The 138,092-nt window shown below is 40.2% G+C and overlaps 2 protein-coding genes, 1 long non-coding RNA gene and 1 other non-coding gene across 7 annotated transcripts; 2 read left to right on the top strand and 2 right to left on the bottom strand.

Moving 5' to 3' along the window:
• Window positions 1–14,188: 14,188 nt before the first annotated feature.
• On the top strand, window positions 14,189–15,433 carry LOC116633351 (ras-related protein Rab-3B-like). Its single transcript, XM_032406093.1, has one exon. It carries the CDS (start codon window positions 14,317–14,319, stop codon window positions 14,974–14,976), a length of 660 nt encoding a protein of 219 aa, XP_032261984.1. The 5' UTR covers window positions 14,189–14,316; the 3' UTR covers window positions 14,977–15,433.
• A 14,389-nt stretch (window positions 15,434–29,822) lies between these two features.
• NAB1 (NGFI-A binding protein 1) lies at window positions 29,823–78,217 on the bottom strand. Of its 4 annotated transcripts, none has more exons than XM_032406068.1 (8): window positions 77,935–78,217; window positions 66,557–67,394; window positions 52,412–52,545; window positions 49,103–49,154; window positions 37,858–37,947; window positions 36,015–36,174; window positions 34,146–34,259; window positions 29,823–32,344 (listed from the first exon to the last, which is right to left on the bottom strand). In XM_032406068.1, exons 2-8 carry the CDS (start codon window positions 67,373–67,375, stop codon window positions 32,256–32,258), a joined length of 1,458 nt encoding a protein of 485 aa, XP_032261959.1. In that variant the 5' UTR covers window positions 67,376–67,394; window positions 77,935–78,217; the 3' UTR covers window positions 29,823–32,255. The 4 variants fall into 4 exon arrangements, with proteins under 4 accessions (XP_032261959.1, XP_032261970.1, XP_032261942.1 ...); XM_032406079.1 differs by having other exon boundaries at window positions 34,146–34,256; window positions 36,015–36,177; XM_032406051.1 differs by having other exon boundaries at window positions 36,015–36,177.
• A 15,117-nt stretch (window positions 78,218–93,334) lies between these two features.
• LOC116633376 lies at window positions 93,335–113,258 on the bottom strand. The gene is made up of 3 exons (XR_004299668.1): window positions 112,969–113,258; window positions 95,134–95,220; window positions 93,335–93,854 (listed from the first exon to the last, which is right to left on the bottom strand). It is a non-coding gene; the product is annotated as an uncharacterized LOC116633376 (long non-coding RNA).
• A 689-nt stretch (window positions 113,259–113,947) lies between these two features.
• On the top strand, window positions 113,948–114,051 carry LOC116638263. The gene has a single exon (XR_004300681.1). It is a non-coding gene; the product is annotated as a small nucleolar RNA U13 (small nucleolar RNA).
• Window positions 114,052–138,092: the final 24,041 nt, after the last annotated feature.

Genomic DNA, 138,092 nt, shown 5'->3' on the forward strand with positions numbered 1-138,092 from the left:
GGAATTCAAATATTCTGCTGTGTGAGAGAGATTCTGTTGGTTTTGGAAATACCGTGAATCATTTCCTGAAAGAGAAAAATAATGGAAGCTTTTCAATCCAAGTTTCCAAGAAATGTTCTTTAAAGGCAGAAGACACTTGGGAACACCAGGCCATGTGTAGAGGCCTTTGCTGTTTGCTGGACTTATACACTGGGTACCCACCGAGAAGCTCCTACATACTAGCAGCGGCTTCTTCCTCCTTGGTGGTCACGTGGTTAAAGGAGATTTGTTTCTCTCTGTTCTCACAAGTTACACTGGTCAGGGATGCATTACTTTGATGGTCAGTGAGAGTATCAGAGCCTGGAGACCCACTTTTCAGAATATTAGCAAGGGTCTTTTCACCCGGGAATTTCCAGTGAAGTCAGTACATGTGCTGTCTCTCTCACCAATAACCCCACAAGAAACTCGTGTTTGCATCTGTGAGATTTAAGTGGAGTAGACACTTGTCAGCATCAGTAAGGTCAGAACGCAGTCAGTATTTCCATTCCAAACCTCCCATGCTCCCCCTCAGTCTTTAGCCCTTTGTAAGTCAACCATAAAAATTCAAAAGTTGAAATTTGAGGCCATTTTTTTTTTTTTAAGGTTGGGAATGTTTTTCTCAAATGATAGAATTGAGATCAATGTGATCTTTCGCAGTGAGCGGCAGGGGAAGAGTGTGGCAGTGAGACGCACACACAATACACACACAATCCTGTCTCCAAGACTGAGATTGAGTAGGGATTATGTCCCATAGGAACCATCTTTTTGAGTTTCACCCAGAAGATACAGAAACTTATGAGGATTCTGAGCCCAGAACAATCTTTTCCCCAGAAGCCTTGCAGCTATGAAGAAACAGGTAGCAGTTGACAAAGTCAATCTTTAATTTAGTTGTCAAAGACGATCTCCCATTTCTGCCGCATTGCCCCTTCTGATGATCAAAATTAGTCTTCTCAGTTTGACTCAAATGATGTGTTTGTGTTTCTATGCTTTCTTCTTATTGGGGAGAAGTGAAAAGTCAAGCTTTAATAATTATAGTTGGCAGTGAACACATTTAATCCAGCTTCTTAGACATGGTTGGGATCTGTGTTGCTTTTCTGAACAGAAGAATAGCAGGGTGTGATAGGGGTTCATGTGACAAGAAATCATGACCTCCACAAGGTCAGTTCTTCAGAGGTAAAAACATACCAAAGTGCTCAGAGGTGCTCTGTTTGTGTAACCGTGTTCAGATGCGACTTTTTATACTGATAGTTATCACCTGTGCCTCACACACCAGGAAGGTGTCTAAGAAGAGGATGTATGGGACTGGAGGAAGCTCCTCAAGATTTCTACAAACACCAAAGATGCCTTTAGTGGCTAAGACTTTCGCAGCGCTCTAGCTAAACTGTGTGTTCTATCCTTAAACCTATGTTGACAATTTGATAGTAAAACATTGTACAAACTCATTCATTTCAAGAAAAGCCAGGTAATTAATAGAATTATTGATTCCTAATGTTGTAAGGAATCCCCCTAGCTACGAAATGTTGGAATATTCTTCAAACTCCAATGGCCTTTACCACCTGTTTATTTCAGACAACCCTGCCACGGTGACCCCATGTATCTTCTCATCATCTCAAAGTGCTCCACCTCAAAAATCTTAGATTCCAAAATCTACTCTTGGAAAGCAACCTCCAAACATACCTGCTGCCCCCAGAGCTGCTTTTTTTTTTTTTTTTTCTCCCCAATCTAGCTCATGGCCTTCCGGGATATCTGCAGCCTCACTGACATTACCCACCTTGCCCTTTGCATTTCTTGCTGACGTGCTTGGAATGCCCCCACCCCTGTCCCCTCAAAGCTATGTTGTGTCTTGACTTGTCCATTCTGTTATTCAGCTACTCAACCAATATTTATTGAACTAGCCTTGTGTGAGAATCATTTCACTTGGCTCCTCTGTCTGGAATGTCAGCTTCCTCTCATCCTCTCACATGGTGCTCCCTTCCTCTTCTAACTCCTACACATCATTTAAGACACAGTCTTGGAGACACATCCTCTAAGAAGCCACTCCTGACCATCCCCTCCATTCCCTCTTCTTCTTGCCCCATAATAATTTGTGCATAACTGCATCAGTGAATCAGTCTGTCATTGTTTCAGCCTCCCTCACTAGACGGTGTACTCTAGCATACTCACCTTTGGAGCGAGTGCAAGGTAATGGTTAGAGCTCAACAACCTGTTGTCACACCCTATCTCTACTGCTCAATAGCTGTTACGATCTTAAACAACTTATATAACTTTTAAGCTTCAGTTTCCTCAGTTTCCACAGTTACTACTAGAGACTGTGGGTAAGCTTAGCACAATGCTTGATATACGGTAAATGCAAAATAAATACATGTTGAATAAATAAATGTCACAGGAACACCCTCAGAGGATTCCCTAAAAGGAAGATATTTATCTTTCAAACACTTGTAGTACCAAGGAGCTCATTCCATTGTTGGATAACTCCAATTATAGTGTAACTCAAATGATATGGTTTAACTCACACTAGTTTCATTGACATAAATTAGTCCTCCACCCTCAGTGTCTCCTGCTGTGCTTAAGAATCTTGAGAACCTCTCTGGGTCCCCTGTCATGTGTATCAGCAACCCATCTCCCTCAAGTACCCCTATTTTGGCCACTACCTCCGACGTAATTGGCTGCTGTGTGATGATTACTTTTGGGGCAAAGCTCTTGGCAGCTAGTGCCCAAGGCTGCCACCACCACTGTGGCCTCAGCGCAGGAGTCACAATCCTCGTCTGTGCTACTTTGCCCCAAGTGTGGTTGAGGAGCTTTTCCCTTCATTCTCCTCAGCACATCAAAAGCCAAAACATGCAAGAAGTTGATCAAAGCTTAATGAAAGTCAGGGACAATGAATGGGAAAGGGAAAACAGAGAATGAGTCAATGCTCCATCCCCTCCATGAGGAAGCATGTCATTCCTAGCAGCCCACGTGCCTGGGGAGCTCCGCAGGGCCTCAGAAGGTGCCCTTCCTGGAAGATCCAGGCAGTTGGGCTCCAGGTCCCAGAGTTCTGATTTCTTGCCCCACCGCTGACCTCTGCTGAGGACCACTGGTGGGCGAGCAGTTCCTGTGCCTTCAGGGGAAACCCACCCGCATCATCACACAGTGACTCATCCCCAGGGCATTTCCCCAAAGCTCTATCATTTAGTCTTTCCTCTTGCCACTTTGTTGTTAATGAAAATATTAGCTACTGCATCTGGTTTCTCAAACAATCCTAGTTCATAAGAAGGTGAAATATGAAATGATTTTGTTTTTCTACAATCACTGCCTTCAACTCTGCACTGTTCACAATCTCCCTATTGTGCCCCCTGACAGTATCTCTGGCAGACCTCTAGAGTTCTCTTCACTTTCAGGGATAAAAAGCCCAATCCAGTTTAGTCCAATTTAAATCTTCAATCTTGCTTCAATACAATGACCACATTCCCTCTCCCAGCCCTGGCCAGCTCCCTTACCACGGAGGGGCTTACCTGCCCCTGGGCCACGCCCCTCTGCGGCCCACACTCCTCCTCTTCATGTGGAGACAGGGAAGAGGGACAGGAGGGACAGACAAGTGTTTCTCACCTGCCTGGGGTGTTGAAGGCCTCTGTGGAAGTGCCAGCTGTTGGCTCCCTTTCTGTGGCAGACATCCAAATCTGGTTCCCTCATTGGTGCTTATGTGAATTTTCCAAAGGCCCAATAGGAGGGCTCCCACTTCACCCATTTCTACTATCTGCTCCTATTCTTGGTGATTCACCCCACTGTTTCTTGTGGCCAGGGTCGACTTTCCTGGCAGCCACCTCTCTTGGGTGGGATGTTAGTGAGACAACCTCCACCTGGCTTCCTTCCATGGCATCCCTTTGATCCAGGGTAAAACCACATATCCATTACCAAATGCTAAATGTTGGTCATGGAAGATTCTGCACTCTACCCCTTCTCTCTGCTCTGCCTCTCCTTCCAATTCTCTTTTCCATTTACCAAATTGCACAGAGCTGGACCAGCCCATATATGGTACGAGCAGACCCTCAATTGGTAAGTGAGGAGAGAGCAGGAAAAACATCTGAAACATTTTACCTGCTCAAAACTAGATATTATATTTGGGCCTTTATATATATGATCACATATGAGCCTCAAAACTGTATTATTGCCTGTATTTTATTGGTGAGGAAATAGTAACTCAGAGAGCTTAAGTACATTTCTCAGGATTGCACAGCTAATAGTGGTAGATCTAGGACTTAGACTCAGTGCATCAGATTAAAGCCATTTTACCTTTATACAATGTCCCTCATATAGAAAGTTCTTGTGGTTGAACTGAGTTCTGCATCCTTGGAACTTTAAACCGCTCAATCCTAATTCTGCTTTTAGAGCCACACTAACAAAGTCTAACCCTCTCTTTATGCCAAGAGTTTCAGATTTTGCTTACTCTAGAATTTGGCACATGGCTGGCTTTATCAGATCAGGCAGTTATGACTTTTCATTTAAACACTTAAAGACAGTTATGGTCCCTGTTGCTTCTTTCCTCTAAGCTAAGTGTCTCCATCTCCTTCACCTGATTTTCTCATGCATCCAGACCCTGAGTAGTATTTTACAAACATAATTAAAGACTGGGAGAACTTTTGGCTTCCTTGTTGTTTCTCCATGTTTCTCTTTGGCTTTTTCCTATCCTACTTCCAGATCCTACTTTCTGCTCACCATCTCCTTTCAGTTCCAGACTTGGTAGAGAAGGTACTGAATGAAGTCCTCCCTTTAGGCCTCAAAACTTCCAGATATAGCTCAAGATGGAGTTCAGTGAGCTACTAGTTGGTAGTAAGGATGGAGGCCTTCTCAAATTCTTTCACCATGATCCATTCTTGATCCTTCTCTTCCACAATAGGCTTTCAGATCCTTCTCATTAATTGGGAATACCAGTATACTCGTTCTTCTTCCTTTAGGCCAGTGGCCCACAATATTCTAGGAAGCTTTTAAGCTAAAATAGCTGGGCTCACCCCCCTTACTTATCTTCTCTAAGGTGGATCAGAGGCAGAGGTATAATTGTAAAAGTCCCTAGGTAAATCTGAGATGCAGTCAGCATTGAGAACTACTGCTTTAGGTGAAGTTCAACTTCTCAGCCTCATCCCACGCCCAGCTGTGTGGCACTAATGGTGGGTATCTATTCTGCAAGCTTGTTTGCTCTTACAAATCACCAGAGTGGGCCTCAGGCATTTCCTGTTTCAGCCCCCTCTTGAACTGCCCCCTAATTTCCAACTGGATAGAGAGCCTAGTTCTTCATATTTATAGGGCATTAGTGATTGGCTTACTCTGAATCCATAGAATAATCAAGTTCTTCCTGACTCAGGTCACCAGCTTTGGTTCCTCTCTCAGATTCTCTTTGGCAATCCTTTCGGGCAACTTTCCCTCTCTGCCTCAGCCTCTCTGGAAGGATCTCCCTGAATGGCCTCATTAGTAGTAACACTAACATGCCTAAAACCCCGGAAGGCCAAATTACATTATGCACACCTACATCCTTCCTTCCCACAGTCATTCTGGACAGTACTAATCAATCAGGCTGTAGATTCCTCTCAGCCAAGGCATGGCCTCTGCATTCTCTTCAATGCAGTGCTCAGGTGGCCATCACTAACTAATTAGAACTGGCGTTGAAAATGGAACCTATCAGCCTTAAACAGACAGTTTAAAATGGCTGAAATAATATCCAGCAAGGGAAGACGAGGGGCATCATCTTTATTAGCTCAGAACCTATTGTTATACAATAGGATTATATAAGAGGTCCTTCAAAACCAGAGAGATAACATGCCCCGTGCTAACTCAAGTTCAGATGTGATGTAACTAGTGACAGTTTCCCATCACCCAGGTCGTTCACTCCCCTCACAATAACACTGGCCCCATTTTCCTTGGTTGAACTTTTTGAACTCTGCTTACAGCACAATCATGGCCTTTACTCTGTGTTAAACTATAGTTTTCTTGTTATTTTGGGCTGAATATTCGTGTCCTCCCACAATTCATATGTCGAAGCCCTACCTCCCAAGTGACAATATTTGGAGATGAGGCCTTTAAAAGGTAATTAGGTTTAGATGAGGTCATGAAGGTAGGACCCCATGATGAGATTAGTGCCCTTTATAAGAAGAGGAAGACAGAGAGCTCTCTCTCTCCATGTGCATGCATCAAGGAAAAGCCATGCAAGCACACAGTGAGAGGTCATGGTCTGCAACCTGGAAAGCAGGTCCTCACTAGACACAGAATAATCTGCCAACACCTTGATCTTAGACTTCCCATCTCCAGAACTCTGAGAAATAAATGTCTACTGTTTAAGCCATTCGGTCTATGGTATTTTGTTGTAGCTGCCTGAGCTTATAACTAAGATATTTATACCCACTTACATATTGGGGATGGGATGAGGCCTTCAGAAAAAATTAGAATTTAACATATTAAGGGCTGAAGGAAGCTTTTATCCATTCTTTTTGTTCTTTTTCTTTCTACCCACTCTTTCTAGTCTTATTTGCGTTAACCAAAGAGTCAAGATTAAATTACCAATTCTTTTTTTTTTTTAAGATTTTTTTTTTTATTAATTTATTTGAGAGAGAGAATGAGATAGAGAGAGAGAGAGCATGAGACGGGGGAGGGTCAGAGGGAGAAGCAGACTCCCCGCTGAGCAGGGAGCCCGATGCGGGACTCGATCCTGGGACTCCAGGATCATGACCTGAGCCGAAGGCAGCCGCTTAACCAACTGAGCCACCCAGGCGCCCCTAAATTACCAATTCTTATATGTTAAGGTTAACAGGTGAAAAGGGGACAGTCTGAATTCATAATATATTAAAAATATGCATAAGAAAAAAACTATGAAATGTACAAATCACAACAGCATGCAAGCATTTGCCTTTTTAGTCTAACGGAGTTAGAATTGGTTTCTTTCATCTCTAATTGCTATATTTTTAAAATATAATGTGAGTATATTATTTTATGATAAAAATGATTCATGTTTTGAAATGTCAGAAGATTAAATTAATAAAATTAGTGTTATCTTTTAAAAGAAGACAGATTAAATTTCTTTTTTTGTAGATGTTCTATTTTTGTAGGGTTTTATAAAAGATACTCCCCAGGTGATATTGAGACAACAGGAATATCGAGTTTCAATTTATAAGAAATGATTAGGTTAGTTTACCAGGGTTTCATTACGAGGATCCTGAAGACTCTGCTGAAGAGCTTAAAAAATACGTAAATAAAAAGATTTTCTCTTAAAATGAGTATAAAAGTTGAAGAAACAACTATTTCTCCCATAATTTTTTTCCTGACTTTGCAGTAGATCAGACCCTGTTTAAATCCTTACTTGGCTGATACCTGCTGTGTTTTACCACAGGCAGGTTACACCCACTGTGGACTTTCCTGTCTTCATCTCTACAGTAATCTCTATCTTGCAAGCCTGTTGCACTCATTGAAAAGAAATATATAAAAAGCACAAACTGCCTCACAGAAAAAAATGCCTGAATATAGTTCATTACAGTTGAAATTCTGAGATCAAAATCTAATGTTCTTTTAATTTTCTAGCACAGTTTACTGATCTAAATCCCTTTTAGTATGTACCATGCAGGGCTGTACACTGTGCTGCCTCATCAAATATTGAAGCCATCAGAATTTTAGTGACACATTTCTCAAAAGAACATACAATAATTTGCATTGCAAAAACACATCATAAAAGAAATGGCATTTAAAAAAATAAAAAGAAAAGAAAAGAAAGAAAGAAATGGCATTTACTCATGAAGTTGGCAAATACATTTTTTCTGAGAATTCTAACTTCAGTACGATTAAATCTTCAGTGCAGTAAAGATTGGCTTCTCCATAGCACTAGATAAAGCAAGCAAGGAGAGGGCGCCTGGGTGGCTCAGTCGTTAAGCGTCTGCCTTCGGCTCAGGTCATGATCCCAGGGTCCTGGGATCGAGTCCCACATCGGGCTCCCTGCTCCACGGGAGGCCTGCTTCTCCCTCTCCCACTCCCCCTGCTTGTGTTCCCTCTCTCGCTCTCTCTCTGTCAAATAAATAAATAAAATATTAAAAAAAAAAAAAAAAAGGCAAGCAAGGAGTCTCTTCCCCCACCCTGACTCCACCTCTGAACTGCCAAGTGGGAGATCCTGGCCCAAATCTTGCCCAGTATTGGCAGTACCTGCCCACCCTCTCTGTGGCCTCAGCACTTCCTTTACTCATGATTTCTCATATTTCACACCTGAGAAGATAGTTGGAACCAGATGATAGATTCTGACTTTGTTTTCATCTCTAAGACTTGATAGTTCTAAAAACATAATTTAAAAGAGTTTTTTGTGGTTTTTTTTGTGTGTGTGTGTTTTTTTTTTTTTTTGAGGAAAGCATGGCTGATTGAATAGCTGGAGAAATGAGCAGGTCTTATCTACACTGGATTGTAAAGTCCTTGAGGGTGTGTCTTTCCAGATATACTTCTTGCCATTTTCTGTATTTTTGAAATGAATAATATTAAATTTAAAGCAAAGAAATGTAAATGAAATATCTATTCTGCCATACATAGTGCATAAATTGTACTCCTATGGAAAGCTCACGTTATCAAAAAATTTGTTATAAACATAACTATTTGCATGGGAGAGGGATTAGGATCTAGAGTTTTTTATACACAATTATTATCACTTTCGTTGTTATTACAAACAAAACACAGAATTAGTGTAACAAAAGAAAGCAGAGTTAAATGAGCAGCCAGCCACACAAAGCAGCAATGTATTCCTAGCCTGCGTGAGCCATAGCATTTTCATTTTTCTTATTTTGGTGCTAGTTCTTGATTATAATTGTAGGAAATTTGTGTTATGCAAAACATGTTCTTTAATTAGTCAATTGTCTTTCAAGCAGTTCATGTTAAGAAAACTTGCTCTGAGGAAATAGTATCTCTACTTAATACCCAGGAATGGAAGTGTGGTCCACCTCATTCCAGATCTTTTAAAGGGACCCAGCCCATCTACCCCAACCCCTTTAGAATCCCTGATTTTGAATTTTTTTTGTCCTATTTTGGTTCCATATCTTGGCTCTTGGTCTCCCCACAGACCTCCAGACTGGTATCCTGATTTCAGATTTAGTATCTCAGAAGCCTCTTCAGGACAGAGTTCTCAACCAAGCCAACCGGGGGTAAGAAGAGATCCTCTGTCCCTGAGCATTGGCACAGCGTGTGACATCTGCTGGCCTCTGCCCAGTTCTCACCTCTTCAGAGAGGAATACTGTATAGGTGTGACCAGTAAGTAAGAAACACCCGTTAGCACTCTCAATTCTTTTTCAGCCTCATCTGTGGATGCTCACTGATATGGCTGATGAGAGCAAGACAGATTCTTATGACTTCGGGAGGTTTGATCCAATCTAGTTTGGAAGAAAAGACTAGGATTTCTTCCCATCTGGAGATTCCATAGCCTATTCTTATCAGTGCTTGCAACTATAGAACAAAGTTATTTTGAGCAAGGATTTGTAGTTTACAGCTCGATTCTTTCAGTGTGAATAAGCAGTGCTATTTATAGTTATCTCATTTTATTGCTTTAATTTATGTATCTGCAAGAATCTGTTCTAATTGTGGGTGATTATCAGGAGGGAAATGTGCTCTCATGCACCTCAGGGGATTTGTTTGTGAGCTTCTCGTTTTAAATAGCCCATTTATCCCCCAGTGTGTAGAAAATCAATTTTATGGATCTTCAAACATACATAATAACCATCATGAATAATAAGGTAAATATTAAAGTGATATTAGCACATTACTTGCTTTAATGGTTTTTCTTTTCTAACTGTAAAGTTACCTATGTTTCTACTATGTACTTTCAAGGGTATTTCTAGTGTAATACAATACAAAGAGAGACTTTGACCCTCTCTATGTATTACTAGGAGAATTCAAAATTGGTTAATAGCACCGATGGGGAGATACAAGGCCTCAAACAACAGAGAAGATCCTCTAAGGCATAGAAATGACAGGACTGGATTTCTGCTAGCTATAGATGACCTTAAGGAAGCATGATATGTCCAAGCAGAGCTCACCAACCCTAACAAGTATTTGATATGTGTCTTTCCAATCCAGCCTTCTCGGTAACATAGAGTTACATTTCTCAACCAAAATTTAGATGAGAAGATTCTTTTTTTTTTTTTTTTTTAAGATTTTATATATTTATTTGACAGAGAGAGACACAGTGAGAGAGGGAACACAAGCAGGGGGAGTGGGAGAGGGAGAAGCAGGCTCCCCACCGAGCAGGGAGCCCGATGCAAGGCTCGATCCCAGGACTCTGCGATCACGACCCGAGCCGAAGGCAGACGCTTAACGACTGAGCCACCCAGGCGCCCCAGATGAGAAGATTCTTTTTCTCAAAACTGGAAATACATTTTTGTTGCTTTACTTATACTGTTCCCCGCAACAGTACCATATTCTCTAATACTCTAGGCCTTTGTATGTTATTTCATCTGACCTTAATGCCATTGTTCACCTATCAAAATCCTACTCCTATTGAAGGATATTAAATGATACCACATCCAAAAAATCTTTTCTGATCAAAATCAACCCTCCCCAGTTAAAATCAACTCCCCTCCATCCTCATTTGCAACTTACTAGTTATTTCATTTTTTTATATCATGACTAGTTGCTATATCAACTTGTTCATTTCTACACTCCTAGAATTCAGATTGTCTCATTTATCTATGCATATCCCACAAAGTCCCTATGTATCTCCTCACATAAGTTGTAAAGGAGAAGTTATATAATTGCTATATGAGCACAATAGAGAGAGATGGGATGAACTAGAATATCCCCCTCATTGTCACAGTCCTATCAATGGGAAACTTGGAATCCAAAGAATCTGAGTGAAGCCTGAGCCACCTTCTTGGACAGCTGGTGTGGTGACTCAAATCTTCAAGTTGGGCCCAATAAAGAAACAAGTGTTTCTTGCCCTCAAAAACAGTGGGTTCCATTTTTCTGAAAAGAGTAAGAAAAAAGCCATGCTAATAGGAGAAATATCCTTTCTTCGATGTGAGTTTAGATTGTGTTGTCTTGCACAAAAAGTAATGCTTACATTGGTGAGGTGTGATTACTTCTAGGTTACCAGCAAGGGAAACCGATTGCAGTTCTCATGGTGGGGAGATGAAACTGGGATTAGAACATCCAATTTCACCCTCATTCAGGGGCCTAGAGTCTGTCCCTCCCCTCCAGAGCTGACTGAACCAGCATCAGTGCCCCGAAGAACACCTTGTCAAAGCCTCTTCCTCCTATGGAAGAGATTTCCCAAGAGAGAGGATGAGCCCCTTAATGAGGAGTAGGGGAAGATGGAGGTGGGGAAAGGACAGTAGGATGTATCTACAGAAGACATCTTTCCTTTAAAGCCCAAGTTGGGAAGGGGCTTTCCTAAGATGGGACAAGGAAATACCTTGGATAGAAACACAACCAGGGTTTCTCTCACACTGCCCTGCTATCCTGGGATTTGACACTCCCATGGAGAAAAACAATAACAACAACAAACCATTTCATGGAGGCTCTATTTATTTCATCAAATAGGGAATGGCAAGCCAAGGGATCGGCAGAGACAGAGCTGGAGGGTACTCTGCCCTCAAGCGGATTACTAGAACTGGTCATACCTGGTTAATGGCAGTAATGAGGAGACCTACTGTCTACAGAAACAAAGAACATGATGAGGTGTAGAGATGGTCACACTGGATTCCCAGACTGTATCCATATGTTAGTAGAAAACATCCTAAAAACAGATAGGAGGGGACAGCAACTCTTGCTGCCCACGGGTCTTGTCCCCGTGCTTTAATAAAATCACCTTTTTGCACCAAAGACGTCTCAAAAATTCTTTCTTGGCCATCGGCTTCAAACCCTAACATCTTTCCTACATCATTAAAGGGCTGTTAATAATCCTACATATTTGTCTGACCTTTCTTCAAGAGAGCTTTAAACTTTTCTACATTTGTCAGTTCCTTGTCCTTACAGCCCTCACCTGAGAGGTGTATAGAGCTAAATCCACCAGTCAAAATCTCTTTCTTTTCCTTTGGGGAACAAAAAAAGGAATTTCTTTTATTTATTAAAATTTTTTTAATTTAAATTCAATTAATTAGCATATAATGTATTATCAGGTTCAGAGGTAGAGGTCAGTGATTAATCAGTTGCATGTAATACCCAGTGCTCCTTACATCACGTGCCCTCCTTAGTGTCCTTCATTCAGTTACCCCATCCCACCCTTCTCCCCTCCAGCAGCCTTCAGTTTGTTTCCTATGCTTAAGAGTCTGGTTTGTCTCCCTCTCTGATTTCGTCTTGTTTTATTTTTTTCCTCTCTTCCCCTATGATCCTCTATTTTGTTTCTTAAATTCCACATATCAGCGAGATCATATGATAATTATCTTCTCTGATTGGCTTATTTTGCTTAGTATAACACCCTCTATTTCCATCCTCGTCATTGCAAATGGCAAGATTTCATTTTTTGATGGCTGAGTAGTATTCCACTACGTATATATACCACATCTTCTTTATCCATTCATGTTGATGGACATCTGGGCTTTTTCCATAGTTTGGCTATTGTGGACATTACTGCTATAAACATTGGGGTGCAGGTGCCCCTTCAGATCACTACATTTGTATCTTTGGGGTAAATACCCAGTAATGCAATTGCTGGGTCGTAGAATAGCTCTATTTTCAACTTTTTGAGGAACCTCCATAATGTTTTCCAGAGTGACTGTACCAGCTTGCATTCCCACCAACAGTGTAAGAGGGTTCCCCTTTCTCTGCATCCTCGCCAACATCTGTCATTTCCTGACTTGTTAATTTTAGCCATTCTGACTGATGCGAGGTGGTATCTCATTGTGATGAGTGACGTTGAGCATTTTTTTCATGTGTCTGTTGGCCATTTGTATGTCTTCTTTGGAGAAATGTCTGTTCATATCTTCTGCCCATTTCTTGATCGGATTATTTGTTCTTTGGGTGTTGAGTTTGATAAGTTCTTTATAGATTTTTGGATACTAGCTCTTTATCTGATATGTCCAAGAACCCAGTGCTGAGCATAAGGAGAGATTGCAGGTGGAGAAGTAGGGCACCTGCTACTCAAATAGGACTATGGGACCAAGTGCTAGATTATGGGGTTCAGATCCAAAGTGTTCTAGGAAAGGTGGCAGGTTTGAGAGAGCTGGGATCTCAGGGAAGGCCTGGCACATAAGTAAATACTTGCTGAATGGATGAGTGAGCAAATAAATAAAGGATCAAGGCTTTAAGGGATTTGGAACAATAATGACTTATGTTCACAGCTGTGTGGGACTTACCAGTTTATTAAGGTCTTACTTATTTTTATCTCATTTGAGTCCTATAACAGCCCTGTAAGAAAAGCAGGGCAGAAATTGTCCTTTCCATTTTCCAGATAATGAGATTGAGTCCCAGAGGGATGATGTAACTTTTATTAATCCAGCACACATTTACTGAGTGCTGATTATGTACTAGGACTTGCGCTAGAGGCTAGAGATGCAGAAATGAAGTACATTAGGTCCAAGATGCTTGGTCTGACGGAGGAGCTGGAAGAGTAAACAGTTGTGAAATGATACCAGTGCTGTTAGTGTGCTCAGGGGGCGTAGAGGCAGGAGGGCATGTATACCTCTGCCATGCACAGGGAAGGTGAGACTGCATTTGGGTCTATAAGGGTGAAGAGGAGTTTATTAGAAGAGTGTTGTGAACAGAAAGAATACATGTCTAAAGGGACAAAGCAAGAAATAACATGGCATATTTAAAGTGTAATTTGGTATAAAAGTGGCACAGGTTGGTAAGGAGAAGGCTTAGGGGAGGATAAAGTTTAGAGAGTTTATTCTTTGGTTAGTTGGTTCTTTGTCAAGTTAAACAGTTTGGGCTTGATCTTTAGAGCCATGGGGAGCCATGAACATTTTTGAAACAGGAATGATAGCCCTGTGCTGAGCCTTTCCTGGAGTATTCATGTGTTTACTGTTTTGGCTTTTTCTTTTCAAAATTCAGCTCAGGAGCTGCCTCCTATGGTAGACTCTCTTGACCATCATGCCTTCAAATTGGGTTAGATATCAGATGTTTCTTGTGGGCTTCCTGGGCCAAGGCTTCCCTCCATCTTATGACTTGTCTACTGACTTGTTACCCCGTGTTTACATGCTTTTTCACTCTAATCTGTGGCCACTCAGAGGTCATACACCATTTCTGATTCATATTTGTAGTCCCTATACCCAGCACAGGGCTTGACCCAGAGCAACGTGCTCAGTAAGTATTTGCAGAAGGAATGAATGGGAAGAACTGGGTTCCACCCCAATCCTGAGACAACATTTGGAGCAGATGGCTTCAGTGACTGATAGTAAAGCTGGAGTCAAAGATGCTTCCGACCAGAATTTTGACTGCATGTTCAAACTGCTCATCATCGGCAACAGCAGCATTGGCAAAACTTCCTTCCTCTTCCGCTATGCTGATGACACCTTTACCCCAGCCTTCGTCAGCACTGTGGGCATTGACTTCAAGGTGAAGACAGTCTACAGCCATGAAAAACGAGTGGAGCTGCAGATCTGGGACACAGCTGGACAAGAGCGGTACCAGACCATCACCACAGCCTATTACCATGGGGCCATGGGCTTCATTCTGATGTATGACATTACCAATGAGGATTCCTTCAATGCTGTCCAAGATTGGGCTACTCAGATCAAGACCTACTCCTGGGACAATGCACAGGTTATCCTGGTTGGGCACAAGTGTGACATGGAGGAAGAGAGGGCTGTTCCCGCCGAGAAGGGCTGGCTCCTTGCAGAGCAGCTTGGGTTTGACTTCTTTAAAGCCAGCGCCAAGGAGAACATCAGTGTGAGGCAGGCCTTCGAGTGGCTGGTAGATGCCATTAGTGACAAGATGTCTGATTCGCTGGACACGGACCCCTCCATGCTGGGCACCTCCAAGAACACCCGTCTCTCAGACACCCCACCGCTGCTGCAGCGGAACTGCTCGTGTTAGATTCTGCATCTCTACTAAGTTATCCCTGATTACCTGCCATGACTGGAGGATCAGCCTGTGCCTGGGATTGCATGCAAGAGACAGGCCCATGAGATACGAATACTGTTAAGTGATGTTTTTGAAGGCCTTCATCCCTTATATGAAGTAGGCAAAACTCAAATTTATTCATTCATATTTACTCATTCAATAAATGTCTAGTATGTGTCAGGAAAAAAAAAGATAGGAGGGGCCTCATCATTCTCTGGTGATGAATAATAGGGATTCTGATATGAAATTTCCCTTTAGACTTTCATAGCTGGAGGCTCAGGGTAGATGAGTAGAGATTTAGGGTACCATAAGTGGAATCTTTGCTGAAATAAATCATTTACATAGAGAAAGAAGGCAAAAAATATACTCATGTATCTTCTCACTATATAGGGAAGATAATATAAGCATAACCTAACAAAGATATCACAAATTCAAGCCAATATTCTTTAAATATTGTTCCATATGTGTTTAATAGGGTTGGGGATAAACTGATATTTTATTAACAAAAGCTGTATACTTCTTTATGTTCAAAAGAATTTATTTATTACATAACCTGAATGTAGCACATTTTCACTTTTCAGTTTTTCCATCACTGCTGTCACTAATATCAATCCAACTTTATTTTGCTGAACCCATTGGAATTTGCTTCATTTGGAAAAGAATACTGTTCCAGTTTCAATTAGCTTTCAGTTATAGAATCTTAAAGTAATTATCTGACCCAGCAGTAATTATCTGACCCAGCAGACAGCCAAAACTGTTCTATTGAATATTTTCAAATCACAATCAGAAAATGAAATGTATTCTGTGCAAAAAACTTAAAAGAAACAAGAGAAAGACACCTTCTTCAGGGATTTAGTCCTATAGCCCAAAGTCAAGACTAAAATAATTTGGCCAAAAGATCCAACTTACCTATACTATAGTTCTCTCTCTGTCCCTCTGTCTTTCTCTTCTTCCAGTTTTATTTTGCAGTTTTTTGAAGTAGGAAACTTCCTATTAAGTGCTCAAAATGTAGGTAATAAAACAAATCACTTGTTTCCAGTAGACAGCATCATGCCTTGCCATATTTGGTGTCATAATTTTATTTTATTTATTTTTTAAAGATTAATTTATCAATTTAAGAGAGAGAGAGGGAGGGAGAATGCGCACAGGGGGAAGGGCAAAGGAGAGAGAGTCTTAACCAGACTCCATGCTGAGCCCAGAACCCCACACAGGGCCTGATCCCACCACCTTGAGATCATGACCTGAACCAAAACCAAGAGTTGGACGCTTAACCGTCTGCACCACCCAACAACCCCTGGTGACATAATTTTAGCTGGTTGAGACTTCAGGAAACCATCCGCTGATCTCATGTTTGGTATCCAACTTAAAATTGCAGTATACAATAGGCATTTGTATGTTGCAAGATACTCACTAGAGATTGTTTGATATTTCTACTCAAGAACACCAAAGGAGCAGAACAACTTACATTTAACCTGTTAAGCAATTAATCATCACCATATTCCCAATTTGTTCCAGTGTGTCTATGTGAATTCCTATAGACTAGAGTCCCAGGACAATCAATAGGCTAGTTACCTTTTAAACCAGGTCTGAGTTTAAAAGAATTCCTTTTGTGGGAAATCCTGTAGGACTCAATAATTAAACAGTTCGTTGGTTTCTTTCAGAGAACATTGCTATGAAATTATTTGAAACTGGCCGTTTCACTATTTGTGATGTCATCAGTCACTAGTTGGGCTGAAGGTCTAGCTTTTTTTTTGTTCTGTAGTGACATGTTTAGTTTACATGGATACTATTAATGTCTTCTCCCTGTTCCTAGAAAAAAAGATAGTTATAATTCAATGAGTCTTTTAGTCTGTTTTATTAGGAAGTTTGTAAAATTCAGAAAACAAGAAATTTCCTCTGGAAAACAATGTTAGTTTTCTAGGGCTGCTGTAACAAAGTACCACAAACCCAGTGGCTTAGCCAACAGAAATTAATTTTCTTACAATTCTAGAGGCTAAAAGTCCAAGATCAAAGTGTCAGCAGAGCTGGTTCCCTCTGAGGGCTGTGAAGGAAGGATCTGTTCCGGCCTCTCTCCCCATCATCTTGTAGTTGGCCACCTTCTCTGTCTCCTGCCCTCTGTGTGTGTCCGTGCCTCAATTTCCTCTTTCTATAAGGGCAGCAATCGTATTAGATTAGGGCCCACTCATCACCCCATTTCAATTTAATTAGCTCTTTAAAGACCCTGTCTCCAAATATGGTTACATTCTGAAGTACCAGGGAGTTAAAACTTCAACCTATGAATTTTTAGGGGGATAGAATTCACCCTGTAACATCTGGAAATGAACTTTTGAGTCAGGGCTGCACATGGGCTCTCCAGCAAAGTGAGTCCCAAGTAAGTGGTATTCCCAAACTATGCCAGCACCCGGCTTGACATGCACCCCGGGCTTGCTTTCTTCTTCTCCCCTTCAGCTTCAGCTTCATGACATCTGCTCCCCAGAAGGCTGCAGGGAGAAGGCTCACGGTATAGCCACCAGCCTATGAAATCTCCAGAGTCTTTGTCCGGGGGGTAGGGTCTGCTCCCACAGCTGCCGGTCTCTGGGGTGTCTTGGCCATGCTCCAACCACACTTGTCAGCTGGGATCCTGAAGCAGCTCTGGCTGTACTCCAAATCTCACAAATTCTTCTTGACTAACTCACTCAGCTCCAGCCTCCAGCTCCTCACTGCACAGAGGACCTCAAATCAGGCCAAGGGATTTAGAAGAGAGACTTCACTCTGCCCTTTCCAGCGTTCTCCTCCCTCCACCTCAGCCCATCTATCCTACAAAATGTCCTCTCTCCTATCACAGTTTCAGGACAAGGACTTTAACCCAGAAGAATGGAAAAAAGCAACCTCTGGTATATGAATGTCCGTGTGCATGGTGAGAGTGAGCAGGATGGGTGGGTGGTGACACACTGGGCCAGTGGTGAGGAGGTACATCATGTATGTATTGGTGATTTTAGCACCGGATTTAATTTTTTTTTTTTATAACTTTTTTTTTTTTTAAGATTTTATTTATTTATTTGAGAGAGAGAGAGAGCACATGAGAGGGGGGAGGGTCAGAGGGAGAAGCAGACTCCCTGCTGAGCAGGGAGCCCAATGCGGGACTCGATCCCGGGACTCCAGTATCATGACCTGAGCCGAAGGCAGTCGCTTAACCAACTGAGCCACCCAGGCGCCCCAGATGTAATTTTTTAATACTGGCTCTTTGAATGATTAGCCTGTAGCCATCTACAGATATGGTGAGATAAAGAGAATCATAGAATCTTAAATAAAGAGTTATAAGAAATATTCAAGATACTTCTACCAGTGTCTTTATAGTTTAAGTGAAAAAATTGGGGCACAGAAATACTGCATCCAAGATTATATAATAGTTCATTAACTTTTATAAGTCTGAGAGCTAACATATATGTAATAATCTGATGCTATGAATTATAACTGTGTAAAGAGTTTCATATGAAAGCACTTTGGAATATATGCCCAGTCTAGGACATTCCCCTAAAATATCCCCACCACCTAGAGTAGATGAATCTCCACTCCTCTTTCCACAGTTGGTTGAACTGGTGTATACACTTGACTCAGGCTAAGCCAATTAGAATCCCTTCCGTGGCAATTTGGAATTGGACTTGGAGATAGCAGCAATCTATGTGACCCTGTGACAAGGTCAAGTTCTCCACTATCCATCCAGTAATAGCCAAGTACTGGGCCAGTGGCATCCTTTGCCCACTACCACTACCTGCCCCTGAGGTCAAGGCCCACCTTCTGTGGTGGAAAGCTTAGGGATGTCCTGCTCTGTTGGAAAGGCCAATTATGAATGTGGAAAGATCAGATGGATGTCCTCAAATTCCTGAGCCCAGGAGGGCCCCTTCTGCTGGATGGGCTGAGGTGAGGTGATGTGCTCACTGCCATCAGCGGAAGGGCCTCTAAAGGTAGCACAGCAACTACGCCCAGCTAATTGTGGCTCCTTGGCACAAAGGACCATGGCGAGCGTGGGCTTACTCCAGTAGTGACCCATGACCTGCAGGCCAGCTGGGTTCCCCCAGCTGGGTTCCCCCAGCTGGCTCCCAACCCTGGTGTAAGGTACTCATGGCCTCTCTAGACCAACTCTGCCTCCATCCACATGGCTCCCCCAAGGTCCTGCTCCCTTCTCCCTGGCTCCACTGATCTCACCTCCTTTCTTCCTGGGAAGGGGGTAATTACAGTCATGGTTTTCTTCCAGTCTCTTTCCTATGTATTATTATTAGAACATAAATTCTATGCCCTACTTCCTTAAAGGCCTTTCCTTCCAATTCTCACAATGCTTTTCTCCCCTCAACAAAAACTCACCTCATTCAGATCAAGGCTTTGGCTTCTATGCATGTGTGAGGGCAGGGAATATATGGGAAATCTCTGTAAGTTCCCTTTGATTTGGCTGTGAACCTTAAACGGCTCTTAAAAAAAAAAAAAAAGCTTGGCTTCCAGAACTATTGTTTCTGATAGACTCTTATAAAAGAACCTCTTTTTTAAATAAGAAAAAAAAAAAAAAAGCACTGACTGTTTCTTTATATTTGCATACTGGCTGGAACCTCCCTAATTCTCCTTAGTCAATGTGGATGGCTCTGGGGGAGCAGAAGGAAATACAAAACAGAAACAAACTCACAGATTCATATTTCAAGAAATCACCTCACTAAGTAGGTAAACTCACTATTTTTGGCAGTCCTATTCCACCTTGTGAATTAGAAGCAGGTAAAAGCCAGTTGTCAGGGACAATACTGAAAGATAGTGAGGAGAGGATGATGGGGGTTCCCGACACTTTTTAGCTTCCCAGTTTCTGCCCAACTAGAATCTTCCCAGTTTCTGCCCAACTTTTATCCTCATATCCTTAAACATCACTGTATTTCTAAAATAAATTTCTAATTTTTCTTCAGCTAGCTCAAGTGAGCTTATATATTTAGCAACCAAAATGGTGCTAATGAATACAGTTTTATAGTTTCAAAGCTAATCTACATTTTCCTGTCTTGAAAAAAAAAACACTATAGACAGTAATAGGTGGTTAAATGGCCCAAAACTTTTAATTATGAAAATCTGTATTATTTATTGCAACTCTGTAGTTAATATTTTCTTGATAAGGATATCAGAATGTGGTTGCAACATACAATCTTATGTGTTGGTATGCATCTGGAAAAAGATGTGGACAAGATAATATACTAGCTCCCGTACGCCAACTGGTAGTTGCTGGCCTCGGATGTCTTCTCCTGCTAAGGGCTTCCTCTGAGCATTGAGGATTAGCAAGAAGAGACTGGACCTTGGGAGCAAGAGGCAGTGTTCCATCCTCAGTCACTACAGGATGCTCTGATGTTGTTGACTACCTTGCCTTGCTTTGAGGTCTGCCATATCCTAGGGATGCAAGTTGTTTCCTTTCCGTATTGTGTTCTCACTGTCTGTCCCTTTCCTTTTAGGGAAACTGTGCACGCCCCCTTCTTGGGAATTTTGGTCCCATGGCTCCTTCTAAGCAAACAGTGATGTGACCCAACTTCTCACAGCTCGCTGGAAGGTGTCCCTGCCTTAAGCTGGAGCGATCACATTCTCTCAGTAGGGAATTTGGAACTGGGCTTTCCAGACTCTCATCCGTCCTGGTTGAAGTCTGGACAGAAAGTCATTGTCAGGCTGAGCCAGGCAGCCATGAGCAGCCTGAAGCAGCCGCTGCTGGTCTGACAGACATGCAGAGGGAAGGGCAGAGTGGGAAGCCTTCAGCTTCAGTGATACAGGAGGAGAGAATAACTTTCGCTTCTAAATCCCCAGCTTCTTGGGCTCCAGTTCTTCCCAAAGCTGCACTGACCTCCTGTCCTGGGTTCCTTGAGACATCCTTGTATCCTCCCAAAAAAACTTTCTGTGTGCTTAAACTGATTTGAATGAGCTCAATAAAGAGCTCACTGTAGGGGCCAGTCATCGTATAAGATAGAGTATGTAGCCTGCCACCCATTCACCTGATTCTCAAAACAGGGAATAGCAAATAAAAAGAAGATAATCCAAGTTTGTTTTTTCCCTTCCCATGTATTTTTTCAAGCAGAGAGATGTATTTCAATTTCTTGAATTTGCTTTTCAATATGAAGAGAGATTTAAGAACTTGTTTTACCAAGTGCCATTTTATTTTCATTGTAGGCCTAGATGTGAGAGCCAAAAGATATGAGATGATAGATTCAGGAGTTCTCATTTTAAATAATATTGAGGCCATCAGATCCTTTTCCTCACAAATTTCAACTATTTGTGGGGTGACCTAGTACCAGAAATCTCCTACCCATTTGTAGGATTCAGGTTGAACTCTAATGAATAAAAAAGCTACCTGGAAATGAAATGCCATCCTTGTCCAAAATAGATGCGGACAGCTTGACTGTAGCCTTCTAGATGATTAAATCTAGAAGAGATCAAGGAGGTTAGGGCTTCTTAACCTGGAGTCCATTATATATTGGGTGAGGCTATGAGTCCACTGAAATGTATGCAAAAGGTCTGTATATATTATGAGGAGGGGATCAATAGACTTCATCAGATTATCAAAGGGCACATGTTACTGGAAACCTGTGAAAGTCCAACCTTTTTTTTACAGATGAGGAATGACAGCATCGCAAAGACGTGACCCAGTAAGCCACATCTAAAGACAATGGCAGAGCCCAGGACTGGAATCCTGACGTCCTGAACCTCAGTCAATGTTCTTTTGCTGCGGACAGCAGCTCCTCAATGCTCAAATAAAAAAGCCCCTTCATTAATTTTTTTAAAGCCCTTTATTTTTTTAAGTAGGATTGTAACAAGTAAAGCATGTCCTTTAATGGAAAGAAGAGTTGCAGATTCCAAGAATTTCTTTCCTCAGTAACTATTAGCAATAACAGACATTGTAAGATAGCATCATAGATTCTCGGGATACTCATGGAATCAGGTAAGGCAGCATCTGTTCCTCGTAAATAAGACTGACAATTTTAGAGCACCTTTGTGTTTTTTTACATGCCATAATCCCACAACAACCTTGGAATTTGGAGAATATCTCTTATGATTTACATTTTACAAATGAGCAGACTGAAGGTCAAAAAGCTTTAATGACTCGCTTAAACGTCTCATCGCCTGAAGATAAAACCAGTTATAAAACGGAGGCTTTTTGACGCCCAGTCCTTTGATCTGTAGCACTTGGCTTTGAACTGCCAAAGTGTACCGCTCTGGATGAGGGAAATGTAGCTTTAGATCTGAGATATAAAGTGATGTGTTGGTGGCGGTCAAATAAATGGTAGATGCACCAGGACTCAAGTTAATGTTTTTTGAATTGTCTCTAACCACTAATAAGAAGTAAGAAGCTTTTTGTTTGGGGAAGTAACACAAGTCTTCCCTAGTGGAGAAGCAAAGTGGTGCAGGAGAAAGAGCGCTAGACCAGGGAGGGTCTTGTCCCAGCTCTGTCACTTAGAGGCTGGGAGACTGTTAACAAGTCACTTAACAGGGAGACCTGGGTTCATTTGGAGAACAGGACATGTGCTCTCAACATTCTATACTCTTTCAATAGGAAAGGTTCCTTAGACTCTTCCATCTGTGTGTATCACCACCCATATGGTAGCATTTACCTTATTAGAATTCTGGTGCCCCACCTGCAGTCAAACAAACATAAAATGGACATCTTGTGAGAGGTTTTGAGAGAATCAAGTGAATTTTAAAAGCTACTTTTGTTAAGTTAAAGACAGCAAATTTCAAAGAATGAGGCTAATTTCCTTAACTCAGAGGTTTTTTTATAAAAGTTAATGACTTTGTAGACTACTAAAATTTGAATTTTTATAGGTCTTTACTCTTGATTCTCATGTTCTTTGAGTTGGGGCAGGCCTGTCTTCCCAAACTGCCAGGATGTGGTGGGGCACATACACCTTGTTAGCTCTGCTGTGCACGCATCCACTCCCTTTGGTGGCAGAAGCAAAGAGCAGATGTATCAAGTTGCCTGTCATGGAATTAAAGTCATCAGAGTTCATCATTTCTGTGAGATCAGGGAGAGTATGAACTTCAGCTACTAGAGTGTTCTAATCCTACCTCAAAGCCGCCTTTAGCATGAGGAAAACAAGTACATTCTAGAGGTTGAAACCTATTTCAAATCTTTAAAGATATATTCATTGGTGAATTGTTACTGTCTTCTTCTAAACATTCTCTTCATTCTTGATTTTTGCTGTTTCTGAAGGCTTAAAAACTGTACATAAGCAGTGATAAAATAAAAGTAGTGTTTTAAAACAAACACAAGATTATTATAAATAGCCAAATGATTGTGATGGTGGCCTGGCATCATGGGTTGAGAATCATCAGTATTTTACTATTAAAAGGTAATTTTACTGAAACACATAGAAAAACAAAGAAAACAGAACAAATGTTGTCTTTTACACAAATCTGTTCTGCTGTAAAGTTTGGTGTTCCCAATCAGATGTTATAGGATCCCACTTTTTAGTCTTTTGAGATGCAGACTATTGACAGGAGCTGGGATGAGGAGCTTAAGGATTCTAGGTGCACTGAGTTCTGGAGCACTTGACCTGAGCTCCAGACTTTTCAATGGCTAGACTTTTGTTTCCAAGTAAATCCTAAACAGCTCTACTAAGACCAACTGAGGCCTTCAAACTCAACACATCTAACAGAGCTCCCTGTGGAAGGCAGCTCCCACAATGGCCCGCAGTGATATCCGTTTTTTGGTATTCATGCTCTTGAGTGAAGACAGCGAATGGATCTGGGTGGTGGGCAGTTTGTGGTTCTTACTCTTTGCATTTGTTCAGAATAATGCTGTTTAGGTCATGAATGTTTGGAGTTCAGGAATCGTACCTTAATTTGTTCTTATGTTCTTAGATGTGCCTTAAAAATGTCAGTGATGATCATTTTTGTTGTATTTAGAAAACCCATGAGTTTCAAAAAAACATTTTAACAAAACATGATTTCTCTATCTTAAAAAAAGACCTTCAATTTAAGAAATAAAGTACAATACTCATATATTTGATTTTGAATTTATCTTAAGCCATCAAGGCCCATGCTGCTGCTTCTTCAACCCTTCCATGTTTGTCTCATTAGAAGCCGGCACATCGGCTCACATAAAGGAGCCGGAGGCAACCTGTGTTTTTTAAATGTACAGTCTAATTTTCTTCCTCCTTAGGGACAGAAACCAAAGCAGAAGCAATTATCACCTGTAAACTAATTCCTTCTCTAGGTATCAGTGAGTTCCTAAATCTCTTGGAGCAGTTTTTCCTTTCATAAAACAAGGAAAATAATGCCAAACTTGCAGGGTGTGAAAAGGACTAATTAGGTCACAACTGCAAGCTTTAAGTGAAAGTACTATTTCCAGAATTTTTGCACTCAGTTCAGGAAAGGAGAATGGGCTAGATTTCACAATTGTAAAATTAGCTTTTTCTCTTTGTAATTAATAATTTGTGGGTGAAATTTGGAGATGTAAATGGAGTTAAATGAACCCTGGTTCCAAATCTAGCAAATTTGTTTCTTTCTCTGAATCCCTGTCTCTCCTCCCTCTGAACACACTGAAAACACACCTTAACCTTTCATCATGGTGTTAAGTTTTATTTGTGGATTATCAGCTTATCTATATAACAAACTTTGCTCTTGGTGGAGTCTCTCTAGGAAAATGATTTCAAATTCTCAAAAGTCCTTAACTCTAGCTTGGACTTTTTATATTATTTTTTTTTTGCTATTTCTTGCTGCCTACATGGCAGCCCTACTCACATGTACCTACAACTCCAAAACAGAACGTGTGTGAAACAAAGTATTATCGAACACTGAACTCTTTTCTTTCCTAAGTTTGCTACTCCTTTTCTTTTCCCAGGGTCAGAGGCATTGGATAATCTCCATCCAACTGATATGTTCCTTTCTGATGAGCCATTTAGTCTGTTATCAAGTTCTGCTGCTTTATCATCAATGATCTTGATCGCTGTCTTCCTCTATTATGTCCCTCAAGGGAAGGGACAATGTCTTAAGATCTTTGTGTTCCCAGTTCCTAACATTGTGCCTGGATATTTTCAAGCAGATGGCTTAACAAGTGTTTGCTGAGTGAATGAATTATTGCACGATTGGGTAGCCATCATTCTTGTTCCCCTTGGTCCTTATTCTCACTGCTCCCTTTGGCCACCTGAGTGTTGGACACTGCAGCAATATCCTAGTCACTACTTCCCTACCTCAGCGCCAGATTCCAGCCCTCAACACCTTATTTTAAAGATCCAATTTGTATTACTTTGCTCTTGTGTTCCAAACATTTTTGGACTTTCACTACCCTCCTGAAAAGCTTCTAATTACATCCCAAATAAAGGAGAACTTCATAGAAGTTTCAAAAGATTTCATTTAATGGACATTCTCTTTTCTAGATGTTTCATCTCTAATGAAATTTTTTTTTTTTTAATTTAAGCTTGTTTTTTTTTTTTTTTTTTTAAGATTTTATTTATTTATTCATGAGAGAGAGAGGCAGAGGGAGAAGCAGGTTCCCAAGGAGCAGGGAGCCCGATGCGGGACTCGATCCCAGGACCCTGAGATCATGACCTGAGCCGAAGGCAGACGCTTAACCATCTGAGCCACCCAGGCGCCCTCTAATGAAATTTTTGCTTGAATTCTTTGCTCTAGTCCATTACATTTCCCAATGGTACTTGAATGTGACGTTCCTGCTCCCCAACCCGGGCCTGGCCCAGGCAATGCAATGTCCTTTTACTTCTCTGCTTAAATACCCACCTTCAGAATGGCTTGATATTTACTTCCTTTAGGAAGCTTCTGCTGGAATCTGGACCACTAACAAGTAACCAGCTGATCAGTACTCATAGCCTAGTTGTTTCTATGTGTTTAGTTCAGCTTCATCTGCACTTTAAAGTGTTTACTGTGCTAGAATGCAAAACGCTTACAAAAGTGAAGGCCAGACACCTGGCTCAAAGGAAATTTGACAGGATAGGGTGCATGTGGACTTTGCAATCAAACAGACTGGCCCAGGTTACTAGGAGCTCCTAACAGTGTAATCTGCAAAATGGGTTAATAATTACCTCCTGGAGTTGCAGAGGATTAAATGTATAGCAGTTGGCCCAGGGCTGGGAAATGGTAAATTTGACATACGGCAGTAACACAATCACCACTGGAGTAAGACTATAAGCCTCAATTTGAGATCTTTTGCTTTCCAAAGCAGAACTAGTTGTCTTTTTAATAAGGGAACACAGGAGAAAGTGATTTATTTGTTTAAAGTCTTGGGAAATGAGATCTTTCTTCTCACCTTTAAATATTACAACATATTAATTTTTGATTCTCTGAATAAATTAGGTAACCTCAAATTTATCTCACATTGAAATGCTAATTTTTAAAATACGTGCAAATTGCCTTTTTAATACCCTAAAAATTGAAGTACCTGGCTATCTCTGTGGTTATCTTTTTCATTATACAAACTGTCTTTTGTCTTCTCATAAAAAATCAAAGATGTGGTCCAATCTGAGAGTTAAGCCAATGCATGCAAAAAAATTCAATCAATATATGGACACGTTCTCATGACAGAAAAACTGGCTGAATTCGGAAAGGAAAAGGACGACCTAGTCCGTTTTAACTGTTGATGGAAAACATCCTTATATTATGTTGTTGGGGACCTGAAGGTGGAAAGAGTGTGCTTTTTAAAAAACATTAACTAAAATGATGAGGCTCTGAAGGGCCCTACAGTATAATATGCTACCAAAGAAATCACAGTCTTCTGGGAAGGACGATAAATAGCAGGGGGTGGGGCTAGACCACAGGTGTCTGGTTTAACAGTTCACAGTTGAGGGTGGTAGGGAGTCTCAGAAAATTATAAAATGCTTCTGCTGAGCCAGTTCCCGGTAAGATTCCACCTACATATGCACTACTTAAATATCTTCCTACGTACTTGAGCCTAAGTGACCTGTCAGCAGAGGGTATCTGTGACAGTTGTTGACAATGGCCTTGCTTGCTTAGGATTGCGTGTGGGTGTCGAACATGGCACTTTAAACATAAATTTATGAGGTGCAAACTTTTAATGCAAAGATGACTCATAAAGTTTCAGAATGTGTAAATATGAAGCACAATCTAACTTACACCATCATTGGTGCTCACCCACAGTAAAACCAGGCTGTTTACCAAATTGTTTGGATTACCAGGACATTCATAAAATTTGCCACTCTTCATAAGTTGATGAGGAAAATTCTTGGGCTGATGTCAACATTTGTATAGCACTACCATCTTATCTTGAACAAGCGTTATATTTATTTCATCTGCATTTTGGAACATGTTTGATGGCAGCATTCAATTAACTCTGAGTTTGTGAAGAAGTCATTTTTTTTGGAGAAGTTACACTGGAAAACTTAAATAGACAGCAGTTGTCTAATAAAGTAAAAAAATTAAATAGGCAATTTCTCACTGAAGTGTCTGGAATCAGGCAATAAGAATAAAATGGGAAAAAAAGAATACAATGGAAAAAGGATCATAACTAAACATTTCATGTTATGTTGAAAAAAACCCCCTAAGATTAGTATTTTATGTGATTCATTTCTGATGTTCCTTGTTTGAGGGTTTTATCCAATTGCTATAAACATTTCCTTTAATTGAAGATGAACTTATAAAGACTAAACCTTTAACATTATTGGAGTAATATGTTGGAAGTAGATATTTAGTGGTCAGAAGAATAACCTTGGAAACTGTGACCAAATAGATACAACCAGGAGACCCAAAATTCAATAGGATGCTGTTTTAATACTTAAAAAATTTGTGGCCTTTAAAAGACAGGGAGAATATGAAAGAATAAAGAAATAAAAGAGCTTAGTTAACCAATTCTGTAAATAGAACCAATCATTGTTCATAGTTCCCTTAAAAGTGATTCAAATTTGCTAAACTGATAAAGATTTGCAAGTTCAACTTAAAAAATAAATTTCTGATTAGCTTTTTCTGCATACAAAAAATAAAAAGACCTTCAAGGTATTTTTTTTTAAATATTCATAGGTCAGTAGAAACGAAGTCAGAGGTTTTAAAGCTTTAAACCACTGCACACTCAAAAAGTAAAAAAAAATCCTAGCCTTAGCATTTAGTTTTTGATCACTTCTATGTAAAATAAGAATGATCTTACAGAGTCACTAAGGAAATAGTTAACAGTAAGTTGTTGTTTTTTTTTTTTAAAGATTAAACATATTTACAATAAAAACAAATTTCTGGACATTGGATCATTCTTTTATTAATTTTGGAGGCCCATTTGAGAATCTCATTTATGAGGACACCCACAGATAATAATGAATAAATAAGCTTGGCTTCCCTGAAACAACACCCATGCACACAACTGGACCATAAGGTGGTTTTTAGTTGAATAGCAGCTACCATATTTGGTTATATGCTTTAAGCTGTTACAAACATAAAACATTTACTCAATTCTAACTTAGATGTTTACTACCAAATTCATTTCCTATAAGAGACAGATCTCCTAGTTTCATTAGGTTAATACCTTGATTTTCTTTTGAAGACTCAGTGCAGTATTAAGTGAAGTTACAAGCAAAAGAGGTATTGTGTCAGTAACTTTAACATTCGAGTAACCAAGTGAGCAGACTACAGGTGAGAAAATTCCTTGCATGCTTATTTAGGTTTTAAGTCTTAAATACCATCAACTATAATTGTAAACACACATTAGGTGCCAGTAGCCCCATAATCACCAAATCCTAAGCTTTTACCCAAGTGGTCTTACTAATTAAGGACAATGAAAAAGCACATTCCCCCCTCTGCCTTTTGACAGGTTCAGTGGGACATCAAAAAGAATTCTTATCCTGGCAAGCAGATGTAACTGGCTAAAACTAATAATTTTTAAGTGGCCTCAAAGTGAAAGAAATGCACTACCACTATGTTTTTCTAGCACATCTCACTTCTTTCTGTTAACTATTCTAGTTCTGGCTGATCTCTTCTGCATCTCAGGATAATGTTTGCTTTCACCTGTAAAGTGCCTACTACCACAGTGCCTACTGAACACAGAATACACTTAAAATGTCAGCTCCTTATTCATTCCAAGTCTGTAACATTGAAATTTGTATTTTATCTGAGTGGTATTAGTTCCCATTCAACTAGGTATTGGATTCACAAAGGGCAAGGATCACACCTTACGTTTCCTCTGTGGCCTCCACCCTCACCCTACCATCTAGCACCGTGTTGGGACCCCATGAAGCGCTTCACTAATCTACCAAATGCATCAATTAAAACCTCACTGCAGGGGCGCCTGGGTGGCTCAGTTAGTTAAGCATCCGACTCTTGATTTCAGCTCAGGTCATGATCTCAGGGTCGTGAGATCGAGCCCCAGGTCAGGCTCCTCACTGGCCACAAGGCCTAATTAAATTCTCTCCCTCTCTCCCCCCAGCTCTCGATCTCACTCTCTCAAAAAACAAAAAAAAAACTTCATTGCAAAGCTTTTGCTCATTCTCTACCATAGGTTAGCTCAATATCATATAATTAGCTGTAATACTGAGGCTACATCACATTAACACTTTACAAATATTAATATAAATGTTAAATCCTAATGTTCCTTTTATTAATTTAGTTGGTTAGATATGGTGGATAGCTTTTACAATGTCTTTGTAAACCTCTTTTAAGTGAGAATATAAACCAAACCCCATCCCCCGACAGACCAGAGTCAACTGAGTACCTGTTTGCCAAATAACTTTCTAGAAATGAAGGTAGCTGATAGTAATATTTTGTCCTAAGACTTAAGTCCTGGGCCCGGCCCCTTACACCCGAGCCCAGCCCAAATAATCAGAGAGGGGAGGCTAATATCACCTACTGTGAAAAGTGCTTTGCAGAAAGTTATATACACATAAATGTGTGAGGCACAGAAAATCTTTATTGCCACAGGAAGCAAGTGCACTCGTCCCACCTCACCAACAGATTTAAGAGTCACAGAAACGCAGACTTCACATAATAAAGTACAACACAGACTTGGGGAAAAATGGTCCCTTGGACTATATTGGCTGTAATACTGAGGTAACCAATTGACCTTGTTCAGTGAAAATACCTCTAACACAATGAAAAAATCAACTAGTTATAACATCCAATTCATATATACAATTCAAATAAAAATATATATTATTTGCTTCAATGTATAGCAAATTTAATACATTAGTGTTTACAAAATAAAAACTGTATTCTACTGAAATTTTTCTTGTGCTTCCCCCTTATCATTAAGCTTGAAAGACCAGGAAAGTGTGATACTTAAGGAAACTTATTTATGGATTTAAAGATGCAGTTTGTGGGGCCATGAAAGATGGATAAATATTAACTGGAAGATTACCACATCTTTAAAAATTGTTGCTTATTAAAATCTACAAACTTGAACTGTAAGACACAATTAAAAAAAAAACCCACAAAATTTCTCAAAATAGATTAGAATACAGGAAACGTTTCATGAAACTACTGAGATACTAACCAGTTCTATGGCTAATATTAAAAACTGAACAATCTATTTAAATCGTACTCATACTATTTCTACACACAGTGAACAATACAACCACAATAATCAACCTTAAGCTAGCAACAAAGTTGCAAGGTCCATAAAAAGCTTCTTCAGTGGGCAAAACACTATGGTACAATTAAAACATTTAGGTAGGGAAAAGAGCCTTTCAATAGTATAAAAGTTGTTTACTGGTGTTTCTACTATAAAGCTATTCTACAAATCAAAATAAAAAAGCAATTATATATGTGACAGTGATCAGAGACTACAGTCCAGACGTTTCATCTAACATTTGGCTGATGAATTTTAGTATAACAGATTATGACTTAATATTTTTTACAGTTATGACCTAGAGCAGAACTAAAAACAAAAAAACACCACATATTCCAACTCAGGACGCTGTTCTCAGCAAAGCTGGGTTTAGATGAATCTGGAGGAAGTAGGTAAAGTTGTCAAATCTCTTCTCTTAACCAAAAAGAAAAAATGTAAATTGGTAGAAACGGTATTTTTTTTTAACTATGGATTCCAATGTGAAATTCTCGTAAGTATGCAAGGACATTATTAACATTTAAGTACACCCCCATAAATATGCACGGAGCCCATTTATTAAATAGGGGGAAGGAATTAAAATATACTTTCAAGCTAAAATGAATTTTAAGAAAAAACTGCATACACAAATATGAAAGGTATATAAAACTGTAAAATAAATAATGAATCCAGGTGTCAACTAGACCTCCACAGAATTATGCCTGCAAATGTGGAAGTAGTGATTGTCCACACTTGGATGGTCTGGATGGGAAGACATTCCCCAAGGGAGAGCCGCCTACTTTCTCTGACTCCATCCAGGACATCAAGAATTTCTAGATATAAAATGGTTCTTACTTTACTATATAATTATAGCCTTTTTAACAGTCACCATCCTTATCACATTTGGGGTTAACTTACTATGTCTTAATCTATTTAACACATTCTTAAACAGCAATGTTTAAGTCACGGCTTTTACACATCAGTTCACTTGTTTCAAGTTCTCTGTCCAAGGAATAGCTTCCTATTTTTATTATGAGATAATGATATGATGCAATCCTCATCAACTAAGAGAGATTTTCTACTCTATTGCTCATTTTTTTAACTTTACTTTAGTATTTATTAATTGCATAAATGCGCCTGAGCCAGCAAAAGTGACATTTTACTACTAAAAATGACACATTTCCTGTTAAACAAAATCAGTTTTATCCAACATTAAATCCACAATATTTTCCTTGGTTTAAATTGAGCATTTGCTTTCCATTTTTTTCAAAGTCACTGCAACCTTGCCAATAACTACATCACTTAAACTTTCTTTACAACTGCAAAGATTCTAAACTCTAACATATAATAATATTTATGCTAAACACACTTAAAGTAGACAGTGAAGTTTCAAGTAAAATAAACTGTATCCACATTTATTGGACCAAACATGTCTCCACATCTAGATTTTACTTCTATAAATTACACAAATACATCGTACATTCTTAAATAATGAATGCTTACAATATTAATTTGTAAGCTTTTCCACATAAAACAACTTACACAGGAATGTGAATGGATCAGTATTTCTGTTACAGACTGCAACATTCTCTCAATTTTCTCTTTTGTGGCTGTTGTTTTGTCTTCCTGGTTTCCGCAGACTACGAATCAGTCCTTATGCTTTGGCTATGAAATCTGTTTGAGCTGAATGAGGCAACGTTGGTTATTAAGGCTTATTTCTATGATGGAGCATTATCCTTAAATTGAGTGCCATTTCCAGAGAACAGTGGGAGAATCACAGCTATCTTGAATCTTCAGGCTCTGTTTTGATGACTTTCTTTTCTAAAGTAAAAGCTGAGTGAGGGTAGTCTTTTAAAATCCCAAGATTCTCTGCATAAAAATGGAAACACAAAGTGTTGATACTTTAAATCAATGGATCACAAAAAACAAATTCCAACTCATGAAACAAACTCCCAAACTCCATAGCAAACAGTATCAACTATTCATAATTCTGTAATTCCATACAAAAATTTTATGTTTATAGAGTTGCGGTTACGAGCTTAGATTCTGGATTTAAATTCCATCTCTGCCAATTACTAGCTGTGTACATCTCCAGGCAACTTACATACCTCTCTAGGCCTTAATGTCTTTCTTCTTCTATAAAATGGGGATAGTATCTATATAGGCTGGCATGAGAGTTAAATCATGAAAGGCACAAAAAAACACTTAGCATATAGACCATGTTTTTCTTTAATGCTTGGTTCAGCATGATAAAAAAATATGTAAAATAAAACTGGTCATGCATCGACAACAAAGTTACTAGCTAAAATATTTAATTACTATCAGTAAAAAATGACACAAAACATCTTCAATGTTCAAACATGGAACTCTTATTAAAAGTTCTAGCCACAAAACATTAGGGCGGGAGAAACGGGGATCAAAGAATGAAGACTACTTTCATAAGGATTCATTTCTTGGAGTTATGTGAGTATAGTTATTTCAACCTCACAAAAACACTGCAGAATGACAATAAAATGTAATATTTATGTAAAGTACTAATACTGGAAGATACATTATCCACACACACGTCTGCATACACACGTACACTTTGAAAAGGATTCTAAAAGTGTAACCAAAACTAATAGCTTATCTGAAATTAGGCAGTTCAATTTATGAATTTACTCTCGGCAAAATTTAGCAAGAGTATAAAAATAGTAGCTACCATTTACTGAATTCCTATCAGCTAGGCAATTCATATGTGCTACCTTGTTTAATACTCGTAACTATTCTACGCAGTAGAAATTATGTCTGTTTTACAGATGAAGCAACAGCGTTCAAGTGACTCCTAAAGCTACTTTAACTCAAAGATGGAATGATACCAGATACTTTTTTTTTTTAAGACTTTTATTTATTTGACAGAGAGAGACACAGCGAGAGAGGGAACACAAGCAGGGGCAGTGGGAGAGGGAGAAGCAGGCTTCCCGCCGAGCAGGGAGCCCGATGCGGGGCTCGATCCCAGGACCCTGGGATCATGACCTGAGCCAAAGGCAGATGCCTAACGACTGAGCCACCCAGGCGCCCCGATACCAGATACTTCCAAACGGTGCTGCTCTCTACAGTGCTGCTCTCTAATACTTTGTCTAACTCACTTTTTCTTGGGGAAAAATACTCAAATATCGAACTATAATAAGGAACAGCTTATCCTTTTATGGAGTTCAGTTTACTTCTGAAATATAAATATCATCCCCAAAATGCATCTGCAAGAAAAGTTTAGATTTTGGTATACAAGGTTGTCTTAGTGTGAGAGCAAACATGTAATCTATCAATTTCATAGTATGAAAGGCTGGAAAAAGGCAATTACATGACTCAAATCAGCCATGTATTATTTGGTTTAAAATTTTATATGAAAGGCACCATTTGTGTAATAGCTAATCAAAACAGTATCATCCTTCATGAGTTTTTTCCCTGTCAATTCTTTGGAATACCATGTTCTAAAAAAGACTGGCCATTATTATGGCAATCTATTATTTCCAAGGGGAGAAAAACTGACTAGTAACATTGTTAGTAATGACCCTTTTTTTTGGCTGGGAGTGGGGGGAAGGAGGAGTGGAGATAGTGGGAGGTCGGAAAATAGAATTTAAAGATGTCTTATTCAAGTGTCACTCTCTCTAATCACATTCCATATTCTTACCCGACTGGGACTTCGCCTCATTGGAGTAAAGTCTACTCAGCTCTCCATCCACCACAAAATGATGGGGCTGTCTGTTCTGTAAATTAGGCATTCGGAGATTCAAAGGTCTTTCTGCTAAAGAAAAGGGAAAAAAAAGCAATCTGATTAATATTAAAAACACACTTATGATTTTTCTTAAAAATAAGTTTTCACAAATTGCCTGAACACTCCTTAGGAAAGGAGTAAGGAAAAGCCAACAGGCAGTGAAGAATTTAAATAATAGCTAGAGAAATATTTTAAATAATAATTTAGGAAGGAAATGGCAATTCATGCTAGTTCCAAGGTTTACAATTCTCCCAGGACATTTTTCAGAGTGAAACATGAACTAAACAAAAGACTGAGATTTCCAGTTAGTACTCCAACTCTGGCATAGAATACATCCCCTCTGTAAGGCATTTTCTTACCAGTGCACAGCTTACCAAGACATTAACACATAATAACAAGTACTAGAGAGACAGAGTTGGCTTCAAGCAATTGCCTATTACTAAACAACAAAACCTATGGCAAATCCATGAAGACAGAAATAGCACAGATATGGTAAAAACACTTTATATGCCAAATCACCTTCTCTGTCATAAACCTAAATCCACACACTTAGCACACTGCCACCCCACATGACATTATGCTGGTTTCACAAATTAGAGTCATCTAGTCTTTCATTAATTTTACTTTTGCTTCTTAACTCTTAACTGTCAACGATGACTAGAGAAGTTAAGCAAGACCTCAACTAAACAGTTTCTGTAATATTTTTAAAAAGGAAGAATGCGCTTCTCCTCCAGCACTCTGATCTGCTGACATATTTTACCCTACACTTGGAGAATGCTTGTAAAGATAGTATTCTCACTTAGAAAGAAATGTGTTTTTTTTTTTTTGACAATGATAGCCACTCTCTAGAAAAGTATAACAGTAATATGTAAAACAAGAAAGTCCTACACAAAATTGTTTTTCTTCAAACACACATCACTACTTGAAACTGGAGGATATATTTCTATATTATATACTGTGCATCTTCCTCTACTAGAGTGTAAGCTCCAAGCCAGCAGGGACTTAACGTCCCTGATCCATCTGTGGTGCCTAGAAGCATGCCTGGCACACTGGAAGAGACTATGAGTAAATGACAATGACTTGAGATTTTCTTCATTTGTCAATACAAAAAAATGAAAATAATTTTTTAAATGATAAAAATATTCATGAATCACAGCTTTCTAAACTTAAGAGTTTAAACAGTTTCCAACGTACCACACCAAATACAGTTTCATAGGGACCGTAGGCCAACCTAAAGCCTGAAAGAACACAAAATTTCTGCAAGTCTCTCCATTCTTATACCATCTCTACAAACCTCTGTACTCTTGTCACAGTACTTTAGAAGCGGTTACTGTATTCTCGTAGGGACCAAATGTTATAAACTTCATAGACAAATTTGTTCTTGAAATCAAAGAAAATATGAAGCTGTGATCTTTTAAAAACTGATAAACGTCTCCCATGGCATCAGTTTCTTCGGGGAAAAGGATCTATACTGTTTACATGTCCCATTCCCACTCACCCTGTACAAAATACGGGTCAACTGCACGTGTCAACTAGTTTAAGGATAATAAGGTAAAAAAACAAACAAACGTACAAACAAAAAAACCCCAAAACTTTTTCTAGTTGAATCTGCAGGATGAATCCTTTCCTTTTTTTGAAAAAGAGACAATTTAAAAACGACTTTTTATAGGGAATGTATAACATAATCTCTATAAAATATCAGGATTTAAAAATAAGCCAACTTTTGTTTCTCTGTACAGTGCACAGAGTCACTGGCTCACAAAGCGCAGGCCATCTAAGATCCACCTTGCCCCTCGGAGTTGTCAGAAGCCACGCCGTTCGGGCTGTGCTCTTCTGAGGCCTGCCTGTAGAGTCCTGCTGAGAGCCTCCTCTCAGCATGCTGCAGTCTCTCATAGCCAGCTGGGGTGCAAAGGAACTCCATCTGCTTTGCCATCACCTTTTCAGGCTGCTAGTAAGTAAAGCAAAAATAAAATCAGGAACTAAAACATTCTACAGTTTTTTTAATGGTTTAAAGATGCCAATTTCAGACTCCAGCAAATATATTTAGTATTCATTAAATTAGTTCACACTTCATGTGGTATACACGTTCCATAAATACGCTTAGATGTCTATATCATCATGTTAAAACATAAAATGTTGGATTCTGTGCAAGAGGAAAAAAAAAAAATCCTCCTGCTCATCCTTTAAAGAGAATTCCATTTCAGCTCAAAGGCAAAATAACCTTAGCTTTGTTTCCCGAAGTACTGAGTCCTTTAAAATATTTTTTTTAAAAAGAACCTCAGAGCAACAGCAACATCTGCCACAAACTGCTTCTAACACACAGGGTGAGATCTTGGCATTTTTATTTTAGGATTTGGCACTACACATACTCTGATAGGATGACAGTATGTTGGGGGAGAAAAGGTGTAAAATGGCTGTCTAGAGGGACAAGTCAAACACCCCTCCCACCAAAATCAAACAATGCAAATTACGAAGGAAAAACACCAGTGCCAACGAGACTCTTCCCCTTCATCATGGAATGAAACTGCAGTATTTCCCAACCAATCATAGAAAGACACGTTTAAAATACACAAGTAAATAGAAATTCATCTTTGCATGTGTTTTGTAAGTTCCTTCTTTATGTACTGCTCTAAATCACTTATCTGTGATATTCAAATCAGTGCATTTGTGATATTTTGCCAAGGAGGTTAATAGTCAAAATGCAGATATGAATCACTGCATGCCATATAAAAGAGTAGTACAAGGAAGGTGCTCTATAAAATTAGTTACAAAAAATCCTGATTCACAATAGTAAAAATCAATAAGTGAAAAATACTAATTCATGGAATAGGATAAAAGCTTACACTATTTTTCTGAATGCACATAAACCAGATCAAAAGGAGTTGTAATTTCAATTCATTTGAACTTAAATAATTCATTTGAACTTAAATAATTGAATCAGAAGCATCTAAGCAATTCATCTGAACTTACATAAAATGTCAGTAAGATTTCTAAGGAGGAAGTATATTTTTCATCCTCTTAAGAAGAAAAAAACAAAACTTGGCACTACTGAATTTGACCAAGAGCAGTCGCCAGGCAGAAGATCAAGAGGAATAAAACTTATAGTGCTAAAAGGTGGTATTTGTAGAAATGACTTTTTAAAAGTTAATTTCAGGATACAACAATTAAATAATAGCAAAAGCCCCTGAAGATACATATTAAGGTAAGAATTTTTTCTCATACATGAATCAAAATGACTTAACGATAGCTACAATGCCAATGAATAACGTTTTATTGAGAACTAGTACTATTTTATCTCAGAGTTGTATTACACACAGCCATTGTCAACATGGCTTTCTTCCTGGTATCAAATTGCTTCTTTTAAGTTTTCTTAAGTAGAGAATCTGTCTTTCTTCCTACAAAACTACAAAGAATAAATAAGTATACTATATCAGATTCTGCTCATAACCAAATCAAACTATGTTGTTACTGCTATCTTGTTGATACAGCTGTGGATCAGATGACATTTCAAAAACAACCAGAAATAAACCCTGTCCTCAGATGCTTAAAACTGAAGCTAGCTGAAGCACCCATTTATTTTTCAATCTACAGATATTATTATGAAATGTTAACTGGTGGTTTACGTCACCTGTGAACTGAGAGCAGTGAGTTCTTCACTCTTAGCCTTAGCCTGCTGGAAGAGCGTTTGCACGGAGTCCTGGAAATCTGGAAATCCATCCTATGCGTCAAAGAATAAGTCCTTTTTACTTAGAGTTTGTAAATAAAATATCAACAACTCAGAAAACAGGGCAAAAAAACCCGCTTTAATCCTACTGCCCAAGTAATCATGATCAAGATTTTAATGTACAATACTTCCTTTCAGTCTTTAATGGTACAATTACCTTATTTCTACAGTTGTAACCGCACCAAAAATATGAAAAAGATAATAAGACTCACATATCTACATGAGAATGCAGACTTCATGAGCATTAATAGTGGTTATATAACGTTTCATACAGCATTTCATCTAGTGGTTCAACTAATAATAATCACTATTTTCACATCGGACATTTAGATTCTTTTTCTTATTTTTGGGTTGAAAAACACTGCAAAAATATTTTCATAGAAATAGCATTTTCCATAGCTTAGATTACCTAGTACAGTAGATTCCTAGTACAATTACTGCAAAGGGATGAACATTTTTATGAATATTCACTACTTCCCCTAAGGGCCTTTACTGGTTAATCAGACCATAAGTTTTTCTTGCCAGCACTGGGTGCTGTTTTCTTCTTAATTGAAATGCTATTCAAAAATTTTTTAATTTTGTATATTGTAGTTGTATATACTCCTATTTTGTAAATTCTTCTATCACTACAAGCTTCAGAAAGGCATTCTGCTTTAGAGATTTGATAAATGCTCAAATCTACCCTCTAGTATTTTAAAGCTTTACCTTGTCTGCTTTGTTTTTTAAATTTAACTCTCTAACCCATCAGGAATTTATTTTGTTATATGTAATGTGATAAAGAACCAATGTAAATTTTCTTCAAAGTGCTACCCAATAATCCCAACCTGAATTTCTGAAGAATTCTTCCACGCTGACTTGTCATTTCTCCTTCAACATTTCATATGACAGGCAATGGGGATCTGAATTAGAATGACCTGCACTCGGGGAACCTGGGTGGTTCAGTTGGTTAAGCAGCCAACTCTTCACTTCAGCTCAGGTCATGATCTCAGGGTCACGGGATCGAGCCCTGCGTCAGGCTCCCTGCTCAGCAGGGAGTCTGCTTCAGGACTCTCTCTCTCTCCCTCCCTCTCCCTGTCCCTGTCCCCCCACCGCTTGCTCATACACACACACACACACACACACACTCTCTCTCTCTCAAATAAATAAATAAATCTAAAAAAAAAAAAAAGAGGAAGAAGAAGAAAGGAAGAAAGACCTGCACTCATGTTCCAATTCTACCACTTACTAGTTAACACTGGAGAAGTAACTCAACCTTTCAGAACGTTAGTCTCCTCATATGAGAAATACAGAGAAGAGCACCTATCTGTTAGGGTTGTTGTGAGAAGCAGATGAGAGACGGCCTTTAGCATGTACTCACTGCTAAGTAAGTGTATCAATACATACTAAATTCTTACATTAAACAGAGCTTACTTGGGGCACTCTCCTCCTGGACAATACATCAACTTAAATGATTTTCATTCTATACTTTATATATATAAGAGCCACTCCATCTACTACTTTTTACAGGTTGTTATGTGGTTTTTTTGCTCATTTATTGCTTCACACGAAATTTATATCGACAAACATCACAACAGCGTTGTTTTAGCAACTTTACTAAAAACCATTAAAGGACTCCTCACAGAAATGGTCACTGACCTCCAAAATATTTCTCCCCTAGTTTCATGAGCTATATATTTGTAGCAAAGGGTAAATCACTAAAAACCAAAGCTCTTATACTAACATAGCAGAAAGAGATGTAATAATAACAAAATATTTTATCTTATTTGAAATAAGAGATACTGATTCAAGAGTTTCTCCCCCATCAGGGTCTTATTTCTCCACTGTGGATCTCTTGTTTTCAAAGATTTCCTCTACCAAAATTCATTTCTTAAGTAATAATTTGCCATTTTTAAATTCAAAGGCATGAAATGAAATAGAGTCAGGGCAAATAAATTTGACATCTTGAGATAGTCTTATGTAGCTTTATGGTGGGCCAACATACAATCAGCATTTACTTATTTATTTATTTGAGAGAGCGTGTGTGTGCGTGCACTAGAGAGAGAGCAAGCACGAGCAGGGGGAGGGGCAGAAGGAGAAGCAGACCCCCCGCTGAGCAGGGAGCCCAACGTGGGGATCCCAGGACCCCGGGATCACAACCCCAGTCAAAAGCAGACACTCAACCAACTGAGCCACCCAAGCACCCCAAACAGCATTTTTAAAGTATCGAAAATAGTTACCTTTCTAGGCCCCCACAAGACCAAGGACCTTTGACTCAGAGGAATGTATGGAATATAATCATTAACTGAGCTAGTATGAACTTTATACATGTGGATACAATCTAAATCTAAGTGAAAAGGACACTTGTTTAGTCATTCCATTTTTCTCTAAGAACTTATTTAGACCTACAAATCTAACTTTCCCTTTAGCAATCTCTCCTTTAAGTGAAGAGCACCTATCTGTTAGGGTTGTTCAATGAGGGAAGCTAGAACACTTGGAAAAGCAGAGAAGCTATCATTTTCTGGGTGACTACCATGTACCCCCAGTTCCCAACTATGTTCTGTGTTTTACATTTATCATCTAATTTAATCCCCACCATAGACAACCGTAGGTTCCTCCCATTTTACTGCTATGGACACTGGCTTCAAAGCCTCTGCTCAAACTATAAAATCCCAGAGTTACCGAATTTATAAAACTCACAGCAGGAAACAGAGGCACACCTCTTACAGCTTGATTTTTCATAAGCTGAACTGGTTTAACTCTATGATTTACACTAAGCTCAAAACCCAATTCTACTACTTATTTACTGTGATACTGGACAGACTATTTCATCTTTCTGTGTCTACTCAACTAACTTTAGAACCATTTTAAGGAACCAAAAAATTCATGAAGAACACTTAGCACAATGCTTGGCACATAGATATTACCCAATAAATGTTTGCTACTGATATTTATTAAGTTCCCCTTTAAAGCCACCAGATTTAGGGGCGCCTGGGTGGCTCAGTCATTAGGCGTCTGCCTTCGGCTCAGGTCATGATCCCAGGGTCCTGGTCAGTGGGGAGCCTGCTTCTCCCTCTCCCACTCCCCCTGCTCGTGTTCCCTCTCTCGCTGTGTCTCTGTCAAATAAATAAAATCTAAAAAATAATAATAATAAAGCTACCAGATATAATCATAGTAAAATAGATAGCATGCTATAAGTGACCTACTGCATCTCTATAATACAGGGGGAATAAGATAAATTTCGGGGATATTTACGTAGTATAGCTATCTTAGAGATTACTTACATAGTATAAGACATCTTGGGTATTTAACACTAAAACGAGCAAGAAAATTTTGACCATACTGGTAAGGAACAGTTCTACTGGAAAGAACAACGGAAATCTGGAAATACTTGTTTATTCACTCATCAAAAATCTCTCATTTGCCTAATAGGTTCTAGATTCTGTACTCAATGCTGGGGAGTCAATGACTCCTGCCCTCCTGACAAATAGTCACTCCTGCCCTCCTGACCAACAATCTAGAGAGAGAAAAGGACAAGGAGATCCAGAGCATAGTGGAGAACAGTGTGTCAGGAAGTCTTCTAAGAGGGCAAGATGTCTAGGCTGAGACTTGAAAGAAGAGGATTCTCTAGGGAAAGAGAGCAGCTTATATAAAAGCTAGAGGCAAAAAGAACAGGACAACACACCTGAGAAGCTAGAGAATATTTAATATAGCTAACATAGGGAATATACTGAGAAAGAGGGAGCGGTGAGAGAAGTTGGATATGCGGGGCCAAATTCTGAGAGACCTTGTAAGCCATGTTAAGAATTGTCGATTTTTATCTTAAATTCAAAGAGAAGCCACTGCACGTCTCAGGGAAGAAACAAACCAGATCTGCTTTTCTGAAAACCCAATCTGAATGTGCGGGGGACAATATATAGTTCCAGCTTTTCAACGAGCCCTGGGTGAAGTGTGCCCAGGCCAGAACCTCCAATATTCCAGGGCTATTTTCAAAGGAACTTACAGAAGAAAGAGCGATCTAGTCTTCTGTGTCAAGAATTAGATGTGTGATCCCAGGCAGGAAAGTTAACCTCATTATTTCCAGTGTTCCCAATTTTTAAATAGAGATTAAACCATCTGCTTTATCCACCCATTGGAGATTTGTGGGGATTAAATGCAGTAATGCAAATGGTAACTCTTGGAAAAGTGCACATTGCTATACAAACATATGGTGGCACCACTGTCAGGATTATTTAACCATGAGAATATGGAAAAGCTGGAAGGGGGAACTTCAAACTCTACATGTGAAAGTTTTTGGGAAATGGACACTGCTCCTCATTAATAAAGAGAAGTAAAAACATGCAAAGAGCAATAAACTACCATATCCAACTAATCGGTGATCTCTCTGAAACCGAGTACATGAGTCATTCTGATTTGCTCCCACAGTCTTTGATGGTTCATTACGGGCAAACTACAGGACTGAGTAGCTATCACTTCATGACCTACGTTTTCAGGTACCCAAAACATATGGCTTAGAAAGAAGAGTGAGAACATTCCCAAGAAACTGGTCTCTTTCACATGATGTTTGGTGTAGGACTTTTGTTATATGTCTCTCAAGCTTTTTTCCCAAGAACCAGCTGTACCATGCTATGAGCAATTTATCTTCATGTCATATTCTTGGCTACTGCCATTAATCACAGTGTTCCCTTACTGGTGAGATCCTGATTCTGAGCACTGAGAAAATGAAAGACACAGGGTGGGATGCTGTTCATGACCTAATTACTCTCATCCCATTGGTCTCCACCCCCATTCCTCCTCAACCTTGCCCCCAAATACCAGCAAGCTGCTTTAAGCCACTGCTTAGCTGTCTTTAAAATGGCTTGTTCCAGCAGATGTTCTCAGCCTCACACGTGCATTTTCTTTTTTCTTTTTTTTTACTCACACTTTCTATATGAATAGCAGATTGTAATGCTTCTGTTTTTCTGATCCAGAGGGGAAGAGTCTACATCAAATTAGAGCAGCTTTCTTTCAACAAGCTTGGTAACAGCGTAGGTGGATGTTCTGACCCTTTTCCCTCCCCCTGCCTCCCTCTCCCACCCCCACCCCACTGGAACTGCTAGCAGATGTTTCCTCTAAGTCTGTCTTCTACAAGCCCCAATTCTCTGACTTTCTGGTCTCTATTAACAAACTGCATTTCTTTCATCCAGTTATCTCTGATTGCTTTGCACTCCCAGCCCACACAGGATCAAGAATGCTGTCACCTTCCATCTCTCTGCCTAGTCTCCAGCAATTTCAGTGAACGAAGAAAACCTACAGATGAGATCTGAACAGCAACAGCCCATTTAGTCAACTCCGTGGCCAGTCCCAAGACGGGTTCTCTGACATATTCTTCCTCTCTTCCAAGATATTACTATAAACACGGAAGGTAATGACAGGATTTGTTCATAGAACACATTATGTTCTTAATGAAAAATAAAGGCTGTCAACTGAATCCATTTTTAATTAATATTTTTAAAAGGCATGAATGCCAGGGACTTTGGGTGCTGGTTTTTATCTCCTTTAACTAATTGTCAAGCTGTCTTAAATATATTCTCTCATAGGTATAATATAAATAAATCAAACTAATTTTTCTTGATTTACTGTTTATCTTCCCAACACCGTGCTTTTCCTCATTCTAAACAATCAGTCTGTCAAATGGCAATGTCTTATATTTAAATATATTTTGTATACGGTTAAACTTCCCACTCAAAACTTAACAATTGCTTGGATATGCCTCCTTGAAACAGAAATTGCTAACTGCCCCTCTTTCCCCCTTCCTAAAGACTATCATTTCTGCACATACCTGGCCTTCCACACCCTGCTAGCAGGATAAAAGGTATTATCCTAATAGCGTTTCTTACACCGAAGGTGCTCTGTGAATGCTCATCAGGAAGGGGGAAGGTGGTACTGCTTTGCAGTTTAGGAGTCAGACCTAGATTTGAAGGCCTGGCTCTGCCACCAGAGAGCAATGTGGCAGTTTGAGCGAGTCACTGAGACTCTCTGGGTGTCTCTTTGGCTATAAATGGAAATCCTAAAGCCTCCATATAAGGATAAACAAGGTTTGTGATAATGAGTTTCAAACGCCTAGCAGGGACAGGCATTAACAGATTCAATAAAAAAGTTATTTTTGCAAGTGTCCCCGAGCTAGATTTGAGGTCTCTGATGAAAAAGAAAACAACAAACATAATTCATTTTCATTTTAGCTGAAAGTGGATCCACACAAAGGGTTGTATTCCAGGTGGACAAGCTATTCATCCGGCCCGGACAGGAGAAATATTCCCAAACCTCGCTTACTAACATACAGGGCTGAAGAGGCGCCTTCCCTAGAGGCTTCGTTCCAAGTGATGGGTTACCCTACGGCCTTCCCAAGCTAGCAGGCTTTTTCCTCTGTGTCTACTTCATTATTCTCAGAATTATAGAAAGGTCAAAATCTCTCTGTTTCCTAATGTCTAACATTCGCTGTAGGAAGGGGCATTATTTAAGGACAACAGATTATCCTGAGTACTTCACTATAATACGTATCCTATATTAAACAATAACAACAAAAACAAAAGCAATCAAATACATAGCTAACTATCCTTTAAGGGGAACAACCTGCTACATAATAAGAGGAAAAAAATTAGACAAGGATTTTAAAACTTCTACCCAACCCTTCAAAAACAGACCAGGAAATTACAGCCTTTGGCAACAAGAACACACCTTACTGAGCCTGAACAAAGTGCTAGTTTTGTCAGTGTGTCCTAATGCACTGGTAATGGCAGGAAAGAAAAGGTTCCTTTCCCTTACAAGTCTATTTCTGATGTCATTTCCATTGTATCTACTGGACATTACATTTGTTTTTGTTCACTGCAAAAATTATCTTTTTTTTTTTTTTAAAGATTTTATTTATTCATTTGAGAGAGAGAATGAGAGACAGCACAAGAGGGAAGAGGGTCAGAGGGAGAAGCAGACCCCCCGCTGAGCAGGGAGCCCGATGCAGGACTCGATCCCGGGACTCCAGGATCATGACCTGGGCCGAAGGCAGTCGCTTAACCAACTGAGCCACCCAGGCGCCCAAAAATTATCTTTTTAAGATGAAAAAAAGTCAGCAATTTGGCACGTATGCTAATTGGTTATTGTCAAGGATTTTAGAAAAATGAAAATGAAAGAAAAAATTCTCATTAACTTGGGCCTAGTAATTAGTAATGTGCTATAATTCATAATGTGCTAAGCTTATCTTTATAAGCATTTTCTTTTAATAGAGAATTAGTAATTCAAATGAAATAAGAAATAGTATGTTCAAAGAATTCTAAAATCTTTCTAGTTTTACTTATGAAGCCCTTGGTGTCAGTCATAAATTCTGAACAAATTGGTCTCATTGTTCTCTAAACATGCACAGTATTTTCTTTCCTCTGTCTTTGCCCATGCCAGTCCATCTTTGTAATGCCCCTCCACCCCACATCTTTACCTTCTGAAACCCTACCTTTCTTTTAAAACCCAGCTCAAACAATATCTCCTCAATGGAGCCTCCCTTAATCTCTTCTTGTGCCAGGAATTCTCGCCCTCGCTGGTAGCCACATAGAAAGTAGGTATAAACAACACACTAATACTTGATGAAATGTCGTTAAGGGAGTAACAATCCTACACAACACCAACTACCTCAGTGTCAGCTTCCGGAATCAAATGAGTAGCTCTGGTATCTCAGATCTGAATTACAGTACACAGAGAATTTAGACAAGGATTGATGCCACTACTGTATATTTTGCAAAGGATTACACCGGATCCATGTGTAGGTATACACATGCATAACACACACACACTCTGGAGAGATACTGTTGCCCTACAATGCATCAGTGCTTTTGAAAAACAAAACAAAATTTAAAACAACTAAGCAAAAAAAAGTAAACTACTGTCCTAAATTAAAAGCTCAAGTCCCTATTTATTTTTGGGAAACAAAATCAAGACTTCAGAGTCTATAAAGAGCATTTAAAGTAGCCTGGGTTGATGAGTCACTTGTCTTATTTAGGAAGGGTTAGAACTGTTATTCACAGAAAAAGGAAACACCAATTATCTTAATTCTAAGTCCAGAACTGTTCAAGTGGCTTTGTGAATGCTAGTAAAACAATAAACTAACCAAACAGAACTATCAATTATCTCTAGTCTAAATTATTCCTATTTAAAGGAATAGAAGGGTCACACCTAATGCTATAACCCAACACTCTGAGCTACTAAAAGGAAACTCAAAACATTGCGCTGGATACAAAAACACTTTGCTTAAATTTCAGGTAAGGGCCACCGAGGAGGTCAGAAAGACTTATCAATACAGCCTAACAAGAAAAAATGACAGCTCAAACAGATCTCAAACTTAAACGTACAAACTTAAATGTGATCTCTGAACACAGACACAAAAGGAAACCAGGGCTTAAATGTGAGAAGAGGCCGAGTCAGAATTACATAGAGGGCCAACGGTGAGAAAGAGGCGGACAGAATTTCTAGCCCAGCAGCTGACTACTCTTCCTGGTCCCTGGGCAGGTTTTGTACCTTCTTTCCTCTAAATCCTCGGACGGCACATGCCTTCTTAGCAGTCTCTATGTTCATCTGCCTTCCCTTTCAGTGGCAGAGTCACTGAATCTACAGGGATCCTCTCTTGTTCATTATCTTGGGATGCAGTAGGATAAAACTATGTCATCACTAGTTAGATTATCTTCTAATGGCCTTTTAGATAATTTCAGCAATTTTTTTGCATGGTATCTGATGCTAACGAATCTTAAACATTACTCGAGAGCTAACAGTGACCACTGATTACAAATACAAGCACAATTTTTTAAAGTGTGGCCTTTAAGAGATTAAGAGAAATTCTTCTCTTCTTTGAGAACCACTGCTTTAGGGTAAAGTTTTTAAGAAGTCAAAGATGCTTAACCATAGCCATTCACTCTTTCACCTGATCTTATTAAGTGCCTATTAACTGCAAGGCGCTATTATCAAATCTGAATATAAAGTAGTAGACAGACAGATAAGAGCTGTATGCTCATCCAATGGGGTAGACTGATAATAAAAACAAATACATAACAGTTTCAGATACCAGTAAGTGCTATGAAAACAAACAAAACAAACCAGGAGAATGAGCCTAAATGTGATTTTGAGGTAAGGGTGCCCTTTTAGAAAGGGAGGCAGGGAAGTCAGAGGAAACTCTCAGCTATGAGCTGAAGCCATGTGAAGAGCTACAGAAAGATCTAGGTAGGGGAACAGTGAGTGCTGAGGCAAAAAGAGTTTGGCATGTTCCAGCAACAGAAAGTGGGTCAGTGTAGCTGGGACACAGTAAGAATGGGGAAGTGTGGTAGCAGATGAGGTTAGACATACAAAGTCAGAGTCAGATCATGTAGGGTCTTAGACGTCTCTACAAGTGTAGACTTTATCCTAGGTACAGTAGAAAGCCACTGGAAAGATTTAAGTGAGAAAGTGAGAAAGGGATTTACATTTTTACAAGATAATTGTGGGGACACCTGGGTGGCTCAGTTGGTTAGGTGTCTGCCTTCGGCTTGGGTCATGAACCCACAGTCCCGGGATTGAGTCCTGCGTGGGGCTCCCTGCTCAGCGGGGAGTCTGCTTCTCCCTCCACCCCGCCCCCCACCCCGCCTGTGTGTGTGTGTGTGTGTGTGTGCACGCACATATATGTGTACTCTCTCTCAAAAATAAAATCTTTTTAAAAAAAAAAAGGTATTTGTAGCTTTGGTGTGACTGAAAGACTATATGCAAACAGATACTTAGTTAAAATAATGAGAAGAATTTAGGGTAGTCAAACACAGCTTATCTGCTTTAACTTGAAATTAAATAATGGATGTCTAAGAGAGGACAGAACCTCATCCCCTGCCCAAGAAAAAAAAGGAAGGAGCTCTCAGACTTCAAATTTCTACTCTGTTGCAGACTGGCCTTTAAAACAGACATTCAATCCAAATTAAGGAACAGTAGTTTTGAAACCATTCTATAGTTCTGACAACCCTAAGAAAAGTGTATTTTTTTTCTTCCTCAACTCCCACCTTACATCTTGCAGGCCTAAAATCAGAAGGACAATCTCGGGACACCTGGGTGGCGCAGTCGGTTAAACCATCAGACTCTTGATTTTGGCTCAGGTCATAATCTCAGGGTCCTGGGACTGAGCCCTGTGTCAGGCTCCCAGCTCAGTGGGGAGTCCATTTGTCTCCCTCTCAATCTGCCCCTCCCCCTGCTCATTCTCTCTCTCTCAAATAAATAAATAAATCTTAAAAAAAAAAAAGTTCAGCCTCAACCATGATCCTCTAAAAGAAGCTTGATTATAGGAAAGTCTCCATTACTTGGAGCTACTAAATTGTCATTTCCCTCAGATTGTGAATATAAATAACCTTTAGCTCCTCTAAATGTATTTGATAATCGGAGGGGGAGATGAACCATGAGAGACTATGGACTCTGAGAAACAAACTGAGGGTTCTGGGGCGCCTGGGTGGCTCAGTCGTTAGGCGTCTGCCTTCGGCTCAGGTCATGATCCCAGCATCCTGGGATCGAGCCCCAAATCGGGCTCCCTGCTCCGCGGGAAGCCTGCTTCTCCCTCCCACTCCCCCTGCTTGTGTTCCCTCTCTCGCTGTGTCTCTGTCAAATAAATAAAATCTTTAAAAAACAAAACAAAAACAAAAAAAACCCTGAGGGTTCTAGAGAGGAGGGGGGTGGGGGGATGGGTGAACCCAGTGATGGGTATTAAGGAGGGCACGTATTGAATGGAGCACTGGGTGTTATACACAAACAATGAATCATGGAACACTACATCAAAAACTAATGATGTAATGTATGGTGATTAACATAATAATATAAATTTTAAAAAAATAAATATTTGATAAGATGACTAATGATATACATAAGATTATAAAAAAAATCATTTAACCAGGAGAGTTTTAAATCTGTAAGAAACACCTATTGACAAATCAACCTGTGATAAACTGACTGGACATCAAGTTCATTATTGTTGTTTCCTTCTAAGAATTTCTTTAGTATTCTAGTTCAAATTAGATACTTCAAAGCAACAAAATTCTATATTGTCTTAAAGATTCCACAATTCATTCACATTTTTCATTTGTTTATGGAACATCCTTTTTTTCAGTTTGAACTAGCAAATATTATTAGCATAAGAAAACATGCATAATCTTACCTCCACTTTAATTCTCTTCGGGGATAATTCATCTCTTTCTCCACATTTTGACCTGAATGGAATGGGAGAGAGAAAAACTTGAGAAGGTAACAAATTTTATTCTAAAGACATCTCAATCTATAAACTTCCACCAAAACATATACCCTTGAAACCCTTACACCAGAAATAAGACATTCATAAAGAACACTGACATAACAAAAAAGACTTTTCATCATTTCTAAATTAACATTAGGGAAATATGCAGACACCATTATATTACACATTTTAAAAGGCCACTACCTAAGAACTTCCCCACAAAATAAGTACTCAATAAACATGTAATGATCATCACATAATGAAAAAGGAAAAAAAAAAATCAAGGAGGATTGTATTGCATGGTATCTTTTTATGGATCAGTAGGAACACTTCAGGATAAAATGACCAAAGTGGCCATTTAAGATGAATGCTTAAGGCTACGTAAGATTCAAATGCATGTTGTCTATCTATTGAAACTACAGATGTATTTTCCCTTGACCTACGGATCCCTCTGCTGGGACTCTATCCCAGAGGTACCTACAGATATATGAAATACTACTGCCAATTAAACTGTAATAAGCCATCAATTATAAATTATCCCTCAAAGTAAAAGATGTTAAAATGTAAAAAAAAGTACATTTCAGAATCAACAAAGTATGTATGACATTATTTATTATGATGCTATTTATAATGATAAAAGACTAGAAACAACTCAAGTATCCATCAATAGGGGACTGGTTAGATAAATCATGGTGGGGCGCCTGGGTGGCTCAGTCTGCCTTTAGCTCAGGTCACGATCCTGGGATCATGGAATTGAGCCCAGTGGGGAATCTGCTTCTTCTGCCCCACCCCCTGTTTGCGCACGTGTGCTCTCTCTCTTTCACAATAATCTTTTAAAAATAATCTTTAAAAAAAAAATTCATACTAAAAAAAAAAACATAGTACATCCACACAATGCAATACCATGGCGCTGTAAAAAATAATGAAGATGTGTACATACTACCATGACGAGATCTCCAAGACATGTTAAAAGCAAAATATAGAATAATGCAGACACATACTACCAATTTTTTTTTTTTGGAAAAAAGGTAAAAAATGAGAAAATATATATCTGTTTGCAAGTGCATTAACACACATTGGAAAGATGAAAAAGAAACTAATAGGGCGCCTGGGTGGCTCAGATGGTTAAGCGTCTGCCTTCGGCTCAGGTCATGATCTCAGAATCCTGGGATCAAGTCCCGCATCGGGCTCCCTGCTCAGCGGGGAGCCTGCTTCTCCCTCTGCCTCTCTCTCTCTCTGTCTGTCTCTTACGAATAAATAAATAAAATCTTAAAAAAAAAAAAAAAAAAAAAAAAAGAAACTAATAAAACTACTTCTATTGAGGAGGAAGAAGTTAAAAGAGACCAGAACAGGAGTGCAACTTTTTATATTACGTATTCACATAGTTTTGGCTTCTAAATTATGTAAACGTGTTATATATTTAAAAAAAAATACATATTTTTTTTAATATTTTTTATTCATTTATTTGACAGAGAGAGTGAGAAAACACAAACGGGGAGCAGCAGAGGGAGAGGGAGAAGCAGAAGGAGAGGGAGAAGCAGACTCCCCATCGAGCAGGGAGCCTGACTCGGGACTCGATCTCAGGACCCTGAGATCATGACCTGAGCCGAAGGCAGACGCTTAACCGACTGAGCCACCATTTTATCCTGAAGCCACCATATTAACTTTTTAAGTTAAATGTATTTTTAACTTTTTAAAGGCACCCCTATTTAGGGGCGCCTGGGTGGCTCAGTTGTTAAGTGTCTGCCTTCAGCTCAGGTCATGATCCCAGGGTCCTGGGATCGAGCCCCGTGTCGGGCTCCCTGCTATGCGGGAAGCCTGCTTCTCCCTCTCCCACTCCCCCTGCTTGTGTTCCCTCTCTCGCTGTGTCTGTCTCTGTCAAATAAATATATAAAATCTTTAAAAAAAAAAAGCACCCCTATTTAAAAATATATTTAACTTAAGTATATAAATGTAAATACTACAAGAAACAGCTAAAAAATGTTGAAAGCAGTTGCCTCTGGGGTGTGGTATTCAGAAGGGGGCAGGGGTGGGGCAGGGAAACTGCTGAGTTTTCGGTAAAGCTCTGTGCACTATAGGATTCCTTAAATCATGTACATGTATTACTTTGATTAAATTACTTAAATAAAGCAGGCCGAAAATTTTGTGTAATACAGTGAAAAAAATAAAAAAAAAATCACTACATCAACTCTCGATTATCCAACTTAAAAAAAATCTTATAAATAATTCTATAATATTCTTAGCCTGTTCATTTAGTCTGCATAATTTTACTTTGTGTCAGTTTGTAAATATGTGGGCTCTTAAGGCAAGGTAGCAAAGGAAGCTGCTATGAGTTAGGGGACATAATGACAGTAAATGCCTCAACAGTGGCTTTTCAAACCTGAATAGGCACAAGAATAATCTGGGCCACTTGTGAAAATTTGGATTCCAAGACTCCATCCCCTGAAACTGTACTTATTAGGGCCAGGGAGGGTGCTCAGGATGTGGTTTTTCAACACACATTCAATTACTCTAACGCCAGGGGTCATGCGCATCTACTCAGAGAAGAAGCGGGACACAACTGATGGTGAACTAGAAATCGGGGTCCACGGGGAACAAGTGACTAAAACTGAAATGGTACTATGCCATCTTGCTTAGGATTTAAGTGAAGATGAGATGAAGAATAGTAAGATGTGTTTATATTAAATTTTAAAACCACCACTGCTTTTCAACATGTGTTTTACTTCAAATATTCCATATTCTACTTTCATATTTCAAACACATGTCCATATTCCATATAGTCTGGCATCTTCCAATTCTCCCTTAAATACTGGCCAATGGAGTCTTTTCATCTAGTCAACTAATCTCATTAGACTGCAAACACCTTGCAAGAGGAACCACTTTATTTCCTCCAAGAGTTCAACAAGTTCATATAGTTAGTGGGTATACAAATAACTAAATCTCATCATCACACTCAAAACCAAAGCATCTGTGTGAGAAGAATGTCTAAAACCACTACCAGAACAATGCTACGGTGCTACGGAACTGCCTTTCAAAAGAAAGACAAAAGAATTAAAACAACAAAAACCACATTAGCAATGTTTTGAAAAGTCACCTCACTCTTTAATTTTATAGAACCACAATCACATCACACTTCTACTTTTTGAAAAATGCTTATATTCTATCAGTGGGTAGTGTTTTAAGTTCCACTTCTATCAAGCAATGCAAAATCCTGTCAATTAGTTAGACACTTACTTGGTGGTTCTGTAGGTGTATTTGTAGGTGACTTCTCGAGAAATCTGCCTAGCCAGGGCAAACAGTTCATCTCTTCTTGTCAGCAGGGCATTATCCTTCACACAGAGCTGAGCAGCCGCTTCATTAACAGTGAGCTGTGTATCCAAAACAAAGTTTAAAAATTATAAACATCTTTATTTCATCAGTAAGAAAAATGTTTCACTTAAGGATATAAAAATGTCACATCACTATATAATGAGATCATAGTTTATAAAAATCAGGATGGGTCTTTGTTTATTCCTTATTAGTCCTAAGGCCTAATTTCAGAAGAAAATCACTTCACCTGCCATCTCTCAGAACTCAAATTAATCAAAAGTCACCCTGGTTTTATGTATTTATATGCTTAATTTATTTTTTTTAGGCATGAGTTTATAGAAAATAAGCAAAATAAAGTAAAAAATGTTCTGTATCTTATTTTTATGAAAAGCCAAGAATTTGGTATGATTTGTTGATAATATTTCCCTAACTAAAAGTGAGTATACATGATCTGATTTTTTTTAATGTGAACGGATATGAAAATTCTTAGGAAGGAATAAAAATTTGATGATTTGAGTTAAATATTTATCAAATTACTTAGTAAAAAAACAGAGTATCACAGATTAGGGCCATAAAGGAAATCACTAATTGTAATTGGAATCACTAATTCTCTAAAATTCACCTAATTCCACTCTGTTATCTAAGTGTTAAATAATGCCAATACAGAGTTGCTACTTGACAAAACACCTTGTACTGAAATTTAAAATAGCAAACGTTATCCTAAATTCAAAATCTGTTATTGTTTAATAAATCAGAAAAGGTTTTTTCACATAATTTTGCCAATTTAAACAGATGTAGGGAATTGCCAAGTGGTACATCAAATTTTTTTTAAAAAGCAAGAAACACTCATTGCAGACATGACTGACAGCAAAGAGAATGGTGTGATGGCAGACAGATCTGAGGTGAGGCCTGCTCCATCACTTACCATCTGTGTGACTCTGGGCTTCTCAGAGCCTCAGTGTTCTCAGAGGCAAAAATAGGATAATCAAAATGGGAACTACCTCAAGGGACTAACAAGAAGTAAATGAGACTCACCTGGCACAAAGTTGGTCTTAATATTAGTTCTTGTTTTCCTTTCATAAAAAAGCAGGTATTTATTTCCTCCCTACCCAGGCATCCCATTTTGTTCACAAAAATGTTACGTATTTAGAATTTTCAAAAATACAGAGAAGCAATAGAAGAAATTCAACCTTCTGTCTATTAATGCAATGCAGAATGGTTGCAATGCAGAATGCAAACCTTCCATCTATTAATATTTTATTTATTTATTTTTTAAGATTTTATTTATTTATTCATGAGAGACGGGGGGGGGGGGGGGGGGGGGGGGGGGCAGAGGCAGAAGGAAAAGCACAGAGCAGGGAGCCCGATGCGGGGCTAGATCCCAGGACCCTGGGATCATAACCTGAGCTGAAGGCAGATGCTTAACCAACTGAGTCACCCAGGAGCCCCACCTATTAATATTTTAATAATATATATTACTCTAATATCTGTGTACATACAAACATGTACGTGAATATAGATTTTAATCACCTTTTTTCACTTATGTATGCTGTATTTTTTGCTTTTATCATGTGTTAAGGCAGAAACTTGGCTTGTTTACATCAGCATCTGGCATGGGTTGGATATTCAATAAATATTTGTTGACTGATAAATGAATTTAAATATTCTTTACCGTATCATTTTTACTACCTAGACATGTAATATTCCATTGTAGGAAAGAGCAATGTATTATTTAAATCAACCTCACTCTGAACATTAAACTACCCCCACTTTTTCATGTATTACAAGGTAAGCTGCAAGGAACATTCTTAACTGTGTATCTTTGCACATGTATTTAATTATTTTCTTGGAATAAACTCCTAAGAATAAACTTGTTAGGTCACAGAATATACTAAGTTTTAAAAGATTTATGTATTTCACCAAATTACTCTCCAGGAAAATTGCTCCAAATCATAACACTACCAACAATTATATGAAAATCCATTATCCACAATCAACCAACACTGGGTTATTTTATTTGAAAAGCTTTACCAATTTGATGTATTTTCCATATCATTTGGTTATAATTTACATTTCTTTGACTATAAAACTGAACCTTTTTCTTATACTTTTAAATTATTTTAAAATTTGCTTGCTCATGGCAGTTGCCTGTTTCTTCTATTGCACTATTTTGTTTCTTATGGACTTTAGGAATTCTTTATGGGTTAAGAGCATTAACTCTTCATATGCAGTGGCTTTTCTTTTTCATGGTTTATCATTAGCCTTATGGTTTTTGTCTTGGGTGCAGAGAAACTCCCTTTCTCACCCTAATAATACACGAATGTTTTCCTGCAATTTAGCCTAATAATTTTATTTTTTCCACTTAACTACTGAAACCATTTAGAATGTGTTATGGTGTATGATATAAATCATATATCTAACATCCCCCTCCCCAGATTTCTACCTGTAATTTACATTGTCTAATTCTCAAATAATTTTGCTACGGACAAGGTTATAATAAACCCAGGCCATGAAAGCATAATAGGAACAATGTATTTTCAGTCTTCTCCCCTTTTCAGCAAAGCAGTAGCTACAATGACCTTGAAGACCTTCTCAAACCCCTCTTTATGTAGCCCTTTCTTTCTTGTACTCATACCCTTAATTTGTACGGAGAACTTGTGATTGTCGGTAAGGTATTTTAAATGACAACATTTCAGAGGTACCACCTTATGCACAACCACAGAAAATAACCTTTCAACATAAACTGAGAACAGTGTTCTAGTATCCCATCATCCTACCAGAAACCAAAAACACAAACATAACACATATTGTTACTGAATTCAGGCTTCAAGAGATCAAAAAGTAGACTGAGCTCTCCAAGCCCTTAGGGAGACTTCGGGTATTAAAACTGAGGCTGCAGGGGCGCCCATGGCTCAGTCAGTTAAGCGTCTGCCTTGAGCCCGGGGCATGATCCCAGGGTCCTGGGATCGAGCCCCATGTTGGGCTCCCTGCTCAGCGGGGAGCCTGCTTCTCCCTCTCCTCCCCACCTGTGCTCTCTCTCGCTATGTCTGTCTCTGTCTCTCTCAAATAAATAAATAAAATCTTTAAAAAATAAAATAAAAATAAAACTGAGGCTGCAGAAATAACTATAGCTTACCCCAAGTTGTAATAAGAAGCTGACTCTTAAGGGTTCCCTCTCAAAAATATATTTTCTGTTGGTGTTTTCTGTATTTTACACCCCAAATTGTTAATAATTAAATAAGTATTATGATGTATTTTTTTAAATTATACAAATACTCTAATATAGTAGTCACTGCAGTACCATACTAGCTTTTTAAAAATTTTAAGTTTCTAGGGGCACCTGGCTGGCTCAGTTGGTGGAGCATGTGACTCTTGATCCCAGGGTCATGAGTCCCACACTGGGTGTGGGAGCCTACTTAAAGTTTAAAAAAAAAAAAAAGAAGTAAAAATTCTAAGTTTCTAGTTTTTTTAAGTAGGCATCATGCCCAGTGTGGAGCTCAAGGTGGGGCTTGAACTCACGACCCTGAGATCAAGACCTGAGCTGAGATCAAGAGTCAGATATTTAACCAACTGAGCCATCCAGGTACCCCTAAGTTTCTAGTTCTGTTAAAAATGTAAAATAGATATTCTAATTGGTTTACTTCCTCCAATTCCTCTTTTTTATGGCTAAAAATACCAAAATTCGATTCATATTTTTATGTTAAATATTTCTTAAAGTTAGCTTTCTATCATTTATAACTAGACTTAAAAGTTTTCTTTACTGGTAGTTAAAATTATAGCCTTTAACAATCAAATGACTGTGACTTTCCATTTGGTATTGTTAGCATAAAAATACCATGAGAATGCTGTGTGATAGGGAGGCTCAAAAGGCAATCAAGGCTTTCATTTCCAGCACAGGGAGGGAATGATTGTCCTCCTCATAGAAAACAACTAAAAATGTTGGATAAAAATGGGAGGAGAAAAATATCTTAAATGCATCAATAAACCAGCAAGACAACTGTAAGGACTATTCTGTTCGGGCTAAAATAAATGAAGACAGTATCTCAAAGGGAGCAAGTTGAGGACAGTTGCTAAACCAAATGACCCTAAGCTTCACAACCTCATAGGGTTGATTAGTGTGGGAAGAGAATAGGAGGAAAAACCCAGGATCCACCCCTCCCTCCACAAAGCTGAAATCCCAAACCACTACACACCCACTGGTAGCCTGAATTAGAAATACACCTGTACTCCCAGGAGAATGCAAGGGAAATTACCTGTCTTGAACCCCGTTACTGAATAGGAGAAAACAGAAGATACTCCCTTGAGATTTCATAAACCCCCCCCCCCCCCCAAATGAGCCCTCACATGATTTTCAGCCCCAATTCACACAATGTGGGCTGAGAATTTTTTTCACAGGGTTCTAGAGTTGTGTTGTGCAGAAAACAGGTGCCTGGTAGAAGCAAAAGCAAATAACCTCTAGAATAATCAATTTTCTTCCTAGGCCTCAAAACATTCCCACAGTTCCAAGAATTAGGAGTTATAGACAGAAATCATAAAACATCCAAAGAAATAACATCAAAAGTAAAAACCAGCAGGAATGACAGCAGAATAAGACCCTCAAAGACTTGAGAAAAATAAAAAGAGTTGAAAATATGACTAAAGAATAATACAGTAAAAAAACACCAAGAACTGAGAAATCAGAAGGAGAGAAAAAACTGGGGCAGAGGCAAACAGATTTCAAAAAAACAACTATTGACTTGTAAACACAACAATAAAAACCAAAAGCCAAGGAAATATCTTCAATTACTAAGGGAAGTTAACTGACAATATAGAATTTGATAGCCAGAATAAACAGCAATTAAGAATGAGGGCAAAATAAAGAGGTTTTCCAGTGGGTTGCGGTAGGACAGAATCTGCCATCAGTAGGCCTCCGTTAAGAAAATTCTACATGATGTACTTCAGGCTAAAGGAAACTAAGTCCAGATAGTAAATCAGATCTAAAGAGAGGGAGGGACAGAAATACAAAATAAAATAAGGGAAATAAATTCAAAATATTGGTCATTTTAAAAAATGTAAATAGGCCAAATGTTCCAGTTAAAAGACAAAATTTGCCTAGGTTTTTTTTTTTTAATTCAACTATTGGTATTTATAAGAGATGTATGTAAAACATGGATTCAGAAAAACTGAAAGTAAAAGAATGGTAAAAAGATGTAACAAGCAATTACTAACAAAAAAAAACACATGTACTTATATTATCATCAAACAAAATAGGCTTTTAAAGCAAAATGGGGTATTAAAGATTAATAGTTACTGCAAAATACAAAGAGAAACAGACAACTCCACAATCACAGTAGTTGATTTTCACACACACAAAAGCTTTAGAATAAGCTTGTTAAAATAGACACATACAGACCGCTCTACCTGCAGAAACACATAAAAAACAGTGACCACATACTGAGCCGTAACTAAAATCTCAACAAATTTTAATATATGCAAACCATGTGCTCTGACCACAATGTAATTCACTTAAAAATCATTAGAAAAATAATTAAGGGGGCGCCTGGGTGGCTCAGTGGTTAAGTGTCTGCCTTCAGCTCAGGTCATGACCCCAGGGTCCTGGGATCGAGCCCCCCATCGGGCTCCCTGCTCGGCGGGGAGTCTGCTTCTCCCTCTCCCACTGCCCCTGCTTATGTTCCCTCTCTCGCTGTCTCTCTGTCAAATAAATAAATAAAATCTTAAAAAAAAAAAAGAAAAAATTAAGGAACAGCCCTCATATTTGGAAATGATAATTCATGGGTAAGAAATCATAAATAAAAAGAGAAGTAATGGGGGGGGACTTCATACCAAAACTTTGGGAATTACACCAAATCAGTATATAGTGAGAATTTATAGCCTTAATTGCTTACATTAGAAAAGAAGAACAGCTAAACATCAATGAACTAATAGGTACCCAATTTAAGTTAGAAAGGAACAATAAAGAACCCTAAGAAAGTGTAAGTGAACACACACATAGACACAGCACAACTAAGATATCAACTAAGAATATCAACTAAGCCAAAAGTTCCTCCTTCAAAAAGATCAGGAGTTAGAAAGCTTTTTCTGTAAAAGATCAGATGGTAAAGATTTTAGGCTTAACAGGCCAAATAGTCTTTGTTACAACTACTCAACTCTGAGGTTGTAGCTCAAAAGCAGCCACAGACAACACATACACAAATTGGCCTGGCTGTGTTCTAATAACAATTTATTGCAAAACCAGGAGGTGGGCCACATTTGGCCCACAGGCTGTAGTTTGCACACCCCGGAAAAGAGGAATAAAAACAGACAAACCTCTGGCAAAATTGATCAGGGAAAAAAAGAGACAACTGGGGGCGCCTGGGTGGCTCAGTTGGTTAAGCTTTGGACTCTTGGTTTTGGCTCAGATCATGATCTCACAGGTTGTGGGAAGGAGTCCCACTTGAACATTCTCTCCCTCTGCCCCTCCCCCCACTCATGCGTACACACACTCTCAAATAAACAAATCTTAAAAAAAAGATAAATGGACAAACAATATTAGGTCTTAAAAAGTAAAAACAACTTTATGATAATAAGTTTGAAAACTTAAGATGAAATGGACATATTTAGAAAAATGTAACTTACCAAGATGACTCAAAAACAGACTACCCTGATAGTCCTATAATCCATTTTTTAAAATGATAAAAAAAAAAAAAACCCACATTTCTTTTCAAGTATTTGATGCTGAAATCTACGCATTCTAAGAGTTTAGAATAAAGCATCATAACTTACTATTAATGTGTTCAGGTCTATGGGGTTCCCAGATTCAAGAGTCCTCCCCTCTCAAAACTAAGAAGGCTTGACTCCTCTGAAAGCTTCAGCCTTGACTTCTCAACACTACAAGGAAAACTGACCTAAATGTAGCATATTCTACGGGCCTAGGTCCTTATAGTAACACACGCACTTCAGTTCCTGTAGAATTTCCAGGAGGTCTACAACTTACCCACTGACTCTACATCCTCCTCTTCCCATCTTTGAGTTCCAGAACTCTTTGATTAGAAGTTGCTATTGGACAAATATTCTATAATGCCAAGCTGCCTACTTGCTTGTATTTCTGAATATTACAAGTTCCTACATTCTCCACTGCCTTGCTATTCTCAACTTTCAGTTTCTCTCTCATCCATTCATTGATTTAAGATCTGACACACACTCTGCTTGTCTAGCTTACCACATAACACATCTCTGGAGAGATGATACATTCTGCCTGCCTGGACATCTTTCTAATACTTTGGGGGTTTGTCCCTTAGCACCTGCCTCACATCAACAATGAGTGTGGTTCTAGGCCCAGCCACTCACACTATCTTCATGGTCTGACTCCTATAAACCAGGCCATACCTAGCCAGGTACTAAGACCATAGCTGATTCTTTAGCTTTAAGAAAAAAAACAGTGTTTATTATAACAATGATTAATTTCATAATTCTTTACTGCCTGATATACAGTACATTTGGAAACAAGTATAAAAATGCATACAAGAAAAAGAATTTTATATACTTTTAGAGTTGAAAAAATGTTTTCAGGTGTAGATAACTTTTTGATTTTCATCCACTTATGACCTACGTATTACAGCTGTAGGCCTTGAAAGATGAAAGAACAGTGTCCACAGGGTGTAATAGGAAGAAAACTCTCAAATACTAACAGTGACTTAACAATGAGTCATATATTTCCTTATTTGGAAACTGAAGACAAACCAGTATTGTTCTTTAATGTTAGGAATTTAGAAAAACTCAAATATCTTTCACTCATTTTAAATAGTCAAGTGAGAAAATGTGAAATTATCATACCTAGAAGTACACTTAATGTAATACCTCCTTTCTTTTAATTCTCTCAAGATTTCATAATTTCCACCAAGCTGCTGAATGGTTACTAGTTTGAAGGAAGCGTCCTGATTCATAAACATCTATCTTAAACTGTATTTTTGGATCAGATTCACATACTTGAGTTACAAATAACAAGTGGTCTAAGTTTCAAAAATACAAGCCACATATTCTAAAGCCCCCACCCCCACATCTCAGCCTACTAGCATTCATTTTGAGTGTTCTCTTATTTTGGGAAACTCATGATAATCTCATTACCTAAATACCATCTGTACCTATTTATCCAAAGAAGCAAAGAACCCTTTAGCAAAAGCCAAGTGTGAAATAATTTTTCTATTTTTTAAAAGTAGGTTAGGACTTAAAAAAGAAAAAAAAGTGAGGTTGATTTGGTTTATTAAAGTCATCTCTTTAACATACTTTCACTTTGATAAAAATACTGACTCAACTTTGTGTGCCATTTAAAAAATTATATTAAAACTAGATTAAAGCATGAAACTGAAATTGGCATGTTTTGCCCCTTGTTTTCTATTAATGACAACCATAATAGCCTTTTGGTAGATTCCTCCATTAATTCATGGGTAATGAAGTATCAAGGTGTGTCTGAATTATAATGCTAAGTGTGTTTTCTAGATGGATTCCTATGTTCTTGTGAGTCAGTTACTGTATGGCAACAATACATAGGACAATTGCAAAAGGATATGCCCAAAATAGATCAAATCACAGATTCTCTGTTACTTAAAACATTTTGCTAACCAATTTCCTTATTTTAAGCTCCAGTATGCATTCACATCTAAAAGCATTTATTTAAAAAGATGATAGTGAAATTGCTGAAAACAAGATTAATATACAAAAATCAGCCAGGGACAGTAATTTTTTAAAAAGTGGAAAAAAATTTCATTTACAATTATATCCCTTTTAAATCTTATATATTTGCATATTCTCTATTAAACAAAATAAAAGCTTAAATATCTAGAACAGACATTTAATATGTATATATATACTACAGTTTTTTTTTTGTTTAATAAAGATTTTTATTTATTTATTTGACACACAGCGAGAGAGGGAACACAAGCAGGGGGAGTGGGAGAGGGAGAAGCAGGCTTCCCGCAGAGCAGGGAGCCCGATGTGGGGCTCCCTGGGATCATGACCTGAGTAGAAGGCAGACGCTTAAGGACTGAGCCACCCAGGCAACCCCTATACTACGTAGTTTTTGACCTAACAAGAAATGTGCAAAACCTATGTGATATGTGAATAAAGAACTATAAAATTACTGAGAAATATAAAAGATCTAAATATGTAAATATATATACTATACTACTGTATGGGAGTTTTCGTTATTATAAATGTCAGTTTTTCCCAAATTAATCCATACCTTTAAGGAATTTGTAATAAAAATACCAGTAAAAATTTTTGGGAAATTTAATAAATGCATTACAAATTTCATTTGGGGGCGCCTGGGTGGCTCAGTAGGTTGCGCGTCTGACTTTGGCTCAGGTCATGATCTTTGGCTCCTGGGATCAAGGTCCGCGGCCGGTTCCCCCACTCGGTGGGGAGTCTCCTTTACCCTTTTCTGCCCCTCCCCTTGCTCATGCTCTCTCTCTCTCTAATAAATAAACATCTTTTAATAAAATAAAAATAAAAGTTTCATTTGGAAGGAGAAATGCACGACCACCTAAAAAAATAGAAGCTACAAACCTCTTGACTATTGAAGGAACACTTGCCTTTCCAGATATCAAAATATATTACTTAGCTACAGTAATTAATGGAACTCTATACTGGTAGGGGAATAATTAGACTAATGAAATCATACAGGATAAGATCAATAAATATTACTACATAAAATTAAACTTCCACATGGCAAATGAGTCTGAAAGGTCAAAGGACAAATGATAATCTGGGAAAATGTTCACAACATAAGACAAAAGGTTAATATCCTTAAAATATAAAAAGTTCCAACCAATCAAATTTTTTAGAGGTAAGAAAAACAAATCCAAACATTAAACAATTAAACATTAAACAAATTAAACATTAAACAAATTAAAACATTAAACAATTAAAACATTAAAACAAATGATAAGAACATAAAATTGGATGTCTGTTATAAAAAGATATTCATCCTCACTAAATAAAGTAAATTTGAGCAATGAAAATTTTTCACCTGTTAAGACTGACAAAGATTAAAAAGAATGATAAATGCAGTATTAGCAAGAGTGTGGAGAAATGGACACTTGCATGTGATAATGGAATTATAGACGTTGCAGTTTTAGAAGGCAATTAACAGTATCTACTAAAATATTAAATCTATATTCTTTGATCCCATAATTTTACATGTTGGACTCTATTCTATAGAAAAACATGCCCAAGTCTGTCTATCAAGGAGTATGTATTCATATACCACCATATGTAGTATCAAAAAAATAGAACCATCCTAAATGACACCAAATAAATGGTTCAGATGAATAAATAATGGTACATTCACATTATGGAATACAACGAAACCTCAAAATAAAAAAGGTAACTCTAGGTGTATTCACTTGGAAAGATACCTAATAGTATACTGTACGGTGAGTATAGTGTTATAAGTTTTTTTTTTTTTAAAGGGGAATTCAGAGGATAGTGTGCCAAATATCCCTTATTTGCATACATAAAGAAAACTATCTGAAAGTTTACAGGTTCAATTACTTTACATCCTTTTGTAATAACTGAGTATTTTTGCAATAAGTATATAGTCTTTTCTGTGTTAAAGTAAAAGTCTGAGGGGGAAAATCTAATGTTTCCTACATGGAATACTACATTCAAATGAACATTTTATTTCTTCTACAGGATTTATTTCTTCTACGGGATAAATGCTATAAAAAATTTAGCAATAAAATAGCCTTTTTAGGCATCCGAATTGGCAAAGAAGTAGTCAAACTCTCACTCTTTGCAGATGATAGGATACTTTATGTGGAAAACCCAAAAGACTCCACCCCAAAACTGTTAGAACTCATACAGGAATTCAGTAAAGTGGCAGGATATAAAATCAATGCACAGAAATCAGTTGCATTTCTATACACCAACAACAAGACAAGAAATTAAGGAGTCAATCCCATTTACAATTGCACCCAAAACCTTAAGATACCTAGGAATAAATCTAACCAAAGAGGCAAAGAATCTGTACTCAGAAAACTGTAAAATACTCATGAAAGAAATTGAGGAAGACACAAAAGAAATGGAAAAACGTTCTATGCTCATGGATTGGAAGAACAAATACCGTGAAGATGTCAATGCTACCTAGAGCAATCTACACATTCAATGCAATCCCTATCAAAATACCATCAACTTTTTTCAAAGAAATGGAACAAATAATCCTAAAATTTGTATGGAACCAGAAAAGACCCCGAATAGCCAGAGAAATGTTGAAAAAGAAAAGCAAAGCTGGTGGCATAACAATTCCAGACTTCAAGCTCTATTACAAAGCTGTCATCATCAAGACAGTATGGTACTGGCACAAAAACAGACACATAGATCAATGGAACAGAATAGAGAGCCCAGAAATAGACCCTCAACTCTATGGTCAACTAATCTTCGACAAAGCAGGAAAGAATGTCCAATGGAAAAAAGACAGTCTCTTCAACAAATGGTGTGGGGAAAATTGGACAGCCATATGCAGAAGAATGAAACTGGACCATTTCCTTACACCAAACACAAAAATAGACTCAAAATGGATGAAAGACCTAAATGTGAGACAGGAATCCATCAAAATCCTAGAGGAGAACACAGGCAGCAACCTCTTCGACCTCAGCCGCAGCAACTTCTTCCTAGGAACATCGCCAAAGGAAGGGAAGCAAGGGCAAAAATGAACTATTGGGACTTCATCAAGATAAAAAGCTTTTGCACAGCAAAGGACACAGTCAACAAAACCAAAAGACAACCGACAGAATGGGAGAAGATATTTGCAAATGACATATCAGATAAAGGGCTAGTATCCAAAATCTATGAAGAACTTATCAAACTCAACACCCAAAGAACAAAGAATCCAATCAACAAATGGGCAGAAGACATGAACAGACATTTTTCCAAATAAGACATCCAAATGGCCAACAGACACATGAAAAAGTGCTCAACATCGCTCAGCATCAGGGAAATCCAAATCAAAACCTCAATATGATACCACCTCACACCAGTCAGAATGGCTAAAATCAACAAGTCAGGAAATGACAGATGTTGGTGAGGATGCGGAGAAAGGGGAACCCTCCTACACTGTTGGTGGGAATGCAAGCTGGTGCAGTCACCTTGGAAAACAGTAGAGAGGTTCCTCAAAAAGTTGAAAATAGAGCTACCCTACGACCCAGCAATTACACTACTGGGTATTTACCCCAAAGATACAAATATAGTGATCCGAAGGGGTACGCGCACCCCAATGTTTATAGCAGCAATGTCCACAATAGCCAAACTATGGAAAGAGCCTAGATGTCCAACAGATGAATGGATAAAGACGATGTGGTGTATACACACACACACAGACACACACACACACACAGGAATATTATGCAACCATCAAAAAAAAACAACAACAACGAAATCTTGCCATTTGCAACAATGTCGATGGAACTAGAGGGTATTACGCTAAGCGAAATAAGTCAATCAGAGAAAGACAAGTATCATATGATCTCACTGATACGAGGAATTCTTAATCTCAGGAAACAAACTGAGGGTTGCTGGAGGGGTGGGGCGGTGCGGGAGATGGGGTGGCTGGGTGATAGACATTGGGGAAGGTACGTGCTATGGTGAGCACTGTGAATTGTGTAAGACTGATGAATCACAGACCTTTACCTCTGAAACAAATAATACATTATATGTTTAAAAAAAAAAGAGAGATAGTAGGAAGGGAAAAATGAAGGGGGATAAATCAGAGAGGGAGACAAACCATGAGAGACTCTGGACTCCAGGAAACAAACTGAGGGTTACAGAAGGGAGGGGGGTGGGGGGATGGGTTAGCCTGGTGATGGGTATTAAAGAGGGCATGTATTGCATGGAGCACTGGATGTTATATGCAAACAATGAATCATGGAACACTACATCAAAAACTAATGATGTAATGTATGGTGACTAACATAACATAATAAAATTTTAAAAAATAAATTAATTAAAATAAAATAGCCTTTTTAACTTTGAAAATGCATTTATTTGCCAAGCATGTATAGTGGTGTTAGACTCTGAGGATATAAAAATGAATGAGACATTATCTCTGCCTTGAAGAAAACCAAAGTATACTGTGAGGAACAGACTAGTCTACAAATAAGTACAATAAAATGAAGTTACGACAGTAGTGTATGTAGGGGTAAAAATGGAAAGGAAAGGGAAGGTCATTCTACTTGTGGGAAAACATATCAGAACAGACTTAAGCTTATACTTGAGCTCCATCGTAAAAATGATGCACTGACCAGATGGACTAGAAGAAAAAGGGAATACATGCAAAAGAGATATGTATGCATTCTTCTACTCAAGGAGAATATTTCTGGATAGAGTGCTACAAATATACAATGATGAGAATTTTAATGCCAAATGTCAAACCAAAACAATTTTCAAACCCATAATAATACTTACAACATTCATCTAATATAATTTTATTGTCTATGCTAGCTGAAAATTACTTTTGAGTTCTGGTCATTTTCTTACACATTTTTTTTCTAAAATCTACAAAAATGCTATCTATTGATCTATCTACCTATTTATTTAAAAGACGGAGGGGAGGGGCAGAGACATCTTAAGCAGGCTCCAGGCCCAGCGTGGAGCCCTACGCAGGGCTCGATCTCATGACCCTGAGATCATGACCTGAGTCGAAATCAAGAGTCAGATGCTTAACTGACTGAGCCACGCAGGCGCCCCAAATGCCCTTTAAATGAATGGTTATAATTGAAAATCCTATTTTATTTCTTAATTAAAAAACAAACTGCCCTTAAGTGCAAAGACTTTATGCTTTCACTGCTTAAATTCTGACACTTTTCCAAAAGTCACCCTACACTGTAGCTCCAATGCTCAGCACGTTTGAGTTCAACACAAAAACACCCTAACACAATAAATATGGTCTATTTTCCTGAAAGAGTTAATATTTTGCTAACACCTAAAGGTGTTTAATACTGTTTTCAGGGAGCGCATCTCCTTTGCTGCAAAATATTTCCAAACTTACCTCTAAGAAGCAAAACACACCACATACGTACAAAGAAAAACGTGGGCTTTTACCTCATGAAGCGTGAGATGTTTCCCATCCTTTCTCTTTGAGTCAAACCTGCCATATATTGCACTGTATTTTCGAATTTCCTCCTCTTTGTGTGGATCATCATCACTCATCTCAAAGATGTGACCAATCATTTTGGCCAACTTCTTGTTGGTTTTTAGCAGCTCTTTCACTTCATGCAAGTCACTTTTCGGCAGCGTGGGGGCCATCCGCTCCACACACTCGGCCACAGAGAGCGCGGCGGCGGCATCCAGCGCCTCGCTGCTTTCTCTCGGGGAAGCCGGGGAGCCCAGGTCGGCTGGGGAGAGGCTGTGCTCGCTCTCGGTGGCATGGTGGCCTTGCCAGAGTCTGGACTCAGCGACACCGTGCAGCACTAAGCTCCCCACCACGTCGGATTTCCCCTGTCCCAGGCTCTGCACACAGGTGGTGGCAGCGCACTTGGGGATTTTTAAATGAGGTTCCCGGGCATTGCTATTCCTTTCGTAACTGCTGCAGGATATTCCCAGCCACGTTGGTGACCCCTCTGGTAACTTATAGATGGGTATGCTACTGACAGGCAGGGAAGTCAGTGGCTGATTGAAAAGGCCGGGGTTTGTAACCCAGTCTCTCAAAGCCTTCTGTAGCCTTCGGACATGAAGGGGTTTGCTAGCCATGCCCACAAGTGCCATGATTTCCAAGAATTCCTCTTCTCCGGCTTCACAGAGTTGCTGCACATCATCGCCACCTTGTTGAATAAAGGCATCAAAGTAAGAAAGCAGATTGGCTTTTTGTAAGATTCTATACAGCTGCAACTCCCCCAGGGTCCTGGGTAAGGCCGCGGCCATTACTGTGGATGGACTTAACCTGCAAGAAGAAGAGAGGAAACACTCATCACACTTGCTCCGAAATTCTTACACCTCCTTGTCAGACACTACAGGATTCACAAATGCAGTATGGGAAGAACAAAAACAAGGCGCATCTGCAAAGCAGCTGTTAAGGAAGCATTCCCCCTCCACAAAAGTTATCTCATTTTCTTCTACCAATCCTAGTGGTCAGTATAATTGTTTCCATTTTAAAATGAAAAATATAAAGAATATAAGTAATTTGCCTGAAATCTCACAACTGCTTAAGCAGAAGTCTAAGGACTCAAACCAAAGCTCTCACAGGGCTCTACATCCCGTATTTTTGACTATTCACTTTACTGCTTGCTTCCACGGTATGGAAGGTGAAGCGAAGAATCATCAAATTCAGGAGGTAATAAGTATTTTATGCTACCATTTGCTGAATACTTATTTTGCATCAGACAACACGATAAACACTTTACATCTACAGATGGCCCCCAACCTACAGGTTCGACTTAACGCTTTTTCAACTTTATGATGGTGTGAACGCCACACGCACTGAGTAGAAACCATACCATTTTGAATTGTGATCTTCTCCTGGGCTAGTGATACTCGTGATGCCAGGTAACAAGAGTGAGCCAAAGCTCCCAGTCAGCCTCACAATTGAGGATAACCACCGATGTGCTTACAATCATTCCGTACCCATACCAACCATTGTTTTTCACTTTCAGAACAGTATTCAATAAATTACATGGGATATTCAACACTTTACTATAAAATAGGCTTTGTGTTAGATGATTTTGCCCAACTGCAAGGTAAGGTAAGTGTTCTGAGCACATTTAAGGTGGGCTGGGCTAAGCTATGATGATCAGTAAGTTAGGTGCACTAAATGCAACTCATAACATTTTTCAACGTATGATAGGTTTACTGGAATGTAACCCCAACTGTAAGTCAAGACGATCTGCAATCCTGGGGCACCTGGGTGGCTCAGTCGTTAAGCATCTGCCTTTGGCTGAGATCATGATCCCAGGGTCCTGAGATCGAGCCCCACATCGGGCTCCCTGCTCAGCAGGAAGCCTGCTTCTCCCTCTCCCACTCCCCCTGCTTGTGTTCCCTCTCTTGCTGTCTCTCTCTCTGTCAAAAAATAAATAAAATCTTAAAAAAAAAAAAAGATCTGTAATCCTTGCAGCAGCCCTGCGAAACTGGTATAGTAATTCCCATTTTATAAAGAAAAGTTAGCCAGATTAGTCTGGTAGGCAGAGGAAAATGGATTTCAGTGTGAATTGGAGGTGAGAAGATAGGTGGTATATTTAAGAACTGAGAAAAAAAGCAGGAAAAATTCGAAGAAATAAATGACAAGATTTGGTGATCACTTAGGTACAAGTGATGAAGGAAAGGAAATGGCTACCATTTTTTGATACTTTTTTGTGAGTCCATGAAGAAAAGAGTAATAGATTGACCATGGGATTACATCTGTGAGAGTCTAAGAACTGCGACAGGCATCGGGGTACAGAAAAAATCAGGATGATGGGATTCTCTTTTAAACATTGGCACTTGGGGGTGCCTGGGTGGCTCAGTCGTTAAGTGTCTGCCTTCGGCTCAGGTTGTGATCAGCGGGAAGCCTGCTTCCTCCCTCTCCCTCTCCCACTCCCCCTTGCTTGTGTTCCTGCTCTCGCTATAAAAAATAAACATTTGGCACCTGAAAATGGTGCAAGGTAGAATGCTTCAATAGATCTGCCCTGCATGCAAAGTAACAGACTGGAATCTCAGTGTGTATAAGGGTTAGAGATAAAGGATGGAGCAGAGGAGGGTGGAAGAGCCCTCCAAAGAAGCAACAGAGAGCCTAAGACAGAGTGAGGGAAGAAACATAATTTTAGGGCCCAATCAAGACCAAGAAGCCTGCTTTTAAAGAGACAGAACAAGACCCAGCAAAGTACTTCTTGACCTCTTAGCAGCCTTTAAAAGTTATTCACAGTTGCCTGGAGACCTCCCACATACGAAGAGGAGTTGGCCAAGTACTTCCATTTAAGAGACACAAACATGTTGTAATCAACTTGCACATTTAGGATTAAAAAGGACCCTGTGGCTCTCTATGTTGAAAATTACAGAAGGGCAAAAGAATATATATGTACATCAGAGGAAAATGGAAGCTCCACTCTTAATTCAAAACAGTACAGAGCAACAGTTAACTGGGAGATAAGGCAAGCAAAGGAATATCAGGAACATCTCTGAAGGCCAGGAGGTCACCAAATCTGGGACTTGTTCTTTATGCCATCAATCAGAATGCTATCAAAATTCTAGTCTGTCATCCCATTCAAGGAGAACGTATCTCCCTACAACCCTAAGGACTGACTTCTGGGAAGCCCCATCTTCAGGAACCTCTGTGTCATCCACAATCTGCTTTGATCAACTAGTGACCTCCTCAAATTTTATGGTCCTTATTTTACAAGGGTATTTCCAGGTGACTTGATGACTTCCCGAGAGATACAAAAAAAAGATTGAATTGGGGAGCAGCAGCTTTCTGCTAGCACCCAGGACCGTCACTTGGAGTGCTAATAAAAAATAAAATTTCCGGGATGCCTGGGTGGCTCAGTTGGTTAAGGGTCTGCCTTCTGCTCAGGTCATGATCCTCCTGGGATGGAGTCCCTTATCAGGTTCCTTGCTCAGCAGGGAGTCTCCTCTTCCTCTGCCTGCCAGAGCACTCCCCCTGCTTGTGCGCACTCTCTCTCTCTGACAAATAAATAAAATCTTTAAAAAATACAATTTCCCAGGTCACTGAGTTGTATCTTAGGAGACTCCCATGATTTGGCAAATCTGGCAAGCTATACTAGAAGATCCCTATTTAGTATACCTTCTGGGCACCACAAACTCCTACATGTTCCGTGATCATCCAGATTCTTTAAATCTACCTTTAGGTTCAGGCCACTTTACCCCTCTGGATAAAAACATTCTTGCATCTTCTAAATCACCCACAGAGGCTTACCGTCCCACTCCAGGGAGACTCTCCAGGGAGAGTGTGTATCATCCCACTGGACACTAACCCACAAAAAGACAACTCTTGGGAATTATAGACACAAGTTAAAGTCTATATTGAACTGTATTATACCAAATGGAAGGACTTCTAGAAAGTGTCTGAGGGAGGAGAAAGAAACTTCCTTTCCCATCATACACCTAATGCAAGAGCTTCAAAGGCTTTCAACTCGAGTATATAAAAAAAAAAATACATATACACATATAACCACACATGTGCGCATGCACACAATCTTTTTTTAATTTAAATTCAATTAATTATCATATAATGTATTATTGGTTTCAGAGGTAGAGGTCAGTGATTCATCAGTCAAACCCCGTGTTCACACAATCTTTTTTTTTAGGAGGGCTATAACCTTGCAAGGTTTATGGTGTCATCAATTATCTCATCATATGTGCTCCCCAAAATTATGGAACAGAGGAAAGACTATGTGAAAAAATCTTTAAGAATAGTTTTTGAATCTTTTTATTAGCAATAAGAAAAAAATATGTTAGATAAACATAAAAGAGAAACTTAAGGAGAATTAAAGACCCAAATTTAAGTTGTATTCTTCTAAAATGTCTCTAATTTTGGAAATAATTAATTTCAAATTTTTATCCTTTTCTCATCTTTACCCAGAAAGAAAGGAAACCCCCTAGTTCCTAAGGGGGTAAGAAAGCAGTACCAATAAGAAGGTAGTAATTATTATACTATCTCTGTAATGACTGATAGGACCAAGTGTGCATTTCCAAAGTCAAGATACCAGATAAAAGACATAAGTGAGCTAGTCACAGTCCCAAGAGGCTTCTAAGGGCCCAGACTTACTGCTGGGAAAGGAGTTTTCTCCTTAAGCTTTTGCTTTAGGAAAATGTTTCAGTTTCGTACAAAAGCCTGTTGTGATCATTTAAACACCCACCACTTCATACATTAACTTGATTTGATTTAAAAGAAAATTCTTAAAAGATGAGATTTTCTGTTTTTACAAATGCTGTATCTATTCATGCTTCAACATGAAGGTCACATAAATCAAGAGCAAGCCTCTAGCTGCAGCTCTTCATTCTGAAGTAAATAGGAGAAGATGTAACAACAACACTATAAACAGGTAGCTAATAGTAGAGGTAAATACTCAGTTGAAAACTACTGTTACCTGGCCTTTTCAGGATGCTGTAACAACCATGCTGAGTCTGACCTTTTCATGAATTCCGCAGTTAAGAGAAACCAGTTACTAATTTTTACTACATTCAAAATCCAAATCAAAGACCTGCTACCTATACACAGCAATCTCCACTTGCACCAGCTTAAACATTGCTCAGCCTGGTCAGTTCCAGAGGAAGAGGAATTAAGCAACAATGGATTCGTTTAAGGCCATTTGTTGTCATTTGTTATTCATTAATCTATTTTAAATGGTAATGGTTGTTCCAGAACCTTAAAAAATAAAACAAAACAGAACTGTGCCTCCTAACCGGGTAGGATCAGTCATCTGTCAGATTCAAACTTGCTCAATGAAATAAGGGGTTAGCTTGGCCCAGAAAACTTGACTGGTCAACTCCTATTTTGTCCTTAAACCACAAGGAAGCACTCAATATGCCTATGGGAAGTAAAACTTCTCTGACATTCTCCAAGCTGGGATGTGAGGATTCAGTGTAGGACAGAGGGCCTTCACTGCCTCAATCCATTCCAAGAAGCTTCAGTCTACCTTACGGTCCTAGGACTCGATCAAAGCTCTCAAGTAACTACTGACTTATCACCGGCCTCTCTACAGCGTGACAATGCGCTCTACCTGACTTTGCTAATGGCACATTATGATCTCTTCCCTGCCTTAGAAACTCACTTAAAAGCATAACCTAATTCATAGTAGCTGTCATCATTACAGTATACGTATTCTCAGTCAACAAATACTAAAAGAAAAATTAGCAGTGAACATCTGTAATTTTTTAATTTTAAAGAGTGATCTTCATAATGGACAAGTTTGAGAACCATCAGCACAAATCATTTTTCTGATAATTTTGCATTTCGACTACCACCTGGAGATTGTCAAAATCTCAGATTTTTAAGTCCAAAAGCAAGTATCTATTTTCCTCCCTTCTTCTGGCATCCCAAATCTACTCTTCCCAATGCTCTTCTTTAGTCGCATCACTACTCTTTCATCTTTGTGCTTTCTTCTTCTTCCTCCTTCCTCAAATCTTCATCTCCTTAAGCCACATCGCCATCCTTTTTCTTTCTCTGCCTCAAAAGCACCTAATTCTAGTTTTCACTGCTTCTTGCTTCAACTTTGAAAACAGCTTCCTTACCTTCAATACACCCCCCACTGCAATACCAACTTTATCTTCCTAAAGTACAAGTGTGGCTCTTTACCCACCTGTGCAAATTTCCCCACTGCAAAGAGAAAGATACCCAAACTTCTCCTACAGGCATCCCAGACCCAAACCTATACCTTTCCAGCCTTCTGTCTGATCCCTAACATGGCCCTGTGCTTATGCCAAACAGATACACCAGGCATTCCTTGAATGTGCCTCCCACTTCCCGGCCCCTGTGCCAGGCATACTCCCTCCTGCCCACCTCCACTGGCCTCTTCCATAAAGCCTTTCCCACACCCCCTTGGTGTAGGTGTCCTGTCCCTTAATTGAACCCTTCACTACTTTCTCTCTCATTTTTTTCCCCACTTATTCAAATGATCCTTCGTGGAGAATGAGTTAAGAGAGTGAAGGAAGACAAATAAGCAGACACTTAAACACTGTGATAAATGCTATGCTAAGTGTTATACATAAGGAGCCATGGAATAAAGACGCAACCTCACCAGGCTCTGCAGAACAGAGGATATAAGCTCCCTGAGGGTAGAAACTGGGTCTCATTCATCTTCTATCCCCCACTTCCAGCCAAGTGTTCAATGTAGAATAACATCTCTATAAAGGTTGTTGTTCAATGAAACCCAACTTTGAGACAGAATCTGATCAGCAGCCTCCTTTCATATTCCAAAAGGAATGCTCTCTGTGTAAACTGGTGCCCCAATGGTGTCCAAATGACCAATCTCTAGCTACTACTTTCCCTAAAAGCTTTTACATTCTCTCATCCTCAATACTTCTTTCTTATAAGGCTGTATTTGGACTTCCATAACATGGCTATTTTTCCAAAAGATCTAAGGATGTATTTCCAGAACAGGAACTACATGTGGTTACTACTGTAATATACTTCATGTGTTAGTCCAGTCCCAACACCAGCATTTTAAAAGATCATAAAGATTCTAGGTTTTTTCCTTCTTTGTTCCTATAAGTTAAAATGCAATATAAGTTATCCACAAATAACAAATATCAAATGGGGGCGCCTGGGTGGCTCAGTCGTTAAGCGTCTGCCTTCGGCTCAGGTCATGATCCCAGGGTCCTGGGATCGAACCCCGCATCAGGCTCCCTGCTCTGCGGGAAGCCTGCTTCTCCCTCTCCCCCACTCCCCCTGCTTGTGTTCCCTCTCTCGCTCTCTCTGACAAATAAATAAATAAAATCTTAAAAAAAAAAACAAATATCAAATGGATTCATAATCACTACTCTTGAATCCTCCTCTTCATTATGTAGGAAATACACACACACACACACACAGTATACAAACACTTTTAGAAGTCTGTGGCATTCCAAAGAACAGAGACTCTTCAGGAGTGAGGAGAAAGCAAGGGCAGAATCCCAGTAAGATCTGAATTATTTTTTATGCAAAGGACTATAAATTCCTTCCTCCCAACACAGCCTGAAATTTTTACTTTAAAACTGTCTAAGTTAACAGCAGCCTCTTACAGATTTATAAAAAATGTGAAAAAAATTTGGGAAGAGTTAGCTCATGAGTCATTTACAGATTAAGGTGAATTAGTTCCACCAGACTGTTTTCCTTTTAACATCTAGATAGAGATCCAGTGCACGCTAAAGGAATGAAAGACAGGGACTGGAAATGGTACGGAAGGAATAAGGAAACTGAGGGCAGAGCCGCATTTAAAGCCCTGGAAGTACCACCAAGTTTGAAGAAAGGGGCCTGGTGAGAAGGGCGTAGCAGGTACACTACAGGTTGAACCGGAAAAGGTTTATGACAAGCCAGAGGTTGGCTTAGGGAAGGATAAGTCTTAAGCCTAGGAAATGAATTCTTCCAAACTTCTGTCCTAGTGCTAGAACTCAAGCTAAAATAATTAAATATAAAATTCAGTTACATCATGGGTTACTTCAGATTGTAAGAGTTTGTGTTTATATGTTCCAAGTACCAAATAATTTACCTAGACAAATTTATTAGTAAGCATTCAGTGATCTTAAAATATTCAGGATCTTATTACTATCATAGCTATGAGTTAAACATAAAGCTCCTAATGAATTAATGGTAATTTGCAGAACTTAAAATGTACCCTCCATTGACTTTTTTCTGAATTCTGAATAAACCTGGAGGAAAAAATGTCTTACAGATTCCTTCATAGGATATGGCTGGAAATTCTTCAGTCAACCATCAGACAAGTCATTTAACAAACATTAATGTCCTCTGAGCATGCGGAAGGCGTACTTTTTCCAGAAATTTCTCCTTAAAATTAACATACTGTGCAAATTAACTGTGCAGCCCTCTAAATACAAGGTATTAGAGAAATGACAAACTATTTGAAAGCTTAATGCCATGTTTTAGCTGTGAGAATTCTGACAAGATGAGGATTACTATTTTTTCCAGCACCAACTTCTCAGATTTCCCACTTGTTTCATTAAGTTTAAGAGAGTATATTCTACTATTGTACTAGTTTTTGAACATGTCAGATCAAAAAGAAAATTTGCATTTAATATCATAACTACTATTCTTCATTCCACTAAAAAGAATGAAAGAAGCAGATAAGATAAAATTAAATCCAAAACAAAGGGGCTAAGAATCTTATATTATGCTTGAAAGGGTATTATTTATTCTTTAATATATTTAATAAACTCCACGATGAAATATGCATATGCAAGACAATTATACATTAGCAGGATCTTAGATTGTTCAAAACATATTATAAAATGCTCGTTTCCGGAGCGCCTGGGTAGCTCAGTCGTTAAGCATCTGCCTTTGGCTCAGGTCATTGGTCCCAGGGTCCTTGGATAGAGTCCCACATCGGGCTCCCTGCTCACTGGGAAGTCTGCTTCTCCCTCTACCCTTCCCCCCTGCTCGTGATCAATAGATGTCTCAATCTCTCTCAAATAAATAAAATCTTAAAAAAAGAAAGCTCATTCCCATGAAAGTAACATAAAACCATATTCATGATGCACATGAACAGCACCAACAAAACAAAAAGACTTCTAATGGGATAGAGGAGGCCCAAGTCTTAGAACAGAGTTTCGGTCAAGAGACACAAAAACCTGACATATTTCTGTTTCCATCCAACTACCTACCTTTTACTTTAAATATTTAAAGTTCAAGCAACAGATTCTTCAAAGGTCTCTCCCACTTTGTAATACATTTAATTTGTTCTTTCAAAGCATCCACAGTGCAAACCCCCAAAATCTTGAACAATAAACCATTATGTCCTTAAAGTGTGATTAAAATACCAAATACTTTAACTGATTCTCTAACCAGGGGGATGAAAATATATTAACTTCCCTATAGGACGATGGGTGTTATTTACTAGTCACAAAAAGGGAGAATTTTAAATTAATTTAGTTGAGATAATTGATTTAATAATTCTCTAAAAGAAGATGCAAATTACTTATTAAATGTATCAAATTATTTATTAGACATACAAACTCACTAAATTTCCTTTTATCAGCTATAGTATTCCTAAGGATTTCTGTCATTTTAATTACATCCACAATTAGCAGGCAAAATGAAATAAAATAAAAAATCTACAATGCCTCAATGTTTTTATTATTGATTCATTCACATATAACAGGGAATCACCAGAGCCAAGGAATATGAAGCGTTTCCAATACCAGGACAGCATATTAACTTTCGTACAAGATACTAAACTAATAAAATTAAAACAAGAAACTTTCCAATGGTTCCTTAAAATTATTTTCTTTCAAGACCTAATTGTCCAGCATCCAACACCCAAACAAGAATAAAGAAGGCTGACCTTGCCAGACAGCCATGTATTCCTAAGAGAACCTTTATATGCATATTAATACCCGTAAGGAAAACATAATTTTTAAATTTAAAGGACAATATTAAGATGTCTCAATACTGAAAAATGGAGGAAAATGGATACCCTTGAATCTAAGAGCCACTTTTACTGGCACTAGATTGAAAGCAGTTCTTTTAAATCTTCAGGAAAATATCAACCTCCACCCCAAAATAAATCCTAAGCTTCCCTTTTCTAGTATTTCGTCTTGAAACCCACATATAAATTATGACGTGTCATAATTTGGTATGTCTCACAAGGGAAAATTTTCAAAAAAATGAGAATCTAAGAAGGTAATTCACTGTGTGCACACTTTTCTAACAAAACAGCCTAGCATTTCCTACGTGACTAATCTATTTTAAATTCCGTTCCTCTGTTCCTATGCAATCTAATATTATCTATTAAAACTGCCAAAATATTTTTAAACAAGATCTGAGAATTTCCCTCTCAGCTTCTGATCTTTGCACTCCTTAAGTTTGCAGACAGTCACTGGCAAACCAACTGGTAGTGACAGGTTACTCCAAATCAACTCTTTCTCAAGAAATTTTATATTGACAGCTACCCCCCAATTTTCCATGCCCGCCGGAACTCAAGGAGTGGGATAAACCTATACGCAAGTCAAAGATTCCTTCTGATCACCTGCTGCAAAGTTGGTATGCAGAACCTATTCGTGCATATTCCAACTCAGTTTTCCTTTTCCGATCTTAGAACATTTAGGCTTACTTGGAAGTATCGTTTCACATCTGAATTTTGTGAACACTGAGGTTGAAAATCATAAATCTGATTGCACTTTATTTCTCCATGAATACGGTCACACAACTCTGCATCAAGGCTTGTATGTCCCACATGTGTTTGCAAATTCCACACTCGGCCTTAGCGAGCACGAGTCTCTCGCTTCCCTGCACCTTGGTGCCAAGTTTCTGTAAGCCACTTCCAAGCAAAACTCTCCTTCCGCTTTTATAAAACTATATTCAGAAGGAGAGGATACCCAAGACAAAAACTAAGACTGTAAGTGCAACATTTTAATAAAGTAAACAAACCAACAAAAAGATTCTGGCCTTGGGGAAGATAGCTGCAAAACTCGGGGGCCGGCGCGCGCACCCACCACGCACAATACACCACGCAACCCCCGCGCCCCGCGCGACGACCCCAGTTGCGTTAGGAGAACGGACTCGCACCCCCCGGCTTTTTCGGGAGGGAAGACGCGCAACTCAGGCCCGCTGCCCTGCTCGCCCTCTTCTCGCTGCCCCGGCGCACCGAATTACTCTGGGAATCGCCCACACGATCCAGATGCCGCCCTCTCCTTCCGGTGGCGGCCGCGCGGGGCCCGTTCCCCTGGACGTCGGCCCCCGAGTGCCCGCGCGGCCCGGCGTTTCTGCCGCCCCAAGTTCGCCCGCGGCCGCACGAGCGCCAACGCGTCTCGTACTTGGCGTACAGCGAGCAGGTACGTACTCGGCCAGCGGCTGCAGCGGTCTTGGCACGCTCTCCCGCGAGGACGGCTCAGCCCCAACTCCGAAGTGACGGCCCCCAGCTCTCCCTCCTCAGGCGGCTGCGGCGGCCGGGACGCCCCCGCTCCCATCGAGGGGGGAAGGGAAGGTGGTGGGCGCGCTCTCCTTGCTCCCCCCCCAGCTCGGACCCGCCGCTTCTTCCTGCCCGCCAGCCCCGACGGCGCTCCGCTCGGCCGCGTTGGCGGCGGCGGCGGCTCCTCCGGGCTCAGGCGCGCGGGCGGTGGCAGCGGCACCTCCCCCGCCGCGTCCTCCCTCTTCCTCCCTTCCCTTCTCCTCCCGGCGCGCGCTGTATCCTCCCCCTCCCCCGCCCGCCTCCGCCGCCTCCACCCCCCGCGCGCTGTCACATTGGGAGATTCCGCTCTTGCTACATTCGCCGCTCTGGCTCCCGCCCACGCGCGGCCGAGTGACGCAGATCCCGGCGTGGGCCGCCGCGGGGCGGGGGCGGGGGCGGCGGCCGCCGGGGCCCGGGCTCGGCCTCTTCCCACCGCCCCCTCCGCGGAATCCGGAGGGCGGCCCATTCACACGGCAGCTGGGAGGAACCAAGTGGGCGCTCGGGAGGGGGCGGCTCCCGCGAGTCCCGCTCCGGGCGGGGGGAGGGGGCGGGAAGGAGGGGAGCGGGGGTGGAGGGCGGGAGGGGACACCAACTCGGGCCTGCTCTCCAGCTGCCTAGTGAACCGGGAAGATTTGCAATTTAAAAAAAAGAAAAATTCTTTTTTAATGTGTGAGGTTCCCAATATAGTATTTCAAAGAGCACACCCCGCCAAATCCAACATCCTCCGGGAGGCTGACTTGAAAAAAAATAGAAAGCGCCCTCGGCCCACTAATCTGAGCGCCGAGCTCGCCCCCGCAGGGGAGGCTGGTGCGCCAGGTGCGCCCCTTGCCCTTCGGTCCCAGGCGTCCTGCGGGAAGTTGGTTGCGACCGCACGGAGTGGGGGCGGCAGGTGCGCAGCGCTGGAGGAAAAACGGGGGATTCTAGAGAATCTCTGCCTCGCCCATCTTGCCCCTCCACGGCTCTGTCTCGGCGTTGGGAGTGGGGGAGGAGGGGAAGAGTGGGAACCGACAAACCCGAAGTGCAGCTTTGACGATTGTCTTGCTTGCCGGGTAACTTAATTCCACCCTTCTCAGCCCTCCTGAAAAACTGCCTGTTATTTTACTGGTTAATATTTTCTATTTCCATGGTGAAGAAATCCGATGGCGCTTAGAACAGTCCTGGGGTGTATTAAAATAGAGTTCCCGAGGCACTCTATAGAATTTTTGAGTTTGGTTTGCATAAACTTTTCTAACCAAAGAAAGTATTGAAACACCTCCATAAATGTACTTAAACTATTGCCAAAAAAAAAGGAAATTTTAGAATCTATCTTCTCTTTGCAAAAATGAGAAAATGAAAGAATTCCCCGAATTTTAGCAATGTGCTCTTGAAGGATAGAACACATTTAGAAAATCTACAACTACTGCAAATACAGGTAGAATCCCGTTTTAACATACATATAAAAATCCAGTTTTATAGGAAGCCATTCCCACATCCTGGCTGGCCTCCCAGAGTGTGCCTACTTTGCTGGTGGGGATACAAGGCATTCTTTGAGATGGGAAATTCTTCATACCACATCTTTATGTTGCAGCAACGGATAGGATGATAACATTGAAAGAAAAAGACCTTATTAGTGAACTTTTTTTTCTTCTTTTCAAAAACATGTTGAAAGAATGAGTAATACCACAATGGGATATATATAATTAAGCCTCTTTTTCCAGTGTGAGTGAAAGGTTCTGTATGAAGTAGTTGTGTTGATATATCAAATGAATAAGCATGCTTGCTTCCTCAAATTCTTCAACTGAAGAAATCACCGGTGGAGGTTTGTCTTAGCCTGATTGTCATGGTTTTGCTGCTGTGGACCTTGTTCTGCTAAAGAGACAGTTAACAGGTTATAAAATAAAGACAATTTCGTGGAAAGATACAGTTAAGAAATTTTCAAGCAATGAAATCTGCAAAATTCTAGTTTCTCTCTGGAATCTTGATGTTTTGCAAACATCGTTGGTTCTGAATAGCTAGGAAAAAAATAACTTTCTTCCGTAAATTTGTACAATTAATAATTCACAAGTCACGAAATGACCAGTCTTAACCTGGACTATTGAGCCTCCCAGTAGAATTGTTTCCAGAGTTGGCGGAAACGACATTAAATTCTCTTCCTGAGCCTGTATGTGTTTGGCCAGTATTGAACATGATGCTGAAAAGGAAATATGTTAAGGCAGATATTTTTTCTTTTGCCTTGTGACTAGTTACAATAGCTCCCCCTTAACCATGGGGGAGAGGTTTCAAGGCACCCAGTGAATGTCTGAGGCCACAAATAGTACCAAATCCTATATATATTTTTTCCTGTAACTATGATAAATTTATAAATTAGGCAAGTAAGAGATTAACAACCGTAACTAATGATACGATAGAACAATTATAATAATATACTGTAATAAAAGTTACATAAATGTCTCTTGTTCTCAAAATATCTTATTGTGCTATACTAACCCTTCTTGTGGTGGTGAGATGAAGTGAGGTGAATGACTAGGCATGTGACATAGTTTCAGCCTACTATTGGCCTTCTGATGTTATGTCGGAAGGAGGGTCATCTACTTCTGGACCATGGGTTATGGAAACCATGGAAAGTGAAATCTGGGGCTACTGTATTTCTACAGTTAAACACTAAAATCCCCTCTTGTTTGTTTTCTGGGCACGTTTAGATAGTATATTCTTCCCACATTAAGAATGGTATTTTTGGCCCACTTTGCATTGCCTTAAACACTCTCTGGTGCTGGGGGAAGTGGTGGGAGGAAGGAAAATGAAGAAAAGATAAATTTTTAAGCTTTTAGGCATCCAGTTCTCTATGTCTACAGTGTCTGTATGACAACAGTGTAGTCAGTATGGCTGTTCACAAAGAGAATGGAGGCATTCATCTGCATCTGAGACAACTCAGATAAAGAAGCATGGTTCTTACTGACCTCCTCACCACTTCTGTCACCCATGCCACCCTAAACACCACCTCTGGTTCCACCCCCACCCCACGCCCTGGACACACACAGTTATCTCCCATTGCCAGGCCCTGGTGGTTTGTTAGGGAAAGGCACTCCATCCCATAAGGTAGCAATTGTAGATTCTGATTGTTCCATATCCCATTCTATCCTGTAAGTGTGTCTTATACTTCTCTTGAATTCAATAACATATGTGTTTAACAGGATTTTTTTTTAAGATTTTATTTATTTATTTGACCGAGAAAGAGAGCGAGAGAGGGAACACAAGCAGGGGGGAGTGGGAGAGGGAGAAGCAGGCTCCCCACCGAGCAGGAAGCCTGATGCAGGGCTGGATCCCAGGACCCTGGGACCACGACCCAAGCCGAAGGCAGACGCTTAACCATTTGAGCCACCCAGGCGGTGCCAGGATTTTTAAAATATTATTATTAAAAGTACTTCAGGAGTGCCTGGGGTGGCTCAGTTGGTTGAGCGTCTGCCTTCAGTTCCAGTCATGATCTCAGGGTCCTGGGATTGAGGCCTACTTTGGGCTCCCTGCTCAGCAGAGAGTCTGCTTCTCCCTCTCCCTCTACCCTTCCCCACCTCCTCCTCCCCTGGTGCGCTCTCTCTCACTCTCTATCTCAAATAAATAACATCTTTAAAAAAAATACTTAAGTGATTGGTACATTTGCAAAAATAAGGAGTTCTTTGGACAAAACCTTTTCCACATTGTGAAACTAAAAAAGTTTTTAGTAAAAAAAAAGTACAAATTTGGTAGTGGTTCTGACATTTGAGTGAAAATTTCACTGAAAGAGCATTAATTTATTACTTTCAGAAAGATTTCCTACTTTAAAATGCCTCAGTGATTCAAAACAAAAGAATTCATAATAGATTTAAAATGTTCTTAGGGGAGAGAAAGAATAATATTATGGCTTATGACCTACAAGAATATAATGGTATCCTCCGGTTCTCCTATTACCGCCTCAGAACAATTCTATACTTAACGAATTTTCCACTCTATGTGGTGGTGGCCCTCAATTAACTGAGTCATGTATAATATTCATATTACCAGAAATATAATTAAAATTACCCTTATTTTGCAATATGAAATTTAAAGCTTTGGATGTCTGTTGTAGATTAAGTAGATTTTTAAACATATGGAGATTTGAATACTTTAAAATACTGAAATTATAAACTAGTTTCTTAAAGGTAAGCTGGTAAGAATATATTTAATACTGATCATTTCAAGAGCCATGACTCTAAAAATACTTGCTTTTCTAAAAAAAAAAAAATGCATATCTTCAGACATTGCATTTTAAGACACTGTAGAATTTTAAGATGTAAGGATTATGATGTTCACCTAATTCAGCCTCTTGTGTATATTCGTAATAGTTCAAATACTTTGCAGAAATTCAACATACAACTAGTTTAGTTCTAATAGCTTATTTATAAGTTGGTTATTTTTAACTTGTATTGCCATCCCTATTGGGGTGACAAAAAGGAATGAGATAGATTCCCAGCATGGGCTACAAATGCTTGTAAAATGCTAGTGAAAATACAGAATTACAGACTTTGCGGTGACCAGGTAGGATCTTAGAAGTCATCTAACACAGTTGGTTGACTTCTGCAGATAAAGACATTTACACTATACATTGCTAATACGAACAGCAAAAAAACACTGATATAATATTGAACAGTAAATACAGCCAATCGTTTAATTGAATGAGGAGTAATTTTGGTTTTATTTTAAAAATTTGTGTTTAAGATAGAAGAGCACGTAAGGGAAATTTTGCAAAGACAATTTCTGGACACTTTTTAAGGAATTGGGCCTGGTTTTTCTTCCTCCTTTGTCCTCTCTAGCAGCAGTGGTTACAGCTCAGCTACTGTCGCTTCTCCCACCTTTTCCCTTCTCTGGCATCCACTGTGCAGGACTTGTATAGTTAACTGTTCCGTAACGCTGTTTCAGGTCTCAACAACACTGACTACTGTCCACTTGTTCCTGGTTGTGATGAACTAAATGTCTGTGGCCCCCGCCCACCAAAGTCATTTGTTGAAATGCTAATCCCCACTATTAGGAAGTGGGTCATGAGGATAAGACCCTTATCAATCAGAGTGTCCTTTTTTTTTAATCTGACTCTTTTTTTTTTAAGATGTTATTTATTTATTTGAGAGAGAGAGAGCAGGAGAAGTGAGGGGCAGAGGGAGAAGCAGACTCCCTGCTGAGCAGGGAGCACGTTACAGGGCTTGATCTTGGGATCCTGAGATCATGACCTGAGCCGAAGGCAGACTCTTAACCGACTGAGCCATTCAGGCGCCCCAGAGAGTGTCCTTATTAAGGAGATCCCAAAGAGTTCTCTTGCCCCTTCTAACACCTGAGGACATAACAAAAAGATAGCATCTATGAACTAGAAAGTGGCTCCTTACAAGACCCCAAATCATCTGCCAGTACCTTGATCTTGTACCTCCAGATAGTGAAGAAATAAATGTTTGTTGTTCAAGCCACTCAGTCTGTGGTATTTGTGTTGTGGCAGCCTGAATGAACTAAGACACTGGCCACTAATAATTCCCAGCCAACTACACAAAGCAGGGGGTGGAGAGTAGGTGAAAAATATTCTGCTCACAGTCTCTGGAATTTATCCAAATCATCTTTCATTTGCACACCTTATTCTGGGCTTTCTTGTTCCTCACAGTCCCATGTTTGGCTTTTGTTCTCCACCCAGTTGGCTGAGATTCTAGCAAGTCTATACTCTCTCTTCCACCTTTCTCCTAGCTTCTCTCTTTCTTCAGGCCTACACTCTGCAGGCAGAGGACCCACCAGCTAGAGCACCTCTTTTAAGCATTACACATGAGGGTGGATGAAAGATTTTGGTTTTTTCCTTGCCAAAAGTGTGTGACGTGGCAGCCAAGATGCAGGGCTTTTTCCAGCTCATGAAAGGAGGAAGGGAATAGGAATAGCATGTGAAGGTAGAGAGCCTTCCTTGAAGTAAGCGGGCAAGAGATGGAAGAAAGTAGAGGGAGAGGAAGAGACAGAAAGTAACTGTGCACTTGGGAGAAGCTGACTAGAGTGGACATAACTATGCTGAAAGAAGTGGAAGCAAAAAACAAAGGAAAACCATCCAAGTACCTGACTCTCCTGAGGAAGAACAAAGAAGAGACAGAGATCATCTGCACATAAATTCCACAAAAGTGTGCTCTTGACCTGAGACAAATGGCAGTGATGGGATGGAGCGTTTGGGATGGATCCTCAGGAAGTAGGGGCAGAGAAACAGTGGTGATCCTGCTCTCTCTTCACTTGTACATTCACCTGTATGTTATCTTTAGTTGCATTGGGAGAGGGGGCGTATATATCAGGTACATGTATATATCTGAAAAAGGAAAGAAAAGCAGAACAGGTTCAAAAAATACCCACCATGCGCTAGTTTAGATATAAAGAAATTGAGTGTGTTAATGAGTTGGGCTACTTGTCACAACAAGGTACTCAACACTAACTGCCTTCTAGGAGCAGACACAGTGAAGGAGCAATGCCTGTACTGAACAATAAGAGATTTAAAACTATTGAAATAAAAGTAAATCAGACATCATTCTGTTCACATGTAATTTCCAAATTACACCATCATGGTTTGAATTATATTGTTGTGCGCACCCAGATTTATACAGTGTAAGCATCGCTTTGCCCGGAACTGGCAATAATTTATGGAAGTCAAAAAATATAAGGACCTTGATTTCTTCGTTTTCTATCTATTGCTATATTTTTTCATTTCCTACTGAAACAACATCTCTAATAGTGACAGAGTGAGAGTTGTTTCCAGCTATAAAATATATTCCTTAAATAAAATTTTCCAAATCATCCTGCTCTTGGTAAGGTTAGGGGCTCTTATGCACATTTCTGGTAAAAAGGGAAACAACCTTTTAGAAGGGCAATTTAGCAAATTGAACCAATAGTTTCAAAGTATTCATTTTATTTGATCCAACAGATTCACTTCTAGGATATTATCCTAAGTTTATAAACACTTAAGAAGAGGATATTAATCACAGCATTATTTATAAATTTGAAAACCAAAACATCCAAAATAATGGATTACTTAAGTTACATCACATCAATATGATGGAAAATATTCAATTAATATTGAATAATATTGGGAAATGCTCATGATATAATGTTACTAGTCAAAACAGAACAGCAAAGCAATCCGTAATCTCTCTACCTAAATAAATAAGGGAAGACGTTTACCAAATGTTAGCATAATTATCTCTGGGTGATGGTATTATAGGTCATTTTAATTTTTTATGCTTTTTTAATTTTCAAAAATTTCAGCAACAAACATGCATTACTTTGAAAATCGGGGAAAATTTAAGAGTTATTTTTAACAAAGATTCTGCTTCAAAAGCAGTTTACAATGAAATAAAAATTAAAATGAAATTGAAGAGGGCAACAAAAATCAAGAACTTATTTAGCAAATATGTGTTGAGCTCTTTGTATGTAATCCATCCTGTATAATTATGTCTTGAGAGTCTTCCATGTGTCCGATGGATGTAGAGATAGAGGTTTAGCTTGCTTGAACTGCTTTAATCTCATATTACAAATACAGTCATATCTCTTTGTTTTTTTTTTCTGATTAATCCTTCAAGCATGTATCTACTTGTGGTTGCCCCTACTACCGAGACTCATACGGTCCCAGGGCTTTTGCACAGTAATTCAAAGAGTGGTATTCATTTCTTTCATCTGGGCTTCCACATCCAGAGAATGACAGAACTGGTGCCTGGGCAGCCTCTGATGTCACTGTTTCTCACTGCCCCTGTTCTGCTGCAGAAAGCTGGGCCCACCATGTACAGTGCTGGTCCAGTGCTGCTCGAGACCCTTCTGTAGGCAACTGTGGTTCTTTAGGGGAGGACAGAGGGGCCCACTATCTGCAAGAGTGCAGTGGGCAGGGCCCCAGCCTTCCTGCATTTCACAAACACAGCTATCTCCCAGGAAGGCCAGCTCTGTGCTGGCCTTGATCATCTCCAAACTGAAAGCCACCCCTACCCGCATCCCAGGGATCCAGCCATGGCAGTGGTTCTTTTTCAGACTACTTTTTGATAGATTTTAAAATTTTATTTTACAGTGTCTTTTCTGGATTATGTAAAATTTGAGTCATTCTTCTCATTCCTGTTCTTGCGACCTCTCAGCGTGCCTAACAGTTGAGGCTCATTTGTGTAAGGACTATTTCCATCGCTGTGAGGATTCCCATGGCAGGCTGCCTGGTGCTTCCGATCCAGATCCTCCGAGCACCAGGGCAGTTCCACAAGGCCCCTCTGTGTGTCTCGTTTTCACCCTACACTCCTACTCACACATACTGTGGACGGGTAGGAGTTTTGAAGAACTGAATGCTCTACCTTCCTTGTATGCTAAGGTCAAGAAAAGGCAGGTTACTCATGAGGGGCATTTCTCAAGCAAGAGTCAACATTCAGCAGCCGGTGGACGGTCTGGGGACAATTCAGAGGCAGGAAAAGGTGTTGTGAAGAAGCCTGGACAATCTAGGCTTCCCACACAGCACAACAGTCTAACAACTAGAAGTCCTGTCGGAGAAAAACGGGGTGGGGGGAACTCAGGCAAGGAAGGAGACCTCCCCCCCCACCCCTCTGCCACCACCCACCCCCGCCCTCAGGCTGCCTGGAGTGGTCTGACTGCTCCTTACTCTCAGGGCTCTGCAGGCAACCTCACTCTAGCTTCCCCCCTCTCTCTTTGCATTTCATCCCACTGGTTTCGCCCTCCTCTCTGGCACCCAGTATTCTCCTGACGCCGGAGGTTACTTCCTGAAGGAAGAACATCATCCGATCCAGACAGACCTGGACGTGTTAGTGTTGCGGTGTGCTCCTTTTCCACGGGTGTTCATACCTGGAGATTATTCATTTGTTCAACAATTAAGCACCTACTGAGGCACACACACTAAGCCTACATGCTCCAGCGGATTGAAAAAAAATTCTCTGCCCTAATTCCCGGTCCAGGAAGGCGACCCGACACGTAAAAGAATAGCTGCTCCACATAGAAGATCTTCCTAGTCACGATGGAAAGACTCATGGTTCTGCCTTGGGTGGGACAGAGGGACAAACATCATGAGGCTTATAAGAAAGTGACAACTGGACAGGTCTTGAAGGACGAATTTGCTAGAAAGACTCAGGAAGTACAGGCACTCCCCAGCAAGTCTGGAGGCAGTGAAACCGCATGAAGCGTGAGCACTGACTGAGGGCAGTAATTGTAAACTGAAACATAACTGGTTCCAAAAGACTTGGGAAGGACATGTGAAGAGGGCAGAGGCAGAAGATGAGGTTGCAAGACCAAGTCCTGCACACGAAGCAGTGTGGATTGTATCCTGTCACTGTAGTTCTCGCTTCAGTGCGTGCAGAAATCAAGCTGCTAGTGCTAGACAGCAAGTTAGTAGTTATAGTTGGGAAGAGGGGCAGGATTGAAAGGGGAATGAGGGGGGCTTTTTTTTTTTTTTTTAAGATTTACTCATGAGAGAGAGAGAGAGCAGGAATGTGTGCGTGAGTAGGGGGAGGGGCAGAGGGAGAAGGGGAGAGAGAATCTCAAGCCGACTCCCCACTGAGCATGGAACCCAACGCAGGGCTCGGTCCTACAACCTTGAGATCATGACCTCAGCTGAAACCAAGAGTTGGATGCTTAACCAACTGAGCCATCCAGGTGCCCCGAAGTGGGGGCTGGGGGGGTGTCTTCTGAAGTGCTGGCTGGGCATTTATATGGGTGTTCACTTTGTAATCATTTATTGAACTGCATATTTCTGATTTTAGTACTTAATGTGTGTTATATTTCTCAATCGCAAAAAAGAAAAAAATCAAGCTGGGTAATTTATAAAAAACGCAATTCCAGGGCTCAGACATTCTGATTGAGTAGGCCTGGGCTGGGACTAATGAATTTGCATTTTTTAAACAATTATAATTGTTAGAGGATCAAAGGCAAAAGAGACCCCTAGACCACGTTTGAGAACGTTAGGGCTGTTGGGGAGTGATCCAAAAGGCTTAAGCAAGAAATTAACAAAGATTTGCCTGTCTGGAAGTGCTAGTTTAGGGAGAGGAAGATGTTGGGGGTGGTCTCCATCTTAAATCCGATAGAACTTACAGGTCCTGTGTCCCATCCATCCGTGCTTTTGAAAGAGATGTGACAAATAAAGGTGCTAGCGATTTCTAAGTACTAAATGTATTTTTTGAGATATAGTTTCTTTGGGAGGTTTCTTAAGTATGAAAATTTTGACTCCCAGTACATTATAATAGTCTAATTTAAGGCATGGAAGAAGCCCTTATGATAGGTATTGTGGGGCAAGGAGCAACTTTCTAGAATTTTTTAAGTGAATGCATTCTCAGCCTATGAGTAATAGTTGTTCAGCTACTGACCCACTATCATTGTGGCATATGCTTAATGATGGCTGATTTGCATGGATACAGCTAAGTTCTTGTTCTTGTGCCCCTTTATAATCAGAGGGATACTTTTGTGACATAAAGCAACCGACATGGTATTCTTCCCAACCCTACTCCCTACAGGAAAAAAATGGCAAATTTTGTTGCAAAGTTGTTTTTTCTTTGGTGTTCATGGAGTTGGAAAGAAAAAGGGGAAACTTTACTTGGCCTTAAACAGAGAATGGGAAAGTTCAAAAATAGACAAAATTTGCACATATTTTTTCCTCATAATTGAAGTACTGAAAGAATACCATGAGGTTTTTTAACTGTCACAGTTATTACTTCTTTGTAACCAGAGTGCCTCCATTCGTTGGATTAGCCAAAATTTTAAAGTATGACAACACAAACTGTTGGCTAGGATTAAGAACATAGGGACTCATATACTTCTGATAAGAGTATAAATTGAAGCAGTCGCTTTGTTGAGCAATTGACAATATTTAGTCAAGTTAAAGATATGCATACTCTTTGACCCAGAAATTTGCACTCTTGGTTATATTCTGAGATCATCCTAAGGAGTTATGTGCCTAAGGAGATATGTACAAGAATATTCACAGCAGCCTTGATTGCAATAGTAAAAAATTGGAAGCAGCCTACATTAGATGAACAGAAGAATTCATGAACAAATTGTGACATATTCATGTAGTGGATATAGTGTGAAAATAAATGAAATAGATCTACATATGTCTCTGGAAGATTCTCACAAATATGATAGTAAAAAAGCACATTGCAGATGAATATGTACAATATGATGCCATTTATATCCAGATTAAAACTTGTAAATACTGTTGTTGTGTGGGAAACTACCTTTGCACAATGGAAGTCTTTAAGTACAGTAACAAGCAAGCTATCCAAGAGATTGCAAAACAGAAAGGCTTACGGACCAAAATAAGATGTTTAAATCACCTGGTTTATTAAATCAATTGAAAACACACAGCAAGAGGCAAGGTGAAAAGATAGGTTAGGTTAACACATTTAAAACATGTTGTAGGCAGGGTAGAAGGATGACACTACCCGGTCCTCAGTCCCTTCTGTCTTCCTTGCTAAGGGTATGTTTGCAAGGACCAGAATTGAGAGTTGAACACTCAGTAGGTGTTTGAAGTCAAAACACACAGTAGCTCTGTAGGCTTGGAATCACGTGCTTCTGGCTGATAGCTGTAGTTCACATATAAGCCTGATGGATGGCTATGGATTCTATTTTGCATTCCTTGCACAGAGGACATGAGGAGCCAATGGTTGCCTGAAATAAGACCTTGATAATAAAAAATGCCTCATATTCCTCATGTATCTTCAGTGTGTCATGAATATTTGATGATTCATGGCCTCATATATATTTATGTATCATGACTATTTGGAGTCTCTTATTCTTTCCATCCTTTTCTAATTATGTTCATTACGCAAATGCTCTACTTTATCTATGTCTAGCCTATCTCATAGGTTACTAACTTCTTCTTGTTTAACATATATTACAAATTTTGCTTGCCTCTTAAGCTATTTGCTTTGATTCTTAGTTTCATTCTTCTTCCTGTGTATTTGCTTCTCTTATTTTCTACATCAGAATCTAATATTCTTAAATAATGCAGCAAACACACATTATAAGTAATGTGTAATATGGTTAAAACAAAAAGACCTGGAAAGAGTAACCCCCAATGTTCTTCCTTAATATGGATGGCGGATATGTGGGTATTTATTGTTACTCTTTATAATTTTTCACATCTGCACTTTTTCCGAGTAGATTTTAAGAAAAGTTTGAAGTTGTAAATACCTGGTGTCTTACATGTAATAGGTACTTGACACTTATCATTTTGATTTTAATAAAGTTAAAGAATTTGGGCTAAGTAAATTGATATGTCATCTTTCTATAGCTTGTGCATCCATATATTTTCCAACAAGTATTTGTCAAATATGCACTATTTGCAAGGAAAACACTGCCGCAGTTGACATGGAGGATAAAAAGTTGAGTAAAACGAAATTCTTACTTAAGAGCAAAAATAAGAACAATACAGGGCATAACATAAGTGACTTTAGACAGGTACAGATTGGGGTGGGTCGGAGTAGGTGGAGCTTCCACCAGAGGATGAGATCAGAGAGAAGTGACATTCAATCTGTGCCTTGAATGAAGTAAATGTTGGGATGCTTGGGTGGCTCAGTTGGTTAAGCGTCTGACTTTGGCTCTAGTCATGATCCCAGGGTCCTGGGATTGAGCCCCGCATTGGGATCCTTGCTCAGCCAGAAGCCTGCTTCTCCCTCTGCCAGCCGCTCTCTTTTTATTTTTTTTTTTCTTGTAATCTATATAGTCAACTTACTCTGTGGTGACCACCTATTGCCACACATTACAATGACCATAAAATTGATTCCTGATGAAATAGCTGGACAATTTGAGTATGGAGCTTTGACTGTCTGGGAAGACAGAGACAGATACTCACCCGTACTTTTTGAGATTTATCAGGGTAGTCTGGCTAAAGCTCGTTATCAGAGAAGAATAATGAAGCCCTGAAAAAAATTATCTTTAGAAATGGGCAGACCTAAGTTGGTGTTCTGACTTAAACTAAGGGCCTAGGCACTATTGGAGGAAGCCTAGCACACAGCTAAGTTGGAACCTCCTTGGGACACAGCCATCCTGGCCCAATGTATGAGTATGTGAGGGACTCTTAAGAGAGCTGTAACTGCAGAGCCCCAGGTCAGACCCCACCAACGTCTGCACAGTGGCCATGACCATCATGGGCATTCCCATACCATGGACTGGTGAAAGGGTCTAGACCAATTCCTTCTCAACCCTGCACTGGACATATGACTCAGCCTTATTCACCTTTGGACTAAGCCCCTGGAGCCTTTAGACAATTTGGGGAGAATCTATGTTAGACTTCCTGCTGATAGAGCAAGGAAGGAGCTAAAAAATTTAAAATATAAAAGTTATAACTATGGCAATAAAATGGTTTTGTGGATTAAGTGACACCATACTAGTCTATTATCTAAATATTCTGCAATAAATGTGTTAATGTAATCAGATGAAAGTTACTTTTATGAGCCTTTCTGAATACCATATTAACTTAAAAACAGCATATGATCTTTGATGCATAATCAATATAAAAGTAGTAAAATATTAATATAAAGATTTAATTTTTTAAAGTCAGTTGACATTAAGACTGATTTCTGACAGTATCTAAGTAAGGCTTGTTTCCTTGACAATAAGGACTTTGCTATACTGTCAACATAGATAACCTGGTCAAAAATTCAACATGATCCTATCACACTTGGTGGGGTACTGTATGACCCATTCCACACAACCAGTAGAAGGAAGTTAAATTGTGTGTAATTTATTTCATTGGGTTAGATATGTAAGCATCTTGAAAGACATAGTTTCTTCTTCATCTAGAACCCTGCAACATTCATCCAAAATCTTCAAAAGAATTTAAGTTAGTCATACCTTCAAAATGTTTGAGATTTTTGTAGCTAACGCTTATGCTTGGCTTCTTGAAATACTAAACAAATAGCATCTGCATAGTAGTATTATTTCCTTTTCAACACTGAGGTTTTCACTGAGAGTGATGTTACAGAAGACTGAAGTCTTTCACCAGCGTACGTCAGGGGAATGCAGGACACTCTACTTACCCAACTTCTCCATTAGATTGAAAGCTCCTAGGAGGCAGGGGCTCTGTCTCAATGGCTTTCAAACCTTCAGCATTTGGCCTGATATAGAATATGTAGCTGCTGCCCAATAGATATTTGGTGAATGACTGTTTTTTGAGGAGGGGATAGTTAGGAGTGTCAGGCACAGCTAGGAGTGATACTCTGCACCCCTCTGGACCAAAAACACAGCTTGTAGTACTTGGATATGTGGTATGATTACTTCTGGGATCTTCATTGTAGTTCAGATTCTAGAGAGTTCAGATAATTGAACTTGATAAAAGGATTATGATTGTGCTTTGTTGTCAAAACACTCATGAAGTCAATGTTTTAGGAGACTTTTTGTTGCATATAAGAGAGGTGAACTTCAGGCCAAATGTTGGAGGCAGCCCAGTATCCTGAGGGACTAGACCCAAGAGCCAGGAAACCTGTAGGAAGCCAGGAAGCACGCTCTTTTCTCGTTCTCCTCTCTGCTTCTCTCTCTGTAAATTTATTTTTATTTCCCTCTCTCTTTCTGCAGATGTTTTCACTGCCTCAGAGCACATGGCCCCAAACACTGCTAATCCACGGCTCCCCAGTGCACAGACAGCTGAGCATTTCTGTCTCAATTCCAGACTCCAGTGAGAGTGACTCTGATCTGCCCAGCTCAGGCCACGGGGACACTCTTCACCCAGTATTTTGTGTGATAGCAGGGCTGGGGGGAAAGGCATTACAAAACTGATTTTATATTTTCTTAGGAAACATGTATACTGCATATACTATTAGCCCAAACCATGTTATAGTGGTGGGTTCTATACTTTGAGGAATCTCTGAGACTTCCTTCCTTGAAGGGGAAAGAGCCATAGCAGACAGGCCTTCCCCATCAACCCCGTCTCTCTGGGCACCCAGAACCTTCTCAGGAGACCGACCGCAAGATACTGCAGCAGGGTCTGCTGGTCCCGGTACCTTCTGCAAGCCCTTTTGGATGGTGAAATGTGAAGAATCTGAAATGGAGTCAATAATCAGCAGGCGTTCAGTGGTGTAAAAGGAACCGGCCCAAAGTCCCTGAGCTCTGACACGCAGTGAGGCTGTGATTTCCATGACACCCAGCACCACCAGGCAGCATGACAGCTGCGGGGACAAGAGCGAGGCTGGCAGGGGAGCGGTGCGTGGGGCTGCAGGCAGCTTGGCCCCGCGGAGGAGGAAAAGCACTGCGGGGTGGGGGTGGGGGGGCGGGCGCGGGAGCCCTCCTCCCTGCAGTCTGTTTCCCTCCACTTACTAGGTTGGCACACAGATCGAAAAATGTACGTCTAAATCTATTTCTGGCTTCTAAATGTGTGAAGGAAACACATAACTTTATTCTTTTATTTTTGTCAAGTTAGAGACAGATGCCCCTAAAGCGTATGCATTCTATAAGAAGTTCCTCTTCTTCAGTAGCGCATCTTTGGAAGCAAAAATCAAAGACAAACAGGACATCTCCTCTAAGTTTTCTGGACAAATACCGGCAATCAAAAGAAGAGAGTCACCGCTGGTAACTAATGGCAATGAGGGAAATAAAGCCAGGAAAGATTGTTGAAAAAAGTCTTTTTTAAAGAACTTTTGAAGGAAAAACAATGAAGTGTTGATGTAATATAAATATGTTGTTATTTGTTAAATACCAAAAATACTGCAAGTATAAATCAACTTTTCAAATTAAAGAGAAACACGTGAACACTTACAGAAATGCCCTCGCCAGAGGTGTTTGGAAATCTTCAAAGCTTAATAATATCCTTTTGTTGAAGGATAGTCAGTCAGTAAATTAGGAATGAAAGCCATCTGGAAAAATAAAAACACGTTGTCAATACAAGAGATAAATTCCTGGGAAAGGTTGTTATGATGACTTTAATTTCAACTGTAGTGCCTCACAGTCAAAGAAAATCTTCTAAAACAGAATACTGTAGACATTTGCTTACTCAAAAAATATTTTTGAGCACATACTATGTACCAAGAACTGTGCTAAGCATGGGGAATATACTGGTAAATAAGATGGATACTGTCCCGACATGCAGGTCCCTGTCCAAGCTTTGAGATGACCAGGGAAAATATAATCAGCAAATCAAATAGCTGCATGGAACCCTAAGAGATCAGTTTGTCCAAATGAGGAAATTGAGGCCCAAAATGTTAAGTAGAACTGTCTGTGCTCTTGACTTCTCAATTTTTGCCATCCAAAAAAACCATTTTTGTTTCATAGAGCCTTCTAAAATTCCCAGATTGTGTGACATATAACAAATGTAGATATTAATCCATGTCAAAATACTCTTTATAGATTTTGAATATTCCTGTGCTTTTCTGGAAATAAAACAGGAAACCTAACAAACAAAAACCCCGAGGTCCAATTTTCAATATCCAATCCAGTTTTGTTTTGTTTTTTTTTTAGGAAGTGTTAGCCATGTGATTCTTATTAACATCCAAAACAGTCATATCATGTGATAGTGGCCATCTGTTTAGGATGTGGCTGACACACTTGTAATATCCAGAATAACGGGGACTCAGAAACATCACTGGTTAGAAAGGTTATCAGTCCAGGGAGATGCCACTTGGGTCAGATGTAGGTGAGGCATTATGAGATGGACCATCTGGATTTCACGCCTCCCTGGGCTCTAGCCCTCATGCGATGACTACGGACCCTTTGGTTGTCTGACCTGCTCTTGTACCGCTCTTGTTAGCACAACGCTTGCCACCCCCAAGGATGTTGTGACAATTGCTGAAGTAAATGCTATAAAGCATTCTGAACAATTCAAAGGAAGGGTGCTGCATAACTACGCAAAATCATTATACACCCACAGGTACAGCTCTTTTTTTAAAAAATATATCCTTAATATGGTAATATAAAAGGGCATTCCTCAGGGTACATTTGAATGTGTGTTTCATTACATTTGTTATTCATTCTAACTTTTAAATTGATTATTATTTTCAGATATTAACCTGGCACTAAAAGGGACCTATCATTAATTTAATAATTTTATGTCACCATGTTTGAAAAAGAGAAGTGTTTGGGTCTCTAGAGGCCCCCTGTCAATCTGTGACTAAAATGAATTTGGTCATAATTACCTACCTGAATCTGGATCCCTTGGCCATGGACTTAGATATGTTGGAAACACGTGTTTGAGAATCCATTTGGCTGGATGACTTGGATTGAAGCCTCAAAATTAAAAAGAAGAGAAGAGAGAAAGAGAAGGAAACACAACTAAACACAAGCTAATAAATGCAAATACCTGATAGCATTGAAGTTGTCAGGGATGATGGTGACCTAAATAAACCATCACAGATTAGTTTCTGTACAGCTCATTTTCTTTTCTTCCTTCCTTCCTTCCTTCCTTCCTTCCTTCCTTCCTTCCTTCCACAGGTTTATTGAAATATAATTCACATGCCAAAAAATTTACCCTTTCAAAGTGTGCAATTCAGTGTTCTTAGTATATTCACCAAGTTGCACAATGATCACAGATTCCACATTTTCAACACCCCAAAAAGAAACCCTGGATCCATTAACAGTCACTCCCCATTCCTCCTCCCCCCAACCCCTGGCAACTACCAATCTACTTTCTGTCTCTGTGGAGTTGCCATAGATTCTCTATGTCCCTATGGATTCTGGACATTTTATATAAAAGGAATCGTACAATATGTGGCCTTTCGTGTCTGCCTTCTTGCCCTCGGAATAATGCTTTCAGGTTTCATCCATTGTTATTCCTTTTTATGGCCAAATATATCATTGTATGGATATACTGCATTTTGTTTACCCATTCATCAGTTGATGGACATTTGGGTTGTTTCCCCTTTTTAGCTATCATGAATAATGCTGGTATGGATATTAGTGTACAAGTTTTTGTGTGGAGTTATGTTTTCAATTCTCTTGGACGTATACCTAAAACTAGAATTACTAGGTCAATGGTACTCTGTTTAACTTTTTGAGGAACTGAAACTGTCCTCCAAAGTGACTGTCATTATACATTCCTACCAAATAAGAATTAGGGTTCAAATTTCTCCATATCCTTACCAACACTTATTATTGTCAAAATATTTGATGACAGCCATCCTGGTAGGTGTGAAGTAGTATCTCGCTATGGTTTCGATTTGCATTTCCCTAATGGCTAATAATGATGAGCATTTTTTCCATCTGATTGTTGGTCATTTGTATATCTTCTTTGATGAAATATCTGTTCAAGCCTGTTGCCTATTTTTAATTGGGCTATTTCTCTTTTTATTGTTGAATTTTAAGAATTCTTTATATATTCTGGTATAAGTCCCTTATCAGATGTTTGATTTACAAGTATTTTGTCCAATTCTATGGGTTGTCTTTCTATTTTCTTAAAGTTCAGCTCAGAAGTTTTTAATTTTGATGCTGTCCGATTATCTTCTCTTGTTGATGCTTGTGTTTTGGTGTCTTGAAACTTAATTCAAGATCAAAAAATTTTATTCCTATGTTTTCTTCTAAGACTTTTGTAATTTTAACTTCTACATTTAGGTCTTTGATCCATTTTGAGGTAATTATTCTATACAATTCAGGGTCAGCATCCAGTTTCATTCTTTTGCATGTAGATACCTAGTGGTCCCCTTGAATTGTCTTGGCTGGCTTTCTTGTAGAAATCAACTGGCCATAAATGTGAGGGTTTATTTTTGGACTCAATTATATTCCACTGATCTGTATGTTTATCTTTATGCCACTATTACACTTGTTTACTGAAGCTTTGCAGTAAATTTTGAAACAGAGAAGTGTGAGACAATTTCTGCAAAAAGAGCCAGCTGGAATTCTGATATGTACTATATCAAATCTGCTGACCAATTTGGGGAGTATCACCGTTTTAACAATAATCAAGTCTTCCAATCTATGGACCTGGAGTATATTCCCATTTATTTAGATCTTCTTTACTTTCTTTCAATGTTGTTTTAGAGGTTTCCGTGTACAAATGTTATACATATTTTGCTAAATTTGTTTCTATTTTATTCTTTTTGATGCTACTTTAAATGTAATTGTTTTCTTAGTTTCACTTTCACATTATTAATTGCTAGTATATTGAAATATATTGATATTTGTATATTGATCTTGTGTCCTACAACCTTTAACATTGTTTATTAGTTATAATATTTTTTAGTGGATTCCTTAGGATTTTCTATATACATGATCATGTCATCCACAAATAGAGATAGTTTTACTTTTTTGTTACCAATATGATGCCTTCTGGTTTTGTTTTGTTTTTTCCTTGCCTAAGTGCTCTGTCTAGTTCCTCCAGTATAGTGTTGAACGGGAGTGGCAAGAGTGGATATTCTTATCTTTGTGCTAATCTAAGGGGGAAAGCATCCAGTCTTTCATCATCATGTAGGATGTTAGCTCTGAGTTTTTTGTAGATGACCTTTATCAGGTTCAGAAAGTTTCCTGTATAGCTCTCTTTAGGTTCCATTGATGGGCAGGGCTGAATTGCTAACACTAATGAGATCTAGAAGTTCTTTTGGGACTTCTTGTCCTTTTCAGTATTGTAATAAGATGTGGAAACAATGCCTACTAGAGATAGGTTATATATTTTTTTCTGGAAAAGGCTGAATATTGCAAAAGGAAATTTTGTGTATCTCTCTTTTTCCGTCCTCCAACCATTCCTTCTTGTCTCCCACCACAAGAGAGCAAACAAATGGTTGTGGTAGGTAAATATAATAGCTTCTTTCCATACTATCCTTATGTTGTAAGGATACGGTACATTTGTGCACAAATTTCAATAGCACATATGCCATGGATGTTATATAAAATAAGCTGTAGGAAGTCAGTAAAGGTGTCAACTTCCGAAAACCTTCTCAAAAAACTTCTGAGAAGAAAAGACATTATCAAATCCAGCTAAGAGTTTAGTTCTTAGGGGATCTGGCAAATTAAGAATTGCTCTGCATCCTGGAGAAAGAAGTGCCAGATGCCAAGTGGTACCCTTAAGAAGGTGAGGCCCAAGAGCCAAAGCAGGACTGGCCACCCAGGCAAAAACAGTCTCAGCCAGGGAAGACAGGGAAGGACAGAATGAATTGAATGACTTTGGTTCTATTTTCCTAACTTCTGTTCTCTGTTTCCCAACTTCCTATTGCCTATTAGCTTGCCATTTTCCCCAGTGGCCATTATTTATCTCTCACTCTCAACTTTTAGTACTTGTTCGTAGTTCTGTGTAATGCCTAGGGACCAATATGTTGTGCCCTTGGCTGCCTCCTGAACCTCTCCCTTAGATGGCAGAATAGAAACACCACCTGTCTTATGTTTCTGGAACTGACCCTGCACACACCCCAGGTTTAACTCTGCTCAGCCTTGCATTATTTGTGTATGACAATTACAATCTGAAAAGTAAATCATAACATTAAAAATTTTTTTAAAGTCTACTTCATGTGCTTTCAGAGCCAAGCAACAAATGGGTTGCTATTGGTCTCAATGGCAAGACCAGTTCTGCTCTTTAAATTGAGAACCAGCTTTGCTACCTCTGAGAGAAGAGAGATTATTCTTTGCTTATTTTCATTCCACCAACTCCCAACATTTTAGGCAAGAATTGTGGGGATAGGGGCGCCTGGGTGGTCAGTCATTATGCGTCTGCCTTCGGCTCAGGTCATGGTCCCAGGGTCCTGGGATCGAGCCCCACATGGGGCTCCCTGCTCAGCGGGAAGCCTGCTTCTCCCTCTCCCACTCCCCCGGCTTGTGTTCCCTCTCTTGCTGTCTTTCTCTCTCTGCCAAATAAATGAAATCTTGAAGAAAAAAAAATTGTGGGGATAATAAGAATTTTAAAAGAACAAAGAACAAAGAATATTCCTCTGTTTTCAGATAACACTATAACCCAATCATAGAGGAAGTTAGAAGTTAGTAATTGGGAAGTGTCTCTTTTTGTCAAAGATGAGATCATTATTCCTATCTAAGAACTTTTGCTTGGTGGAAGGGAGGAAAGGAGTGATGGTGGAAGAAGGAATTAGGATACCCCAAAACTCACAGTGGTACTATACCTTTTATGGGTCTCAGTGGGAGAGTTTGGGTGTTTCTCATGAGGTGCCATTGATGCCTAAGAGGTATATTTGTAGTGTGCTCCATTCTGGCCTGGGGAGTCCAAGAACTGCTAGAAACTGACAATAAGAACTAAGGAACTGCCTAGAACACCTGGCAAAGAGTGAAGAACGGATAGACAAAAGGAGATAAGACTGGATTTGTAATTTGAGCCACACTAAGCAAACAGTGGGGACAAAGCAGCAGAAAGGCAGGATGATTTTGCTAAAGCCTTGATGAGTTATCACACTGGTAAAGTTGTGAGCAGAGTGGAGAACATGCTCAGGTCTCGGGTTTTCTGACCTAGTTCTAGGATCCTGAGCCTATAACCTAGCTCTATGATGAGACAGCATATCCTGGGAAGCTTCTCATGTGGCCTCCCTAAGAATCCCAGGAGAGGGATTTTCCATTTAGCTACTTGATAATAAAATTTAAATTCTGATTTTCAGGCAATTTAAAGAAAGGACAATAGCTAATGTCATAGTAAAGCCTGAAAAACGGAAACAATTAAGGAAATGATCATGAAACTCTAAAAACCATTTCCAAGATTGAATCATAAAAATGTAGGCTCAAAACTTAATAGCAATAATCATGGTGATGAGGATAAAACTGTAATGCAGCTAAAGAAATCATTCAATTCCCACGTGGCTGTCCTAAGAGAAATGAGGCTCTAGTACAAAGGAAATATGACAACTTGTTTTTAAAGGATGTATACTCATGTTATTTTCTGGAGAATTTGCATTTGGGGGTTTTTTCAGAGTAAATTTCCCCAGAGAAATGTTATGTTCTCTTAGTCTGAGGATGTAGACTGGAGTACAAATAGGGTCAGAGCAAGTATTAGAAATGACACTCAGAAATTAAATAGGAATCAAGTGGAAATTCTATGCAGGTGAAAACGTTTTCAATCAGTGTATATTCCTTCTCTCTCTGATAGGGGTAATTTAGTTTTGGGTGAGAGTGGGGGTGGGATGTGGTAGGGTGGGTGTGGGAGGAAATTCTGGTATCCTTAGAGCCCTACAACTAGAAAAGGAAAAGAAGAATATAAAATCTACATTTTGTTTCTCCATCTGGATTGCCCTAAACCCTTTCCAAATAGATAATACTTACTCAGGAATACTTAGTAAAAAAGATTACTGAACCTCCAAATGGAGCCTGACTTCAGATGACATAAAGGCCTTGGGTAGTGTGGATTTCAATGAAAACTGAAGTGGAGTGGGTTACCTAGGGGCTAGGAATCGAAATGTTCATAAACCTAATTATTCAAATATTCTAAGCATTTGTTTTTTGAAAAAGTCACAAAACATAGTTGCAGTACACAGATAAGGTTGCTGAGGAGAAATTTTTATGAGAAGCAAGTCTCAGCATTTAGGATTAGGAACTCAGCACATGGATTTTGTATCTGTGAGAGCTAACGGGCTGCAGGAGGGATCCAGAAGTACCGTTTCCTGCAGTCCAAAAGAGGATGCACTGCAGTGAGCATTCCCTCTGATGTTTTGGGCTTGTGAGCAGATCTCCATACAGTGTGAACCACAATTTATGAAGCCCCATATTTGTAGTTAAGAGTTTACTCTTCTAATCAAATACAACTTGAGATAGGATTTTAACACATGAGTTTTAACACATTTTATTATATATTGAATTATTGTACTGCATAACAATTAGACATAAATATTAACTTTGTATTTTTTTTCTTCCCATTTTGCCATTTTTTCAGCATCTAAAACTAAGGTCAATGTTTATTGTGTCCCTAACGTCACGTGTTATTTAACTATCATCCTTTTTCTTCTTAATTTTCTCATCATGTACTTGCTTACTTGAGTCAGTATCCACCCCCTCAGTACCTGAGCTCCCATCCTGGGATTCTCTGTGCCTAAGTATTTTATCCCAGCATTTCTCTGCTATTCCCTCATCCCATCCACCCATACTCCAGGATTTAAGCAACCACTTTCTGCTTCCATTTCTGCTCAGTATGTCTTGAGTAATGAAAGGCTTGAGGTGGCAAGAACTCTGGGCCATGACATTCAACTGCAGTCTTCAGCAGAAGTGCAGGTGGGGAAGAGAGAGACCAGGGATTGAAAAATGAAGAGTGAAGAAGGGAAGGGAAAGGATGGGCCTAGCAAGAATAGGCTGGGGGTTCCTGGTGACCTTAGATGCCTCCCTAAATTTTTTTTTTTTTATTTTTTTTTATTTTTTTTAAGATTTTATTTATTTATTAGAGAGAGAGAGAGAGAGAGAGAGCACATGAGAGGGGGAGGGTCAGAGGGAGAAGCAGACTCCCTGCTGAGCAGGGAGCCCGATGCGGGACTCGATCCCAGGACTCTAGGATCATGACCTGAGCCGAAGGCAGTCGCTTAACCAACTGAGCCACCCAGGCGCCCCGATGCCTCCCTAAATTATAGTAAAGTGCCAGTGGGCCAGGAGCATCAAAGCAAGCAAGAGGATACCTCTTTGGGACTGTAGTGGGTGGTGACATGTCATCCAGATCCCCTTTACAGGAGGAGACCAAAGCAGGCAAGAGGAGACCTCTTTGGGAATGTATTGCATGATAGATCACTCAGATCCCCTTCTAATAATAAAGGCCTCTTTCCCCAGATGCTGGGAGTGCTCATGGCCAGTAGTCCTCAGCTATCAGCCTTCTTTGGAATTGCCTGGGCTCAAGAGAACTACCTCACTCTCGGTTATAGCCCCTTCTAGTAGTACCCCATATCCAGTGACTGGTCAAATATAAAGGCTATCCCCATCACACGAATGAAGGACATCTGTGAAGGTCCTCCTCAGCTTCGGAATTCACTGTGGTGATCAGTTGAGGCTTTCCTTGAGATGTCGTCACAGCCCAATTTCTCCCTCTGCCCATGCTCCTTTCCCTTCCCTTCCACAAGTGGTGATGCCAAGAGCACTGCCTAGTATACTCTATATACCAGCCTCCATCTCAGTCTTCTCTGTGGGGAGCCCAACCTGCAGGACTTGGCGCAAGCATCGGTAAAGCACAGGGGTCATGACACTAAAAGTACAAGCAACAAAAGAAAAAAATAGATACATTGAACTTCATCAGAATTAAAGATTTTGTTCATGAAAGGATACTATCAACAGAGTGAAAAGGCAACCAATGAAATGGGAGAAAGTATTTGCAAATCAAATATCTGATAAAAGATTGGTATCTATAATATATAAAGAACTTCTACAAAAAACAAACAACCCAATTAAAAAATGGGAAAATACTTTGACATTTTTCCAAAGACGATATTACAGATGGCTTATAAGCACATAAAAAATGTTCAACATTACTGATCATTAGGGAAATGCAAATCAAAACCACAATGAGATACTACTTCACACCCATTGGGATGGCTATTATAAAAAAAAAAAACCCACAAAATAAACAGAAAATATTGGTAAAGAATTGGAGGAATTGGAACCCTTGTGCATTGCTGGGAATGTAATATGGTGCAGCCACTGTGGAAACAGTATGGAAGTTCCTCAAAGAAATTAAAATAGAGTTACCATATGATCTGGCAATTCCACTTCTGGGTATTTACCCCAAAAAATTTGAAAACGGGGACTCAAACAGATACTTGTACACCCATGTTCATAGGAGAATTATTTATGATAGCCAAAAGGTAGAAACAACCTAAGTTTCTGTCAATGGATGAATGGATCAAAATGTGGTATATACATGCAATGGATTATTATTCAACCTTAAAAAGAAAGGAAATTTTGACACATTCTACCACATGGGTGAACCTAGAGAACATTATGCTAAATGAAATAAGCCAGTCACAGAAGGACGGGTACTATATGGTGGCACTTACATAAGGTACCTAGTATAGTCAAACTTATAGAGACAGAAAGTAGAATGGCGGCTCCCAGAGGCTGTGGGAGGGAGGAATGGGGAACCAGTGTTTAGTGGGCACAGAGTTTCATTTTGGGATAACAAAAAAGTTCTGGAAATGGATAGTGATGGTTGCACAACAATGTGAGTGTACTTAGTGGTACTGAACTATACACTTGAAAATGGTTAAAATGATCAACTTTATGTGTATTTTACCACAATAAAAAATTATATAATTTTAAAAATACGGCCCCTTAACCCCTCCCACCCCATTCTAAAGGTCAATGATTATTATATTGTTACCTTCACAGCCGAATGTGGATTGGTGTGATTTTGAGGACTAGATTATATAGCAGTTCTCAAATTCAGCTGCGTATTAGAACCATTTGGGGAATTTTAAAAAAACAAATGATGCTTCAGTTCCACCCATAGTGATTTCTATGTAATTGTCTAGGGACCTAGGCTTCAGTACTTTTAAAAGCTCCCAGTGACTGCAGTATGCAAACATAGCTGAGATTTCCTGGGATAGAAGAACCCCAACCCACACCTTTCCCACCTACTTGCTATTGTCCCTGAGGATTTGGCCATCTGCTTATCTTTTCTAGCCTCATCTTTCCAGCTCCCCTAACCCCTCCTACGCACACCCAAGCTACAGCTAACCAAATGACTTGTCATTTGTCCTCTCCTGTCAAACCTTGTCTGGCTTCTGTCCCTTTGTTCATGTTTCCTCTGACAAGATTGCCCTCCTCTGACTGATTTCAGCCCTAGTGGAACCCTTCTTTGGGAAACTTGCCCTCAGCACCTCTCACTAGGCTGTGCCACACACCTTACTCTGAACACTGGAAAGGTTCGTGTGTAAGTCCCCATACTGCTGACCTTATCACAAAGGTGGGAAATTCCACTTCCCAGTTTCCCAGTGCTGGGATCTGCTCTTCTTTCCTCTGTTCCCAGATCAGAAGCAAGGCACTGGGGAAGTTTCAGTAGATACTAGCTGAACAAATAGGTTTCTTTAATAAGAGATAATACGTTCCACAATTAAATAGTATTTTTTTTAAGTAAATGCATTGGGAAGAATTAGCATATTGGTATAAATAAGGCAGTCTTCTTTTAACATTAATTGGGCCATTATTATGTGCTTAGGATCATGCTAATGTTTTACTTAGAGTTGTGTGTGGTTTTTTGGTTTTTTTTTTGAATCTCCATGGCAACTCTAGGAGGCAGGTATTTTCATATCTATGTTATAAATGAGGAAACAATTTCAAATAGGTTAAGAACTTGCCCAGGATCCCAGCTAGTGTGCGTAGAGCTGGGAGTTTCAGTTGTGATACAAGTGATGATTCTAGATCCTTCCTAATTTGGGGAAAGGGACAGAGCAAAGTATAAAAGGTCACTGAGGATCTTAAAGGAGAGGGGCTGTTACTGGTAGGAAAAAGGAACTGAAAAAGAGGTCACCGACATAAAAGACAAAATTTGAAATCTCACCTATTTTGCTCAGGCCTCAGCTTAATTGTAGGGGGGTATTTAAATCACTATGAGACCCTTGTTCCTTGGATACACTCCAATTAAATTCAGCCCAACAGTATTCATTGAGGATCTACCGTGTACCAGAAACAGTGCAAGATGCTTTGAGTTCCAACCACAGGCAATAGGAGATCTTTGCCAATATAGAGTTCTCTCTGGTGGGGGTGACATGTCCTCTATCAATAGACATTCCAGGTACAGTGGTATGTGTTCTTATAATCAAGGTATGTATCGACAGCAGCGGAAATGCAGAGGGAACAAGTTTTCCAGAGAAATCAAGGAGGATTTTATGGCAGAATACGTGTACTTGTATTTGTATGTGAGAGAAAGAATCGATAGGACTTGGTGACCACTTTTTTTAACAAAAGAGAATGACAGAAAGGGGAAAGTCGGGGGTCCCGGGTTTCTAGAGCCAATAGCTAACTTGATTGAGTTAAAGACGTAGAACAATAGGAACAGTTTTGCGTTCAGTTTTGATCATATGGAATGTGAAGTACCCAACAGACATTTGGGTAGAGGTAGGAGTAATATGTGGAGGCATGAGGATGTGATCCAAGATCTCAGGTTAGAGGCAACAGAATGAAAGTGTCCTTTTTTTTTTTTTTTTTAAGATTTTATTTATTCATTCGAGACACAGAGATACAGAGAGAGAGCATGAGCAGTGGGAGAGGCAGAGGGAGAGAGAGAAGCAGGCTCCCCGCTGAGCCAGGAGCCCGACGTGGGGCTCGATCCCAGGACCCTGGGATCATGACCTGAGCCGAAGGCAGATGCTTAACCATCTGAGCCACCTAGGCCCCCGAAAGTGTCCATTTTCTAACAGATGAATGCCAGACTGCCAGTCAGCATTAAAACCCATCTGGGAATAGACATGGGCTTTACTGCTGAAGAGACCCAGTCTTCCTGACTTGGCCACTTAATGCTTTGACCTTGGGGATGTCACGTGGCCTCTCTGAATGGCACAGTGGAAATGGGAAATGTTAGCCTGTCTTGCAGGGCTGTACTCAGATGAGCAGTAATGTCTGCAAACTCCTTTCAGTGCACTGAGTTGGCACCTGGTAGTTTCTGTTAAAGCTCATGGATGGAAAGCGTTGAGTTAAAGCTGGGGGCGGGGACTGGCCTGTGTTCAGAAGAAAGAAAGAGAGATTGTTTGCCTGAGTGGCTGGGGTAAGGCAAAGTGGACTTGCCATCCATAGAGAAATGGATCTTCAAGATCTATAGCCCTGTTCAGGTCCCAGAAGGAGGTGTTTGGAGTAGAAGAAAGCATGACCATCTTTTATATTTGACCCCTTCTAGTCACCCTCAATGGATTCAAATCACTGTACTGCTAGGGGAGCTCTTCAGGGTGACCCTGTCTGTGCCTCTTTCCCAGCCACCCCCCAAGAAGGAAAGCAGAAGTGGAAAGAAAGGAGGCCCCTATAGATGAACAGAAGAACCATCCCCATCTACCTATGCATACCTGGATTTCCTTTTCAGAGTGTGTAACACATTCTTTCATTTTATCATAAAGAAAAGAGAAATGAAAAAAAAGGGAAGCTCGAAAAAGGTGAATAGTGGGGATATAGGAAAAATACTTCAGATTTTGCCTAGTGGGTTTTCATTATTTGACAGACATTAGCTGCAAGTAAGATTTTTGTGTAAGCAGCTACCAGGAGCGGCAACTGTGCGTTTAGAAACTTGCAAAGCTGTTGTTGTTCTAACGTTGTCAAATTTGTTCTAAAGGAACTTTGCTGAGAATTCACAGAACTGTCCTAGCATTCTCTGTCTTCCTAAATGCCCAGGATCCCCAGCTAACAAAGTTCAGCGCAACTGGACACACACTGATGCACTGGGGTGATCTGTCAGAGACCACACCAGGGAGGGCGTGAGTGAAAGGTAGTCTCTATCCCTGTGGAGCTTCCGGTGGGAGAGGAGTGGAGGGGCCGCCATGGGGATGGAAGCAGAAGATGAGAGCGGGAAGGCAGATAAACAATGGCCATGTAAACAAATCCATTTCTTAATTCCCTGACATGACCGGGGCCTTGACCCATTTGTAACCATTCTGTAATCGCCGAAATAAGTCCAGTTAAATTATTCAAAAATCTCCAAATGCCAATTCCATTTAATTTTAAATAACAAGCATCCCTGAGAGGGGTGATATTTGTAACGATGACTAAGGGAAAATATTTTTCTAGCAGGGTTTCTGTACAGGAAAAAATTCATTGCTTCCATCCCCACATCCCACACCCCACATTCCACACCGGTTGGTGTAAAAATATTTGTATTTAAATAATTTTAAATGTCATGCATTTATAATTAAAAGCAATTCTGTGTTCAGAGGAACAGAAATTACTGACTTTAAATCAATGAGAAAAAATAGATTTTCCTCAAAGAAATATCTCATGAGATTCAAGTAGTTTAAACCAAGCTAATGTGATATAAGCCCATCAGTTGCATATGGTATCTGGTGTGACCACTGGAATATCTGCCCACCTCCAGCTGCGGGAGCCTATAGGACATTCCAGCAAGAGCCCTTCATTTCTCCCAAAGGGTCTCTCCTTTCTCCCTTCTGCTTCCCACCTTTACTCACCTTTAAGTACCTTTAAGGACTGGATATGCACAAAATGTTCTCTTTCCTTTCAAAATGACACTCACTTATCTCTTCCTCCTGGTTGCTGAGATCCCTCTCACTGAACAGCTCCTGATGCCTGCTCAACATCCCTTCTATAACACAACCACCCCTACCCCTGTTCTCAGCCCCCACCAAGGAATTGCATTCCCTTAGCCACAGTGATTATTCACCAGAGCATGGACTGGAAGATGGGTCACTTCAAGCCTTCACCGAGGAAGCCAGGGAGGGGTGGATTTCTGATGATTTGGGAGCACTCTCTGGATTCCACACTGCTTGTGGTGGTTAACTTTATGTGTCACCTTGGCTAGGCTATGGTGCCCAGTGGTTTGGTCAAACACTAATCTAGATGTTTATGTAAGGGTATTCTTTTGATGAGATTAACATTTAAATCAGAGTTTGGGTAAAGCAGGTACCCTCCATAATGTGGGCAGCCTCATGGAATCATATGAAGACCTTAAGAGCAAAGACAGGTCTCCCAAGAAGGAAATCTCAGGATTGCAATATAGAGACACTGCCTGAGTTTCCAGCCTGCTGCCCTGCAGAATTCAGACTCAAGACTGCAATGTCAACTCGTACCTAAATTTCTAGCCTGCCAGTCTGCCCTACACATTGTACCACAATTCTGTGAGCAAATTCCTTAAATAAATCTCTTTTGTCTCTTTTCTGTCTCTATTTCTATCTGGGTTTTTTTTTTTTTTTTTTTTTTTGCCTCCCCTTCTCCCTCTGTCCCCTACCTTCTCTCCTTCCTTCTGTCTCTCCCATGGATTCTGTTTCCCTGGAGAACCTTGACTAATACACTACCTAAGTCATACTTGCACCCTTGAATTGCTCAGGGTTTTATTTGTGTGTTGGTTTAAGCCAGCTTGAGTTGTGTTTCTATCACCTGTGACTAAGAGTCTTGAGCATTCCTGGGTGTAAGTGGACAGAATCCCATATAGGTTAATAAATGAAAGATTCTTGAAGAATTCTGCCTAATATTATTAATTACTAAATAACAAGACTACTTAAGGGCCAGAATTGTATCTGATGCTTTATTCTACTGCATTGCTTAGAATTCTTGGCACACAGGTTAGTAAATGTTGGTTGAGTTGAATTGTAGAAGGAGGTTGGTCTAGAGGGCTCAGCTCCTGGAATTACCCTAGTAGCTGGAGATACAGATCCTCTGACATTTAGGAAACCCAAGAGTGATTAAGTAATGTAACAGGTAGATTCAGCATTTACTATATTCATGGAATTGCTTAGAAATGGTTGCAGTGTGTTTTTATTTATGTCCTTACATGTGTATGTCTATTATCGATACACACAGGTTTCCTTCTAGGTATTTGGATTAGACCATGCTTAGCTTCTTAGCTTCATCAAACCAGCACTTCTTCAGGGAGATTCTAGTCAAGATCAGGACAATTCCATCATTGCTACATTATTATATTAGTTTGCTTTGCCTATTTTAACAAATTACCACAGACTGAGTGGCTTAAACAACAGGAATCTATTGTTTCATAGTTCTGGAAACTGGAAGTCTGAGATCAAGATGTTGGTAGGACTTTAACCCCTCTGAAGGCACTAAGAATCTTTCCAGGCTTCTCTTCTAGCTTCTGGTGGTCCCTTGGCTCGTGGCAGCATAACTCCAATCTTCACATGGATTCTTTTATGCTTCTGTATCCAAATTTCCCCTTTTTATAAGGACCTTCTTCATGTTGTATTACCCACCTACAGCAGAATGACCTCATCTTAACTATAATTATGTCTGCAATGACCGTATTTCCAAATAAAGTCATATGCTGAGATACTGGGAGTTAGGACTTCAGCATATATGGATGTTGGGGGGTGGGGCACACAATTCAACCCATAACAGTTGTTTGTACTCCCTCAGCTCATTCCTGAGCAGCCTTCACAGGAGGACTCCAGAGCTGTGAGCAGCAGGAGGGCAGGAGAGCTGGCTGCATTGCCAAGCTAGGCACACATTGCCAAGGTCCTAGCCACTTGGTTCCATGACTGCCGCCATACATTCCTACACCAAGCAAGAGGTTCTATTCCAGCAGCACCAGTATTGCCCTGAAACGAATGCTGATAATATTCCCCAGGCACCCTCCACTAGCGAGTCTCTTTTCCTTCTCCAGTATCTTCTGGTTGCTTCTCCCTCTTTGAAAAGAATAATCAAGGAACAAGAATTAGAAACCACATATAGAAAAAAGAGGAAGAGCAAGAGAGAATGTTTTTAAAATAACACTTTTTGTTAAAGATGGCAAATGTATTGTCTTCTGTGACATCTAGAGCTGAGGTTAGAAACCTTTGAAAAGTAATTTTCTAAAGTTCTAGGTCCTCTGTACCATTCTCTTTGGCTAGAGGTGTAGAGGTGTAAAGATGGAGCTCAGCCATGGGAGAGGGTGGAGGCCATTGTGCTGCTGCGAACTTCCTTGTCAGTACAGGCAGGCGCCATGGATCTGACTGTTGCCAAAGACCGTTCTCCCAAGTGACTGGGGGAAAGAGACTGGGATTAGGGAGGCAGGGAACCGGCAAGGAGGTCAGGGAGTCTGAGGGGACAACTTTCCAAGGGACACTGGAAGTACGTCCGTGTGCCATCTTTGTCATGCTTGCTATATAGGTCACAGACACCTGCTCTTGGATAGCTTCCAGTGTAGTCCCTGATGCATAAAGAGCTGTGCACACCTGGCTTACATCGGTTGGATAATTTTACATAACTCCCACACAGCCAGGTAAATCAACACCAAATTAGAGACCCAGCACCTAACATAAAAGATACAGAATCTAAAAGCAAGTAAGAATTAAAGTCCTTAAATTCAGTGGTGATATTTATGCTGATCCTATTTACTGATACTTAACACATTATAATAAATCAGTAGCAAATATGGAAAACTATGGTGGACAGTTTATAGGCCAGAAAGTATGTATTTTTCTGAGAACTCATCTGAAATTACAGATGTTTCAAGAATTTAACCTGTGATCTTCTGGGCCTGCCATCCATCCAGATGAAAATAAAAGTTTAGTCTGAGAGTGTCTGTTGTTTGTCCACTTGATGCCAAATAGTAAAGTGATAAACAGAATGCTTACTAACTATTTTAATCTTATAATATTATATGTTTGGCTTTTCATTTTTATTTTTATTTTTTTTTAAGAAGTTATTTTTTTTAAAGATTTTATTTATTTATTTAATTGACAGAGACAGAGACACAGAGAGAGAGAGAGAGAGAGAGAGAGAGAGAGAGAACACCAGCAGGGGGAGTTGGAGAGGGAGAAGCAGGCTTCCCGCCGAGCAGGGAGCCCGATGTGGGGCTCGATGTGGGGCTCGATCCCGGGCTCGATCCCAGGACCCTGGGACCACGACCTGAGCAGAAGGCAGACGCTTAACCAACTGAGCCGCCCAGGTGCCCCATGTTTGGCTTTTTAAAAACCTTGCCTACCTTTTGTAGATTCCCTGTCTTCTATTCCTTGATTTTAGTCTCGCATTTATAGATGGAGAAAACATTAACTTTTGTGGTAATCTTCACTGACATCAAAATGATAGAGAAAAGATTCATTACAGCACAATTTTAAAAGAAATACATCTGATTTTACTGCAAAAATAAAATCTGCTAAAAATTGGCATAAATCCTTGCTCACAGTCAGTGTTCCATAAATGATGTTGAAATAAATTGTAGAAGGAAAGTCCTGGAGTGCCACCACCAAAAAACAAACGCACACACAAAAAAAACCCTCACCATTTGTACTGTTTTCCTCTTCTTTGGGAGTAAAATACAAGTCAAGATAAGTTGTAAACACAAGGGGCGCCTGGGGTGGCTCAGTCCGTTGAGTGTCCAACTCTTGATTTTGGCTCGGGTCATGATCTCAGGGTTGTGATCTCAGGGCGTAAGATCGAGCCCTGCGTCAGTCTCTGCTCTTAGCAGGGAGTCTGCTTGAGATTCTCTCTCCCTCTGCCCTTCCCCACCCCACCCCCCATTTGCCCGCTCTCTCTCTCAAATAAATAAATCTTAAAAAAAAAAAAAGATGTAAACACTGAATAAGGGCATATCCTTAAACTTCAAATTAAGGTATATTAATTCCTAGTCACTCTTCAGATATGAGGTTCGGTCATAAAGTTACCTGGTAAGCTCAGTGTTGTATGCAAACTGCATACTTTGCTACCAGCAAAATAATTTAAGCCTGTGTGGTAACATGGTAAAATGGATCTAGGTAACTATGCCTCAGTTACATTCAGATTACAAATAATTGCTCTCCTAGCAAGTAGACAATGTGGGTTCTTTGAGAATTGTGGTAAAAAAAATTAAGTTATTCTGCGAACATGTATTTTCAGCAGTATATCAAAGTAGTTTGCCAAAGTTTTGGGGAAAAAGGCAAAACAGCACATGATGCTATTCCAAGTGGATGGCCAGCAATGCCACAAGTTAGGAAAACAACGAATGACTCAATAGCATTCTTCAAGGCAAATGCTTGACTCCATTAAGACGTTCTGTAGAAAAGCAGTTATAAGTTACAGTTTAAAATGATATTTGTAATATTTGGCTTGCTTGGAATGAAATCAGCTTCCTAAAAACACTTGTAAGCATCCTTGAGTAATTTCCATAAATAGAAATAACCTTGAGAATAAATCTCTGCATCCTAGAGAAAAGCCTCGGGTTCCTCACTCTCTGTCCCCTTTCCCCTCACTAAATCTCCCCATCTCAGCCGCAGGCAGTGATTTTTAGCCAAGGGAGATTTTGTCCCCCAGGAGACATTTGGCAACATTTGGAAACATTTGGGGCTGTCATGGGAAGCTGGGGGTGTAGGTAAGAGGAGAGGAGAAATGGTACCGGCTTCTGGTAGGTAAGGCCAGGGATGCTGCTAAACATCTTACAATACACAGGACAACCCCAGAATAAAGAATTCACTGACCCAAAATATCAATAGTTCAGAGATTGAGAAACCCTGGCCTGGAGATACAAACGGGGCGGGTACATGTGTGTGTGTGCACGGTATTGGCACACAAACAGAACACATCCATACTTGAACTCTAAGAGCCCTTTGAAACCCACATAAACTGTTGCCCTAACAGATCAGCAGTTCCAGTAAAGAAATTCTACTTTCAAACTAGATGTGAGGCAGGCTCAGAAAGGATTTTTTTATTCTTTGCTCCACCCCAACTCCTCAAGTAAAATTTCTAAAGGAAGCATTGTGATAAACAATTAGAGGGATTGTTGATTTTATTCTTAGGTTTTAGAATTGTGGCTGAGCCTTAGCCTGCGATTCTTGACTACTGTATGGGTCACCTCTATGCGGTCTTTCCTTCTGTCATGAAAGGTTTTAACTGTATTTTAACAGTGACTAACAATGGGCATTCTTTATGTTATTCATTTCGGTTAGGTGTCGGTTTTTCCTTCTCGTCTTCCAAGCCCTTGTCCAAGACAGCAGGACATTTTCAGGTAGCGTATTTCCTTTCTCAAGAGTCATTCTGTGGGTAGTAATGAATTCTTTAGTATTCACAAGATTTCGAGGACTTCAGCATAATTTAATTTTCACATACCACCGATCACTTATGCCAAGTACCTTTTCTCTCTTGAACACCATACTGCACACTACTGTTTCCTCATCTGGTCCCCTGTCTCATTGGCCACAGGTCTGAAGTGACTGTGTTCTTCACCACAGTCTTCTTGAGGCAAGTCACCAACCACCCCCTTTTGTGAACAGTGACCACCCATAGTAAACCCACTTGAGGAGGGTTTTGGCTCAACTAAAACTTCCACCAGCATCAGAGGCTTTCAGATACAACTGGTAGCTTCTAGAAGTGTCAGTCATGTTGGTAGAGATCTCACAAGAAATTTAAGCAAGTAAAGCACCATTTAGCAAAACTACCTACCAACACCCTTCAAACAAACAAACAAACAGGCAAGAGAAACAATAGCAATAACCCATATAATTAATCTGTGCGAAATAACACAATGAACATACTCACAGTAACGATCATAAAATGCTGGGCTGGATGGGACTCTCGGTACTGCTTAGGGGAGCTGCATCCTCTGCTAGTGCCAGCTTCTTGCCTCTTTCTCCTCTTGTTTTATTTTGGTGATAAAGAAAGAAAGGCTCAAGGAGGGGAAGTGACTTGGCCAAACTCATACTGGTTGCTGGGCTAAGTCAGATCTGGAAACACAACGCGCACCTTCTTCCATATATGTAAAAGGCCAGAAGCACAAAAGACTGTGATGTTATATGCATGTGTTTCCAATTTTTTTCTACTACTTTCCTTCCCCCACTCTTATCTTTTCACCCAAATTTCCCATCTTCTTACACAGACTATTTTGGAAATTAGAAAACATATTTTTAATGCAAATATGCCTTTTTAAAAAAAGTTGTAGACACCCACAACATTTTTTATGCTTAGTGACTTGATGCCAACTATATATACTTATAGGTGGATGGGTATCTCCGGATCTATAAATGTCATTTGTATATTCATATACTTTCGTATACCAGATTTCCAAATCTAGTTGTTTTCCCTCACCTCCCAGAAAGACAGCATCCCTGACATTTTGGTAGCATAGCCATAGCTATACAGTTCCATCATGGGAGCTTGCATTATATACTTGTTCGTGACGAAAGTAAAAATAAATCTTGATAGTTTTCTTCTGGTGATACTTCCCATCTTTTGATAGGAAAGATGAAAAGAAAAGCAATCAATGCTCTTCTTTGGAAAGGAAGAAGAGTTAGATCTAAATAAAAATAAGCAGCATCTCAGGCTTGACAAACTTTTCTAGAGAATTCTTCCCCCCCCACTCTGCAAAGAGCCCCTAGCATGGAGCATGGGTCTGCCAGCTAATAGATGTGTCCATGCAAAACTTATTCTGTGCTTTCTCTAGTCACCACCTGAAACGTAACTAAAGCACTCCATCTAATTTACCTTAATGTTCATCCTCGTCCTTCAGGCAGTATTTTGAGACCTTTTGTAGTTCATAAATGTTATGATTGGCTGTCCAGGGCATTCTGTGACATGTGACTCCCTCAAACCTTGTTACGACCTGGGCACATTACCCATCTAATGTAAAAAAAACAAATAAATAAAAGAAGCATTATTTCTTGTGAGTATACTTGGCAAGTTTTCTATTTAAACTGCATGTAAGTAGAGACAAAACAAAACGAAACAAAAAACCTAGACTCAAATGCAAAGAACAAATTGGTGATTGTCAGAGGGGAGGTAGGTGGGAGGATGGGTGAAATAGATGAAGGGGATTGACAGTACACTTACCTTGATGAGCACTGAGAAATGTGTAGAATTGTTGAATCGTTGTATCATACATCTGAAACTAATATAACACTGTTAACTATACTTAAATAAAAAAATTAAAATAAATACATCTCATAGCTAAAAATAAACAAACTGCATATAGGCAAACATTGGAGATATTGTGAGTTGGGTTCCAGATCACCTCAATAAAGCAACTATGGCAATAAAGCAAGTCAAATGAATTTTTTGATTTCCCAGTGTATATACAAGTTATATTTACACTATACTGTAGTCTCTTAAGTGTGCAATAGCATTATGTCTTAAAAAACAGTGTGTGTACTTTAATTAAAACATACTTTATTGCATGGCACCCGGGTGGCTTAGTCAGGTAAGCATCTGACTCTTGATTTGGGCTCAGGTCATGATCTCAGGGACGTGGGATCCAGCCCCACCTAGGCTCTGTGCTCTGCGGGGAGTCTGCTTCTCTCCCTCTCCCTCTGCCCCACCCCCACCCCCCGCTAATGATCACTCTCAAATAAATAAATAAATAAATCTTTAAAAAATATACTTTATTGCTAGAAAATGCTAACCATCCCATCATCTGTGCTTTCAGGGAGTCACAATCTTTTTTGCTCTTGGAGGGTCTTGCCTCGAGGTTGGTGGCTGCTGACTGATCGAGGTGGTGGTTGCTGAAGGTTGGGATAACTGTGGAAATTTCTTAAAATAAGACCACAGTGAAGTTTAATGCATTGATTGACTCTTCCTTTCATGAACGATTTCTTTGTAGCCTGTGATGCTGTTTGACAGCATCTTACCCGAGGTAGAACTTTCTTCCAAATTGGAGTTATTCCTCTCAAACCCTACTGCTGCTTTATCAACTAAGTTTATGGAGTATTCTAAATCTTTTGTTGTCATTTCAACAGTCTTGATAGCATCTTCACCAGGAGTAGATTCCATCTCAAGAAACTACTTTCTTTGCTCATCCATAAGAAGCAACTCCTCATCCATTCAAGTTTGATCATGAGATTGCCAGCAATTCAGTCCCATCTTCAGGCTCTGCTTCTAATTCTAGTTCTCTTGGTATTTCCACATCTGCAGCTACTCCCTCAACTCAAGTCTTGAGCCCCTCAAAGTCATCCATGAGGGTTGGAATCAACTTCTTCTAAACTCCTGTTAATATTGATATTTTGACCTTTGCCCATGAATCATGAATTCTGCTTACTGGCATCTAGAATGGTGAACCCTTTCCAGAAAATTTTCAATTTACTTTGCCCAGATCCATCAGAGGAATCACTATCTATGGTAGCTATAACCTTATGAAATGTATTTCTTAAATAATAAGACTTGAAATTCAAAATTACTCCTTGATCCATGGGCTGCAGAATGAGTGTTGTGTTAACAGGTATGAAAACAACATTAATCTCATGGTACATCTCCATGTAAGCTCTTGGGTGAGCAGGTACGTTGTCAATGAGCAGGATCATTTGGAAAGGAATCTTCTTTTCTGAGCTGTGCTTAAAATATTCAGTAGATTATGTCGTAAACAGATGTACCCTCATCCAGGCTCTGTTGTTCCATTTGTAGAGCACAGGCAGAGTAGATTTACCATAATTCTTAAGGGCCCTGGGATTTTCAGAATGGTCAATGAGCATTGGTTTCAACTTAAAGTCACCCAGCTGCATTAGTCCTTAACAAGAGAGTCAGCCTGTCCTTTGTCCTTTGAAGGCAGGCATTGACTTCTCTCTAGCTGTGCAAGTCCTAGATGGCATCTTCCTTCATTGTAAGGCTGTTTCATTTACATATAAAATCTATCGCTTAGTGTAACCACCTTCATCAGTTCTCTTAGCTGGATCTTCTGGAGAACTTGCTGCAGTTTCTACATCAGCACTTGCTGCTTCACCTTGCACTTTTAGGTTATGGAGACGGCTTCTTTCCTCCAACCTCAGGGACCAACCTGAGCTAGCTTCAGACTTTTCTTCTGCAGCTTCTTCACCTCTCTCAGCCTTTCTAGAATTGAATTGAAGAGGGTGAGGGTCTGGATTAGACGTTGGCTCAAGGGAATGTTGTGGCTGATCTTCTATCCAGACCACTAAAACTTTCTCCAGAGGAGCAATCAGGCTGTTTCACTTTCTTATTCATGTGTTCACAGGAGTAGCACTTTTAATTTCCTTCCAGAACTTTTCCTTTGCATTCACAACTTGGCGAACTGGCGCAAGAGGCCTCGCTTTCAGCCTATCTCAGCTTTTGGCATGACTTCCTCATTAAGATAAATCATTTCTAGCTTTTGATTTAAAGTGAGAAATGTGCAACTCTTCCTTTCAATTAAAGACTTAGAAACCATTATAGGGTTATTGATTGGCCTAATTTCAATATTGTTGTGCCTCAGGGAGTAGGGAGGCCTGAGGAGAGGGAGAGAGATGGTGGAACAGCTGGTCCGTGGAGCAGTCAGAATACACACAAAATTCAGCAATTAAGTTCACTATTACATGGGCACGGTTGGTGGTGCTCCAAAAGAATTATAATAGTAACATACGATCACTGATCACAGATCACCGTGACATCTATTTGTTATATTTAATGGAAAAGTTTGAGATATTCCAAGAGTTGCCAAGATGTGACAAGGACACGAAGTGAACAAATGCTATTGGAAAAATGGTGCCAATAGGTTTGCTCAGTACAGAGTTGCCACAGACTTTCAGTTTGTGGAAAATGCAGTATCTGAGAAGTGCAGTAAAGTGAAAAACAAGGTATGCCGGTATATGGTACGATACCAATTTTTAAAAATTGTGTGTGTGCACGCACACAGGGAAAAAATCTATATAGGTATTTACCAAGGTGTTAACAATGATTTTATTTCAGTGGTAAGACTTTCCTTTATACTTATCTGTATATTTTACAAAGCTTATTGAATTCTTTAATATTTAGAAAAGTGTTCACTAAAAACAAAATATTTATGTAAAGCCTTTTCAAATGACACTCCTGTCTCTGATTCACTGGATTTGTAGCTAGGCCTATTCATTTAATAAAAATTTACAGGATACCTACAATGTGCAAGGACCTATACTAATAGCTGCTAGAGAAATAGTTTTACTCTTTTACAGAGATCAAACCTGTCAGCTAACAGATATTCACAGGCTGCCTGCTATGTGTCCACAGCCACCTGCTAGGAGTTCTGGATACAGTGGTGAACAGTGTCTCATCCCCAGGAGCTTATATACTAAAAACATGTAAATAAATAATTAATAGCGGCTATGATGCATGTTATGAAGGTGTTTTTGGGCAATGGCAGACTCCACTGGGAGTGGAGGGCTTCAGCTGGAATGCTCACGGAGGACGTCACCAAAGCAGTCACATTTGGGTTGAAGCCTGAATATTAGGAGACAGCTTTGTGAAGATACGGCCTCAAGCAGAAGGAACAGCAAGAAGGGAGGAACCAAGATGAGAACAAGTTTAGCATATTCAAGGAACAACAACAACAAGACAGTGGCAGAGTACAGAGAAGGAAAAGAAGTGAGCAGAGGCCAGGAGGGCAGTCTTCCAGCCCACAGTACTGAGTTTAGATTTGATTCTCATTGCAAGGAGAGGTTTTTGGTGAGTTCTAAGTAAAGAAGTGATATTGTCTAGTTGACATCTGATAGAGGTTCTGCTGATCTGTGTTAACAGTGCATTTGCAGGAGGCAAGGGGAGAGCCAGGGAGGCCAGTCAGGGTGCTTGCTGTTGAGGATGAGTCTAGAAGCTGCTGCATAGGGCTGGTAGTGGGGGAGAGGTACTGGAAGCTTCGAAACAGAAATACTTCCTGATGGGGGACCAAAAAAAGGGAAGGGGGGGAGTTTCTGCTCTTCTATTACACAGCTACTCATCTCTTCCCACTTTGGTCTTACGGAGTGTGCCTGAGATTGCTATCTCTCAGTATCCTTTCTCCGCTGTTTTTGTACTAGAACTCCTTGAGTTCTAGCTAGACACATGGCCATTAGATTATAAACTACATTTCTCAGGTTCCGTTGCTACTAGGAGTGGCCTTGTGACTAAATTCAGCCGTTGGGAAATGAACTAATGTATGCACTGTCTAGATGATGTCTTTGAGGACACAGCCACCTGGTAAGACTTTCTATACACTCCCCTCCAGCTGAAACTCAGATGTGGATCAACCCAGCTTTGACCCCGGGGCATGAGAACATAACCCCAGGGCACGGTGGAGCAACAAGATGGAGAGACAGACTTCCTTAAATGACCTCATGGGACAGCCCTCTGGCTGGCCTCAGTGTTCCCCTTTAGTCTATAGCACGAGAAAAAGAAACTTTCTTTTTAGAACTATGCTGTATTTTAGAATCTTTTGGTTAGAACTGCTTATTCCATACCCTAGGTAATATGAGGAGCTTTGGAAAAGCCAAAAAGAAGCATTGACAGCAGAGAAACTAGGGCATAGTCTTTGGGGTTGATCGGGAATTTTTAAAAAGATAAGCTAGTGTCTTCTCCTCAGTGCCCTCCTGGCTGATACAGGAAGAAAGCATAGCCAACGGAAAGAAAAATTATTTTGATACTGTAAATCTACTCCAAATCCCTAGGGCCATACCTGACCCTTGGGAGAGTTCTGACCTCCAGCTAAGATTCAGGGTAAGAGATTAGGAACATTCCAGGGGCGCCTGGGTGGCTCAGTTGGTTAAGCGACTGCCTTCAGCTCAGGCCATGATCCCAGGGTCCTGGGATCGAGCCCCTTGTCCCGACTCTCTGCTCATCGGGAAGCCTGCTTCTCCCTCTCCCTCTGCCCCTCCTCCAGCTTGTACTCTTTCTCTCACTCACTCTCTGTCTCTCAAAAAAAAAAAAAAAAGGAACATTCCAATCAGGAACTCTGGATAACATTAAGTTTGTAATATGCTGATAAAAAAGAAGCCAAAATGTAACCTAGACTTGTTTTCTTTACCTGTTATTTTACAGAAACTTTCATTTTGATGTAAATTAATCATTAATTACTCTTAATGAATAAGTATGTATGTATATACTCCACATGTCTAGAAAATACAGCAAACTCTCAGTTAGTCGAGCACATGTATACAGGAGACCTCGTTGCACGTGTCCTGGGTGGCTAGTCAGCTCTTCTCATCTGCTTGCACTGTACCTGAATTCAGTACCCTCACTAATTAAAAAAAAAAAAGCCCTTCTCAAGGGTATGAAGGGTAACACATACACAAAACAAAATGAATTAAGTAATACAAAATATTACAGTAGGCCAGAAAATAGTCTCCAATACAGGGGAAACATGACCTCCCTTACAGCGTTTTTTTGAGGATTATAACAGAGAATTATGTAAAGTAACCCATAAAAAGTGGTGTTGTTGTTATTGTTTCTCCTCTTCTCATACTCACTCAGTTATTTGGCTTTCAAACCAAAATACTCTGGAATCTGCCACAAGTCCCTGAAAGAATGACCAAGTGATCACCCCCAGTAAACCGGTCATTTGGCTTTTCTACATTGCTTAATACAGGGATAAGGATTGAAAGGTCAGAGGGAAGGGAGACTAACGTGTAGGGAGCACTTACTATATGAACACTTTAGATTGGTTCTTTCCTTTGATCCTCATCCTCATAATCCAGTATGGTGACACTGATGAGAGAGCAGAAGGCAAGCTGAGGACAGAGTACAAGCTGACGACGAGCAACCCACTCCCGACTCCCGACCCCCCCCCCCCCGTGGGATACACGTGACATTCCTCCAGGAAACTCCCAACTCTCTTAAGGTTAATGCCTTACTAGAAGGAAAAACAACCTTAGCTTGACAATAGCAAGGCCTCCTGTATCCTGAGAGTCTTCTTTAGCATATGAAAGTTCTTTTGGACACCTCCCTTTTTCCTTACCTCCCCAACTCCCAAGTATATAATCAGCCACCCCTCACAACCCCAGGGCAGCAGCTCTTTCTGTCCACGGGTCCTGTCCCCAAGCTTAAATCAAACCACCTTTTTTGTACCAAAGACATCTGAGGAATTTTTTCTTGACCGTTGGCTCCGGACCTCACCACCCCCAATAACACTTCAAAAACAACATCAATACCATCATTCCTATTTTAACAATAAAGAAACCAGATTTAACAAGGTTAAATTTCTTACTCCGTCACATAACTAATAAGAGGTTGTTAATGGTTGAGCTGAAATTCCATAAAAATTCCAACACTCCCGAATACAGCAGTGGACCTCAAAACCACTTTCCACTGTCAATTTTCTTTATTTATTTTATTTTTTCTTTTAAAGATTTCATTTGACAGAGAGAGCGAGAGAGGGAACACAAGCAGGGGGAGTAGGACAGGGAGAAGCAGGCTTCCTGCAGAGCAGGGAGCCCGATGCGGGGCTCAATCCCAGGACCCTGGGATCATGACCTGAGCCGAAGGCAGACGCTTAACGACTGAGCCACCCAGGCACCCCTCAATTTTCTTTTTTAATCCCACGTAGGATTAATAATTTCCTCCTTTGTATTCCCATTTAAAATCTTGTATATACATTCACACGTAGAGTAACTATTGGTTTAGAAGCCTTTTCGTGGCGCCTCCACTAGACTGACAGCTTTCATGGGCAAACACTTTAGCCTCTGTGTGATGGGGTTTTGGAATTTAGGTGAGAGGTTCGGTGGGTGAGGTCGGAGCCAACGACCAATTCTTGAGACGACTTTGGTGCAAAATGGTGGCTTTATTAAAGCACAGGGACAGGACCTGTGGGCAGAAAGAGCTGCGGCACCAGGGGTCTTGAAGAGTGGTGATTATATACTCAACTCAGGAGTTGGGGGAAAAATCCTTTTCCTTACTTCAAAAGGATTTTCATATGTTAAAGAGGACTCTCGGGATACTGCTAAAGAGGAACAACAAGATAATGCTAAAGAGGACCTACAAGATATCGGAGACCTCGTGGTTGTCAAGTTAGGGTTGTTTTCCCCTCTAGCAAGGTATTAACATGAAGATAGTTGGGAGACTCCTGGAAGAATGTCACACCTGCCCCACCCAGGAGTGGGGGGTGGGGGAGGTTGCAGGGTGTCGGCTTATGCTTTGTCTTCAGCTAGCCTTCTGCTCCCTCATCATGTGTATTCTTTTTTTTTTTTTAAGATTTTATTTATTTATTTGACAGAAAGAGAGATAGCAAGAGAGGGAACACAAGTGGGGGAGTGGGAATGGGAGAAGCAGGCTTCCCGCTGAGCAGGGAGCCTGATGCGGGACTCGATCCCAGGACCCTGGGATCATGACCTGAGCCGAAGACACATGCTTAACGACTGAGCCACCCAGGCTTCCCTCATCATGTGTATTCTTAGTGTCTAGCACAACACCTGCAGATAGTAGGCAATCAATAAATGTTTATTGAATCATGCACAAATTCCCTAACCGCAGTCATGTACCATAGTCCAGTTGCCCGTGAGCATTTCCAGGGTTATCTTTGCGCATCTTCAGTCTCCAGACCCCTCAGCTTCATGAAGTTCCTGCAAACAACAACCATCACACATCTGAAAACGTGAAGCACTATGTGTGGAAACTGTCACACGCTAACATAAAGACCTTTTGAGGTTGTGCTTTATGGTAATTGCAGAAACCTTTCTTAGTAAATGAGAAAACAGCTCTTTCCCTTTTCCTGGGGTTGAGTGCATTAAAGTGTTCTGAAGGGCAACACGCGCACGTGCACGCACACTCACACAGGCGCACAGCGCGAGCTCGCACTATTCTTGCTGTATCGGGAGCCTCCTGAACCGCACTCTCACTGCGTGGAGCCTGAATCACAATAATAAACCGAAGAGGAGCTTCCACAACAAATTCTTTAAACATATTCATGGCTATCAACACCGATATTAAAGATTCAATTAGGCCACCCTGACTTGAGCTGCATACAATCTTTACTGTAATTAGATTCTTTGTTGTACACATTGTGTCACCACGGAGGAAAGGTCATTAAGACACACACTCTCATACAGATCATCACACCCTGGACTCTATAAGTGTGATGGCAACTGGCAAAGAAAATACAGTTTCTTCCCCTGCGTGGTAATATAAAGGAAACACATAGTCCCTGAATCCTACTCATTTTCATTTTTTTTTTGTCAAAATGTTCTTAGCATAATCTTGCTGAGTCCGTAAGAGCAGGTAACAGAGTTAACACTATCAGTTTGACAACGCTAGGCAGAAAGGTAAAAAAGCAAGCATTAGTTCTTTAGAGCTCTATGCTGTGAGTGTTATTTCACAATCCAGACTGCTGTTCAGTGTAGGGATAGAGTCAAGAACTATGCAGAGTCTGGTACTGTACCCTACTTGCAAGCTAACAGGTTTGCCCACTATAATTTCATTTATTCTAGTAGAAAAAGTAAGAAATCAGAGACAAAGGACAGTTTATTATTTACAGCAATAGTAGGTGAACCAACCAGGCTGGCCTGGGGTTGCCATTAGGAGAAAAGTAAAAGTATCTTAACTGGGAATGGCCAGAATAGAGTCCTAAATTTTCTAATTGGGATATATAACATTCAACCCCTTGCATCCTAATCATTACCCAGGCAGCAGCTGAGAGAAAATGATCTCCTTCCGGGGAGAGTTGTGTTCAGTGATCAAACTGTCATCCTAATGTGTGGGGACCAGGAAGAGATGAAGGAGGTTGAGTGGGAGGCATCATTGAGGCCATTCCAATGCTCAACAATGGCAGATGCAGGATGGCAGGGAGCATGAAAGGTCCATCAAATGCCTTGACTATCAGCTCACTGTTGAGTGGCTTGTGATATAAGGCACACCACAGTCAGACTGCAGATGGTGCAGACAGCCAAAAACTTGACGTAGATTGGTTTCAAGGGTCACAGCAGTGTGGCCAGAATTGGCTGACCAGACTAGAACAGAAACACCACCGCCTGCAAAAGTATCCATAGAAGCAGGGTCCTGTGGGTAGGTCTGAGAGGGAATGAAGGGTCACATGTAGTCAGTCTGCCAGGAGTGGGTGGGGTTGATGCCCCAGGTGATGTGTCCTCCCTCATTACAAGACAAATGAGTCAACTTTCGGCAGGAGTTCCAAGTCTGGCAGGCAGCTGTAGCCTCTGCATCAGAAACATAGAGGCCTTTAATTTCTGCCCGCTTTGTGCAGGTCGATGTGTTTCCATGTGTAGTGTGGTGATGGATCCAGGCAGGGACGGTAGAAATCTGGGCAGTGCAGGCTGAGCAACTTGAATCCCGTCAGTCTCAGCAGAGAACAGAATCTTGGCCTGGGCTTAATCCAGACAGTTCTATCAGCAGCCACAGTTTATTCCCACAGTTTGCAGGCCCGAAAAGGGGTATCTTTAATCTGCCAGTCTTTAGTTTCTAACTGGCAGATCAAATGGCTAAACCATTGACAATGGCCCAAGAACCAGTAAAAAATAAAACAGAGTTCTTCAAGGATAGTATTGTCCAGAGCTATAAGAACAGCCTTGAGGTTAGCCCGATGCGTAGAGCAACTTCATATATTTTGGGTCTGCATCACTGGCACTGAAATTGAACAAGCACAGCAGTCCTGTGAACAACACCAGGTTACACCTAATGGAATAATCAGACCCAGGCATTTAGGGGAAGTGCTGTGAATTAAGGGCCCTGTAGAACCACTGACTTTTCTTCAGTTGCCACAATAGGGGACAGTTTCCCCCAAAAGAGTAGGTACCACTTTTACATGTAAAGCCTAGAAGCTGCTGAGGCCAAGCTGGTTGTGTTCTTGAATATACCGTTTTCACTTGACAAGTGAAGCTCTTTGGGCCTGTCCCCCTTTGTTAGTCATTGAATCTGAGTTGACTCACCCAAAAATAGGACTATCACGTCAGAGAATTGCAAGGTTTCCATGGGTCAGGCATTCGGTTTTGATAAGAGCACAGTAGCAAGCTAATAGGCTTTGTCAAAAGGAGTTATCCTGATCGTTGTATCATAAAGATAATGAATCCAAAACTCCCGAAGGAGCATCTCTGGGTGGGGGCTGCCTCCCTTTGCTAGAGGCTCCAGTCAACGAAATCATCAGTCACAGAGACTTGTAACTCAGAGGGGTCATTAGAGTTATGGGTTCCCAAGTGAGAGGATGTGTTATAGCTTTCCAGACAGCTTCCAATGCAGCCTGTTCATTGGGCTCCCCCCCATCAAAGGATGTTGATTTACAAGTTGGCCCATATGAAGAACCAAATAGATTCCCCGAATGAGGCACACACTGTCTCCAATTACTCAAAGTCTCCAATATGAGCGTCCTTCTGGTGGTAGGTCGTCAAAGAGATGGCAGTTTTTCCTTGACTGACAGAAAAATTGAGTGTTGTGAATCCACCCACAGAGTTTCAAGAAACTTCTTGGTCAACGGGCCCCTGAATTTTGTCAGGGTTTACCAGTCACCTCTGATAATAGAGGTATGATAATACTGGAGTCCCAGTGGTTGAACTGAGCCTTCTGACTTGCCGCTTGACAGGACATTACATAACGAACGCTTTGGACATTAGAGGGTGGAGGCGCTCACTAAATGCTGACGCACACATACCGGCCACTGAATTCAGTTGTTGCTCACATTACACCAGCTGTGCCAGACTTTGTAACTGCAGCTGATCCGTGTTGCAGACTGATGGCGCATCTTACCCCTGGCACTTGAAGACCAGGACCAGTCTCATTCGCATGACAAGGCCTCTGGTATGGTTTTCATGCTCCTCCAAGGGTACCTAAATTCCCGGGGCATTACTAAAAATGTTTGTCACATTAACAGTCTCTACATGCAATTCTTCTCAGTTGGGGAGAATCCTCTCTGGTACTTACAGAACAGAGAAGCATAAGCATCAGTTCTTACTGACATTAAGATGTTGCTGCTGCAACATCTTGAATTGGCTCAAAGGGCCGCACCCACAAAGTCAGGCTAGCTTCCTTTCCCCACTCTGAGCGCTGCCCAAACTCCATAGGTGAATCTGCATGCCTTTTCCTTCCACACATGCAGATAGGATAGTGACTTGGGCTCCCGTATCCCACAGAGCCATGAAAGTTTTAATTCACTCCAAGATTCGTCAGCTTACTGAAATGGATGTGTGTGACCTTTAATCCTCCTTGGAGATAAAAATGTCAGCCCCCACCTCTCATGGTTTCTCCTTAATGTGGCTGAGGTCAGAGAGGATAGAGATCATTTTCTCATTCTCATTCATCAATATTATAAACCCAATCCAGAACAGTAAGAGCCTGGATCCTAGTCAATGCTTCATAAATGGTTTTCCGCAAGAGTTTTTCTGTCTCAGAAAAATCTCCCAAAGAAGGCCAGTGCTCCCTCATAGTAGCTAGGATTCACTGCAAAAAAATTCTGAGACCTTTTGCTGTATCTCCACATGGATCTAGAGTTGGCATTATAGATTGCAGGAGGGTTTGAGCTCTAGGAAAGCGCCGCTGTCACATTCTTCCTTGATAACCACTACAGACCCCACCCCCTCATCTCCCAGGTGGCCAGTCATAGCTCTGATGACTTGTCTGGGTTTTGCCCATGGTGGTAGCAGATTCCCTTCCTTTCATGCTCTGTGCGGATGTACGTCTATGTAACTCATCTGAACGGGGGTGGAACCTTCCACCCATCCAGGGTAAATGTTAGTGCCAGCTGTTACAGTGGGGCAGATTTGAGGTTAACCCCTCCGTTGGTGAGGAAGTTCCCCCATCCAGAGGAGAGGTAGCCAACAAGCAAGGCACTAGTCAGGCAACTGTCTCTGAAACCACTTCCTGATATTCAGCCTGCAACCACCTTTCTAATTCCTTGTCATTATCAGGCAACCAAGTAAAACAAACAGACAAACATCTGTTTCCTAGTTGGCCATATAATGTAGTCCATTCACTACCGATTCCCATGGACTTCCCTCAAATCCTGTTAGTTGGCCTGTGAGGCACTCATCTGTTCTTTTCCAGAAAGCCTTGTTTTTGTCAGCACCCCACCATCATTGCCAAAACTGTCAAGAACTGGGAAGGGTCTGACAATTGCCCTACTTGCAAACCAGTAAGTTAGTATGCCATTGTTTCATGGCTGCTAGGAGAAAACCCCGAGATTCCTAGATCAGAGATGAAGGAGGTTATTACTCACAGTAATGGCAACAGCTAGAGCATTGGCATTTTTGCATCAATTCCTCAAGTACCAATTCCCACAGGGTGATGAGAATGGGCCAGGTGACATCAGCCCATGCAGTAGGCTGTGTTACGGGAGATGAATCCTGAGCTCAGGGAACCGGAATCTTTCCATAATGGTCAATGAGTATGCCTGTTACCTCTCACTTTCAAGGCTTTTTGCTATATAAACATCCTTTAAAGCAACAAAGGGCAAGTCAGTGCTTTGCTCACAAGGTGTGCAGGTAGAGAAATATCCAGCAATAAACAATATGGGAATGGCACGCAAGCATCGCGGGACTAGGAAGTCCACAGCTTATGTCATTCTGTGGATGATGTATGTGGAGATGTTGGGAGCTTATGATTACATAAATAAATATTCAGTCTGCCACAAGAGGTTAAAATAAAAATCCCCACAAGAGGAGGAAGAACCTAAGAATTTCAGGAGTAGAAGGGACAATAGAGGTCAAGACGTGTTAAAAACAAACACATGGGGCGCCTGGGTGGCTCAGTCAGTCGTTAAGTGTCTGCCTTCGGCTCAGGTCATGATCGCAGGGCCCTGGGATCAAGCCCCGCATCAAGCCCTGCATCGGGCTCCCTCCTCGGCATGAAACCTGCTTCTCCCACTCCCCCTGCTTGTGTTCCCTCTCTCGTTCTGTCTCTCTCTGTCAAATAAATAAAATCTTTAAAAACAAACACACACACAAACCCAGGTTAAATTCAAAAGCCGCTAAAAACTGTTAAAGCAGGATGATGGGTATATGATGGGGTACCTTTTGCTTTTGATTCTTACGTGTTTAAAATTTTTTATGTTAATTTTTAAATATTTTAATTAAATAATTTGAGAATAGCAGACTTCTCCATTGAAGAGAAAAGTGCTTAGGATAAAAATCTTTATTAGCTGAGGTTTGTATAGAACGTTTCTTCCCAGAAAACCCCTTCTATAGTAGAAGTAGGAAAAATATGTAAGCATTTAATCTATAGATATAATTGAAATGGAAATGTTAGTTTTAGAAATACTTTATGTATTCTAAATATGGGAACAAAGACCTGGGATAAACGAAAGCTGAACAATTAAATTTCACTGGATGACTAAGGGCTGTAGCCAACATACTAGAAGGATCTAATTACATAATTCATGCATCACTAAAGTTCCAACATTCGCTGAGTAGAACAAGGAGAATGAGGGCCTTGCAAATGTGTACAACAGAGGCTGCTTCTATACAACAACACATGAAACCAAAACAAAGCTGACTTTAAGGGGAATCTAGTCATTCATTCTTTCATTGAATATCAATCAAGTGTCAGGCAGGCACTGGGCTAGATGAGTAGAGAACTGGCCTAAAGATTTTTTTTTTTAAAGGAGAGGGTAAATAAACTCATGATCTTCAGTATTTTTTTTTAAGTTGTATTATCCTTATTGCTAGTTCTTGTATTACTTAGGATTTGAATATGTTTTTGGAAAGGAAATAGAGAATGAAATCTGAAAAATGACAGGTACAGGTGGTACATCTGGGCTGATAGAGATAAAATGAACAGAGACCTCATCAAGCTTGAAAAAATGGATAGAAAAGTATCTGGGAACTCTCTTTGTGGGCAACACGCAGACAGGGAGTTTAGGGCAAATTCATCTGAACTGTGATTATAAGATGATCATCTCTGCATTATCCATTTGAGACCTTGGAAATGACATTTGTTATTGACTTGTTCCTCTGGCCTCTGTTTTGTAGCTGCCCCAAAGCCCAGGGGCATGCTGCGGACCCTCACTGGCTCCGGAGGGTCCCGAGGAGAAGGCAGAAAGTGCCCGAGCTGCTCCTCAGCCTGAGCCCCATGTCCCAAGAAAGGCAGAGAGGGGTCAATAGCTCTGACTTGGAAACCAACGGGAAGACTAAGATATGGCAGGAAGGTAATACCTGAGAGAGTTTGTTACCAAAATCTGTGAAATCTTTAAAGGACGGCTGTGGCGAGGCCCAGGGCTGTTGAACACCATTGTACCAGTTAGATGTATGCGGCAAGGGCACCCAGCCAAGGGCATGGTGAGGAGGGGGCGGGCAGAGCCAGGGCCACGCTGGGCCTGAAATCCTGCCATGTTCCGCTCAGTGAACCATGAACCTGGAACAAGGCCACATCTGCCTGGAAGACGGAGCACCCATTCCAACACTGAGTGCCAGAGGGGGTGCTTTTTTTCTTATTTGCATAAAGCCCTGTCTGTGCTAGGTTGGGCCCTGGAGTGAGACCATCCTCAAATCCTGGAATGCTAAAACTCAAGGGCACCCATTGAAATTCTATGAAAGTAGTTTAAAGATAAATAAAAGATGGCATTACTTTATACAGTGGGTAGTAAACATATGGAACTCATTATCCTCAAGATGTTGCGAAGTCCACAAATATAAATAGGATAAAGAAAGATTTAGATAAATTCATGCTTGTTAGATTCATATGAGCTGTTAGAGCATTGTTAGAAACACACAGGGAACGTCTCCAAATGCTTTCCGGGAAAATACTGAAATGTCCTAAAGTGCCAGTGCCATGAATTGAATAAGCAAATCTCTGACTGTCCGGGTCTCTCAGGGAAATCAACACCCATAATACCCAAGTTTTCCAAATATCTGAGAGTTAAGCTACCATATCCTAGGTATAGTCCTTATATTAACACATTGTATAAAAATCTCTCTCCATGGTGGTATGAACTTTACTTAACCTTGTAAATTTGAGTGCTTGGAGTTTTCATGATGAATACACAGTATTGTCCTGGGCTGTAAGAGACAGGTATCTTAGGGGCCAGAGTGTCAAATGAGATGGGTCGGCACTGTATTACTCCAACCTGGTCCCATGGAGCTATTGTGTTTATTCGTTGTCATTTCTTTGAGTATTTGTGCTTTATTTTTATTTTTTTTTAAGATTTTATTTATTTATTTGAGAGAGCGAGAGCATGAGCAGGGAGCCCAATACGGGGCTTGATCCCAGGACCCTGCGATCGTGACCTGAGCCGAAGGCAGACGCTTAACAGACTGAGCCACCCAGGCGCCCCTCATGCTTACCCGAAAGAAAAATTTTGATCTTCTTCCGTGCACTTCAGGCTTCTGTTCTCACTATCATGAGTGGGCTTCCAGGAAAAACCTTTTCCTTCCTAATATGCTGCTCTCACCTCTTTGACTTCAGAGGAAAGTGCCCCACTCTCTTCTGTGTCATGTCATCTCAGCTGTGAGACAGACCTGCCCTTATTTCGCTGTTGCCCCCAGAGACCAGGCTGCGCCATCAACAAGCTGAACAGAAGGTTGGGGAATAACAGAGGAGAAGGACGCTGTAGTATGGCTGCTAGATTTGACTGCCAGCTAAGCTTACCCTGAACTCAGGGAGGCTCAGACCCATTCCGAGTTTTTGCCTATTTTGTTCCCAACCCTGCCCAGCTCACTCCAACCGCAGAGGCAGGCCAGAGGTATCCACAACTCCAAACACAAACCCACAGCCAAGCTCCAGAGACGGGAAGGAGATGTTCCTCCCTTCAGTTCAAGGCCAACTTCTCCAGTCTTCACTTGTTGGTACCAGTATCTTACTACTTTTCCTAAGATGACAGACCAGCAGAATCGTGAACTTGTCCCATGGTTCCCAGTAGGGTAATGCATCAAAACACAATAGTCCAACATCAGTACATTCTAGATTATTCAACCTTATATCGCCCACAGATGTTGATAGTCCAGGTCTGGCCGAGCTCCTTCATGTGGTCTGTCTGCTCGCATGAGGTCTTGCGTGCTTATCCTTCGTGCAGTCTCCAGATTTTGCTTCTGAACAAGAATGCACACAAACCTCTAAGTGAATAAGGGGTACTTCTCAGGCACAGTATATTCTAAATTCACACTTTAAAGAAAAATGTTTATCTCTGGGAAATACAATGTGCGGAGATGCGATTCTTCAGATCACAAAACAGGCAGTCATTGTTGAATTATAATATAGAGATGTTTAGCAACTCAGAGTCACCAATTTAAAACAAGGCCTTTGCTTAAGTTGGAACACCTAAACGACTCATTCGGATTATTTTCCCCGAATAAAAGAAATTTCTGCCCTGAAGGTGAATTCCGGCTGCCATCTCTTGAGAGGATAAAACTGCTTATAGCTTTGAAGTCACTGTGCTTTTCTCCTTCCTCATCCAGTTTTCAAAAATCTTTAAGGCTGAGTTTTAGTCCAAGCTCCCCCTTAGTTAAGTATGATATTTAATAGATTCTAAAACGCACTTATTTTATTTATCTTATTGTTTATATTTCAACCTCTCTGAAATCAGGACACATCTTACAACCAGTGGCTTCTCACAATCACACTCAGCCAAGCAGCATTCGTGACACAATTGCCCACATCCATGAGAAATTGGTCAACCAAAACCAAGCTTGCTGAAAGTATAGTGACTCGGTTGTTTCTGTCAAGGTTGGACTGGACAACTGCACAGCTCTAGACAACAAGTCATTTGAGGATATTTGAGGTAGGAGTATAAACCTGTTGTCTGGAAAACTTCCATGAACAACTTCCAGTAGGATCTATCAAGTTCCAGAATTAAAACTTGCATAATTGGTGACAGTGGTTTGGAAACAAGTATTAGAGACTGTAATGGAGCACTCTTTAAGAAATGCCACCTCACTCATGCTCTTCGTGACACAATGTCTATACTCTGTAGAGATACCAGTGACTCTGAATCCAAAGTGATTCAGAAGAACCAGCTTCTAAATGTGCAGAAGTTTTAGGGGCGCCTGGGTGGCTTAGTCGGTTATGCATCTGCCTTCAGCTCAGGTTACGATCTCAGGGTCCTGGGATCGAGTCCTGCATCGGGCTCCCTGCTCAGCAGGGAGTCTGCTTCTCCCTCTTCTTCTGTCCCTCCTCCTCCCCCTGCTTGTACTCTCTTTCTCAAATAAGTAAAATCTTTAAATAAAGAAATAAATGTGCAGAAGTTTTAGAGAATAACCAATTTGTTTTGAATAATTTACCCTTTGGTATGCATGATAAAAGATTGTTTAAAGTATGGTGATTAACATAACATAATAAAATCATATTTAAAAAAAATAAAGTAGGTTGTGGCATGTGACTAGTACTGGCCAGAGGGATATTGGTAGAAAGTGACTTGTGTTATTTCTGGATCAAAGCATATAAAAACCAGGTCTTGACTTTTAAATGACTTTTCTCTCAGCACAATAAACCCCAAAGCCTTTTAAAGAGGTGATGGAGACTTTATCAGCATATGAGTGACCTCATCGTAGCATGAAATAAACTTTCATTGTGTAAGCCAGTGAGGTTTGGGGATTATTTTTACTATGACATAAGCCTAGCAAACCCTTACTATAATACTATAATCCACTCGACAACCAATGATATCTTACATTTGATGAAATACCGTATAGGAATACTCAGTGGTAACTCAGCTGGTAAATGCTTAGCAACCTGCTCTCCTGAGGGTGGGAGGAGTCCCTGATTTGTATCATTTGCCTACTTTTGTGGTATAAATACTCCCACCATGGCCAATTTCAAGTTACCAATGTGATATCAGTCAGCTGGCTAAATTCCCGAAAATTTAACAATTGGTTCTTATGAACCACTATAAGCAGACTCCAGCATACCACTAGCCATATGCCACAAACATCTCCCCAGTTAACATTTTTCTCATAGAATTATCTCTTGGTTTCTGATATCCAACTTCATAGTGTGATTTATGTATATATATATATACACACACACACATATATACTCACATATATGTATATATAGATACACACACATATATATGCCCATATATAAATAATTACATATATGTCATATATTATATATAATATGTATTGTATGTTATATATTATATATAGATTACAAATATATATATAATTTTTTGGATGACGTTTTATGGGGGAAATGTATATTTACATGCTCAAAACTCAATAGAACATTTTTAAAAAGCAGTATGTGGGAAAAGAAATATAATTGATAGAAAGAGTCACGCGCATGCGCTTTAAAAAGTGTGTATTGTCAACAAAGGTAATTTTTTCTGTCACTGGTACAGTGAGAGGCATGTCAGCATACAAAGCAGCTGTTAAAAATGGTGTCAATTCTTTGATGATCAGCAAGCATTGTTTAGTCATTTTATATCATAACATGTACTATACACATTTTACTATGTTTTCATTACCTTTTAAGAAATTTGTTGGTGGTTTAGGGATGATATGTAACAAGTTATAATTTTTCCCATTTAAAATAATGAGAAATAGGCTTCCAGTCAGCTTTGTTTATATAGAACATCTGATTTTCAGTAATGAATTACTGACATTAAGTGGGAATGTTGATTATATGAACACTAAGACCTTTAGCTCTCATGAGCTTTCACATATGAATTTAATGACATCCGTTTTGCCTGCTCAGAGAACTTTTTGCATGATTCTCGGTTTGTAATTGTGTCCTGGATGGACAGTATTTCTGGAGAGCTAAGCTGTGAATGGTTGACGCAAAGAATTCTTACATTTCTGGTATAGATCAAATATATGGTATAACATTAGTTACTATCTCTTCTGAGGTGAGAAACAGGGTGGAATTCAATTATTTCTGATTCATCGATGCAAGATAAATAAGTAACCATTCAGAGAATGGTTAACCGTCTTAGCTGATTCATGTCCTCAAATGTTTTTCCTTTGGACCAAGACTTTCACCCTATGACCTTCTCAATCCTGGTAGTTAAAATGGGACTGTTCTCAGGACTCTTCCCAATTCTGCCACTTCTCCCCACTCCCTTTTATCCTGAGTAAGGTCAGCTTGTGGAGGAAGCAGAGGGCTACTTCAGTCAGTCCTCTCTCAAAATATACTTTTATACCTGCCGTAGGGTCTGACATATTGCTGATAGAGTTTATCTTTTTGTGTCTTGAAATTCTGGAGTTTCCTGGGAAAGGTCACACCTTAAATTCTTTACCATCTGATTCCTTAAAGGAGATTAAGAAAATTAGTTGAGGTCAAAGTCCTGAGAGAAAAGGTCAAAGTTCTCTCTTAGGGCAAGGCATGTTCTAAGAACAGAGAGACAAATGGGTAAGAGGGAACTATAACAAACTTCATCTACTTGACAGTGTGGTCTGGAATTCCCAAGGAGTCCCTGACGTTTATCCTAATAGATCTTATATTATCACCACCTTAAGTAGACCCCACAGATCTCATACTCCCTCACATAATAAATTTTTGGCCAATAAAAAGAGCCTAAGTATGTTTTGTGGAGAGCATCTCAAGGCTTCACTCCTTTTATCCTACTAATTTAGTGATTCTGTGGATGGGATAGAATTAAGTCTTATCCCCCTGATGCACTATGTACCCTTGCACAAGAAAATATGTGAGTACCTAGAATTCCCTGACAGCCTTCTTCTGCAGCCTTGCTTCTTTGAGGGGCCTGTGGACAAATGTCATCAGCATCTCCTAGAAACAGAGAATCTTCGGACCCACCCCAGACCTGCTGAATTAATCTGCACTTTAGTAGGTCCTCAGGTGATTAAAATGCACATGAACATTTGGGAAACCTTATCAACAGTGCTTGGAAGCTACGGAGGCTCCAAAGACTTCGTACCATCTCTCAAACAAGCACCTAGTGTGTATCTGAACTGGGTGGTCAGCAAACATCTGAGAGTTTTTATCACTGAAGAGAAAACTAGCATTCTCTCAGTACTATGGGAAGTTGGACTGGATCGCTCTTAGAAACAGAGGCTATTCAGGAATGGTTGATAAGAGTTCTAGCCTGTTTTGAGGCGACTGGGTGGCTCAGTAGGGGGGGCATCTGACTCATGGTTTCGGCTCAGGTCGTGATCTCTGGGTCATGGGATCGAGCCGCAGGTCAGCTCCGCGCTCGGTGTGGAGTCTGCTTGGGATTCTCTCTCCTTCTGCTTCTCCCACCAGGTTGTACGCGCTTGCTCATTCTCTCTCTCAAAAAAAAAAAAAAAAAGAGTTCTAGCCTGTTTTTATTGAGCACTTCTCCTTGATATATAGCATAGCTTTCTCTGTATTTTAATTTGTTTGGGGGCTACTGTGAAAGACTTGGGCCTCTAGGTCTCTCTGCCTTTAGGCCTCACATACAGCCTGTCTAATAACAGTGCTAAACACAGGGACAGTCTTTGTTAGTTGATCATTTAATGCCTTGGTTATTTCATATCTAAAGCACCTTAATATTTGAAATAATTCTGTGTTGTTTAAAGTACTGTATAATTCTAGAATTACAATGTCTCAGAGTTTTGCATAACTCTTCAGAGTATCTTAAGTACACCTCTTATTTGCTGCTGGAGTTCCCCCTAAATACCCAACAGCAGGTCATCTTCCCTCTGGATACTTCTAATGACATGGTACCTCCTTCTATGGCAGTATCTTCTAGTTTTGAACGATTCTAAGGAGATCAAGTTCTTTCTCATACTGGATTAAAATTTGTCACCCATTGGTCTTTATAATTATTTAGTCATTGCAATTATTAATTCTGCACCACATTTCCCTCAGCCGGTTGATATACTCTTCCTTGTTACTAGGAAAATTTGGAAGCAAGCACAGAAATAATATGGTAGGGTTCCAAAGGCCATCAAAAAGCACATGATGAAATCAAGACTAGAAAGTATTTCTTTCTAATTTGCTGTTCCATTCACCAGACTGTCTGCCAAGAAAGGCTGTTCTGTGACCAACACTGTGATAATACCCAAGCAACAACATCAGTCCCTGGGAAAGATCATGGATCAGGGTGTGGTAAAAACCCAGAAACTGTGTTCCTCCCTTCATGGGTCAAATATCTGGCAAACATCCCGGGGCAGGACCTGTGGCCAAAATCCACTGTGGGGAGCTGATCCCTTCCCATAAAGGAGATTTGACTCGCCGGCAGCTGGCAATTTTCCCTTGTGGGATGGGTGTTCCTGGCACTCCATAAAAGTCCTTCCTTGCTCCTCACTCTTCTCTGTCCACCCCCGCCCTCCACACCCTACCGCACACACCCTCCCACGCCTACATCAATAAAACCCCTCCCTGATGTACAGTGTGCACACACACATGTCCCCACGGCTTCCTCTGCAAACACACCCACATCCCTCTCAGACACACGCCCAGGCAGCACAGGCTGGCTGTCTCAGGCCCTCACCCTTTCTTCTACGAGCCTTTACCCACACCTGAGCCCCGTATCTCCCACCCGACTTCCTCTTCGTCTCCTCGCTTTCCTGACTTTCCTTCACGTCCTCCCAGCGCACCCGGCTCCGCTGCCTGGGCCTGGGAATGCCGGTGCTGTGATCTTGGGGTGTGCGTTTGTAATCTGGAGCTGCCACAAGCGGGAGAGGCAGCCTGCGTGTGCCTGCCTGTTTTCCCACAGCCAGGCCAAGACGGAGGATGGAAAGAAGCCAGCAGCTCGTCTATTTCTGGAAACTACGAAGACTCTTGTTTTCCCCCTTCCCATAAACCCTGAGGAGCCAGTGCGGGCTCTCCAGTGGTCACCACCCTTCGTCCCTGCCTCTAACTCTGGGGCAAGTTCTGCCGTCCTTTCTGTAGAGGCTCTTCCAGCACGGTGCCTGCGGCGGCTCCCTCGCATCCTGTGCGGGAGGGCAAGTTGCTTGGGGCCGGGGACCCCACAGACCCACAGATGATATAGAGGACAATAAAAGAGGGGAATAAGATTGATTCCATTTCACCAGAACCTTCGATAATTGAAATTTATGTTAATCACCTGGAATCTACCTACAGAGACAACATTGAAAAAAATGCTGAATCAATGAAATAATAGAACACATGAATTTATAGTGTTTCCATGCTGCGTAGTACCTGAGAGCTTCTGTAGGACTTAAAAATGTTCTTCCTGGGCAAATGATGTGCCGTGTTGCCTGAGTTTCTTATTTTTCCTTGGGGAGGTGAATTTTCCTCTAGTTTAGCTAAATAAATGTTGTGAACAATGAGGGTCCTTTATTCCTTCCATTCTAAGAACACATGAATTCTTAACAACAGCTGCTGTTTACATTAACTAAATAGTAAGCATAGCCTACCACATTGCTTTGGACATTAAACAAGCAAGTGAGATAGATACTGTTTTTGTCCACTGGAAATGTATCATCTCAGGAAAGATTATATCAGTGGGACAGAAACAAAATATGTGAATAAATAGCCAGAAACAGCTCTGATCACTTTTTTTCCCATGTTAAAAACAAAACAAAACAAGAAAATCAGTGAGTCCCTGCTTTCCAAAGAATAAAGTCCTTAACATGTAAATTTGGCGTTCAAGAGGCTACCGATTTGAGTGCTATGCTCCTTTTCATCTCTGTCTCCCATTTTCCCCACCAATGTAGTGGTCTACACTCTGGACTCGCTGACTCCCAGACACACTGTGTACTTTCCCTCATGGCCACGCAGCCAGGACTCCTGTCATTTCCATATTGTATCCCTCACAGTTCCTAGTCCAGGTCCTAGCCATAATTTTGCAGTTGGTGAATAAACAGTTGCTGAAGGTAAGCTTCCTGAAAGCAGGGCAGTTATAATTAGGGCAGAATTAGAATTTGCAAAGCTCACTGAATAGAGAATACCCTCTTTGCCCATAAAGTGCCTGTTTTTTCTTTATCATAAGCCATCACTCTTTACGTGTTCTTGTTCATCAACACTGTTCTTTGCGTCGCTGTTCTTTGTGTCGCTGTTCCTGCCCAACGATGTTAATATAGTTCATGTCTCTGGGATGTGCTTATTCAGACTCACATGTCCTGGCTTCACATTTATCTTTGGAGTGGGTTTTACCAGAGACTAAGAGGTTGCTAACACCAATTGTATCCAAAACACAAAAAACAAGTCAGCACAGCACAAGTAGAGACTAGAATCAGACACCCCCCCCATAAACTAGGTAATTCACCCTCATTTCAGTATGTTGAAGAAATACCGTCTTCAGGGGTGTATAAGCATTCACACGTTTTGTTTATTTCTTCCCTCCTAGGGAATAACTCCCATCTCCCATCCTCTTAATGTTTAGCTGCCTTTTGTTGCTTCCTGTTTTATTTAACATCAGTAAAACGTGTTAGCATCAGGACTGCTTTCCATCAGCAAACCTTGGAGGTTGGTGCTAGTTCTAGAAATCATTGTTTTCAGCCTTTTGATTTAAATAATTTAAGAGTCTCATGATAAGGACAACCTGATTCAACAAGCTGTCAATAATTTTCCATGGCAGTGAGCATTATAAAATGTAAATCACATATTCCCTATAGTAATTGTGAATATAAATCACTAAAATTCACAGATGATCCTTAATACTTTTTTAACCATTGATTTCAAATTTTGCCTTTCTCCTAACCAACCCTTTTTAAAAACCAGTGTCATATAAGAGAGCAATTTTAATTTAATCTTATTTGACCATTTTATATAAAGAGTTAGAGGTACTAACAAACTGTGAAATGACTCATAAAGGAACGATGAGAGAGAAGAAAAGATTTTGAAAGCTCCACAAACTGGATAATAAAGTCATGAACAGATGAAAGCTTTTAAAAAAAAGTACCTTTTTTTTTTTTTAACCTTGAGTATAACATTGCAAGGAAATTCTTAGTAGAGTAAAGCAAAAAAGTTTTCAGAAAAAAATTAAGTTTATTAGACCAGATACTTCAGAATTTGAGCTTTGAATTAAAAATAATTGAGCAAAGATTTGCTGAGTTGGGGGGGGGGCGGGGGGGGGGGGGGGGGGGGGGAGAGGACTATTTGTTGGGGGCTGGTGGGAAACTACATTTGGGGAGCCATTGTAAAAAGATGCAGAGCCCAGAAAGTAAATTAGTAGTTGCCTAGGGCTGGAGGGCGGGGGGGGGGGGGGGGGG

This window comes from Phoca vitulina, unplaced genomic scaffold (genome assembly GCF_004348235.1).
Source record: "Phoca vitulina isolate PV1807 unplaced genomic scaffold, GSC_HSeal_1.0 scaffold1, whole genome shotgun sequence".
NCBI lineage: Eukaryota > Metazoa > Chordata > Mammalia > Carnivora > Phocidae > Phoca > Phoca vitulina.

Bases quoted from the DNA above. Each gene is read 5' to 3' on its own strand.
- NAB1 (XM_032406051.1), bottom strand. From the start codon at position 67,375: ATGGCCGCGGCCTTACCCAGGACCCTGGGGGAGTTGCAGCTGTATAGA. The intron at 49,155-52,411 runs GTAAGTGTCTAA...CATTCCATTCAG, and splicing joins TACACCTACAGAACCACCAA to GTCAAAATGTGGAGAAAGAG. The intron at 34,260-36,014 runs GTGGATCTTAGA...CCTTTTCTTTAG, and splicing joins TGACAACTCCGAGGGGCAAG to CAGAAAGACCTTTGAATCTC.
- LOC116633351 (XM_032406093.1), top strand. From the start codon at position 14,317: ATGGCTTCAGTGACTGATAGTAAAGCTGGAGTCAAAGATGCTTCCGAC.